Raw genomic sequence first — 113216 nt, 5'->3', positions numbered from 1 at the left:
GAATGCTTGCCTAGCACTCACAAGGAGGCCCTGGGTTCTGTTCCCAGCACTGGGCAAAAAAACACTGAAGATGTTCAACATCACTAGCCATGTGAAATAAAAATTAAACACACAATGAGATTCTACTACATGTCTACTAAAATGACTATGGACAAAAGACTGACAGTAACAAGTGTTGGTAAGGACATGGGTAAGTTAGTGTACTCATACATTGTTGGTGAGAATGTAAAATGGTGCAACCACATTGGCAAACAACTTGACAATTCCTTAAAATGTTAAACATAGACTTATGACCCAGCTATTGGGCTCATTGTATCTACTCAAGAGAAGTGATCATATATGTCTACACAAACACTCCTTTGTTAATGTCTATGTGAATGTTCATAACAGTGTTTATCATAATAACCAAAAAGTGGAAATACTAAATGTCCATCAACTAATGACAAAAATGCAGTGTTACCACTACAGTGCAATATTATTCAACAATAAAAGAGGAATGAAATACTGATATATTCTGTAACACATGTATGCCAGATACAAAAACCCATATATTGTAATTCCATTTAAATGAAATGTCCAGAAAGGGCAAATCTATAAGGGTTTGGAGTAGAGAGACCCTGGGTCTAATCCCCAGTACCACACACAAAAAAAGTGGGCAAATCTGTAGAGACAGACAATAGGTTAGTAGTTCCTTGGGACTTGGAGTGAAAATGGGACGTGACTTCATTAGGTTTCTTGGGATGATGAAAATGTGCTAAAGTGAGATTCTGATGATGCTTCACTATACATTTACTAAGCATTAGTTAATACACTTAAAATGGGTGAATTTTACAGAATTTAAATTATGCCTATCCAGGTTAGGATCCTGACTCTGCCACTTACTTATAGCTCTGCTGTCATACCAAACAGCCCCCAAATCCCAGTAGCTTTAGCAACAAACATTTTTCACTCACGTGTCAGGGTCTTTTGCTACCGAGCTGTTCTACATGGCTTCTCATCCTAGAACCCAGGCTAGGGGAAAGACCAAGAGACTCATTCACACAAGCAATGGGTCTTAAAGCTTCTGCCAGGCCTAGTGTAGGTTATTCTCATTTACACTTTATTGGCCAAGGCTGACAGTGGAGAAGGAATGTGCCCTCACCTGGGATGCACTGCACCAGTCACAAACTAGCTGGCTGGTGTCCTGCTCTACCCAGACAGAAATTGTGGATAGGTGAGGAGCAGCTCCTTGCAGTTACACTGGGCCTTTGGCAAGTGTTTGCAAGTGGAGCCAGTGGATGATAGCCGTTGGGGCAGTTGGCCCAAAGCACTTGACAGGAGGGGGGGTTAGCACAAAGTTCTGGGCTGCAGGGGTGGGCCTGAGGCCTCAAGGGTTACAGCTCTTTTTGCAGGAGGGATCTCTCCACAACCAGTTGGGATCAGCCCATATCAATCAGCAGATGTCACTTTCACTTTGTGAGCTGGGAGGCTGTTGTTGCTGCTGCGTCCTGCCTCTGGTGCCTCAGGCCTGATCTGCCTTCATCAGCCAAGGCTGGCTGCCCTAAAGCCATATGCTTGCCTTCTGCTCATGCCGCCCCCACCACTGCCTTGCTGTTCTTTGTGTTAGGAGCTCAGCTCCTCTACTAATGACAGAGAAGGAGAATCAAAGGTAATCAAGGAAAGCTCTTATTGTACCTGATACTCCAACACCAGAGGGGCAGGAAGCAAAGGAGGTTGTCTCCTGGCTGCTTAAGAGGTGAGAAGTAAGTAGCCAGAAGGGGTTATGACAAGGGTGCTAGAACCAATCACAGCAGTCTCCTCATGCAAATGAAGGATTATATTTGCACCTATCATGGCACAGGCCCTGTCACCCTTGTGCAAGTGAAGGACTGTGTGTGTACCAGTCACAGCTCTTCTGCTGGGCCACCAGGAAGTGCTCCTCCTGTTGCCTGGTGGAAATAGCTACAGAGACATCTAGAGTTCCTCTTGGCTTGTAGTGGTAAAAACAAACACAAAAGAACCTGGTGCAAGAGATTTGCTGAGGCAGTGCCTTCTGGAGCCAGGGTCCTGTTTTGGGTAGGTGCTGGTATGAAGCTGGTCTTGCTGCCTGGCTGGCAAAGGGTCTTAACATCTGTCATTTAGGGAGTTATATTTCCTCAGCTCCCAACATCTCAGCACATTCCAAAAGAGTGCTTACAAGGAAGGCTTATCAGTAAGTGCTTTAGCAGTATTTTAACAGTGGTCTAACCTCTTAATTCCTGTCCCCAAGCTCGAGGGAGAGGTGGGTCCCTACCTTCGTTCCACAGCCAGCTAACAGTGGGCCAGGGGTGTGTCTATGATCCACTTATGGGAAAGGGAGTCTTGAAGTAACTTGACTATAATGACATCATTTGAGTTATTTAACCTCTATAGGCCTCTATTCCCTCATCTACAAGAGGGGAGAGGGCTGGAGGAGTGACTCAGGGGTAGAGTGCCTGCCTAACAAGAGTGAGGCCCTGAGTTCAAACTCAGTACTGCCAAAAAAAAATAAAGCAGGGGCCCGGGGGCGGGGTTGGGGGTGGGAATAGTGTCTATTTGATGGATTGTTGGAATCATTCAGTGGTTTAAGCATTAGTGATACTGTTGTTATGTGGCACACTTGAACTCTGTAAGGCCTTCCTCAAATAGCATCTTCTTGGATATCTACTTTGGTTTCCTGCCAATCAATTACCTTCCCCTCATTGAACTTGGAACCTTGGTGGTAGAAGTTTGGGGGTTTAGGGTTGGGTGGGTCAGCATTTAATACCTTCCCTGCCACTAACCAAGTGTGTGTTTTCAGGTAGGTTGTTAAAGTGCTGGATGCTACAGCTTTTACATCCTTAAAATGGGGTCTACTTTACATGCCTCTAAAGGACAATGAACTAATATATTATAAAGCCTGCCTATGGCAAGCACTGAAGAACTCATAATTGGTTGTTAAACCAGATGTGGTATTGCACACCTGTAATCCTGCTATTCAGGAGGCTGAGACAGAAGTGCTTGGGCTCAGGAATTCAGGGGAATATAGCAAGACTCCTGTCTTTAAAAGAAGAAAAAAGGTGGGCTGCTGGTGGCTCTTGCCTTTAATCCTAGCTACTTGGGAGAGACTCTTGGACTGAGATCAGGAGGATCTTGGTTGGAGGCCAGCCTGGGCAAGTAGTTCTTGAGAACCCATCTTCAAAATAATAGAGTGAAATGGACTGGAGGTGTTGCTAAAGCAGTAGAGCACCTGCTTTGTAGTACTCCAGTTTGAACTCAGGGCCTACCTTGAGCCACTCCACCAACCTCCCCCTGTTTTTTTTTTTTTTTTCTGGTGAAAGATTGGCTGGCTTTGAACCTCGATCCTCCTGATCACTGCCTTTTGATTAGCTAGGATTACAGGTGTGTCATCCGGCACCTGCAAGCACCTGATTTGCAAGTGTGAACTTCTGAGTTCAAATTCCAGTACTGACAAAATGATAATAATAGTAATAATAATAAGTGTTGAGTTTGACTTGACAGTTTGAAATGTTTAATATGTATTTGTACTAATCTTGCTAGTTTTTATCTGTTAAATAAATTTGGTGATATTTTAGCTTAAAAAAAAATAAGTGTTGATAGACGGTTAAAGAAATAGAATTTAGACAAACATGAGATACATTAACAGTTGTAGAATCTAGGGTATATTCATTGTCACTGGCCTTTTGAACTTCTCTGTATGTTTTCATGGTACAATGTTGAGGAAGAAGCCCTAAAATCATGGCCTTTTATTTACTCCACAGAATGGGGTGGGGGGAGGATTCTATAGCAGATTTACCAGAACTCTATAAGCCTCAGTTCCCACAGAGACTTTCAGTGGGAGAACAATCCCTTATGGAGGGATTGTTCACTGTCAAGGCATTGAGGTATTTAGCTAAGTGCTTGTCAGTTTTGGAGAGGGATTGTTCAGATCTCACTGAGCGTGAGTCTCCTTGCAGACATAGGAGTTTGGTGTAGTGGTTGGATGGGGAGTAAGGGGGCAGGGCAGCAATTCCCAAACAGTGTGGCTAAGTCCCTGCTTTGGAGATTTTTAACAGGCTCCTGATCCTTCCTAGAGAGAAGACTGTAGTCCAGTGGGCCTAGGGCTCAGGAAGCCTGATTTAAATTTAAATATTCCCTGGGTTTATGCTGTGACATGAGTTAGGAACACGTTATTTTTAGGATTTTGGTAGAAGAAGAAAGGGATCATAATAGTTTTCAATCAGAAACTTAAAAGACTTCGTAGAGCTCAGTGGTACAGCATTTATTTGCCTAGCATGCTGAAGGCTTTTGTTTTTTTTAAGCTTATAAATTTATTTTATTTTTTTGGCACTGGGGTTAGAACTCAGGTCCTCATACTTGCTAGGCAGGCACTGTACCACTTGAAACACTTTGCCAGCAAGGCTTTGTATTCAATTCCCAGCACTACAAAACAAACAAAAACAACTGGATAGATTTTCTGTTTGCCTAGAGGAAAGAGGCAATGGAGAGAGAGGGAGAATCTGTCACACCCAAGGTTTCTGAGGGGACAGATAATGGTATTTTAAGGGATCAGACTTGGAGAGAGTGATGTAAGGATAGGGAAGGGCAAAGGCAATGCTCTCTACACTGCTCTCTAGTGTTGCTTCCAATTTAAAAATATCAAACAAAAAGATTTCTCTTCCTCCTCCTCTTTCTTCAGTCTCATTATGTAGCCCAGGCTGTTCTTGAACTCATGATCCTCCTGCTTCAGCCTCCTGAGTGAGGGGATTACAGGCACCACACCTGGCTAGGAATTCTTTCTTTATAGAATAAAAATTACCATCTTAATCCAAAGCCCAACCCTGAACACAGGCGTAATCCCAAGGGTCACTTTGAACGGAGGACCATGTCCTTGGTATTGTTTAATTTCACTACCCGACATGTGGGGGTGGGAAGGGAGGCCAGACTGACAACCTTGCAGAGGCACTCCAAGGACTGATGGGAACCCAGCTGAGGGACCTGTCTGACTTTTCCAAAGAAGGCATAGAAAGGTCATAGTGGCTAGAGTGGCCAAAAGGGCCACCTCCCAATTCTGCCTTGCATTGTGACTGTATCTGCACTGTCCGTTGCCCCTGCACTGGTGCCTTTGAGAGCAGAAACAGGGTGTTTTATCCAGGTAGTGCTAGGGGTGAGCCACGGCGAGGTGCGTGGCAGGAGCATTTTTAGAGCAGTAGGGTGGGGGTGAAGCTGGCCCTGATACTCCAAGAGCCAACAACTAGGGCAGCACGGGTGTCGGGAGGTGTGATCAAGGTCTCCTAGCGGGTGGGCCCAAGGACAAGAGCAAAGAACAGGGTTCCGGGTTCAGTCAGTGCTGGGTGGCGGGGACCACCTGTGCTCCTTAGCGTGGACCAGCCTTGCCTTCCCCTTCTGTGAGATCCGCCTCCGTTTTCAGGAAGGACGTGTGCAAACTTCTTAGCTCAAACACTCAACCTAGCTATTGGAATTATATTAACTGTTCCATGCACAAAATGATTGGGGGCCGATCAGCAAACGGAGAATCTCGAACGCCTATAACCCTCCCAACCCGGAGATAACCAGGGACCACATACCACTATCCCTAGACACTTCTTCTTGCATCGTGTTTCTAACAAAAATGGGATCATTCGCGACAGCTCGTTTGGAACCTTCTTTCAAGAATACCTTTCAAAGTCAGGCAGTAGTCACAAGACATCCTTGAAATGGCTGCAGAGAAATTTTAGGCACACAATTCATTCAACCATTTGCTTCTAATTCTTTTTTTCTTTTTTTGCGATGCTGAGGATCAAACCCAGAGTCTCGAGAGAGCCACATCCCCAACCTCGCTTATAATTATTTGCTGTTATAAGACGGGGAACAAGAGAATCTTGTGCTTGTTCTTGGTGACTCTTGGGAACGTGCTGTCCAAAACGGTGGTGCTCTTTCTAGTGCCATCACCACATTCCCTCCGGGTTGGGCGGAAGGCGGCCGCCAGGGGGCAGGCGAGAGCCGCACGTCAGACTGAACTGCGCATGCGCACGCCTTTGGGAGCACGTGTGGAGAGCGGCGGGGCGGGAGGGGAAAGGTAGGAGGTGAGAGGTGAAGGGGCGGGGAGCTGCGCCGGCGCCCTGCAGCCGGGAGGCACAGGGAGGGCACCCAGCCCCGGACCGCGGCCCGAGAGCGCGCACGCTGCTCTCCGCCGTCACTGCCACCGCTCGGGAACTGCCTCCGCCACAGGTACCGTCGCGCGCGTCCCCACCGCGCCTGCCCGCGGGCCCTGGCTTGGGCCTCCCGCCGTGCGTGCCGGGGAGTTCCGGGGTAGGGGGCCGCCGGGGACAGGGGCGCGCGGGCGTGGGCGCTGTCCAGCAGCCTGGGTAGGGGCTAGGCGTGGCGTTTCCACCCTCACCCGGCCGCGCCTCCCGGCCAGGCCAAGCTGAACGTCCCCCGCCGCCGCCCCCCTGCCACCACCGGGGACGGGGTCGCGCCGTTGTGTCTGTGGCGTCTCCGGCTCTGACGCCCCGGGCAGCTTCGCTTCTAGAACCTGCTTTGAGACTGTCTGGGGTTTCCACAGTGCGGGGGACACCATGCTGTCCACTCCAGCCTCTTTCGGTAGATCTGATTTGGAGGCAACACGTAGCTTCTTTGCTGAGTTTGCTTGTCTTCTAGTTTTCTGTATTGCTTAAATGTAAACTTTGCTCACTAATGTTGCTTCTGTTTATTTCTGGGTGATTACTTCAGGTATTTATAGGATTATATTGACGCGAAAGCGCTACACGCAGGGATCAGAGTTGCTTGCATCCCAGAAAGTTGTGCAGATGGAAATGATGAAGGGGGCAGTGAGTCCGGGTGGGGGTGGGGCGGGGCTTACACGACCCTCCTCTAGTCTGGTCACTTACTGCACGACCTTCTAAGGCGGCATTTCCAGCTTGGCGATTAAACTCTGGCAATTTTGTAATAATAATTCTTGACAAGTGAACACAGAAGTTTTCTTTAATGATGGGTGTCTTTGCTTATGCATTGTTTTTGGTTATGCAGTGTCCTTATTGGTGTGCTTGGTGTGCTGTTCAGCGTGCTGTGCTAAAGAGTGAAGCTTTTAATAAAGAGTCAGACTCAGGTATCTGACTCAGGTATGCATTTTAGTGCTCAATGCATGTTAGGTGTTTCTGAGTGATGCCTAACTGAAGACCATGTTTTTAAATGTGTGCTAATATACTTTAAGTTTTAAGTGTTTCATACTTTTGTAGCATTCCCACTGCTCAGATGATGTAAAAAACACAGTATATACAAATATAAGTATCTCCATATTTGTTTATTTATTTATTAGGGATTGAACCCAGGGCGCTTAGACAAGTGCTCTGCCGCTGAACTATATGCTCAGCCCCTTTATTTTATTTTGAGACAGGGTCAAATTGATTGCCCAGTTTGGCCTTGAATTTTCATCTTGCTTTAGCTTTCCCTAATGCCGGGATTACAGGTATGAGGACTGCATCCAGCTTCATATTCATTCTTTTAGTTATAAATTTAAATTGAAAGAATCAGTTTTAATTTATTATGAAGTAGTTTAGTATTCAAATGTGCTCTCTCTTGTTATTGTGGCTAAAAAGAGCACCTCTCTAGAGCCTTTGTAATTGGTTTAAGATACACACTCCGCAATTTAGATTACTGTCCTGAGGTGGTAGAAAGCTTATCCCTAGTTTATAACTAGAAAACAGAGGCATAAAAATTGTCATTTGCCTGAGGTCATATATGAGTAAGTTAACTGCCCAGTTGGGAAAGGAACCATGCCTGCTAGGCTTCAGGACACACGTGTTTATTAACATTTGGTGGTAGACTTTAGGGATGGCGATATCTTGGTATCTAGCAAGACACAGAAATGTGTCTCAGGAACCCCAGAATGACCTAGCTTGATGTGCTGTTTGCTTACTTTCACATGGGTGGCCATTTGCTGATTTCCAGTCTTGGTTTTACTGGCTCTGACAGGTACTGCACATATTGTTTGTGTTACCACTTCCACTGAATGGACGAGAGGATTCCTCATAGAGAAACGGTTCCCAAGGTCACCCAGCTTGTGAATGGCGGATCTGGCCTTCAACCAGGTCTGCCTGACTGCAGCACTGAGCTACTGTCCTTGTAACTTACTACCTTCCTGAGAAAAAACAAGCTTCAGGTGACTTCTGCCACCTAAAGTAATACTTCTGGATAATATTCACTGAGTTTTGTTCTCCAGCACCACAAAAAGTATATTTATTGAGTGCTTATGTTGTCTGGACACTGTGCTAGGTGCTCCAGTATTAGTAACCTAATACTCAGTGAGTCCTTATAATAAGCAGATGAGATGATACTGTTATGGTCTCTTATGAGTGAATTTTGATGAGTTTTTTTCTGTATGTTTGTGTTTGTGTGTGTGTGTCTGTCTGTCTGGTGCTAGGGATCAAACTCAAGGCCTTATACATGCTAGGCAGGTACTCTACAACTGAGTCACATTGCCTGCTTATGAGTGAATTTTAAAGAAGTTACCTGAGCTTGTGTGCACACCTAGGTCTGACAACAGAGTCCACTTGTCTATGCAGCAGGTTGCACCTGCTGCTTCATCATCTTTTCTGTTGCTCCATTGGCAAATTAGAGGTAGTGGAAGGTGGTGTTAGTGGAGGGAGGAAGCCTATTTCACAGACTTGAGTCAGAGATGGTGGAATTGAATGAGATAGGGTCCTTTTGTTTTATCTACATCCTCCACTCTACAGCATATTTTCAGGGTTCATCCATGATGTAGTATTTATTAGAATTTAATTCCTTTCTCAAGCTGAATAATCTGTTGTATATATATCCACATTTTGTTTATCTGTCAGTGGATATTTGGACTGTTTCTGCCTTTTGACCATTGGGAGTAATGCTGTTAGGAACATGAGTGTACAGATATCTGATTCAATTATTTTATTACATTTTCTTCTTTCTTTCTTTTTTTTTTTTTTTGGCAGTACTAGGATTTGAACCCAGACCCTCTCACTTGCTAGTCAGGTGCTCTACCACTTGAGCCACTCCACTAGCCTGAGTGAATTCTTGCTTTCAGTTCTTTGCATTTTTTTTTTTTAATGTCCATTTGGATGTGAGTTGTCCCTCAGTGTTCATGGGGGACTGGTTCCAAGACCTCCTAGGGATACTAAAACTTATGGGTACTCAAGTCTCTTGTTATAAACTGTGATCTAGTCACATCCTTTTTTGTACTTTAAGCCATCTCTAGATTATGTCTAATACCTAATGCAATATAAATGCTATCCAAGCCCTTTGTTTACTTTTGAATTGTGCTTTTGTGTGGGGGGGCATGGTTACGGGAATTGAACCCAGAATTTCCTACTTGCTAGACAAGCACTGTATCACTAGAGCTGTACTCTCAACTCTTTGTTGTTTATTTATTTGTTACGATAGTACTGGGGTTTGAACCAAGGGCCTTATGGAAGCTAGGCAAATACTCTGTTGCTTGAGCCATGCCTCCAGCCCTGTTTATTTTTAAGATAGGACCTTGTTAACTTTTACCTGGGCTGGCCTTGAATTCATGATCTTCCTGTCTCAGTTCCTGAATAGCTGGAATTACAGGCACGCACCATTATGTCTGGCTAAACTGTGTTATTTTTCTGTTGTTTGGTTATAGGAATTCTTTATATATTGTGGACATTAATTCCTTATTAGATAAATAATTTGCAGATATTTTCTCCTATTCTACTGGTTGTCTTTGCACTCTTTGGTGTCCTTTTGATGCACAGGTTTTTAATTTTTATGAAGTTCAGTTTATTTTTCTTTTGTTACCTACTTCTTGTGTCATATCCAAGAAGTCTTTGCCAAATCCAACATTACAAGATTATTCTTTTTTTTTTTTTTTGTGGTACTGGGGTCTGAACTCAGGGCTTACACCTGAGGCACTCCACCAGCCCTTTTTTTGTGATGAGTGTTTTCGAGATAGGGTCTTGCAAACTGTTTGCCCATGCTGGCTTTGAACCATTATCCTCCTGATCTCTGCCTCTGGAGTAGCTAGGATTACAGACATGATCCTCCGGTACCTGGCTCCTTTATTCTTAAAAAAATTTTTTTTTCCAGTTCAATAAATGTTTATTAAGTACTTCTCATGTACACTAGAATTAATAGAATGTATAGTCAGTGTTAAATTAATGCAAGTTATTAATTTAAAAATTGCTGTGTATGATCCATTAGCGGTTGTGTTAAATCTCCAGTAGTTTCAGAATATCTGTTACAGATATCATATCTATTAGTTTTGACAAGAAAAGTAACAATCCTGTACAGCCTGTAATCCCAGCACTGGGGATTAATCCCTGCACTCCTGCTGTGACAGGAGGATCACGAGTTTCAGGCTAGCCTCGATTAAATGGCAAGAGCCTATATCAAAAACAAACTAAAAAGAAAAGAAAATCACGTTGCCTTCAATGTATTATTATAAATAACCATGTTAGAACATGCAATATGATATGTAATAGTAAAGAAGTTATGAGACTAAGACTATCACCTATGATCACATTTAAATCAAAAGCTACTTTGCGTACTTAAGACTTAAAAATTTTTTTTGTGGTACTAGGGCCTCATGGATGCTAGGCACATGCTCTACTGCTGTGTTTTCTTCTAAGGGCTTTATAATTTTTGCTCTTTTTAATTTCTTTGATCCATTTCCAGTTAATTTTTATATATGATGTTACATTAAGAGTCCATCATCACTGTTTGGCATGTTATTGTCAGTTTTCCCATTACCATTTGTTGAAGAGACTGTCCTTTCCCTGTTGAATGGTGTTTGTCAATAATCAGTCATACTTATGAGGATTTATTTCTTGTTTCTAGTTCTCTTTTATTCATTAATTTATATGTCTGTTCTTATACCAACCCAGAAATGCACTGGGTTTTTTTGGTGGTACTGGGGCTTGAACTTAGGGCCTTACTTTGTAGGCAGGTGCTCTACCAATTGAACCACTCCACACCATTTTAGTTACTGTAGCTTGGTATTAAGTTTGGCAAAAGTGTAAGTCCTTCAACGTAGTTCCAAGATTGCTTTTGGTATTTATGGATCTTTGAGATTTCATGTGATTTTTAGGATGGGCTTTTCTATTTCTGCAAAAAAAAATATAGTTGGGATGTTAACAGATGTTGTATCAAATCTGTACATTGCTTTGTGGTGTTGTCATCTTAAGTATATTAAGTCTTCTAATCCATGAACACAGACTTTGTTTCCACTTATACCTTTAATTTCTTTCAGTAATATTTGTAGTTTCACTCTGTTTCTTCTGTCTCCCTTTAAAGACTTCCTAAGTATTTTATTATTTTTGATGTTACTGTAAATGTAAATGGCATTCATTCTTAACTCAGATACTCTTTTTTTTTTGTAGAAGTACTGGAGTTTGAACTCAGGATTTTGTACTTGCTAGACAGGTACTCTACTGCTTGAGCTAAAGCTCCAGCCTTTTTTTCTCTGGTTATTTTTGAGCTAGGATCTCACTTTTTGTCTGGGCCAGTCTAGACTATGATCTTCCTAGTTATGCTTTCTGCAGTAGCTGGGATGACAGGTGTGTGCCAGCACACCCAGCTTTTTCTTTTGTGATGGGATCTCCTGAACTTTTTGCCTGGACTGGCCTTGAACTATAGTCCTCCCAATCTCAGCCTCCTGCATATGGGATGACAGGTATTAGTTATTAAAATGGGAGTCTCAAACTCTTTGCTTGGTTTGGCCTGAAACTGTGATCCTTTGATCTTTGCCTCCCAAGTAGCTAGGATTATAGGCCACCATGCTCAGCTAATATCTACTTAAGAAAAAAAAAAAAAAAGACAGGCGCAGTGGTTCACACCTGTAATTCTAGCTATTTGGGAGACTGAGATTGGGAGAATTGAGATTCCAGGCCAACCTGGCAAATAATTTGTGAGACTCCCATCTACAAATATAACCAGAGCAAAATGGACTGGAGATGTGGCTCAAGTGGTAGAGCGCCTGCCTAGCAAACTCCAGGCCCTGAGTTCAAACCCCAGTCCCACCAAAAAACAACAACAAAAACGCCTCACAGTAATTTAATACATGTTCATTGAGTTCCTCCTATGTGCTAAGTACTAGTCAAAGTGCTGAGAATTGAGCATGATCAAGACTGTGCTCTTGCTTCCAACAAGCTTGTGTCCTGGGGGAATGGGTGACACACAGAATGAGTAAAGAAAATTTCAGTGAAAAGTGATGTGGAAAACATAAAGATGGTTAAAGAACTTAGATCAGGGATCGGCACACCATAGCCCTATGTAAGCATTTGCTATTCCTTTTTCTTTTTTTGAGACACGGTCTTGCAATATAGCCCAGGCTAGCCATGAACTCCCAGTTTTCCTGCCTAAGCCTTATTCTTGTTAATAGTGTAGAAATGAACTGGTAGTGATAGAAGAAGGGTTCTCACTATCACTGGATACTTTGTGACGGGAGAGGTGAGATAGTGCTGTCACGTAAAGACCTGGGAGAGAGCTTTCCCCATAGAGTAGGTGGTGCAGAAACCCAGAGGTGGAATTGAGGCTTGACTTGTTCAAGGGATGGAGTCTGGAGGAGGGTACAAGGGGGAAGGTAGTGGGCCAGATTTTTTAGGGATTGTAGTCTGATGGAAAGTTTGTTTTTTAAGCTGTAATCCTAGCAACTCAGGAGGCAGAGATCAGGAGACTCTTGGTTCAAAGCCAACCCAGGCAAATAGTTTGGGAGACCCCATATCAAAAATATCCAATACAAAAAAGGGCTGGTGGAGTGGCTCAAATAGTAGAGTGCCTGCCTAGTAAGCAAGAGACCCTGAGTTCAAACCCCAGTACCACAAAATAAAAATAAGAAAAGAAAGTAAGTGAGTTTGACTTTTACTTCCAGGATAATGGGGAACCAGTGGAGCGTTTTAAGCAGTGATTTGTGTAGGAAGATGTAGGGATGATGGTGTGAGGCAGGTGAGTAGAGGTCATTACTACTGTTCATCTGACCTGTGATGGGAGAAGCCAGGGAGAAGATGATGGATGGTTAGTTGGGGATCTGACTTAGAGGTGTACCTGTTATAAGCAGCAAATTCAGATGTGGGCTGGTTTCTAGGTTGTCTCCTAAACTTTTGACTTGAGCAGTAAACAGGGTGGCCAGCAGTGTAAGTTCACTGAGATGACTGAGGGAAGAACAGATTTTCTGCAGCAGGGGGGAGGGGGGAAGAAATCAAGAGATTTGGGCTTGGCCAGGCACTGGTGGCTTACACCTGTAATCCTAACTACTGAGGAGGCAGAGATCAGGAGGAGTGTGATTTGAAGCCAATCCAGTCCAGTTCGAGAGATCCTATCTCAAAAAAAAAAAAAAAAAAAAAAATCACAAAAAAGGGTTGGTGAAGTGGCTCAAAGTGTAGGCCCTGAGTTCAAACCCCAGTACCACAAAAAAAAAAAAAAAAGAGTTTTGGTCTTGTTGGTTTTGAGATACTTATTAGACATCTGAGTGGACATGCCAAGTGAATCTGTGAGTATGAATAAGGAGCTTGGGGGAGAGACTAGGGGAGCATCATCAGCAAATAGATGAGACTTGAGCCAGGAGGTTTGATAAGAAGCCCTGGGGAGGAAGGGCAAATAGAGGAAGATGGCTGCCAGGAATAAAGCCTCCAAGGGAAAGAAACAAGGGAGGCTGGGTTGTAGCCTCTAGGAGGTTGGACATCAGGGGTGATGTGATGTCACTGGAGACTAGGAAATAGCATATTATAGATGTTTTCCATTTTGGAGTAGTATCTTCATTGGTTAGCTCTTTCAATGGTTGCCTCAATGGTGTTTGATCTTAAGAGTTGTGACTTGGTCCATAAGGAGTTTTGCAGTCCTTCCTTAAGCAGGCACTTCTTGGATTGAAAAAATGGAGAACTCACTGGGTCCTTAGCTACACAGGTAGGTAGGAGGCAGATGTTGCCAGATGACTTATAGGAAAAACTTGGGTAAGTTATATAGTAAACTTCTTGTTAAAACAAAAAATTAAGACAAAGGTACAGTTTGGGAAGATGAAAAAGATTCATGGTGGTAATGGTTGCACAATGGTGTGAATATATTTAATGATACTGAACTGTACATAAAAAATGGCTAAAATGAGCCAGCCTATGCAGGAGAATTGTGGTTTGAAACCAGCCTGGGCAAATAGTTTTCAAGACCCTATCTTGAAAAGAACCCATCACACACACAAAAAAGGGCTGGTGGAGTGGCTCAAGGTATAGGCCCTGTGTTCAAACCACAGTACTGCAAAAAAAAAAAAAAAAAAAAAAAAAGGCTAACACGGTAGCCATACGTAATTACCACAAAACCAAGATGTATTTTTCACATAGGGTCTCATGTGAACTCAAGGCTTCATACTTGAAAAGTAGGCACTCTACGGCTTGAGCCACACCTCCAGTCCTAAGAGCTCGTGTTTCTTCCTGGAACTGGCCTCAGACCATGATCCTCCTACTTGAGTCTTTGTTTATGGAATTACAGATATGTATCACCATGCCTAGCTTGTTTTTTGAGATGGGGTTTTGCTAATTTTTTTGCCTAGGCTGGCATCAAACTGCAGTCCTCCCAATCTGTCTTCTCAGTATATGGGATTAAAGACATGCATCATCATGCCTTGTTTTGTTTCTTGCTTTAGAATGGATTTTTTCTTTTTTTTTTTTAAACCTAAGAGTATCCTTTATCCCTGTTTCCTTTTACATTTACCCTGCTTCTGCATCTTATCTGCTTTTCACACACTGCCAATATAAAATATATTAGAATTCAAAATCTAAAAATTGAAACTTAAACATAATGTTTAAAACAATGATTCTCTCAGAACATAACTTTTAAGTCCCTTGTAGCTACAGCTTTTTGCTCATGAAGTCCACTTAATTTCCATGTTAGAACGTTAGTACTAATTTAACATTACTGTCTGCAGGACCTGCATTAGTTAAATGACTCCAGGCTTTGTAAAAGAGCCTAAGACACAAGCAGGTAATTCACACCACGGCTAAACAAGCAAACAAAAATATTCACCCTCCTTCATAATCACAGAGTACAAATTATTGTGATTCCATAAAATGTGCTCTTTGGCGGGCACTGGTGGCTCACACCTGTAATCCTAGCTACTCAGGAGGCAGAGATCTGGAGGATCATGGTTCAAAGCCAGCCCAGGCAAATAGTTTGTGACACCCTATCTCGAAAACACCCATCACAAAAAAAATGGGGCTGGTAGAGTGGCTCAAGGTATAGGCCATGAGTTCAAACCCCAGTACTGCCAAAAAAAAAAAAAAAATATGAGCAAAGAATACATTTTTTTTTTCCAGTACTGGGGCTTGAACTCAGGGCCTACACCTTGAGCCACTCTACCAGCCCTTTTTTTGGGTTGAGTGTTTTCGAGATAGGGTGTCTTGAACTATTTGCCCAGGTTGACTTCAAACTGCAATCCTCTCTGCCTCCTGAGTAGCTAGGATTACCAGCACCCAGTTTTGCTCACATTCTTTATTACTGTTGTTATTGTACTGGGGGTACATTGTTACATTTACTAAAGTTGTTACAATATATCATAGTTGAATTCACCCTCTTTGTTCACATTCTTAACAGTGGTCAGTGCAGTCACTTTGTTAGTCCTTTCTGACTAGGTCAGGTAGGAGTAAAAATGGAGGTAGCCTGCACTGTGAAAGAAAATCTTTAATCTATTTGTTGGTGTTTGATTGTGAAGAAGGTTGGCATTGTGTACATGTTTATTTGTGACACCTATCACAATCAATAAATATAATTAGGTCTTCCTCCGATCTAGGTGTTGCCATGCCATCCCATCACTTCTTCCAAAATGTGACAATAATCATTCTCTTGCATTGTTTGTGCTTGAGATTCTTTGAAATCAGCTTTCATTCATTAACTGAAATTCCTTTCTTTTCTCAGTACTGTTGGCCTGATTAAAATTCTTCCTTTTTTTTTAAGAGAAGCAAAGTTTCCTGACCTGAGTATTGGTCCACTTTGCAAAACAATTTTCAAAAAGAACCAAAGAAACACCCCCCAGTCCCCACCTTGAAGTTTCCCCTGAAGAGGTGCATTGTTTGTATCAGTGGTCTAGTTCAGCACCATGAACAGACCTCAGTGACTTTCTGCTCTGGTCCAAATAAGGTGCTGACTACTCTAAGGAACACAAGGTGTTGAGCTATGACCTTTTTTCCTTAAGGGGATTGCAGTCCAAATGAACACAAAGCCGAATGGAAATACAGCTGCAGAAACTCTGAGAAGCTCTGAGAAGAGGGCTGCTGCAATTACAAGAAAGCTGTGTTCATTATTTTTGGATTTTAATTTTTCAGTGTAAGAACTCATTCACATGACACAAAATTCAAAAGCTGTGAGAATACAAGGTAAAGTTTCCCTTCCATCCTGCCCCTGGCTGCAGATTCTCTCCCCAGAGGCAGCGGTGTTACTAGTTCACCAGTTCTCACATGTCCACTCAGGTGTTTTGTGCATAGACAATCAGATACACAGAGAGTTCTTTTTCTTTTTTTAACTTGAAAGTAGCACACTATATTCCCTTCTTTTTTCTGTAAGTGTTTCTTTGTGATTTTTCTTTTTCTTTATTTGTTTTTGTAGTACTGGGGTTTGAACTCGGGGCCTACACCTTAAGCTGCTCCTCCAGCCCTTTTTTTGTGATGGGTTTTTTTGAGATAGGATCTCAAGAACTATTTGCCTGGTCTGGCTTCAAACCACAATCCTCCTGATCTCTGCCTCCTGAGTAGCTAGGATTATAGGTGTGAGCCACTGGTACCCAGCAATTTTTCATTATTAATACAGGAGTGCTGGTCTGGGGATATAGCTCAATGATAGAATGCTTGTGCTAGGCCCTGAGTTCATGATCCCAGCACCAAAAAAAACCAAAAACAAAAATGCACAAAAATTTCCTCATTCATTCATTCATATTCTCCCTCTCTCTCTGGTAGAACTGGGTTTTGAACTCAGGGCTTTGCTCTTGCAAAGCAGGTGCCCTACTACTTGAACCACATCCCCAGTCAATTTTGCTCTGGTTATTTTGGAGATGGGGTCTTTCAAAGTATTTGCCCCACTGACCTTAAACAAAGATCCTCTACATCTCAGCCTCCCAAGTAGCTAGGATTACAGACCTGAGCCGCCAGTGCCCAGCCTCATTCTCTTTTGCATCAGTTCCATTGCTATTCCAGGATGCACCTTGATTTATTTAGTCAAAGCTCTATTGATGGAGTTGTGAGGAGTTTTGAATTGCACTCGTGCATGAGTAACTTGTGGGCATCAAGCCACTCGTGACAAGGGCAGTCGCCAACGGGCGGGAGAGCTGGGTTAGTGAGCATGTGCTTTTGTAATGTGGACAGTTCCTCCCAGACACACTTCCACAGTGATTCTATCCACATAGAATCACTATGTGGATAGTGCTCCAAGCAGCGCATTAGCCCCTCCTTACCAACACTGTGGTGAATGTGGCTTGACAGGTGAAAAATAGTTTCTTTGCGCAGATTTCTCTGTCACTCACACACACGTCCCTTTATACTTCTTAGTTCAACCTATGGAAAGGTTGAAAGAGTAATAAAGTGAACACTCATATTTCTCTGGGTAGGTTTTTTTTTTTTTTCCTATGCTGGGGGTTGAACCTAGAGCCCCATGCATAGTAGGCAAGTTATCTATCACTGAGCCACATCCCCAGCTCTCAGGGGTACTTTTAGTTTGCATCTCTGTGGTTGTGATAAAGTTGGAGGGCCATTAGCATCCATTTATATTTTCTTTTTTGTGAATAAGTGTTCCTATCCTTCACCCATTTTTCTATCTTTGCTGCTCTGGGTTTTTATTTTAATTTTTTTGGTGGCACTGGGGTTTGAACTCGGCCTCATGCTTCCTAGGAAGGCACTCTGTACTACTTGAGCCACTCCACCAGCTCTGTTTTTTTGTGTTATGTATTTTCAAGATAGGTTCTCGTGAACTATTTGCCCAGGCTGGCTTGGAACCAAGATCCTCCTGAGTAGCTGGGATTACAGGCATTACTACCATCGCCTGGCTGCTTTGGTATTTTTTAAAATTCATTTTTATACTCAGTGCTTTTTTATAAGGAAATTTAGCACCTTGTCAGTGATACGAATTTTTTTTTTTTTTTTTTTTGGCAGTATTGGGGCTTGAACCTTAGGGCCTTGTGCTTGAGCCAAACCCTCAAGTCCTTTTTTGCTTTAATTATTTTTCAGGTAGGGTCTGGAGCTTTTTGCCCTGTCCCTTTTTTTTTTTTTTTTTTTTTGTGGTACTGAGGCTTGAACTCAGGGCCTTCACACCCAGCCCAGTTTTCTGATGGGGTTTTCAAGATAGGGTCTTGCAAACTGTTTTCTTGGTGTAGCTTTGAATCATGATCCTCCCGATTGATCTCTGCCTCCTGGGTAGTTAGGATTATAAGCATGAGCCACTGGTGCCCAATTCAAAGCCAGCCCCAGGCAAATAGTTCGAGAGACCCTATCTCAGGAAAAAACCTATCACACACACACAAAAAGGCCTGGTGGAGTGGTGGAGTGGCTCAATGGTAAGAGCACCTGCCTTAGCAAGCCTGAGGCCCCAAGTTCAAACACCAATGCTGCCAAACAAACCAAAACAAAACAAAAACTGCTTTAATATTGCTATGAAAGTCCTTTAGTAGTGAGCAATAGAAGTGTTTATCCTATGACTAGCTATAACTTCCCAAGAAACTGGATCTGGGATGTTTTGTCATGAAAGAAAGGTGTCACTGTGTATTCCAGACTGGCTTGAAGTCCTGGATATGCAGTTCTCCTGCTTCTGCTTCCCATGTGCTATGATTATAGGCATGTGCTATAATCATATATATATTATATGTGCAAAGTTTTGTTCTTAGTTGGTTATTGGCCTTTACTTTTAAGACTTCTGGATTGTGTGTCATAGCTAAAAAGATCTTTAATCAGATTTTGAAAAATGATCCTATAACTTTATCCTTAAAGTTATCTTTAAATACTTTTCATATTTTATTTCTTTTTTTCCATTTTTGTTATGTTATATTGTTGTGGGATATTCAAGCATGGGGAAACGGGACACCAAGGCTTTTCAGGATGTAGTATTTATTAGCATGCCAGCAGCGGCTCAGTGGATTCACATCCAAAGGCCAAGAATCCCCCCAAGAGCAAAGGGGTCTCACTTTATATGCCCTTGCAAACAGGTTACAGAAGCAAAAAGCAAGGTTTAACCCATATATGGTTGCATGCAACTCTGCTGGCTACTTTACCCCCAGTGCTATGTGACCTTCTTCAAGTTTAGATTCTTTAAGTTTTATCTCATTGCTAAGCCGTCCCCTCCCCACTGCTACATTATCAGAACATAGACTTTCTTGCTTCTTTTCTGGCCCTCCTCCTTGCTACAGTATTCCCCCCTTTGATGTTTGGACCCACCGAGGGTCAAAGAGCATTATCTTGATTTAGGGGTTTGTATTTTTATAGCAGCATTACATGGGCGGCTGTTTTTCTCTCTATAGTGGCCTCTATACTGGTCCTCATGGACCACAATACCAAGGGAACCAGGCAAGGTAACATCAAACATGCTCCCAAAACAAGACACATTGCCTGCTTTTCATTACAGATGTGGCCTGCATTGTTTCCCTTATTCTGGCACTTGCAGTATCACTTACTGGCAACCTCACAAACCTGGGGAGTATATGAGTCAATGTAACATCCGACCTGTTGGTGGGTGTATGATATAAAGTATGGCTGTGTGGAGGTCCCAACAATGGCCCTCTTATAGCATTCAGTACATGGGAGAAACCTTGCAAGGGCCAATCCAAAAGGTAAGAGTCCAAGTGGGTAGAGGAGAGCAGGGGTGTGTCCCACATTTGAGCTTCTGTGCATAAACTAGTCAGCTTCTGGAGTGACTAGAGCAGGGCTGTTGTCCCATTGTTTGTGGTCCCCTGTTGTTTCCCGGGAAGCAGGGTCCTGCCGAAGAAGGGTGCAGGCATTCCAAAAGGTGATCTTGCACAGTGAGGCTGGGTCAGGGATACACTCTGCTGTGGTGGACCCAGGAAGCAATTTCTGCTACTTGAACTGTAGTGGGGGGAAGACAAAATAACAACAAAAGGGCCCCTACAATGGGGTTTTAATGGTTAGACATTTCATTCTTTTACCCAAACCATATCTCCTGGGTTTTTTTTTTTTTTTCACTGAGTAGAATTACCATGGCAACAATATATTATCAATATGTATGTCCAGGAAAACACATTGCTTAAAAAAAGTTAAAAACACTATCTTTAAGTATCAAAGGATGTGTCTAGAGCCAGTAAAAATAGTTATTTTGTCTCTATTTAAGTAGAAGACCCTGTCTAAAAAAAAATACCAGTTTGTTCCTGGAGAGGCTTTAATGCCATATAGCCATACATGCATAAGGACCATTTCCTCAATCCTCTCAGTTTTGGTTATTTTTGAGAGGTCTGGCATGAGTGACTCCATTTGAACTTTGATGGCCAGGCCCAACCTTGCTTAGCTTCCAAGACTAGATGAGATTGGGCGTGTTCAGGGTGGTATGAAGATCTTTCTCAGTTGGTTGTTTTTTTTATCATGAGGATTTGTTTTTTTCCTGGATTTTTGTTTGTTTGGGTTTGGTCCCATGTGGTGGGAGGAAAGGGAGAAGTAATGAGTAGATCAGGTGGGGGGCAGTCCCAACTAGACTGTGTTGGTCAAATTTAAGCAACAAAAAGGTTGAGAAGGAGTGGCTCTTAGGCAGTGAACTGCTAGACAAGGACAAAACATAACAAAATCCAACCAAAGTAGACATCCAAAAAGCTAACCTGGTTGACATATAGAGTCATTTTCCATTGACTTGATTGTAAATGCCCCAGAATGATCAGAACTGTAATGACAAAAACTTAAAAGAGCCATGGTTAAAGTTTTGATGGACAATTTAAGTATATTAGTACCATTAACTTTTTGTTATTGTGTTTATCTAAATTTTGTATTTTAGAAGCCTTGATATACTTGAAAAACATAAATATATTTACTATACAAGAACCAGCAACAGCATCACAGCTCTGTAGAGGTTTTAGATGCATATTAGTTTAGTTGTTTCTCTTAAAGTAAAACCTTAGATTTTCTCATAAGTTGGGGGCAGGGAGAACAGTGTCAGTGACCCCAAATAGCTCAGTCACAGACACATACAGGGTACTAACTGTATTAGAGTCACCCAAGACAATAGTTGTTTAACCATAATTATGAGGTCATCAAGAAAATTTTACAAAAATCAACTTTTAAATGAACTTTTATTTAGTTGTAACTCAGTAGTCAAAACCCTGACAAGAATCACTAGAGAACACAGGTAAATATTTATGAGGACTAAGTGTAGATTTAGGAAACCTAATGGCCAAAAATTATGGCTCAGATATTGATAAGGTATCACATCCCAGACTGTTGACATTAACAGATGGCTCTTGACATACAGCAGAATCCCATCAACCTGTAGTCAGTGGAGCCCCCCCTAAAACAACAGGCCCACTCAGGCCATCCCAGGCCAAAAATTCCCTCTGCCCGACATGTGGATGGAGTAGTACTAACATCTCCACTCTGTTGACTCCAATAAAAACTGGAAGCCCTCCAGTGTAGTGTTTCTTTTTGGGTTTTTTGTTTTGTTTTGTTTTTAACTTTGCTTTATATCAGCAAATCTGTCTGAACCTTCATATCAGTGCAGCAGCACTCCTGGTGCTCAGCTGCCTATTGCCTCTCTGTGTTTTAATGAACTCTTCTTGTCTTGATAAATTTTTGGTTTAACCTGTAGCACCAAAAATTCCTGACAGCTATCTTGATGAAACAAAAACCTTTTTTAAGACTTTTTTTTGTAAATGTTATCAAGATTAATACAGTATTTTAAAGAGCCTTGTTGTTATGAGCTTAGAGAATTAAGTTTTAGTTTAACATCAGTACATTAAATTTCGACCTTACAAAACCTTTAATGTAATTTTTAGTTTTAGTCAACTTAATCACTTACATGAGCATTTATAAGCTCCATCTTTTTATGACAACTTTCTTTGTACCTTTATGACAGCTTATTTTGTATCCCCTGGGAGAGTTTATCTTTATTCTTTTTTTTATTTAAAAGTATTTTTTTAACCTTTTATTTTTAAAGGTATTTAAAAATACCTTTTATGTATTTTTTGTTACTTGTTGAAAATAACTCATGAAACCTTTTAACTTAGAGCCTTATATTTGCATGAAAAAAAACCAGAAAGAAAGCAACCTTAAAATTATTTTTGTATAAAAACAATTTATAGAAAGCTCATTTGTTAATAGACCCATGTGTTACAAGAGAGAATTAAGTCCCAGATTTTGTTTATGACAGAATGAAATAGGCTGTGGTCATTTTTTTAACTACCCAAATTTCAAGATTCCTGCTGCAGGTTGTGCCCCCTCCCCCTTTTCTTTTTTTCTTTTTTTCTCTGGGCTGAGCCGGAGTGTTAACCCCTGAATGCCTTTTTCCTAGTGAGACTTGATTAAAATAAGTTTGAAAACTGGTTTTCTTTTTTTTTATTGTTTTATTATTCATATGTGCATACAAGGCTTGGGTCATTTCTCCCCCCTGCCCCCACCCCCTCCCTTACCACCCACTCCGCCCCCTTCTTCTCCTCCCAACCCCCTCAATACCCAGCAGAAACTATTTTGCCCTTATTTCTAACTTTGTTGTAGAGAGAGTATAAGCAATAATAGGAAGGAACAAGGGTTTTTGCTGGTTGAGATAAGGATAGATATACAGGGCATTGACTCACATTGATTTCCTGTGCGTGGGTGTTACCTTCTAGGTTAATTCTTTTTGATTTAACCTTTTCTCTAGTTCCTGGTCCCCTTTTCCTATTGGCCTCAGTTGCTTTTAAGGTATCTGCTTTAGTTTCTCTGCGTTAAGGACAACAAATGCTAGCTAATTTTTTAGGTGTCTTACCTATCCTCACCTCTCCCTTGTGTGCTCTCGCTTTTATCATGTGCTCAAAGTCCAATCCCATTGTTGTGTTTGCCCTTGATCTAATGTCCACATATGAGGGAGAACATAAGATTTTTGGTCTTTTGGGCCAGGCTAACCTCACTCAGAATGATGTTCTCCAATTCCATCCATTTACCAGAGAATGATAACATTTCGTTCTTCTTCATGGCTGTATAAAATTCCATTGTGTATAGATACCACATTTTCTTAATCCATTCTTCAGTGGTGGGGCATCTTGGCTGTTTCCATAACTTGGCTATTGTGAATAGTGCCGCAATAAACATGGGTGTGCAGGTGCCTCTGGAGTAACCTGTGTCACAGTCTTTTGGGTATATCCCCTAGAGTGGTATTGCTGGATCAAATGGAAGATCAATGTTTAGCTTTTTAAGTAGCCTCCAAATTTTTTTCCAGAGTGGTTGTACTAGTCTACATTCCCACCAACAGTGTAAGAGGGTTCCTTTTTCCCCGCATCCTCGCCAACACCTGTTGTTGGTGGTGTTGCTGATGATGGCTATTCTAACAGGGGTGAGGTGGAATCTTAGCGTGGTTTTAATTTGCATTTCCTTTATTGCTAGAGATGGTGAGCATTTTTTCATGTGTTTTCTGGCCATTTGAATTTCTTCTTTTGAGAAAGTTCTGTTTAGTTCACTTGCCCATTTCTTTATTGGCTCATTAGTTTTGGGAGAGTTTAGTTTTTTAAGTTCCCTATATATTCTGGTTATCAATCCTTTGTCTGATGTATAATTGGCAAATATTTTCTCCCACTCTGTGGGTGTTCTCTTCAGTTTAGAGACCATTTCTTTTGATGAACAGAAGCTTTGTAGTTTTATGATGTCCCATTTATCTATGCTATCTCTTAGTTGCTGTGCTGCTGGGGTTTCGTTGAGAAAGTTCTTACCTATACCTACTAACTCCAGAGTATTTCCTACTCTTTCCTGTATCAACTTTAGAGTTAAGTGGTCTGATATTAAGATTCTTGATCCATTTTGAGTTAATATTGGTATACGGTAATATACATGGATCTAGTTTCAGTTTTTTGCAGACTGCTAACCAGTTTTCCCAGCAGTTTTTGTTGAAGAGGCTGCTATTTCTCCATCGTGTATTTTTAGCTCCTTTGTCAAAGACAAGTTGGTTATAGTTGTGTGGCTTCATATCTGGGTCCTCTATTCTGTTCCACTGGTCTTCATGTCTGTTTTTGTGCCAGTACCATGCTGGAAAAGTGGTTTTCTTAAAAGTAGCAGTAGACCAGAGTAAAGGTAACAATTTTTACGTTGACTATAAGAACTATTCTTGAGATGTTTACATATTCATATGTAAAATGCTTAAGCAGTTTACAATAGAGATCTTTAACACAAACACCCTGCTTTTTTTTGTTACCTTGAATATCACATTAACCTTCTAACAGCAGTTTAAGAACCATTTTGAAGATGCTTACACACACACAAGTTTTATAAATTAAGCATGCCAGAAAAAAATGTCAACTTAAGCATGCATAAGATGAGCTGGAATTCCAGAAGCAAATTAAATTTTGCCCAGTGCTTTAAACAAATTGACACATGCACGCACAAAATTAGAGTGCACTCTCAAAAAAAGTCTTTTTAAACCATACCCAGAGGGCTATCTGGTGGAATGGTGGGTGATGCATCTGTTCTTTTTTGAGTCTCTCTCTTTGGAACTGAATTTTTGTTACCCATCCCTTAACCTTGGTTGTGGGTATTTCCTGGGAAAAGCTCAACAACCCCCTCCCCCCCAAGTATTGAAGGTTTCTTGCATTTTACCCAAAGTGCTTTCTTTTTACTTGTGTTGTTACCCATCCTGGTCTACCTTGCTGGTGAGAAAACGCAGTAGGTGTTCAACCTCCCTAATTCCTGGAGGTGTCTCACACACTTTCACCCTACTCCCTAAACCTGAGAGACCCGGTTTCACCCCAGACAGGATTAGTTGGGGTTCTCTGGGAGGTGATCAAGCTCCCCTTCTGCCTCCTAAAGGCAGGCCTGTTATTTGAACCCTGGTTCTTACCAGTCTGACAGGCAGGCAGGGCTCCCAATTGTTTCCCTAGCCTTCTCCAAGTTCCTTTGTACCAAGACTTGCTTTGTGGTGCTCCGGGAAAGGCAGTCCCTTCGTGGGATCAACAGGTCCACTGGTGCCTGGTGGGACACTCTCCTTATGAGCTTGTCGCTGAGTCCTAGCGACAAGGAGGTGAAAACACCAACTCCGAATCCTGGACGTGAGCCACCAGAAATGTTGGGGGACATTCAAATGCAGGGAAATGGGGCACCAAGGCTTTTCAGGAAGTAATATTTACTAACGTGCTGGCAACAGCTCAGCAGATTCACATCCAAAGAGCCCCAAGAACAAAGGGGTCTCACCTTATACACCCTTGCAAGCAGGTTACAGAAGCAAAAGCAAGGTTTAGCCCATATATGGTTGCATGCAACTCTGTTGGCTACTTGACCCCCAGTGCTATGTGACCTTCATGTTTAGATTTTTTAAGTTTTATATCCCTGCTAAGCCATCCCCTCCCCCTTGCTACATTATCAAAACACAGACTTGCTTGCTTCTTTTCTGGCCTTCCTCCCTGCTACAATATTTGTTGTACGGGGGGGATTCATTGTGACAATTCTGAATAGCCTTACATTGTACCCCCACCATCTTCTGCCCAATTAAAGCAATTGCAAGAGTTTCCATTGCTCTGTTTCATATAAGTATATGAAATTTACCAACCATACGTCCTCACCTTCATCTCTTCCATTCACCCTCCCCCCTCCCATAAGTAATCCCCTACACCTAGCCTATTTTACAGTCCTGTCTTTCATTATTAATTCCAAAGTCAATGTTCAAAGGGTTTTCTCAATGTATCTATGCTGCAAATATACTTTACTTTGGTCAGTTCAACCCCTTGTGTTATTCTCCCTTATCTCTTCTCTCCCACCCACCCCATTATTCAGTAGATTTCAGTGTTTATCATTGTATCCTCTACCTGCACAGATGTAATATATTTTGGTATCGTTGATCTATCATTCTCTTTTCCTTTCCCTTCTCCTCTGAGTTCAGTAATTCCACTATTACAACATGTACATATATGTTTGTATATGATCATGTTTTTTTTATGATGAAAAATGTAAATTTAGTAGCCAGCAAAACTCAGTTTAGATGATTCTAATTCTGTTAACAACATCAGAGCTTCATAATCAGGAGCCAGTTAACATACGCCTTTTTGTCTCCATCAGGTCTCATCAGAGTATTGACCTTAGCCACATCAACGTCATAGAGCTTCTTCCCAGCTTATTTGATCTGGTGCTTGTTGGTCTTAACATTCACAATGAATGCAAGTGTGTTATTGTCTTCTGTCTTCTTCATGGCTGTCTCAGTGGTGAGACTATGATGATGGCATAGTGATCAAGCTTGTTTCTCTTGGGGGCACTCTTCCTAGGGTATTTGGGCTGCCTCTGGAGCTGCAGTGTCTTGGCACTGCATTGTGGCTGCAGACACCTTTCAGCACTGCCTTCTTGGCCTTCAAAGCCTTTGCTTTGGCTTTGGCCTTGGGAGGGGCAAGAGCTTCCTTCTGTGTTTTCAGCTCCATCTTGGTGAAAAGGATGGGGTATACGTTTATCTTTTGGATCTGTCTTCCACATATGAGAGAAAATATGCAGCCTTTGTCTTCCTGAACCTGGCTTACTTCACTTAACATGATGTCCTTTAATTGTAACCATTTACCTTCAAACCATGTAGTATCATTCTTCCTTATGGCTGAATAAAACTCCATTGTAAATATATACCACATTTTCTTAATCCATTCATGAGTTGTATGGTATCTGGGTTGGTCCCATAGCTTGGCAATTTTGAATAGTGCTGTGATAAATACTGGTGTGCAAGTGTCTCTAATGTGTCTTGACTTATACTCCTTGGATCTATGCCCAGGAATGGTATCACTGGATCATATGGCAGTTCTGTTTTTTAGCTTTTTAAGGAATGTCCACACTGCTTTCCATAATGGTTGTACTAATTTTCATTCCTGCCAACAGTGTATAAGGGTTCTTGTTTCATCGAATCCCTGCCAGCATTTGTTGTTTTTGCTCTTGAAGATGGCCATTCTAACTGGGGTGAGATGAAATCTTAGTGTAGTTTTGTTTTTAGTTCATTCATATGTGCATACAATGTTTGGGTCATTTCTCCCCCCTTCCTGCCCCCCCTTCCTTTCCCCCTCCCCTTAGTGTAGTTTCGATTTGCATTTCTTTTACGCCCAGGGAAGTTGAACACTTTTTTTTTTTTTTGGTGGCATTGGTGTTTGAACTCAGGGCTTCAAACTTGCTAGGCAGGCACTCTACCACTTGAGCCACACTGCCAGCCCTTTTTTTGTGATGGCTTTTTTTTCTTTTTGCAGTACTGGGGATAGAACCCAGAGTCTTGTGGATGCTAGACAAACACTAAACCACTGAAGTACATCCCCTAGCTTGTGATGGGTTTTTTTGAGATAGGGTCTCCTGAACTATTTGCCCAGGGCTGGCTTTGAACTGAGATCTTTCTGGTTTCTGCCTCCTGAGTAGACTGGCAGTTGAAAACTTCTTCATGTAGTTATTGTCCATTTGTATCTCTTCCTTTGAAAATTCCCTATTCAGTTCATGCGCTCATTTCTTCATTGGGATGTTGATTCTTTGGGGGTTGAGTTTTTGAGCTCTTTGTAGATTTTCCTATTTTATTTCTTACCTTTAAATCTTTTATACATTTGGAATTTATTTTGTATGAACTGTGGCTCTGACTTAATTTTTTTCCAGATAGCTACCCATTTTATATTTTTTCTCACTTATTTGACTACTCCCCTTATCATTTATTATATGTGATATTCTTTGCCACATGTGGCAAAGAATTTGGATCTATTTCTGGACTTTCTGTTCTGTTACATTAATTTGTGTATTTATGTGTTAGTATCTACTTTTAATTTGTCTAGCTTTATAACATGTTTTGATAGTTCATCACCTTTATTTTTAGTATTTTCCTGGCTATTTTTGTTCTTCTGTAAGAACCATAAAATAGGCTTGTTTAATTAAAAAAAAAATGAAGTCCTTTGTGTTTTTGTTGGGACTTGTTACATTTTTAGGTTAATATAGGAAAAGTGACATTTTGGTTATCCTGAGACTGCCTTACTAAGAACATGGCATGACTTTCTCTTTGTTTAATCTTCTGTATTCCTCAGACTTTGAGGGATTTCTTACCTTTTTTTTTTCCCCTTTGGTGGTACTGGAGTTTGAACTCAGGGCCTTACACTTACTAGGTAGGTGCTCTACCACTTGAGCCATGCCCACAGTCCTTTATTTTGTTTTTGAGACAAGTTCTTACTTCTGCCTTTGCCCAGGCTGGCCTCGAATTCAAGATCCTGGGAACTCTACGGCCCATGTAGCTGGGATTACAGGTATGAGCCACTATGCCCAACTTGCATTTCTTGTTAAATTCTCAGAATCTTTTTTGTTTTGCTTTTTTTTTTTTTTTTAGTGTCATTGAATCATTATATCTTCTACCTGCTTATAGATGTGAAGACATTTAATTTTTTACTGCTAGTTTTCAATAACTTCTGTGATTCTTTTATCAATTGTAGATAGAAGATTTTCATTTGATTCTCCTGGGTTTTCTAGACATATAATAATATCATCTGCAAATAATAATAATTTTACCTTTCCTTTCCAATTCTATCCCTGTGTGTGGTAGTTAGTCTTGGTTTTTTGACCTGATTGAATTGAATGGCATGTAGGAGAGTAGTGAAGCCCACACCTGAGTGAGTCTGTAAGGATATTTCCAGAAAGTATTAACTAAGGGGGGAAGACCCACTCTGCATGTGGTCAGCACCACCCTATAGACTAAGGCCCCAGACAGAATCAAAGGGGAGAAAGGAAAAAGCTCCCTAGTATAGGCATTCTTTTCTCTCTCTCTGCTTCCTGGCCACCATGATGTGAGTTGCTTTGCTCCATTGCTCCTTCCCTGCCATGGTGGACTGAAACCTCTAAATACATGAGCCAACATATATAAGTACTCACTTTAAATTGTTTGTGTCATATATTTTGTCACAGTGGCAAAAGTCTAACAGAAAATTGGCACTAGAGAAGTGGGGTTGTTGCTGTGACTACTTGTCCATGTCATTCAGAAGCCTTTGGAATTGGTTTGTAGGAGGAGTTTTGAAAAATTTGGAGATGTGGACTAGAGAGGCCCTCAAATGCTATAAGCAGAGCTTCGTGGTGCTTGTTATGGGAGCTCAGAAGACCAGGATGCCAGTAGAAACGTGGTCAGTAAGGATCACACTCATGAAGTTTCAGATGGAAACATGGACTCTTTGGAAACCGGACTAAAGCCATTAGTGTTACATTCTGTCAAAGAACTTGTCAATATTTTGTGTCCTGAGACTTTTTGGGAGTTTGAGTTTAAGTTGAACTTAAGTTGTTTCTCTCAGGTATATGACACGGCTATGGAAACTGGTACCTCTACAATAGTAATAAATAATGGTGGTTAAGTAAAGAGCCTTGTTTGCCTCTTACTGGAAATTCTTCTAGTATTTTTCCAATGGGTGGGCTGATGTTTAGAGAAGGCTTATAGAGGAAGTGGCACTATGTAGTGCCTGGAAGCTAGATGAATAAACTAGAAGCAGGAGGTCTAGGGGTGTAGTTCAGTGGTAGAGCACTTCTAGTATGCTCAAGGCCCTAAGTTTGATCTCTAGCACTGAAAAAAACAGCCGTTCTGCACCAGAAACATGTACTTCAACACTACTGTTGCATAATGTTCACTGTATTGCTAGAGACAATCTGTGCCAGTGCTTTAGACATCTGGTAAAATTCTGCCTTTTAAATTAAAATAGTAGATGCTTAGAAAGTATTGTATGTTAACTTACATACATACAGACATTATATATACGTTATGTAATATACATAATATAATATACATTATAGGAAGGTACAGATTTTTCTGCATACTTACATCCTTCTCAGTTTCAAAGCTGCAGGCGGTTTGTTGTTTTTCCAGTCTTAGTTTTGGTTTCACCTTGGTTGTGATGATGGAATGAAAAAGATAATGTGAAAAGTGCTTCAATCTGATGCAGGGTCTGTTTTGATAGAGTTTTGTGGGGTAGGGGTCATGCTCATTTAGTTATCTATTGTCCGGTTGCTTTCCTGGTTCAGTGTCAGGCAAGTAGGTGTGATGGAGGTTGTATGGCTCAGAAAGTCTAAATTTTTTTCTTTTTTTTTGGGTGCTGGAGATTGAGCCCAGGGCCTTGTGCATGCTAAGCAGGCACTCTGCCATTTAGCTTGTACCTCAAGGCCACAAAGTCAAAAATATTTACTAACTGGCCCTTTACAGACGTGTGGTAAGCCTTCATCTAGATTCAGTAATATAAATATTTTGTTAAGCTGGCTCCATCTTTCTTCTGAACTGTTTTAAAACCAAGTCTGAGACTTCAAACAGCCTTATTTTGTAATGGCTAAACAATATATGCCATTTCTACATTGCAGTGGACATCCTTGTAACTAAATCTGTGCATATCCATATTTATTTCTTAGACTAAAGGATTAGCAGTAGAATTGCTAGTTGAAACTTTTTTTTTGGCAGTGCTGGGGTTCGAACTCAGGGCCTACACCTTGAATCACTCCATCATTTTTTTGTGTGATGGATTTTTTGATATAGGATCTCCCGAACTATGTGCCTTGGGCTGGCTTTGAATTGTAATCCTTCTGATCTCTGTCTCCTGAGTAGGTATGATAACAGGTGTGAGCCACCAGCCCCTGGTGCTAGTTCAAACTTTTAAGACTAGAGTGGCCACATTATACATTTTGACATATTTTTTACTTTTTTTTTTTTTTTTTTTTTTCAGTATTGGGGTTTGAAGTCAGGGCCTTATGCTCTGTCTCTTGAGACACGCCCCGTAGCCCTTTTGCTTTAGTTATTTTTTTTAGATAGGGTTTCACATTTTTGCCTAGGCCATCCTGGACCTTGACCTTCCTATCTGTGCCTCCTGAGTAGATGGGATTACAGCTGTATGCCTCTATACTTGGCTTATTTGTTGAGATGGGGCCTCACTGGTTTTATTTTGTTTTGCCCTGGAATCTCAGTCCTCCCTATCTCTGCTTCCTGAGTAGGTGGGTTTACAGGTGTGAGTCTCCTCACCCAACAGAAGCACTTTTTTTTTTTCTGTGGTATTGGGGCTTGAACTCAGGGCCTTCACCTTGAGCCACTCTGCCAGTCCTATTTTTTGTGAAGGTTTTTTTTCTGAGATAGTGTCTTGCAAAGTGTTTGCCTGGGCTGGCTTCAAACAATAATCCTCCTGATCTCTGCCTTCTGGGTTGCTAGGATTATAGGTGTGAGCCACCAGAGCCAGCTTGATTTTTGATATGTGTAAGTTGGCAAAAAAGAATTGTAAATGCTCAGAGTTTGATAACTGTAGGTATAAAATAAATAAACCATTATCTTTTTTATTTCTTTTGTGTCTCATGTTAACGTATTGTCCGTATGAGTTGTTCCCAAACTTCTACATTTACAGTTTCATTTGGGATGAGTTCAGAAACATGGGCACCTTAAGCAAACTTACTGTAAGGTGGAATGAGTCTTTCCCACTTGACTCACATGCTTGTTCCCTTCCTTTGTGCCCTTGACCTGTGAGCCTGGAAGTGTGGCTTGTCCTCCCCTAGGCTTCTTCAGGGCTGTGCTATTCCTGTTCTAGCAGTGTTTTTCCTTACTGTGCAACTCTTTGGATTTCTAATAACAAACAGGTACCTTTACTTTTGCTTATAGTGGAGTCTTCCACAAAGACAGGGTAGGGTTGCTTATGTTTTTATGTAATGCCATCCACTCTGGCCTCCAGGGCAATCCTGTGTCTCTTTAAATTCGGGAAGCAGAACTGTAGATTTTGATCTGAAGCAACCTTTAAGTGTAAAGCAATGTAAGAAAAACAGGTTTTTGGTTCAGGTTCAATAAATTTTGCTTTGGAGTAGCTTTGTATTAAAATTAATACTGTGGAGCAGAGATGAATAGTGTCTCTGAACCTCTTGCTAGGTTCAGGTAGGTATGCTGTGTAATGAACTAGAATTTGGAGGTACTTGTTTTTTAAGTGCTATAAAGTTAACCATTAGTGTAACTAGTAAAGATCAATGGAAATCAGAAAGATTTGTATTGACTACAGAAACGAATTACATAGCATTTGGTTCGTATAAATAGTGCTGAGTTTAAGAGCTGGACTACTAAAGTGATGGGGGGCTTCCAATCTTGTGTTGCCAATGTGTTTTTAGGATCAGAATTTCCTGGAGGGCCTGGACTTGGGAAACATTTAAGAGGAGAGGTGTGAGACAATTGTTTTGTATTGGTCTGTCTTCAGCAATCCTCTTGATAGTATCTCTCTGCAGGTATACATCTCTTTTGTGTTGGCATTCTTCTTGGAGCAGGAGGGAGAATAAGGGAGTACAGGAGCAGGAAATTGCTTCCTTAGAGTCTGTATGTCTATGTTTGAGGTGTATGTGGTTCAAGGTGAACCATCTGAATGGTGGAGCTTTTGTGATCACAATTGCTGGGACCATCAGCCATCACCTGCTGCCTCATCCGTGCTACCTGTTGAGTGGACCGAGAGTGCTCCTTGGATCTCCTTAGGAGGTTTCTGTACTGGGAAACTCCACATGTACTTAAGGCTGGTACTTCCAGAAAAGTGGAGAGAGTGACAGCTACTTTTTTTGGCTTGTGAATTAGTCAGGGGTATGACTCCTTTTGCTTCTCATTTCTGGTCTTGACACTTGAGGAGTCATCTTATTGGCCTGGGTTGTCTTCAGTGAGCCTAATCAAGTCAAGACATGTGTCTGGGTAGACTCACTATAGCACAGACCAAAGAAAGAGCAATAAGAAATCAGAGAACAAGTGTATTTAAACTTGAATTCCATTGGAGAGCTCAATCAGAAAGAGAATTCACGATCCCTGGGTCTGCTACTAGAGTTTTCTACTTGATTTGACTGGTTTAAGATTCTTTGTAAGCAGAAGTTAACTTTGGCTACATTAAGACAATTAAAAAAAATTTATTGGAAGGATATGGGATGGCTTTCAGACTGGAAAGAAAAGTTGATGAGCCAGTTTTCATAAATGACCGGAGGCAGAACAGCCCAAGGATCTTGGGAATCTCTGGGGGTGAATAAGCACCACCAGCATCCAGTTCCTTCTCCTTTCTGCTCGGAAATCAAAGTCCAGGGACTGAGGCCCAGCTGGTATGGCTTAGGTCAGGTTAGGGATCTGACCTTGACTGATGGCCAGATCCTGTGGAGGGAATGGGTTCACCTAAGCCACAGTGGCTTATTGTTACTTAAAAAAGGGGACAGCTGCTGGGTAGGCAAAAACAGGAGGGGCCCTGTTGCCCTCATGCTTTCAGGAACAACTGTAGGACCAGGAGCAGAGACTGTAACCTAATACTGCTGCCACAGCGAATTTAGTTGGTGACTCTTATTTGAGGGACCTAAGTTTTTTGGTGTTTTTTATGTTGAGGGCTGACCCCACAAACATTCTTTATCACTGTTTGTGTAAGAATCTGTGAAAACCTTTGCAAAGGTTTTTCAAAGGATCTTTCCCAGTCTGGCTTGTGCACAGAGGAGAATCGGGAGTATGTTTCTAAGCCTCATGTATAGAATGTTTAGAGCACCTGTTTGACAGAGAGAAGCTTTCCTGCCCCTGGGCAGTGACTTTTTAGAAATGCCTAATATGGGTTGGCTTGGTAGCTTGTGTCTACAACCCCAGTTACTTGGGAGCTGGAGATCATGACAATCATTAGTTTGAGGCCAGCCCGGGCAGAAAAAAAAAGTTTAAGAGAGACCCCACCCCCTCAGCAAATAAGGGGGATGATGGTTCATGTCTGTAATCCAAGCTACATGAGAGGCTATAGGTAGGAGGATTGTAGTCTACAGCCAAACCAGGGCAAAAATACAAGACCCTACCTGAAAAATAACTTTAAAAAGGGCTGGGGCAAGGCTCAAATATGGTAGAGTATAGCAAGTGCAAGGCCCCAGTACCATCAAAAATCAAAACAAAAGAAAAGCCTATGTGACTAGAGATGCTCAGTGATAGAGCATTTGTGAGACTCTGGTTCTGATCACCCCCTTTTTTTAAAAGCCTAATATGGAAAAAGGTTGAGAGTTTATGACCAGCCCTGGATAGGAAGTTCTGGAAGTTCATTGGCTTCTTTGGTTAGACAGAGTGGCCTGTAGTCTAGTCACCTGCAAGGTTACCAAGGTTGTGCATGTCTCCAGATTTCATGTGAAGGCATCCTGAAACCATTCTCCAACCACATGGCTGCTACCTTCCCCTGGCAGTCCTAGTGTGCAAAGCCAAGTATCTTTGTTAACTGGCTTTTTTCCCTTCTGGGCAGGTACCTGCAAATGATGTGCATTGTCAGTGGTGTCCAACATCTGCCAGGCTGATCCATGGTCACTTTCCGGGATGGCAGCAAGGTGACTTCAGCTGAGGATGACCCTGACTGAAAGGCTGCGTGAGAAAATATCTCAGGCCTTCTACAACCATGGACTGTTCTGTGCATCCTACCCCATCCCCATCATCCTCTTCACGGGACTCTGCATCTTAGCCTGCTGGTATGTGCCCGGGTTGCCCTCCATATGGTGGACCAGTGTCTTGGGACAGTAGTTTTCCTGAGTCTAACTACTAACCCTTGGACACTGTGTGCTTTTAGACAATGGTGACTTTGGCTCATTTTTGCTGCAGAGGGGAGAGCTCTAGTTTCAGGGTGTTTAGCAATAAAATAAAATAGTTCTGGCTGGCCCTGACTTGGTGATTCACCAAATATGTTCACATCACTGGTAGTAATGTTTATCCACTTCTAAGGAACTGTGAGATAATTGAAAGGCATGATCTTTTAATTTTCCTTCTTAACAGTGGCAGTTTCCTTTTACTACTTGCTTAAGAGTAGGAGCTTTCAAACATTGAGAGGCAAAGTTCATTTGAACACCACAGTTCCTTGGATATCCTTTTTCAGACTAACCCCCCCAAACTGTCTTCTCTGTTCTCATTTTGTTAATGTTCATACAAAGCTTCCTTCCGACCTCTCATTGATTGTTGGGACCTGTCAAGGACTCTAGTGAGAACTGTAGATGGCATTGATTCTTGTCTTTTGTTCACAGGGCCTCATTGGAAGCCTGAAGCCTCGCTGGTAGTGACATTGTAAAAGGAAGGGCTTGATATAAGATAGTATTTGATAAGAGCCATTTCCCCAAAGATGATTTGCAAATGTGCAGTAAGCACACAGAATTAGGCTCAACATCATGACTTGTTGGGAAAAGGTAAATAAAAAAAAATGAAATACCACATCTGAGTTGCTTAATTTTTTTTTAACTGCTATGAATAGAGCTGCTATGAACACTCAAATACAGGCTTCTGCCTATATATAAGATACCTAGAATGAAATACCTGGATTATGTGGTATGTGTTTATTTTACTTTTAAAGAAAACTGTCAAACTATTTTTGCAAAGTGTCTTAAAATTTTACATTCACACCTGTAATATCTGGCAGTCTCTGTTCTTCCACATATTCATTAGCACATAGTATTAGTGGGTCATTTTTTATGTTGTTCTTTGGGGTGTTTAGTGGTGTCTTTAACTTACTTTTGACCAGTTGCTAATTATTATGGTTTGGATATGAATTCTCCCCAAGAAGGCTCATGTGTTGAATGTTTGGTCTCCAGCTGATGGATTCAGTCATTGAGAAGTGATTAGATCATTAGGACTCTAAACTTCATTAATGGTTCAATCTACTTACAGATTCATAGTAAATGGGCTATTAGGAAGTAGGATCTGGCTGATGGAAGTAGGTCACTAAGGGTGCCTTTGAAAGATGCACCTTGCCCTGGGCCTCTTCGTGTCTTTCTCTGTGAAGAGAACTGCTGCACTCTTCTGTACCGTCTGCACCGTGGTGCTCTGCCTCATCACAGGCCCACAGTAATGGGGCCAACTGTCCATGAACTCAAACTTGAGAAGTTTTGGACACAGACCTTTGTCAGAAATATGATCTGCAAATATTTTCTCTTGTCCCTTTCTTTTTAACAGTTTTTTTCACAGACAAAAGTTTATAATATTCTTATAATCTAGTTTTTTTTTTCTTTATGGTCTGTGCTTTTAACATAATATCTAAAAACTGTTTTTAAACTCTAGTTGCAAAAAATAACTCATTTTATTCTAGAATCTTTATGCTTTTGTATATATCATTCTTCTGTGAGAGGTTTGCCATCATTGTAAATAATACTCACCTAATTCATGTTTTGTATTCACTGTACAGTTGTGTGTCACTCAATGATTGGAATTCCTTCTGAAAAATGCATTGTTAGGCGAGTACATCATTGTGTGACCATTTTAGAGTATAATTACACAAACTGAAATGTTATAGCATACTACATTACTATATACCTAGACTACATTGGTGTACATCTGTATTGATCGTTTCTACAATCATGATGAATGAAGCAACATAATAAATCAAGCATAAGAGAAAATGATGCAATCAAGACTGTTTTATCTCACATATAAATGGAATCATACAGTTAAAAAAAAGATAGCATTTGATGACCCTTTTGGCTCTAAAACACTGACAGATGTGTAAAGATGTATAAAGAACACATCCTTTTGTTGTGGGCCGGGGTCGAGAGTTCTTGCCTTCATGGGTCAAAGAATTGGCTCATGAGGCAGCAGATTGACTTGTGAGACAACAAGGTCAGCTCACAAAGTAGGATTTATTAGAGAGAAAGAAAAAGCTGCCCTAGAGACGACAGGGAGCCCAGAAAATCGGTAGCTCCCTGTTGTTTACATAGAGGGGTTTTTTATTTGGTCCTTTTTGTTGGGGAGAGTCAGGAGTCAGGGATGGAGTTGTCTTTTAACACATCTCTATAGGAACATATGCACAGTCCTGAGAAAGTCTCCTGTTTATCAGCCTTGTGCCATTTTTGAGGCATACCCGGGGGCCATGACTTGTGAAACCACATGTCCCTTTACAGGACATAAGGCTCACAGTGCTCTCATGGGGGATGAGGGCACTGGCTCACTTTGTCTTCTGATCCCCCAGACCCAACACTTTTCTCTGGAAAGAATTCTGGGTTCCAGATTTATTGTATTTCTGATGTGTGTAGACCTTTCCAGTGCTGTGCTGGGAGGGTGGCTCAGGGCTGAGCCTCCTGTTCAGTTCTGTTGTAAATGACCCCCCACATTGTCCCCTAATTAGCAGTAGGAAACATGAATACCATTTATTGAGAGCTTCCTCCTGGGTGCTATGAAGGTATTTTAGGCATATAATCATATATGTTTTAGGCATATAATCTTCATTGATCTTCATGATTGACTGGACCATCCTAGGAATAGTCTAGTTACAGTCCATTTAACAAAAGAGCCTGGGAGCTGGTCCACACAACTACTAAGGAATGAAACTGGCATTCAGATCCAATCCTTAGGGACTCTGTAGCCTGCATTAGTGGCATTTGTCATCCTCTCACTCTGGCACAGCGTTTGTATTGGTATTTGAGCTTTGCTAACTGTGCCGTACAAGGTAAAATACTTGGGGTGACATACAGTAAGTGATGAATTAGGAGTGCTCTGAAAACATAGCTTTTGTTTTCTACTAACCTTTTCCTCTCTCTTTCCATGTCGTATTTTTCTAGACCTAACACATAGTCTAAGGCAAAGGTTCTCAAACCTGAGTTAGCATCAGAACCTCTTGGAGGGCATGTTGAATACAGATTGCTGGACCTTACTCCAGAGGCCCAAGAATTTGCTCTGTGACAAGGTTCAGACCTTGGGACCACACACTGGGAAGCACTAAAACCAGAGTTTTGGACCCAAGGCCCAAACTCCTGAGATTATATGCCAGGTCTGGCTACCTGCCCCTAAACACTAAATAAAGAGGCATGGTGAAGGCAGAGAAAGGAAATGTATTACATGGCTCGGGCATGGTGAAGGCAGAGAAAGGAAATGTATTACACAGCTCGGGCATGCTGTGGGAAGAGGTAGCGTAAGCACTCAGCTCATCCTCAACCATCTTCAGGGTACAGACACAAGCTATAGCTTTAAGTAGACAAAAGAACTGGAGGCAGGGGACAAAGGTATGCATAGTTAAACAGTTCCAGTCACAGGTGTGTTCTGGTTGACCATTATCTCAGTCCAAGGGTTCCCAGAGGGGTTCCGGAGAAGTTACCACTTGAGGGAGTGATCTGGTTTCCATGAGTTGATTGCTCTAATTGTCCTCATTTGGAGGGGTGGTCTGTCTTGCAAGTCTCCACCTTTCCTTCATAGGAAGTTTCAGCCCCTTGTCATAAAGATGTTATCAGCTCTATCCTTTCTGGAATCCAAGGTGATTGCAAAGTGACTGCAAAGAGAATGGCTTAGACAGATACAAAATGGAGGCAGGGATGCCAAGCTTCTGTTTTTAGTTAATTCATGGGCCTAAGTAAGGAGTCAGTGCTTTTCTGCAAAAGCAATTTGAATGCCTCTTACAGCACTGAACTATGTCTTTCTTGAAAATTTCTTTGAAGTTCTGCTACCATTGCTCAGCTAAAAAAGTGTATCCTCTTTCATTTTTTTCAGCCTGGAACTTGAGATCGTCCTGCCTAAGTGCTATGGTTATAGGCATGTGCCACTATACTGGCTTTTTCTCGTTTCTATAGCAGCAGTTTTTGGTGCATTGTCACATACTGCCTTCTGTTGAAGGGGTAAAATTGAAGAGGTAGTTGTTAAAATTTTCACAAAGATAGCACTAGCTACAGGAGAAGAGCAGGATGCCCTTTCAGATCTGAAGATAGACTGTAGCTGGCTAGGACCAGGCAGCTTCCTGGGCAGGGATGTAGGATCTGTGTAGCAGCTGCTTGGGTGTATTTGAGTCTTACCTTTGAATGAGTAATTTATTATCATACAAGTATTTCAGAAATTTCCTTGAATGTGTGATGTGATTGTCTCTGCTATGAAAACTGAGATGACCAGTCTCAGGAATAGAGGACACTTCTTTGACTTGGGGTGAATTAGAATGGGATGAGGGATTGGGGACTAAGGCAGATTTGATGATAATGACAATATTTAAATTTCAGTACAGCCCAGATGCACCTGGGCTAAACCTCAGTCCTGACAGGGAGGTGGGTAAAGCTCAGGCCTGAACTTGTGGGAAAGAAGATGAATCTTGATGCCCAGATATGTGGGTCCTCAGGCCCTGTCACTCATGATAGGTAGGATGGTTGTTTTTCCCTAGTTCTTTGTTGTTGTTTTTGAGTTTGTTTTTTTTTTTTGCAGTCCTGGGGTTTGAACTCAGGGCCTTGCTCTCAGGCAGGCACTCTTCCGATTAAACCACACCCTCATCCCCTTTCCCTAGTTCTTTGAAAGATGCTGAGCCTTGTCTCCCAGGGGTAGTAAGTGGTCTGTGTGGTCACTTCAAATCTATCCTTTCTCCACTCCATCATGGTGATAGAAGCTTCTTTAAGGAACACTGATGTTGATATCTTTCATTACAAGGACTTTGCTCCTTGAACAAGAGGCCTGAGAATGAGGGTCCCCACTGGGGTGGCAGGCCCAGGACTAGGCAGGTTCTGCCTAGGCAGAGAACAGAGGCTCTTTGAGGCAAGTGGCAATACACAACAGTGGCAGAGGAGAGAGTGCAAAGGTGGCTATAATAATCCCAAGCACTGTTCCAGACTGACACAGAGACATTCCTTCCCTTCAAAACCCATGGTCTCAGCCCAGTGTCACTGGTTAACAAGCATAGCAGGTGTGACCTGGCCTTGGTGCAAAGGGAGAAGATGGAACACCTGAGCCACACCTGCAGGAAGAATAAGTGGCGTCCTTTTGCCTTTTTTATTCATGATAAAGGATGGTATCAGAGAATCCACAGATTATGGAACTTTCTGGCCAGGAGACCAGAGATCCAAGACCCAGGGACACAAGCCGCATTGTCATCTACTGTCCTGGGAAGCTTTCTGTCTAGAGCAGTTCCCCCTTCTGTCAGAGCCTCAAGGTTGCCTAGAGGAAACAAAACATGAATAATAGACCGCTTTTAGTCATTTTGTTAGATAGTCAGGTTTCATTGAGTTGCTTACCTTATATTCCTGGGATGAGAGATTTGTTCAGCTTCAACCCAGAGGACCTCTGCACTTAATATTCTTACTCCTATCCAGCAGCCACCTGAGCTGTAGCAGTACTTTTTGCTCACCCTATTCACATCACTGTGTCACCCCCAGAAACAGGGCTAGAGGGAACAGTAACTAAGGCAGCTTAGGAATGTGCCTGTGTCCTTCAGGTGGGAGAATCTGGGGAGTGAGAGGGGTGTGTATATTTGGAAGCCAGACTCCCCTTGAATGGCACCAAGGATATGTGACCTCTGAGCTGTGTGGTTGAGGCTGTAGTTTCAGTGACTGAACACTAAGTACACTTCTGCAAATGATCTCAGTGCTGAACCTTGCAAGTGAGCTCTAGTTAGCTTCCTGATCTTCCTGCCTGGCCCATGGGTGCAGTGACTGCTCTTTCCTCTGGGAAAATCTGATGAAACTTGTGACAAATAGGCACCATGGCAAGAGGTACTATTTACATTTCCTAGAGGTTAGGCCACTGGGACCCAAGCTGTGTCCGAGCAGCAGCCCTAGTAAGTCCTAGTAAGCCCTAGTAAGCCCTCTGCCATTGCTGCAGAGCTGCTGTAGTAAGTAGGGGTTGACCACAGGGTAAGGAGAGAGAATATGGGCTGCTGGCCTAGCTGGAACCCCTTGTGCAGGTCAGAGAGTAATTTGAGAGTCATTTGTGAGTCCATGAGCTGCTGCTCAGGGTGAGAGAATGTAGATTGTAGCTGGGAGAGGTAGAATTATGAGGCCATGCTAAACTTCCTGAAAGATGATAATCCCGCAGGTATGGGGGAACAGATTGGGCTCTTTTCCACTCCTTTTCTTTGCAGGGAAGCAATGGCTCCAGGGTCCATTTCTGGTCATAAAGTTCCAGAATCTGTGGATTCTTTAATGCAATTTTATCATCCTTCAGGCTGAGGCTGGACATATCAGTTGTGTGGTTTCCCCTTCTCAACCTCTTTCCCCAAGTCTGCCCACATCTCAGATTGCTCATTGATCACCACAGCCCCTTCGGGGTCACACACCAGGGGACTGTCTAACAGTTTCCCTCTTTGCGCATGTGGCAACTCTCTAGACACATTTATTTGTTCTTTTCACAAACAAGAGAAACCCGAGTAACCAAAGCCCTGACTGTGCTTATGCTGTGGAGAGCTGAGAATGAAGTTCCAAAGCACCTTTGACCTCTGTCCTAAATCCAAGTCGCCAGCTCCTTGCAACCGCTGCATGACACTGACCTGTTCATCATTTCAAAGCCAGAGTCTCTTCACAAGCAGAGGTTACCTCTGTCCTCACATGCAAGCCCTGTAAAAGCTCTCAAAAGCCTTCAGGAAAACAAAGACTCCTTTATTACCCACAGTTTCCTCAAACAGAAGGGTTAATCAGATTGGAAGGAATACTCCTCAGACTTTCACTGCTCTGCCCCTAACCCCTTAGGAAGTGAAGAGAGAAAAAACATTTCCCATCTCTGATCATTTCTGTGGTTGCTTTCTGTGTCTCCAGTGACTCCTAAGTTTCCCATTAGAAATGACTGGGGTGAGAATGGAAGGAATGAAGAGCTGAGATGTCTGCATAATTTTCAGGAGCCAGTGCAATAGGAGATGCAGGTCTGCTTATTTAAAAAAACAGGAGGAGACTGGTGGAGTGGCTCAAGCAGTAAGAGCACATGCCTAACAAGCGTGAGACCCTGAGTTCAAACCCCAGTGCCGTCACAAATTAAATAAAATAGCAGAAGGAACTGGGAGCTGTGGTACATTACTGTAATTCCAGCTACTTGGGAGGTGGGTTTAAGAGGATGGTGGTTTGAGACCAGCTTGGCCAAAAGTTACTGAGACCCTATCTCAAAAACAAGCCAGGCATTGTGGTGTGTATCTGTAATCCCAACTTCTTGGGAGGTGTAGGTAGGAGGTCTGAGGCTGGCCCCCGGGCAAAAAGTGTGAGCTGCTATCTGAAAAATAACTAAAGCAAAAGGTGCTAGAGCACCTTGAGTGTGGCTCAAGTGGTAGAGTGCCTGCCTGGCAGATGCAAGGCCCTGAGTTCAAACTCCATTACCATCAAGAAAACAAAACAACAACAGCAAGAAAAGCACCAACCAACAAGCAAAAACAACATAGAAGATATTCCATTAAAGGTACTGAAATATACTTGGTTGGAAGCAGGTGAGAGGCCATAATTTCCACCAGATGTGCTGTGGTGCTGCCATTCTAGGATAGGGATGGCTGCCTGGAGACACTGTGAGGTGTACACATGTGACACCACCCTACCTTGCTTTTTACATTCAGGCCCCTGGGGGACAAAGAGGAGCGGCAGATGTGGCAGGGAGAGGAAGACCAGGTCCTGGACACAAGGGGATAGAGGAGCCAGTGGCCAAGAACCTGACCCTGGGAGGATGGATGAGGGATGAACTTGTACCCCAGGCCTAGAGTGCTTGTTTTTCCACTGGACTTCTCTTATAAACATGGATTTGAGACAAGGATTTGAGTTGAGGTAGCTCATGTGTAAGATGAAATGTGACCCTGGCAGGGCATGGGGAAAGGAGGTGGTAGGGAAGTGCGTTATCCAGCAGGTTTGCACCCTGAGCAGCTGAGAGTGATTTGGGAGCATGAGACACTGCAAGACACCCTCACCCACCATGTTCCCACCTGACTGGGGGAGCTGGACTGTGTAGGCATGTGTTCTGCAAACTCCATGAAGGGCTAGACAATAAATACCTTAGGCCTTGCAGGCCACATGTAGCCTGCCACTTTTTTTTTTTTTGTGTGTGGAACTGGGGTTTGACCTCAGGGCTTTGTGCTTGCAAAGCAGGCACTCTACTGCTTGAGCCATACCTCCAGTCCATTTTTGCTCTGGCTGTTTTGGAGATGGGGGTCAAGTGAACTGTTTGCTGGGACTGGTCTGGAACTGTGATCCTCCTGATCTCAGCCTCCCAAGTAGCTAGGATTATAGGGGTGAACCACTGGTGCCAAGCCTGCACATACTCTTATTTTGTTTTATATAATACTTTAAAAATGTGAGAAATGGCCTGAGTTCAAATCCTCCTGCCACCAAAGAAAAAAAATGAGAAATGTTCTTAGCGAACAGACTGCACAAAAACAGGCTGTGGCTGGAGGTGTAGCTCAGTGACAGAGTACATACTTAGTGTGCTCAGGACCCTACGTTCACTCCCCAGCACCAGCCAACCAACAAAAACAGACCATGGCTGGGCTTGGCCTGTGAGTTGTAGTTTGTGGACTCCTAATCTGTGTAACAGCAGCAGCCACTGGTTGAGGCTGTTTACCTGCGGCCTGTTTCACTGAGACCATGGTCTCTAGCTGCAAAGAGGGCCAAGAACTGGTAGGTGGAGCCTGCCCAGAAATAAGTTCAAAGGGGATGAGGGTGGAGTACTAGCAGCCTTTGGGGATGTCTCGGCCAGATGTGGCAAGTAGGCTTTACAACCATGGCAGCAGAAATGTGTGCAGTCAGTGCAGGATGAAGGTTGTCAGTCAGGACTGAGGAAGAGAGGAGGCCCTGACTAGTGTACCCTGTGAAGCCACACAGAGGAGTTTGGACTTTAGTCCAAACCTGGTTAAGAGACAAGGAAGTGATTTTAGGGGTGGAATCAGGGAGTCTAGCTGATACCCTAAGCTAGGGATGGTAGCTTAGTCTACATGGAAGCCATGGTTGTGGTAAGCCATGGTTGATTGTGTATCCCTCTTGAAGATGGAGTCCTCAGGATTTCTGAGGACCTGATGTTGGGTGTGAGAGAAAGAGGAGCCATGATCAAAGTGCTGGACAGGTGGAACTGAGGCAGGAAAGGCAGGGAAGGTTTTAGACACCTGATTCATTTTCTGTGCCTCTAAGGTCAGGGTTTGCTGACATATAACCTGGTTCTAGAAACAAGTTTTGCAGAAGCAACACTGGAGTTAATGGCAGAAATTCCTGGGCAGCTTCTCCCTTAAAATGGCTTTGATCTTTTTTCTGACCTTGGAAGAATGAGAGTTTTTAAAAACTTCTGGAAACAGCTTGACACTTCCCATCCAAGCTTTCTTCTTGGTTTGGAATTTGGTATCCCTGGATAATGAAATACTCCCTTGCTTTTTACAAGATGTTTGTAAAATCTTTTTCTAGATGTTTTTCTTTTGGCTATACTGAAAGGAATGTGTGGTTCTTAAATTTTTCAAATAAATCAGAAATATAATGGGAGGCAGTATAGTGTGACATTAGGACAGACTCTGGGGTTGCCTGTGTTCACATATTTGGTCTTATGACTTTCTAGTGACATTGTATCTTCTGCATACATCATCGGCTTATGGTGTGGCTTAAATGAGTAAACAGGTGAAGAGCATGTGGATCAGTAGCTGGCATACTGCAGGTGCTCAGTAGGAGCAGTAGTCATAACTGGTACAGAGACAGAAGCAGGCAGGTTCACTGTGTGTGGAAGCACCACACTGGGTTGGTTATAGATACTTTGGCAGCTCATGGGAGGAGGGAACCCAGCCCAGACTTTGGGGGCAGGGAAAAGTCTTCCTGGGGAAAATGATACCGCAGCTGAAGCCTTGAAATTATCCTCAAACAGAAGACTGGGCAGGGGTGTTTCCTGAGGCTCACAGCTCAGAAGCAAGGGAGGACGGGGCAGTCATTCCCAAGGAGTTTTGTGTGGCTCCAGGGCAAGGTCGGAGCAGCCATTTTAAGGCCTGTGGACTTTTCCTTCAGGGACTTTATTCTAGAAAGTGACACTGAGTTGTCTGCCTTTCATTTTTTTCCTGCTGGATTGTTCACACTCCTGGGATTCATAGATGATTTTAATATTACAAATCTGAAGAAACCTGTATGTTTAGTGTAGTTTGTACTTTTAAGCAGCTTCTGTGTAGAAGGTGAGTGTACTGCCTGCATTTATCCTGTAATGGAGCTGAGGCTCTAGCCATTTGTCTCTAGGCCCCGTGCCTCCTTTCTGTACTGAGAGGTGGAGGGGTCGGCCCAGGTATTTGTAGAGCTTTCTGGAACAGAACTTCTGATATGTCCAGAAACAGCCTTTTCACCGACCTCCAAGCAGCTGAACCTTGGCTTTTGAAATAGCAAAAGAGAAACAACTCACGTATGGAGAGATCTCAATAAGATTAATAGCTGTTCTCTCCTCAGAAACCACGAGTGCCAGAAAACAATGGAATAATGTATTTCAAGTACTGGAAGAAAAAACTGTCAAGCAAAAATTCTGTACTTGACAAAAGTACTCTTTAATAATGAAAAAGAAATTAAACAAAAGCTGAGAGTTCCTTACCGGTGAACCTGCCCTTTAAGAAATGCCAGATATTGTGGCTCATACTTGTACTCCCAGCTATTCAGGAGGTGAAAATCATGAGGATCATGGTCCCAGGCTGACTCAGGGAAAAAAGTGAGACCCTATCTGAAAAATAACCTAAAGCAAAAAAGGCTGGAGTGTGGCTCAAGTGGTAGAGTACTTGCAAGGCCCTGAGTTCAAATCCTAGTACCAGCCAAAAAAAAGCTAAAGGAAATCTTGGACTGAAGTGAAAGGATACTAGACAGTATCTGGAAACCATGAAAGAAAACACTGACAGGTAAAGGTAAGCAGTGTTACGGTGCTTTTGGTTTGGTTTGTAGCTTCTTTTTCCTTCATGATTGAAAAAGCACATGCATTTAAACAATAACTCTGAGTGGGTGCTGATGGTCACTTAATGTGTAAGGAGAAGGATAAGTATGTATAGGAATGGAGTGTTTGTGTTGGAGCTGAGTTCTTAAGGTGTTGATGATTTCAGTTGGTTTATCCTCTTTCAACAAAGCTTTCTTCTGCCCCCACCTCTGCTGTTGAGCCCCCCTGTAACAACATTTCTTACATGAAGTCATTATAAACTTAACATGTTAACTGTAATCCCCGAGGTAACCACCAAGAAAATAACTTTTAAACATTCACAGAAAAGGAAAGAAGGAAATCAAGAAAATCAACCAAATACCCAAAAAGAAAAAGGTAGGTGTGGAGGAATTGAATAGGAAGAACGCCATATGAGATATGTTGAAAATAAATAACTAACTGGCATAAATATATCCTTCATTAGTAATCACATTAATGAAAGATTAAATTTTCCTATTAAAGGAAGAGGTTGCTATCTATAAGACACTTTAGATATACACTATAATTTCCTTTTTTTTTTTTGGTGTGTGTGTGGTACTGGGGCTTAAACTCAGGGCCTCATGCTTGCTAGGCAGGCAGTCTACCTCTTGAGCCACTTCTTCAGCCCACACTACAATTTAAATGTAAGAACACAAAGAGGTGGAAAGAGATATGATGGAAAGAGATATTCTATGCAAATAGTAACCAAAAGACTACAGATTTAAGTCAAAAAAGTTACGAGACAAAAAAACACGTTAAATGTTGATAAATGGTTCACTACAAGAAGATATCACAGTTTTAAACATATGTACCTAACAACAGAAACCCCAAACAGACAGTTCTATAGTAAGAGTTGGGGCCCTCAATCCTCCACTTTCAATAAGGGATATATCAACCAGACAAAATCAGAAAGGAAGTAGAGAATTTGAACAACACTGTAAACCAGCTGGACCCAGCAACGTAGACTACGCCTTCTTCGAAGTATACATGGAACGTTTCCCAGAACAGACCGTGTTCTGGGAAAGGCCACAAACACTTCTTTTTTTTTTTTTTCATTTTTCTTTTATTATTCATATGTGCATACAAGGCTTGGTTCATTTCTCCCCCCTGCCCCCACCCCCTCCCTTACCACCCACTCCACCCCCTCCCGCTCCCCCCCTCAATATCCAGCAGAAACTATTTTGCCCTTATCTCTAATTTTGTTGTAGAGAGAGTATAAGCAATAATAGGAAGGAACAAGGGGTTTTGCTGGTTGAGATAAGGATAGCTATACAGGGCATTGACTCACATTGATTTCCTGTGAGTGTGTGTTACCTTCTAGGTTAATTCTTTTTGATCTAACCTTTTCTCTAGTACCTGGTCCCCTTTTCCTATTGGCCTCAGTTGCTTTTAAGGTATCTGCTTTAGTTTCTCTGCGTTAAGGGCAACAAATGCTAGCTAGTTTTTTAGGTGTCTTACCTATCCTCACCCCTCCCTTGTGTGCTCTCACTTTTATCATGTGCTCATAGTCCAATCCCCTTGTTGTTTTTGCCCTTGATCTAATGTCCACATATGAGGGAGAACATACGATTTTTGGTCTTTTGGGCCAGGCTAACCTCACTCAGAATGATGTTCTCCAATTCCATCCATTTACCAGCGAATGATAACATTTCGTTCTTCTTCATGGCTGCATAAAATTCCATTGTGTATAGATACCACATTTTCTTAATCCATTCATCAGTGCTGGGGCATCTTGGCTGTTTCCATAACTTGGCTATTGTGAATAGTGCCGCAATAAACATGGATGTGCAGGTGCCTCTGGAGTAACAGTCTTTTGGGTATATCCCCAAGAGTGGTATTGCTGGATCAAATGGTAGATCGATGTTTAGCTTTTTAAGTAGCCTCCAAATTTTTTTCCAGAGTGGTTGTACTAGTCTACATTCCCACCAACAGTGTAAGAGGGTTCCTTTTTCCCCCGCATCCTCGCCAACACCTGTTGTTGGTGGTGTTGCTGATGATGGCTATTCTAACAGGGGTGAGGTGGAATCTTAGCCTGGTTTTAATTTGCATTTCCTTTATTGCTAGAGATGGTGAGCATTTTTTCATGTGTTTTCTGACCATTTGAATTTCTTCTTTTGAGAAAGTTCTGTTTAGTTCACATGCCCATTTCTTTATTGGTTCATTAGTTTTGGGAGAATTTAGTTTTTTAAGTTCCCTGTATATTCTGGTTATCAGTCCTTTGTCTGATGTATAATTGGCAAATATTTTCTCCCACTCTGTGGGTGTTCTCTTCAGTTTAGAGACCATTTCTTTTGATGAACAGAAGCTTTTTAGTTTTATGAGGTCCCATTTATCTATGCTATCTCTTAGTTGCTGTGCTGCTGGGCAAACACTTCTTAATAAACTTATGTATTTATTTTTTGGTGGACTGAAGTTTGAACTAAGGGCTTTATGCTTGCAAAGTAGGCTCTCTTACCACTTGAGCCACACCGCCAGTCCATTTTGCTGTGGTTATTTTGGAGATGGGAATCTCATGAACTGTTTGCCTAGGCTGCCCTCCAACTGAGATCCTCCCAATTCCAGCCTCCCAAGTAGCTAGGATTACAGGTGTGAACTAGTGGTGCTCAGCCCTTAATAAACTTTTAATGAAGTTTGAAATCATACAAAATATTCTGATCACAATAAAATGAAACAAAAAAACTCAGAAAACTCACAAATGAGTGGAAATTAAAAGCACACTCAGAAATAATCAACGGGTCAAAGGAATCAGAAGGAGTTGGTGGAGTGGCTCAAGTGGTTGAGTGCCTGATTAGCAAGCATGAGGCCCTGAGTTCAAACCCCAGTACCACCCAAAAACAAAAACAAAAACAAAACACACAAAGGAATCAGAAGGAAATCAGAAAATACCTTGAAGTGATGAAAACAAAAATATAGTACAGTGAAACACAGTACACCAGTGTGAACAGTGCTAAGGGAACTTGATAGCTGTGAATGGATGCACATTCACATGGAAAAAGACTGTGGCTTCATATGTAGAATACACAAAGAGTGAGAACTCATCAGGAGGAACAGATGGGGCGGTACTACTACAGATCCTCAGTTCTTCCCCGAGGGTACTGCTGGCTCCATTCTCCTCACACTGGCAGGAAAACACCTGGAGCTGACAGCAGTGTTTTGAAAACCTGTTTTTGGGGGTTGGGGGTGTAGCTCAGTGGTAGAGCATGTGCTTAGCATATATGAGCCCTGAATTTTATCCTAAGCACCCAAGTGGGGCGTGGGGGGAGGGTGAGGAAAAAAATAAAACGGCTCTGGAACAAAGCATAACATTCAGGCTGAATCTCAGGCCAAGGAGGCATGTCACTGAGGTAACCTGGCTGACCAAGACACCAAAGGTCCCTGAACTGAGAACCACAGGTGGACAGGCCCTGATGAGTGGAGGTGGCTCAGGAAGGAGATGAGCCCTAGGGCTAAGGTGACCACTACATTGGTGGCTGATGACCTAGGCTGATGGGCTGAGGGACTCAGGTGGCTAGGTGACCAGACAGTCACAAATTAAGAGAGGATTGGATTAGCAGGAAGTGGTGTGGCCCTAATTCACAGGTTTTGGATTGTTGCAGTTAAACCCTTGGGTATGGCTTGAAGTCTTCCCTGCTTAGGACTCTTCTGTTTGTTCTGGAATCAGTTCTTTCTCATTCCCACTTGCTTACCCTGGTCTAGTGTTGCCTCCTAGTCTCTCTTGCCTCCACTAGATTGTAAATTTTAAGAGAACAGAGATCTTGTCTGTCGTGTTCACCTCTGGGCCTTGCACAACGTTTGGCCCTGAGTTGACACTCAAATATTTGTTGAAAGAATGACTATTGAAAAAACCACCAGGCTCCTGGTGCCCAACCCAGAACTGGACAGACAGGAAGCCAAAAAAGGGAGAGGCAGGCAGAAGAAACAAGGCATTCTCAGATCCTTTTGCCAAGGGAATTTCATTTTGTCCATTTGAATACCCTTAGGTTGGACTATCCTAGACTGTAGGGTGATAGCTAAAGGGGAAAGGTCAAGGTCTGGTGCCATTTGTCACCCAGCATAAGCAGGTTTTTGTTTTTTTTCTGTATATGCTTTCATGTTGAGTAGTACAGAATTTGAAGCTTGCTGCTTGGATTAAAAACTTGGCTCAATTGGTTTAGCTGGGTGACCATCAGCCAGTACATAATCATACTGTGCCTCAGCTATAGCGTGGAGATTATGACAACACAGCCTCCTAGGGAGGAGTATTTACATAACTAATGTATGTAAAGTGCTTAGAGTAGTTCTCACATATGAATTTTCCATTATTACTATTACTTACCCCCTCCATGGCTTCTGCCTCAATAGCCTAAAATCATCAACAGATTAAAAAACACTGGGGTTTAGACTCAAGGCCTTTTTGCTTTAGGTTGTTTTTCAGATAGAGTCTCTCGCTTCTTTTTTTGCCCAGGGCTGGCCTTGGACTGAGATCTTCCCAATCTCTACCTCCTGAGTATCTGGGATTACAGGCATGAGCCACCATACCTGGCAACACATACACATTCTAAAAGTAGAACAAAAAACTGACCACATCTTAGGGTTACTGTGCAAAAGCTGCAGTCCTAGCCAGGTGCCAGTGGCTTACACCTGTAATCCTAGTTACTCAGGAGGCAGAGATCAGGAGGATTGTGGTTTGAAGCCAGCCTAGAAACCCTAGCTTGAAAAAACCCATCATGAAAAAGGACTGGTGGCGTAGACCCAGAGTTCAAACCTCAGTACCACAAAAAAACCAAAAAACTACAGTCATAGCGTAAGTTAATTCTTACCACATTGTAATAGTTTGATGCTAGTTAGAGCATCTTGGAGACAGACAATAGTAGTATTTTTTGTATTCTCAATGCCCAGCACATAATACCTAGTCAATAAATGGTTTGGAAAGCTGACAGAGTGGCTCAAGTGGTAGAGCACCTGCCTAAGTATGAGGCCCTGAGTTCAAACCCCTGTACTGCACAGACACACCCCAAAAAGTAGTTTTGAAATGTATGTAGATAAAGATGGGAAGAAACCAGAGAAAAGTAGAAATTTATTTTATTGAGGGTAAGGAGATGGTGTAATTGTTTCCTATTATTAATGTAGTAAATGTATTTAAAGTAAAAACATTTGTCAAAAACTTGAAGATATGTTTCACAGAAGAGGCTATGTTCAAGTGGCAAATAACCATATGAAAGAATTTTCATTGTTTCTTATCAGGAAAATATGTGTTAAAACCACAATAAAGCTAGAAATATAGCTCAGTAGTAGAGTACTTGCATAGCATACACAAGGCCCAGGATTCAATCTCTAGCACTGAGGGAAGACACACACACACACACACACACACACACACACACACACATATGAGATACCACTACCTCCTCTGTATGGTTAGAGTTAATTGGACTGATAATATTAAGAGGTGGCAATGAGCCAGAGGTGGTAGTGTCAGCCTGTAGTCCTAGCTACTCAGGAGGCTGAAACAGGAGGATCACTTGAGTCCAGGAGTTGTGGGCTGTAATGTGCTATACTGATGGAGTGTTCTCACTAAGTTCAGTATCAATATGGTGACCTCCTGGAAGTGGGGAACCACTAGGTCACCAAATGGATGGGTGAACCAGCCTAAGTCAGAACTCCCATGCTGATCAGTAGTGGGATCATGCCTGTGAATAGCCACTGCACTCGAGCATGGGCAACACAGTGAGACCTTCTCTCTTAAAATAAATAAATAAATAAAAAGAGGTGGCAATAACTTGGATCAGCTGGTGATAGTCGGAACATAAATTTGTACAACTGCTTTGGAAGACTTTGGTAGTATCTGTTAAGCTAAACATGTATACCACATAATTCAGAAACCATCTTAAGAATATACCCAACAGAAATCAGTGCTCATGACCACCAGAAGCCACATTAAAAATGATCAGCTGGGTGTGATGGGGCATGCCTATAATCCCAGGCCTCAGGAGGCTGAGGCAGGAGGATAATGAGTTTGAGGTCCACCTGGAGTACACATTGAGAACATATCTCAAAAAACAAAACAAAACACAAACAGGGCTGGCGGAGTGGCTCAGGTGACAGAGCGCCTGCCTAGCAAGTGTGGGCCCCTGAGTTCAAACCCCAGTACTGCCAAAAACAAGACAAAATGATTGTAATAGCTTTATTCTAAATAGGTCAAACTGGAAACGGTCTAATGTTCCTTGATAGTGGAGTAGACAAATATATTGTAATATATTTATCCAGTGGAGTAGTACATATCTATGAAAATTAATGATCTGCTACATGCACCTATGTGGGGGAGTCTAGCAGGTATGATTTATGTGAAAGCAGCCAATCACAAAAGAGTACATTAATAGAATAGATGATTTCATTTTATATGACATTCAAAAATAGGCAAAATTAGGGCTGGGGATGTAGCTCAGTGGCTGAGCACATCTTAACATGCATGAAACCCTGGGTTGAGTCCCACCACCTTTGGAGGTGATGGGTATGTGTATTGACTGGTATTGGGCACAGGGCTGCCTTCGGGTTCTGGGACTGCTCTGCAACTTGATCTAGGCAGTAGATTACACAGGGATACATATGTGAAAACTCATTGCTCTGAGTGCTTAAGATTTATGCATTGTAGCCAGGTGATGGTGTTTCACACCTGTAATCCTAGCTACTCAGAGGCAGAGATCAGGAGGATCTCCGTTCAAAGCCAACCTGGACAAATAGTTCCATAAGACCCTATCTTGAAAATACCCATCACCAAAAGGACTGGCAGAGTCGCTCAAGGTGAAGGGCCTGAATTCAAGCACCAGTACTGCAAAAAAAAAAAATAAAATAAAAGATTTATGCATTGTTTGCTTGTGTTTGAATATATAGTCCAGGCTGTCCTTGAACTTGCCATCGTTCTGCACAAATTATTTCTGAAGGGAGATCTGAAACAAATGCACATCTGTTTGCCTAATGTTGATGTGAGGCCAAAGCCATGGTGGGTCCGTTAACTTCTGTTCAACATAGTTTAGTGTAACTCTACCCTCAGTGTATTATACACAGTCTTCATTGTCTGCCCCTTTAAATGGAGCAGTTGCTCTGCCATCCAGCTGGATTTTTATAGTTTTCCTCCCAGGTTTGTTTTTTTTTTAATCATTATCCTGTGTTTTAATTTGTTTTTAGCATCATGTCTTTATTAACTCTCTGAAAACATTTAGTCAATCTGCTTTATTGGACTTCCTTGTAAGTTTTGTGTGACTCGGTTTATAAAATTTTGATCTGGATGACTTCTGAATTTCAGCTTTGCAAATTTGTGATTCTAAACATTTGATATGTACATAGAGTCCTCCTAGCAAAGAAAATTCATTTGCTCTTGCAGTGGCTCCTGTGTTAACCACTCTCGCAGCAGACCCTGTCTCTCAGATATCCTCACTCTTCTCTCCTTTTCCTTCACTCCAGCTACCCGCTGCTGAAGCTCCCCTTGCCAGGAACGGGACCTGTGGAATTCTCCACTCCTGTGAAGGATTACTCGCCCCCACCTGCGGACTCTGACCGAAAACAAGGAGAGCCCAGCGAGCAGCCTGAGTGGGTAGGTGCTCAGCACGCTGCTGAGGAGCCCAGGTGGAGAGCTGACTGGCTGAGGCAGGTTCTGCAGGTGCCTGGGAGTTGTGAATTCACGCACTTGAACAGCTGTACAAAGGCACCGCAGTTACTTAGTGACGCGCTTCATGAATAGCCTTTATTGAAAGAAAACCCCCAGATGATGCAGAAGTGCGACTGTCCTAGAAAAACTGGGGTCTGTCATTGTCCCAGTGGGATCCAGCTGGATCTGGGCTCATACCTGGGCTGCTCACACACCATGTGCAGGTGCCATGCAACAGGCCTCTACCCCTTGCCCTGCCCCAGCAGTCATGAGAGCAGCCCAGCGTCACTAGAGTGTTCTCTCGTCACACTCCAAAACTGCCTCATTTATAGAGTGCATCTATTTTTTTTTTCACATTTGTTAGGTCTAGTTTTATCCTCATAATCCAGTCAAGTAAAAAGTGCAGGTTTTTAATCTTTAAACTCTGGGTAATTAAGAACCTGTTATTTAGTTACATAGGTCAATGTTGGACTAGAACTCTTAGGTCTCGACCCTAGGCTCTTGCTTTTTCTGGACTGTACTGTTCGAACCAACTGTCTCTGATGAGATAGTTTCTATCACTGCTAGAAATGAGAAAACCCATCTCTCTGGTGAGGTCTCAGACTCTGGACCAAACTCACTGTAACACTGCACTTCTGTTTGGAATTCATGCAAGCTTGATTAGCTCATCTCTAGTCATCTTAGCTGCCACAGTGTGCTGCCCATGAGTTGTCCTTTGGACCCATATGTTGGTGCTATGCTTGAGTCTTAAGGAGGAAAAGCAAAGCTCAGTGAACAGCTTCTCCCACCTTCTCTCTGATAATGATAGCACCTTCCATTTCCTTTCTGGTTAAGGTAGCAGCCAGGTAACTTGCTATGAACTTGAATCTCTTGTTGCTGAAATAGACATGTACTGGTAAGATAAGTGTGTGTTACAACTGTAATTGCAGTCAATGGGAACTTTAGAACCATGGCTTAATGGGGCTCTGCCTATAAGGTCAGAGGGAACATGGTCTGCTACTAGCAGAAAGCACTTCTGTGGCAGAAACCAATTTGTGGCTTCACATCCCAGTTCAACCATTGGTTCACAGTAGGACCTTCTTTTTAAAAAAATTTTTTTGGTGGGACTGGGATCGGAACTCAGAGCTTCATGCTTGCAAAGCAGGTGCTCTCCTGCTTGAGCCACACCTCCAGTCCATTTTGCTCTGGTTATTTTGGAAGTGGGGTCTCACGGACTAGTTGCCTGGGCTGGCCTCCAGTTGCTATCCTCCAGATCTCAGCCTCCCAAGGAGCTAGGATTACAGTCATGAGCCACTGCCACCCAGCTAGTGGGACCCTCTTGGTTCAGACCGTTTACCATCATCTATCTTTTACTGTAGTTTTACCATGTAATGGAACTGATGATTCGTAGGTCCCAACAAGGTAGTCTTCTGCTTGTAGATGTTTCTTGACTAGTGGAGTTCAGTGGGCCTGATGGTACAGAATAGATTTCCCATGATAAGCCTAAAAGGGGGTTTATTTGAACTCTTTCCTTAGTGCTTTTCATTGACCTGAGATGATGACAGTAAATAGGTGTGCAGAGAAACTTGAGGGTGCAGGAATGGGATTGTCTTATTTTCTCTTTCTCTTTGGAGCCTCATTCTCTGTAGGATGGAGGAGACTCAGGCCTAGAGTCATGCACCTCAGTCCTCAGTTACCTTACCTCCATTAACTGTGTGATAAAAATACAGGCCCACAATACTGGGAGTGTTTTGTTATGAGGAACAGAAAACTCAGTCCAAACCAGAATAAGTGAAAGGGAATGTCTTGGCTCATAGCTAGGGGTAGGGCTGCCTTAAGCACTTTATGGCGTGGGTCTTTCTCAGCTTTGTTCTCCACTCTTGATCTTCCCAACAGTGACTCTAAGAACTTCAGCCCCATGTTCTTGCGGCTGAAGCCCAGTGGAGGACAGGAAGGAGTTTGGTTGGCTCTGAGTGGGGTTACCTCCCTGTCTACATCCCAAACCCTGTTGTTAAGGGTGGTGCTTCATGGTTGGCTTCCTCACCTGCTGAGCATGAGAGGATGAGAGAGGATTACTTCCAAAGGGAAAGCAGGAGGCCCAGGCACTTGGCACACTCTGCAGGCACCTACTGCCCACACCAAAGAACCAAGACTGAATTCCTCCCCCCACCCCCCGCCCGTGCCTTTGTGCAGCACTGCTTTTCTTATCTGTGGTGTGCCCCAAAGAATGGCGTGGGGAACAGCTAGAGGCTTCTCGTCCTTAAGGAAATATCACTGTGGTTGGGAAGAGGTGACAAAGATTTTTAAAGTTTGAAATATTTTTCATGTTTCATTTCCAATATAGATTTTGATAGTTCTAGGGGGTTGAACTCAGGGTCTTCCACTTGCTAGATAGGAGCTGTACCACTTGAGCTATACACTCAGCCCTGAAAGACATAGGGACCTAAGGCTGGAGGCATAGTGTGAAGTCCTGAGTTCAAATCCCAGTACCACACACAAAAAAAGGGACCAATTGGAAGAGCTCTCAATGGCCAATGCTATAACAATTTTTTCAACAAAATATAATAGTATTGAATAATATATGTGTGTGTGTGTTCATATACTCAAAGTATAAAGTAAATATAAGTCCATCCTGAATCCATTCGATTAAGTTTGTTTAAATAAATAGGGGACAACAGATAAATCTTCTGAGCTTAAAAAAACAAAAAACCTAAATAATTATATAGCTACTTGTCCTTTAAGGAGGTAACACATAGCTTCCTGTTCCATAAGTGTGGGTTATGCATAGGGACTTCCTTCCAAAGAGCACAGTACAGAGAAGAGGAGTAACTCTACAGTGGAGAATCCTGACAGACACTCTTTAGTAAGGTGATGGAGGTTAATGACCTTCATCAAATCATGTTGATAATATGTGCTCTTGATATGTGAAGATGAGGGCACTTTACCTTTGGGGTCTTCCTCTTCAAAACTCATAGTCCTAGTGTACTGAGTAAAACATCAGACAAATTCCAAATGAGGAGTACTCTACAAACTACCTGGCCAGCACTCAAAACCAACAAAGGTCATCAAAGACAAGAAAAGTCTGGAAAACTGTCACAAACTAAGAGAACTCAGTTGGCACAACTATGACAAATACCTGAGAGCAATAGTTTAAAAGAGAAAAAGATTTATTCTAGCTTATGGTTTCAGAGGTTTCAGTCCAAAGTCAGCTGGTTCCATTGCTTTAGGCCTGAGGTGGGGCAGAAATCATGGTGGTGGGAGTTTGTTGGGGTGAGGAGAGGGAGAGCCTGTACTAGCAGGCTTTGGTTATTTTTCATTCCATTGTGATTGCTCTGTGTGCTGCAGGTGGCTTTCTGTGTCATCTTCCTTTCTCTCTTGCTGAGGTGCTCCCCTGCCATGGGAGATGGCTATACCCTGTGGCTGCACTGTTGCGTATCCTCCAGAGAACTCTAATTAATCCTGCCAGGTCCTGGACTAAGTTTGGAGTCACTCTGTTGGAGTCACTGTGATCTGTGGCCTTGTGGGCTTAACATAGGGCAGTTTCCTTGGGTAGATGGCTGATTTTTCTAGAGGAAGAGCTGAGCAAAGTAGGAACAGTGAAGACTTTCCATTTCCCAGCTTCAGCTCTTGGGCATATTATTTCACATTTTGTGCCTTTTTTTCCCACATTCATAAAATGGGGACATTAATTATACCTGTATCATACATCATCACAAGGATTAACTGAAAGGATGCAGAGGCTTAGCACAGTGCCTGGCCCGTCATCTGCATTCAACAAATGTTTGTGGCTATCATCATTGTGATTGCCGGGCTGAAGGAGTGGCTCAATGGTAGAGTGCCTGCCTAGCAAGAGTTCAAACCCCAGTACTGCCAAAAAAAAAAAAAAAAAAAAAAGTAATAATAATACCATTGTGGTTGCCATTGATGATGATGATGTCATCGTTGATGATGGCCTGGCTGGCCTGAGCGGAGCTGAGAGAAGGAAGGTTTGAATGCTTGGACTCCCTGCAGTGTCTCTAGGCACGTATGCCTTAGTATGACCCTCACACAGTGGTGCTTTCTCCAGAAAGCCAGCCCCAGCTCTCTGATACATACAGGTCCTAATTTTCCTCTGTGCTCTGTACTACCCCCTGTTGGAGTTGTGTTCCATTCTCATTTATAGATGATAATATTTTATACATCATAGATGCTCAAGAAAGGTCTTGTTGAATGAAAAAACAGCAGGCTTATTTAAGAGACAGCATGTCTGCAGTTTTCTTGTAGCATGGTAGATGAGAGGATAGGTGACGCCAGTATGAATCTGGGCTCTGGAGTTTATAAACTTTAAATCTTAGGCAGAGAAAGCCCTTCCCTTAGAGCCAGTGACACAGTGGAAGTGAGGGTAAGATGAGTCTTATTGAACTTGGAGAAACTTGGAGACTGGGGTAACTGTGCCTGGGTTGCCAACTTCATTTTTCATAGTTTTAAGTGATGATTTCAGTCAGCACTTGGCTAGATGGTTTAGATATGTAATTTTGATCAGTCCTCACAGTGATCTGATGAGGCCAAGATTTTATTCTCATTTTCCTAAGCAGTAAGGAGGGTACTGAGCCTTGGAGGACCCAGAGACCCTGTCCATAGCACACAGCCAGGTAGAATTTGAACTCAGGTGAGCCTGAGCCTGATCTTTCCTCTACCCCTCGGACACCCACCTAGTCTGGAGGATGGGGATCAGTGCTCTCTTCTCCAGAACAGCTGAGTGAGAGTCTTCTATATCATGCTCTGGAGAGAGCCCTTGGATGTGTCAGTGTGAAGGTTAAATAGCTGGTATGCTAGGTAGCTCCATCTACATGTGAAGGAACAACTATCTTTAAACTAGAAAATAAATTTTAAGGCCATCTGAGGCCTCCAGCACTGGCCTGGCTCCCCTAGAACAGCATTTTTTTTTTTTTTTTAAATCATGGAAGGCTAAAGCTCATACCAAGCCCCATTCAGCACTTGAGATGACTGCACTTGTTGCATGCTGGGTGTCCTCAACCAGCATTGCAGGGCCTGTTATGGCTGTCTGAGCCTGTGCGTAGGGTTTCTGAGAAGTCCAGGGCAGGGGTCTCATGTTCTAAATGGCGGCTAGAGAGCCCATTGTTCCTTCGGACCTCTGCTACTCTCCCACACTGCTCATGCGGGGCCCGTGCTTCCATGTCTATCTGTGGGACTCACATTGTTCAGAACTACCCAGGCAGGTTGGCTAGTAGGAAAAACAGGCTTGGGAGTCAGGCAGCCTTGAGTTTAACCCTGCCCCTTGCTCCCTGCCTATCAGCTGTATGACCTTGGATAAATCTCTTGTCCCTTTGGGCCTTGGTTTTCTTATCTGGGTCCTTTTTTAGGGTCTTTCATACCACTGCCATTCAGCTACAGTCCAGCTGTCAGCCAAGGCTGCAGTCATCTCAGAGCTCAGCCAGGGGATCTGCCTCCACTCTCACTCATATGGCTGGCTGGCAGCAGACTCCTTGAAGGCTATTGAACTGAGGGCCTCAGTTCCTTTCTGGGTGCTGGCTAAAGAAAGTCCCCCTCAATTCCTTGCTGTGTGGCAGAATAGCTCATAGTGTGGTATCTGGTTTTATCAGATGGTGGTGCCAAAAGAGGGAAAGTAGTCAGTGTTTGGTAGCCTAATGCAAATGTGGCATCACTTTGGCTATATTATGTTTGTCAGAAATAAATCAGTAGATCTAGCCTGCATTTAAGGGAATGGGATTACACAAGGGCATGGGCCCCAGGAGGTGTGGCTTAGTGGGGGTCATGTTAAAAAGCTGCCTACCAGTGACTCCATTTAGTTAGGGGTATCTGGGCTCCCTGGCCCTTGCCTTTTCCATTACTCATTTAGGATATCACATTTCATCAGTTTACATGTGTTTCTCACTTGAGCATCAATAGGGATTATGAGAGAGCCCACCCACGACTGAGCAGGCTCACCATGTGAGTGCTGGGCCTGGCCATATCTTTACTACTGCTTTAGTGCTTGCCTTCCACCCACCAGCCTCTGCACCTCCCTGGTCACAGGATCTCTGCTACAGAGGTCTATGGTACTAGAGAATTTCTGCCATCTGGGAGCAGCCTTAAACCAGTAACTACAGGAGCTGGTATAGAATCTCTTAGCTCTAGTCCCTCAGGCTTCCCAGAGGTCCCTTGTTCAGTACATTCTTTGTTGGTTGCCTCCCCTTCCTGGTTCTTGAACCTCCCAGGATAGCCAGTTGTCTTAAGAGTCTGCTTCTATGGGCACCCAAACAGAGATAGTGAATGTCAAGGGCTAGGCCAGTGCCTGCTGAAAATAAACCAGAAGAGGGAGTGTGAGAGCGCATGTGTTGTATAAATTCAGGCTTCATTATATTCAGTGACTGGGCCAGGATCTTGAAAGAGTTGGAAAGATGTGTACCTGGCTTGGAAGGTTCAGTTGGAAATCAGTACAGGTAAGTAAAGAGCTGACCAGCAGAAGGAGGCCCAGCCAAGCTGGAGCATGTACCTGTGCAGAAGGCCCATTTCTACATGGTTTTGTCTGGGAAGGCTTGCCACAGAGGAGCGAAAGCATAGGAGCTGGGGGCTTACCTAGGAATGGTGGAAAGTTAAAAGAGAAAGCACTATCTAGGGCAACATACTCTTTAAAAAATTTGATAAAAGACCCAATGTGGTGATGCACACCTATAATCCTAGTACTTGGGAAGCTGAGAAAGGAGGATCCCAAGTCTGAGGCCAGCCTAAGCTATACAAAGAGACCCTGTCTCCAAAAAAAAAAAAAAAAATCTAGCCAGGTGCTGGTACATCATGCCATACTGGGAGGCTGAGATCCAAAGGATCATTGTTCAAGGCCAACCTGGGTAAATAGTTTTTGAGACCCCCATCTCAAAAAAAAAAAAAAAAAAAGCCATGGCTCTCCCTGCCCTACAAAGAATGATGGTGGTAGTACAGTCTACATGTCCAAAGAGAATCTGAATAAACTTGGGGAGTGGGGTGCTCGTAGAACTTAAGGGGCCTGTCCTAAGACCCCATATTAAAAACTCTGATTCTGAAACATATTCATTGTGCTTTGTTGAAATACCAGCCCATGCAAAATAGTTTCTGCTGGGTATTGGGTGGGGGGAGAGGGAGGGGGCGGAGTGGGTGGTAAGGGAGGGGGTGGGGGCAGTGGGGAGAAATGAACCAATCCTTGTATGCACATATGAATAATAAAAGAAAAATGAAAAAAAAAAAGAAAAAAAGAAATACCAGCCCATGGTAGGAAGAAAGCTGGAGTAGACTGAGGGGTCAGTTGCACAGAATCAGTAGGACTGAGGGTAGAGTGGCAGGGGCTGAGAAGAGCAGTGGGCAGAGGAGCCTGTATGTGCAGTCACGGCCTGGCACCAGTGGGAACGAGCCTGGGGCTGGAGGCTACAGGGGTGTGAGGATGCTGTGGGTGTCACAAGTTTAAGGATGATCCCTGGGATGGCTCTTTTTCAAAAGATTTTGGTCTCAGGCCTTTGGTTTATTGAGTCAGTGAGATGTTGTTCAGGTCACAGCCGATGGCAGCCAGCTCCACCCAGGTGCCTCAGTACTTGCTGGCAGCTTCTAGTGGGCTGGGTGTGCTATACCTAGTTACCAAAGTGGCTGAGGTCTCTGTCCTCAGATCCCTCACTAAGACACAGCATCATAAACCAAAATTCACAAAAGCTCAGATGGTTGTTTCAGGTTGTTCCAGAAGTATTATGTTGGTCAGCAATAACCTGTGGTATGGTATCGTAAGTGGCCTTCCCTTTGTCTATCCCATGCTCTGTGGATCCCTGACTACATCTCACGCATGGAGACAGTGCCCTTGTCCCTCAGCTGGGCCCAACTCCCTCTGGCCTACCTGCCTCTCTATGCCTCTAGTTAACACTCTCCCTCAATGGCAGTCTCCAGAGCACTGCTTTCATCAGGTTGCCCTTCCACCTCAGGGACAGTTGGGCTTTTCCTTGTCACCTTGTTAAAGTTCAGACAGCTGAGCCAGGCTTCACCCTAGCCTGTCTTTCATTTCCCTGCAATTTCCATTACCTGCCAGCGCTCTTTTGTGCCATTCAGGCCTTCTTGCTCTGTGTGCCTTGCTCCTCAGGCACCCTCCTTGCCCTTCTTTGCCCACCTTTCTCCATCCTTGTGGCCACCTGGCCACGACTGACCCAGCACGCATTTTAGGATGCTCCATGATGTTTCTGTCCCTGAGAGTTGTATGTGCGAACGCTCTTGTCTGCAGTTTTCTGCTCTTGATGGTGAATGACTCCAGTGATTTTGGGTCAGCATGGAAGTGTTCCCTGGGGGCTAGTGGCAAACAGCCCTGCTTGTGGGGAGTAAGCTGTATTGTAAGCTCTGTAAGGGTAGATGGTAAGTTCTAGTGAGAAAAATGTGAGTCATTTTGCCACCCTGTTCATTCATGAAACCCTAGGCAGGCACCACACCTTCATGAACTTAGAATGATGTGTCCCACTGTTCAGTGCTGGTGTTTCTGTTAGAACTTCATCTCTCTGTGTGTATACCTGTGTGAGTGAATTGTGGGCAGACATCTTGATGCTGCAGTGAGAAGGTTGCTACCCTCTTTCACACAAGGCAGTTGAAACCCAGAAGTGAAAAGTGCTTCCAAAGTCATACAGTTGGAGAGCTGCAGCTGAAACTAGGTTTCTCAGTCTTCAAGACTCATTACCCCACTGCATATGACAAAACCTTCATCACTGAGATAGCTCCATGCCTCTGGGTCCTTGGAGTCTGTTGCGCAGTCAGCAGCTGTGTTATGTAAAGGGCCAGATAGTAAGTGGTTCTGGCCTGACAGACCAGATGTCTATGTTACAGACACTTAGCTCTGAGGTAGTTGGATACGTGCAGCCAGAGAAGACAGAAATGTAATAGGTGACTTTACTCCAAGAAACTTGATTTAGAAAAATAAGCCATATGGCCTGTGGGGGCCATAGTTTGCTGATAGCCTGATTCCATAGTGCTTTTCCCATAGCAGGTACTCAGTGAGCCATTTCCAAGTATGAACCCATGTTTATCCCTCCTGCACTTAGCTGACCTTTCTGCTATGCCCAATTTCTTCTGCAGTATGTGGGTGCCCCGGTGGCTTACATCCAGCAGATATTTGTGAAGTCCTCAGTGTCTCCCTGGCATAAGAACCTCCTGGCCGTAGATGTGTTCCGCTCGCCTCTGTCCCGGGCATTCCAGCTGGTGGAGGAGATCCGGAACCATGTGCTGAGAGACAGGTACCCTCTTGGGAGCCCTGACGTCCCCTGAACCTCGTTCTGTGCTGCAGGGAGCTTTATCCCTGATGTAACTATGGTGAGCTACCCATCTCCGGAGAAATAGACAAGCAAGAAGGATGGAGGAGGACCCAGCTTTGAATGTCTCAGTATCATTTGGGTCCATTGTGGCTGCATTCCACCTGGACCTATGCACATAGCACAGGTAGAGGACTGAGCCTTGTCTTTACATCTCAGAGTGAATGTCCCTGGGCCTGACTCTGAGACAAGCTGGCTGAGAACAGGCTGACACATGACTCATGTAGCTTCCTGCTTCTGGGTTATGAGGTGTGGCTATGCTGAGAAGCCAGCTCTACCTGGAGCCCCGGCCCAGGTCTCCCCAGCCATCAGTGGTTCTCTGCAGCATGCTGGCTTGGCAGGCTGCATCACCACAAGGTTTTAGTCAGCTAATGACTTGGACAAAGATTTTGGTGAACTAAATGAAGCCCTGAATTTTCCCCGTCTTGCCATGTCCACTAAGTTGGCTAAGGTGTTCCAGTGGGAGAGCTTTGTGTGCTCTCCCACACTTCCCTTTCCTAGGAGGTAACCAGCTTTGAGGGTCCAGGTATACTTTGAAGGCTGCACAGCCACATGTTTTAGTTTTTGAGTAATCAAAAACTGATGTTGCCCTAAGCATCAGACTCTTGGAGATACCCGGGAGCAATCGTGGATCATTTAGGAGCTTGCTGGCAGTGGGCCCATCCTGTGCTGGCAGACAAAATAGAGGCCTCCTCCTGTCTCTTGCATAGCTCTGGGACCAGGAGCCTGGAGGAGGTATGCCTGCAGGTGACCGACCTGCTACCAGGCCTCAAGAAACTCCGGAACCTACTCCCCGAGCATGGCTGCCTGCTGCTGTCCCCTGGAAACTTCTGGCAAAATGACCGGGAACGCTTCCATGCAGACCCTGACATCATTGGGACCATCCACCAGCATGAGCCCAAAACTCTGCAGACTTCAGCCACACTCAAAGGTACCCCCAGCACAAGCTCCGTGGGGACCTGAGAGGGGTCCTGTCATTTCCCATCTCTCCTTTGGTGAGTGCTGTGGCAGGCCAAGGATTACCCGTTTCCATGGGGATGGTGGGGAAGGGATCCCACATGGCCTGTAGTGGCTGTCCTTCCTCTGTCAGTACCTCCTTGTCTCTGCCTACAGACTTGCTGTTTGGTGTTCCTGGGAAGTACAGTGGGGTGAGCCTCTACACGAGGAAGAGGATGGTCTCATACACCATCACCCTGGTCTTCCAGCGCTACCATGCCAAGTAAGGCAACTGGGCTTGGGGCTCTCTGCTGGTCTGTGAGTGACATGAGACTTCAGTGGTTCCTTCTCTGGTTACAGTGTACCCTGAGGACTGTTTCTAGGCCTCCTGTTGAAATGTTTAAAGGATGCTGTTACATTTGAATAGGGATGGCCTGACAGTTGGCTAAGAACAAAGGACTGAGGTGGGGCTGACAATTTCAGTGTTCTGGTGTCTCCTCTGGTTTCTCAGATGATTATGAGCCCCTGGGACAACTCTGCCAGCTTTGTTATCCTTCCAGTGGAGACTATAGAGAAGCTGAAGTTCCTTCTAGAAGTTTCCTCTCAGCATGAAGGAGGAATGGGCCCTGATGGACCCTTTCAGCGATTTTCTTTGCCCCTAGGTTCCTGGGCAGCCTTCGTGCCCGCCTCATGCTCCTGCATCCCAGCCCCAACTGCAGCATTCGGGCAGAGAACCTGGTCCATGTACACTTCAAGGAAGAAATTGGTGTTGCGGAGCTCATCCCCTTGGTGACCACCTACATCATCCTGTTTGCCTACATCTACTTCTCCACACGTAGGTCCTGGCAGGGAGGTCACAGGTGTTCTCTAGGACAAACAGGCATTTCCACATTGTCCAAGTCTGAATGTCCTCCCCTAGTTACAGTCTTAGGGGCTTGGGTGGGCCTGGGGCTCCTCTTCTTAAAGAAAGACCCTTCCTAAGAGTAGGGTACCCAAAGGTGCCATGTCTATGAGATTGGGAAGTTTCTGTGGTTGTCCCTTTCCTTGTTAAACCAAGGAGCTTTTTCTTCATTGATTGTCAGGATACACTTTATTCCCCAGAGCTCAGTTAAGGGCCCGTGACACGGGTCAGAGGTTGTGGGAGGTGCTGCCCTGATGTTCCTTCTCTGCCTTCCAGGCAAGATCGACATGGTCAAGTCCAAGTGGGGACTGGCCCTGGCTGCTGTGGTCACAGTGCTCAGCTCACTACTCATGTCTGTGGGACTCTGTACTCTCTTTGGCCTTACACCTACACTCAATGGCGGGTAGGTTTCCAGCAGGCTCCACTGGACCACAGGGTGGGCCCTCAGGCCAGAGAATCTTGCCCATCTGGTTATTTGCTCTTCCCCGGACTGGATGCTTATTATCCATATCTCCACCTTGTTAGTTTTGACATTTAAGAGTTACACTTTCTTCTTCTGTATCTGGTTTGTATTCATGTGTGTGTATAGCATATCTGTATATACAAGTTAAATATATAATATATATAGGTATGCATATAAGTATATACTTGTATATTTGTGTGCAAATGTGCTTGTGTGTATATGTTTTTATATTTTATAACCACATGTGCACTGCTTCTTAAAGGCTTATGCTACAGGTGTGATACAGAGACGGGAACATTTCTTAGCGCCTATGTTGGCTCATCAGGCTGTTCGTAGGAAAAGCCACTCCCTTCCTGGGAGTGGAGAGGGCCTTGCACATGTTAGGCAAGCACTCTATAGAAAAGTGACTTTGTTCTTTCTGTTTCTTTGTGGTGAAGCACCTGCTACCTTTCCTGGGCGCACCCCTGCCCCCATGTGTGCATGCCAGCTCCTCCTCAGAGCCCTCACTTCCATGGGCTTAGTAGCGTTCCTGAGTCTGTCTGGAGTAGCCCGAGATAGGTTTATCTGGCTGGCAGAGTACGCTTCAGGAGCAGTTGCTCTTCTTAGGCACAGCTTCTCAGCAAAGGTTTAGTGCTTTCGGTTGGTTCACCCCTCCCATTTAGTTCTGATGGCTTGGGTTGGAGTCACCTGGATAGGGTCTTGGCAGTGGTCATTCCATCAGCCAGTGGAGTCTGATGTGGTCTGGGGGTGGGGCAGCACAGCTCTCCCAAGGACCTCTTCTGGGCCTGTCCTGTGCTGGATGGGGGAGATGGGAATGGTTGCTGGCCCCTTGGAAGACTTTGGAGCCTGCTTAAAAGCTGACAACTGTGCAGACAGAGATCCCTGTTGTGTGAAGGTAGGACAGGGAGTGTTTCTGCCCAGTGTGAGAGCCACTTGGTAGCTTCCCCCATGGCCCAAGCCCAGTGAGAACCAGCCCTGTAATGGAATCTTGCCACAACATTGTCCCTTACTATCTCCTCCTTTGTCCCCAGCGAAATTTTCCCATACCTGGTGGTGGTTATTGGGTTAGAGAATGTGCTGGTGCTCACCAAGTCAGTGGTCTCAACCCCAGTGGACCTTGAGGTGAAGCTGCGAATTGCCCAAGGTAACATGGGGTGGGGTGGCTGTTCCATGTGCTTTTGTGCCCGAGGATGCAGGGAGCCCTCAAAAATGTGCCTCACAGCTCGCTGCCTGTGGCTCACACCTGTAATACTAGCTACTTTGAGAGGCTGAGGTGGGGAGGATCAAAGTTTGAGGCCATTCCAGGTAGGGATTTTGTGAGACTCCATCTCAACCAGTTAACTGGGCACACTGGTATGTCTGTTATCCTAAGCTGTGCCAGAGGCTGAGATTGGGACGTATTCCAGTCCAGCCCAGTCTAAAACAGTTTGCGAAACCTCATCTCAATGGAAAAAAGCTGGGTATGGTGGCACATACCTGTCCTCCCAGTGACAATGGGAAGCTTAAAATAGGATCCTAGTCCAGGCTGGCCTAGGCAAAAAGTGAATCCTTATCTCCAAAATAACCAGACCAAAAGAGCTAGAGGCTCAAGAAGTAGAGCATCTGCCTGGCAAGTACAAAGCCCTGAGTTCAAGCCCCAGTACTGCCAAAAAAAACCCCACTTGCCTCACTCCAGCCTCCAGTGTAATATGCTTGTAGGAATGTGTCCTGAAGAACCATGGGGTGGCTAGACTATACTTTATTTTGGTTTACATGACAGTAAAAAAGCAAACCAACTGCAATCTGACTCATGTTTGGTATTGGCATTCTGTCTGGGCCAGGCCTAGTGTTTTCTCTTCCTGCCTCGCTCCACCATGCTTAGACTCAGGTGCCTGTGTTGTCTCTTCAGAGGTGCTGCCTCTGCCAGAAAACCCCACCAGTGGGAGTTGGGGCTCTGAGGAAAAAGAAAGATTAAGAGGCTCTCCCTAGAGTTTGAGGTTTTCCTCTTGAGCCCATGTCTGAGGACTGGCTGGAGGCAGACTGTTCATTCATTCTACCAACCTCTGTGAGCTTCTGTAATAGGGGGTTATGAAGAGATAAGGTGAAATAGTCCCTACACACTGGGAGCACAGAGCCTTATCCATATGGCAGTGTGATAGCATAGGGCCCAGGGGCTTGCCATGCGGACAGCTGGAGGAAGATCCAACTAGTTCCTTCATTCTTCCAGCCATGCTGCCGCTTGGCTAGTGGGTAGTCTCAGGCTGGACTGTGCAGCCCAGACAGGAATAGCAGGTGGTTTGGATGTGGTTAGAGTGGGTGGCACTGGGCTGTCTTCTCGGCGTTTCTCATCTCAGCATCCTGCTTTTTCTCTTCTTTTGATGACTATAGCTCTCTCCTGTTCCAAGAGTGCCCCCATTCTCTGTAGCAACTGTGTGTTGCTGGTGACCCCTTAGAGTCTGAGCAGTCAGAGTCCCGAGGACTGGGGCGTTGTGTGCAATGGCTGTCTCAGAGGGCTAGGCCCCTCCTTATGCCTTTACTCTTCTGAGGATTATGAGGTTGAGTATACACATGTGGCATAGGGGAGGGGCCCTCGCTGCCCCTGTGCTCTGCTGTTGCCCCCTGCAGGCCTAAGCAGTGAGAGCTGGTCCATCATGAAGAACATGGCGACTGAGCTGGGCATCATACTTATTGGCTACTTCACCCTTGTGCCTGCCATCCAGGTAAAGCCCCAAGGCCTCTTGCCTATTTGAACAGGGAACCAATTACTGGGCTCCCTAGCTATGCAACCACAAGCAAGATACACCCCTCTTTTAGGGTAGGTACCCTGGACTATGAGACGGAACCTCTGCCTGGCAAGTAGGTCACTACAGTATACAGAGTGCTCCTGGCTGGGTTACAGGATTGAGTGCATCACTAGGCAGGCCCTGCCCTTGACCCTCTCCTCTCTGCCTGTATGCCTTCCCATTCAGCCTAGTGGGAGGAGGAGGCTCTGTGGGCACAGTGGAGGCTGGGGGCTGGCTTCCAGTTTCTCAGGCAGAAATACTGCAGGGCCCTTGAATTGTCCCTGCCTATGTGAGGACCACCATTCATAGCAGCCTTGCTTAGCCATGGGGCTGGAGTAGAAGTGGAGGTGACAGGCCTGCTGAGTTGTTGTCTGAGACTATTGTTGACCATCCAAGGAGGAGCTGCAGGAAGGGATGATACTTTCATCTCCCTCTCCCGGGGATGGCAGGCCTTCTGAGGAGTGGGATGAACAGAGAGCGAAAGGGCTCCAGGTTTTTCCTCCTCAGGAAAAAAAAATGTTGTCTGCAGGACACTGTACAGTCTTGGGATTTTAGAGCTGGGTGACTACTGTGCCACTGAATGCCACTTCCTATTGTCTTAACCGATATGAATAGAATCCACGCTGCTGTGCAAGAGGTCTAAAAGAAGGGCAGGGGAAGAAAGCTGAAATCTTAGAAAGTTCAATCTCTTGATAGGTCTAGGGATGAGAGAGCATTGTTGTTTAAGTCTTAGGGCAGAATGCATCCTCTCTGCATTCGCTCTCTCCTTTCCATTGGTTCAGTATGGTAGCAGGGCTCAGGGGTGAGGCTCTTTAGGGAGCAATCTGGTGGGGCTTAGAGGTTTCCAAGTTGGATCAGGGCTCACACCTCTCTAGAGGAACCAGAAATTCAGTGAGGGCACCTGCCTTAGTCCTCTCTGGAGGGGGGATGGTCATGGTGGTAGTGGTGTGTCCATCCTGTGCTGCCCCCTGGTGGGGACAAAGCAAGGTGCTAGCCTGACCCTCCTAGGCTGCTCCCAGGTTAGGAGGCTCAGTACCAGCATCTTTTTTTTTGTCCCTGCTGCGTCTTACCTGCACTTGCCCTTGCTCTCAGATTCGGGGGTGCTCGCAGCCATGTGCTCATAGTGCCCCTCATGTGCACTCATTCCAGGAGTTCTGTCTCTTTGCCGTTGTGGGCCTGGTGTCTGACTTCTTCCTCCAGATGCTGTTTTTCACCACTGTCCTGTCTATTGACATCCGCCGTATGGAGGTAGGAGTGGCTGAGCCTCTGGGCGATGGACAGGTGCAACCTGGGCATGGGTAGCGCTCCTTCGCAGGTATTCTCTTGATGGCAGACATGGGGCTTGACCACTGTGTCCCAACAGCTAGCAGACTTGAACAAGCGGCTGCCCCCTGAGGCCTGCCTGCCCCCAGCCAAGCCTGTGGGGCGGTCAGTGCGCTATGAGAGGCAGCTGGCTGTACGACCATCCACACCCCATACCATCACGCTGCAACCATCTTCTTTCCGAAACCTGCGGCTCCCCAAGAGGCTGCGTGTCATCTACTTCCTGGCCCGCACCCGCCTGGCACAGCGCCTCATCATGGTACTTGCCACCCCTGCTCCACCCTGCTCTCTAGAGGGTCAGGACTCACATTCCCTCGGGGTCCCCCTGTGCCTTTGGAATGGGGGATGCTCCTCAGGGGGTACCCATCGTGCCCTCCCTGCCCAGACCTGGGTGGTTTCTGAGGAGATAAGTCTGTCTGTGGGTCATCAGGTAGAAGATTCATCTCTGCTGAGTGACAGGGGCCTACTAGACTTGGTGCTCTGGGATACAGCCACTTGTGTGGCCACCATATTTTCCTGGGTTTGGTTCAGTGGCTGCTGTATAGCATGCAAGCAGCAGAAAATGGTGGCCAAAATAAATCGCCAGCAGCAGCACCTCTCCCAGGGAGCTGAAGGGAGAGGGGAGTGAGTCTGAGGGCCTCTGGGGGTAGGAGGGTATCTCTGGAGTAGGTCAGGCAGCTGATCCCTCTGGCTGTACTGATCTGGGAATGATAAAGTTTTCTAGTGTCAGCTGAGGGGGAGGTGAGGGGTAGGAAGCTCTGTTAAACTGACAGTTGCTCCAGTGATTTTCCAGCCCCTGATCAAGGATAGGAAACCAGGCTCCTCCTGTTGTGACAAGTCTGAGAAGGGGAAGAGAGGACAAGTTGGGGCTGCCCACTGCTCCTAGAGGGCCCCACTAAGCATCTGATACCCACTGCAGGCTGGCACAGTTGTCTGGATTGGCATCCTGGTGTACACAGACCCAGCAGGACTGCGCACCTACCTTGCTGCCCAGGTGACGGAACAGAGCCCACTGGGTGAGGGCGCCCTGGCTCCTATGCCTGTGCCTAGTGGTGTGCTGCCCGCCAGCCACCCGGACCCTGCCTTCTCCATCTTCCCACCTGATGCCCCTAAGCTACCTGAGAACCAGACATTGCCAGGCGAGCTCCCTGAGCATGCAGGTCCAGCAGAGGGTGTCCATGACAGCCCAGTCCCAGAGGTAACCTGGGGGCCTGAGGATGAGGAACTTTGGAGGAAACTGTCCTTCCGCCACTGGCCCACACTCTTCAGCTACTATAACATCACACTGGCCAAGAGGTGAGTTAGGCTGTCCCAATCGCCACTCCCACTTGGTGGTGCCAGCTCACTTTCCCAAAGCACCCCCTTCCCGGACAGGTGAGAGAAGCACTGAATTCTGTACTGAATTTGAAATAATTAAAATAATTCATTAAGGTGATGAGATAGGGACTGGCTTACTTTGAGAACCTCAGGTTGCTTTCCCCTTCTTTCCCAGTGGCAGAGTTGAGTGCCACTGATGATTACCTGGGCGCTGGTGGGGGAAGTGTGAGTCTGGCAGGTAGAGGGAGCTGAGTCCTGCATGGGAAGAGAACAAGGGCAGGCAGGGCAATGGCAGGAGGACCCTGGGGGGCACCTTCCGCTGAGGCTGCTGCCCCATGTTATCTCCCAGGTATATCAGCCTGCTACCGGTCATTCCCGTCACGCTGCGCCTGAACCCCCGGGAGGCCCTGGAGGGACGGCATCCTCAGGATGGCCGCAGTGCCTGGGCCCCGCCTGGACCTGTGTCGGCTGGGCTCTGGGAGGCCGGGCCTAAGGGACCAGGCGGGGCCCAGGCCCACGGAGATGTAACACTGTACAAGTAAGGCCAGAGATGGGGCGAGAAGTGGGTCGGGTGGGGCCCACATTGGGGCACAGCCCGCTCATGCTCTGGTCCGCACAGGGTTGCAGCGCTCGGCCTGGCAGCGGGCATCATCCTTGTGCTGCTGTTGCTCTGCCTCTACCGCGTGCTCTGCCCACGCAACTATGGGCAGCTAGGTGGCGGGCCCGGCCGGCGAAGGCGTGGGGAGTTGCCTTGCGATGACTATGGCTACGCGCCGCCAGAGACGGAGATCGTACCGCTGGTGCTGCGCGGGCACCTCATGGTGAGCTGGCCGGGCGGGCGGGCAGCGTGTATGTGGCCTCGCTCTTGCCAGTACCCAATACCGCGCTTTCCCGCAGGACATCGAGTGTCTAGCCAGTGACGGCATGCTCTTGGTGAGCTGCTGCCTGGCTGGCCACATCTGCGTGTGGGATGCACAGACCGGGGACTGCCTCACGCGCATCCCGCGCCCAGGGTAGGTGCCACCCCCACACTACCCTGCTCTGTCACCCTCCTGCTGCGCCCTGCCCTCCTGAGCCCACCCTCCCGCCCCTCACCCCCAACAGGCAGCGCCGCGACAGCGCAGGCAGCGCTTTGGAGGCCCAGGAGAACTGGGAAAGATTGTCGGACGGCGGAAAGGCTAGCCAAGAGGAGCCTGGGGACAGCCCTCCGTTGCGACACCGGCCTCGGGGCCCTCCGCCGTCTTCCCTTTTCGGGGACCAGCCAGACCTCACCTGCTTAATCAACACCAACTTCTCAGCGCAGCCAAGGCCCCCAGAGCCTGCTCAGCCTGAGCCCCGGCACCGAGTGGGCTGCGGCCGTGCTCGGGACCCCCCAGGCTATGACTTTAGCCGGCTGGTGCAGCGTGTGTACCAGGAGGAGGGGCTGGCGGCCGTGCGCATGCCCGCCCTACGCCCGCCCTCCCCTGGGCCTGTGCTGCCCCAGGCCACCGAGGATGAGGGGTCTTCTCCAGAGAAGGGCTTCCTTCCCCTTTCCTGGGCCCCCAGCGCCTATGGCTCCATCTGGAGCTTGGAGCTGCAGGGCAGCCTCATTGTCGTCGGTCGGAGCAGCGGCCGGTTGGAGGTGGGCCAGGGGGCTGCCTGAGGGTGGGGCAGGTTCTCACAGCCCTTTCCCTTGGGGTGCTTACAGCCTCTGGCCTAGCAGGTGTGGGACGCCATCGAGGGTGTGCTCTGCTGCAGCAGCGAGGAGGTCTCCTCCGGCATCACAGCCCTCATCTTTCTGGACAAGAGGTGAGTGCGCCAGCCTCCCAGGGCCCATCCATGCTCTGGGGCTTAGGCCTGGCTCCCCTCCACTGGTGTGTGTATGGATTTTCTCCATCCCAGCCCCCACACCATCTGGGGAGGGAATGGCACCTAAATGAGTTTTGGGGTATGAAGGACTTACTGAGCCAAGTTAAATGCTAAAGCCCCAAGACCCTTCCACACTGTAACATGGAATTGAGTGCCTGGTGTTCCTTTCTACCCTCCTGAAGTCAATTTCTCTTATTAGCTTGTCATTACCGACCCTGCAGGGGTCAGCTGCATTTTCAGAACTTTGTTAAAAGTCCTTTCTCTGGCTGCCTTCTCATCTCCTGCCCGCTGTGCTGCCTGCCCTTTAACCCCCTTGGCTGCCAGTGTTCCTAGGCCTCCTATCTGATTTGCACCCAAGTCTCCACCTGTGGCCAGGGGCCTCCTGCTGTCACATGCTGGTTCCCTCCTTCAAGGGTTCCCAACTGCTGGTGGCATCACCATCAAGCTAGAGCTGGAGCCTTTTTTTCTTGGGGTGGGGGGAACCCTTGCCCTTTGCTTTCTCCATTTGTCAGTTGCTTTCTTTTCCACCACCACTGGACTCCCAAACAGGCCTTTCTCCATCCCACCTTCCAGCCTGGACAACTTCATCAGGTCCCAAGATTGTTAGAAATCCTCCTTGTAGCTTATTTTCCTTAGCTTTAGGGAAAGGCCAGATGTCTCAGTTCTGACCCTCAAAGTACCAGGGGACTGTGATCTCCCCTTCTCGACCTTCCCCTTCCTATGTACCATGGTTTCCCCACGTCTGCTGTGGGCTCTTCAAATTCATGTGCAGAGGTCGTAGACATGCATTGCCTTTTGTTGGTTTTTTTGTGTGTGTGTGGCACTGAGGGCTGAACTCAGGCTCTCACAAAGCAGAGCCACTCTGTTGCCTGGAGTAAGATTACTGACCTTTTACACACTTTGTAGTTTCAGTTTGGGGGCCCAGTGGGCAAATGTACATATCCTTGCCTGTCAGCCTGTGCCTAGTTCAAAGCCGCTTATGTGACGGAGATGGTAGTTCCCTGCAGCTCTGCACCACAGCCCACCTAGAAGTGAACCAGTCTCCCCCACACCCCCTTTCCCTTAAGCTCCGGGCTGTTGGGGGAGATCCTCCACTTGTTTTTGCTTTTACAGCTGTGCCCGACATTCACCAGATACCACCTTACATGTATTAGCTCATTTAATTCTCACAACCACTGAGGTAGGCACCTTTACTTCCACCTTGCATGGTTTCTTCTTTTTGCAGTACTGAGGTTTGAACTCAGGGTCTCATGCTTGCTAGGAAGGTGCTCTACCACTTGAGCTACAACCCCAGCCCCACCTCGCTTCCCCCGAGCCTCATTTGGCTCTAGTCCTTTCATGTCACTTTCTGAACTGGTCCTATCTTGCTGTGGGAGAACCACTCTGCTCTTTTCTTCCAGGATTGTGGCAGCTCGGCTCAATGGTTCCCTTGATTTCTTCTCCTTAGAGACCCACACTGCCCTCAGCCCTCTGCAGTTCCGAGGTCAGAGAGCCAGGGGCAGACATATCTGCACATGGTGGGGAGGTAGGGGGTGAGGGGGATGCCTGCCAGATGCCTTCCAATAGGCCTCTCACTGAGCCCATTGTCCTTAGGGACCTCAGGGCGGGGCGGTTCTCCCTCATCTCCTGTGTACAGCAGCAGCGATGCAGTGGTCTGTCACCTGACCCACACAGTGCCCTGTGCACACCAGAAACCCATCACAGCCCTAAGAGCTGCTGCTGGGCGCCTGGTGACTGGTAGCCAAGACCATACCTTGAGAGTGAGTAGTTTTCTGTCTGGGCTGGGGAACTGCATGGACCAGAGTGGGGCTACAGGAAACCTGGAGGAATGATAGACAGCAGTTCCTGGGCCAACGTCTAGCTTGGAAAGTCCCAGAGCCTGCTCTTCCCTATCTTATCTCAGGTGTTCCGTCTGGAGGATTCGTGCTGCCTCTTCACCCTGCAGGGCCACTCAGGGGCCATCACGACTGTGTACATAGACCAGGTGAGGTGGAGGGACCCCAAGCCAGCTAGTGGCCCTTGTGTTGTTTCCCGAGGACTAGCCTCCAGGGCCTTCGATGAAGCACAGGACCCCGTCCCTTGGGATATGGGAGACACTGTTGATAAAGGCACTCTGTCACAGTGACCCCAATCCTCTGGTCCTTTTCTCCCAGACCATGGTGCTGGCCAGTGGAGGACAAGATGGGGCCATCTGCTTGTGGGATGTGCTGACTGGCAGCCGGGTGAGCCACGTGTTCGCTCACCGTGGGGATGTCACCTCCCTTACCTGTACCACCTCCTGTGTCATCAGCAGTGGCCTGGATGACCTCATCAGCATCTGGGACCGCAGCACGGGCATCAAGCTCTACTCCATTCAGCAGGTCAGCAGGTGGGGGGTGGGGCACAGTGTTCTTGGTGCTTTGGGGAAGGACTTGAGACACTGAAAGGTCTCTTCTGGCCCTACCCCCAGGACCTGGGCTGTGGTGCAAGCTTGGGAGTCATCTCAGACAACCTGCTGGTGACTGGTGGCCAGGGCTGCGTCTCCTTTTGGGACCTAAACTACGGGGACCTGTTACAGACAGTGTACCTGGGGAAGAACAGTGAGGCCCAGCCTGCCCGCCAGATCCTGGTGCTGGACAATGCTGCCATTGTGTGCAACTTCGGCAGTGAGCTCAGTCTGGTGTATGTGCCCTCTGTGTTGGAGAAGTTGGACTGAGGGTGGGTAGTAGCTGAGACCTCTGGGCTGGCTGCATGGGGGCCTCCCTGTAAGTCTGGACTGCTGTTGGGGCCAACACACTGGACCTAGACTGGGGGTACTGCTTCTTGACTGTAATATTAAACTTTTTAAAAAATTACATTTGCTAGAGGCTTGAGCTACTTGTGTCTGCCCTGAAGGAGCTGCCCAAGAAATGTATTGTGATGTGGATGGCACATGGTGGAGGACCAGTGAGCCAGAATGTGGGAGCCTCCCTAACTTAAATACTCATTTCAGAGGCTGGCCTACTATCTCCCAATGTGATACTAAGCTTTCAATCGTGGTGTTCCTGAGGCAGTACTGGGTGGTCTCAGACATTGGCCACAGAACAGGTTTATTATTTGATTAGCAAAGAGCTGGGGAAAAAAAAAAAAAAACCATCAGGTCCCACAAAGGAGCAGAACCTGGCTCAAGGCGCATCTCCATCCCACAGAGGTGCACACTGGGCCAGGTGGGGCAAAAGGCAGCAGGAATAGAAATAAGAGGCTGTGCCCACCCAGAGAGGCTGGTGGGGCATGAGAGACAACGTAGTGTAAGGACCAGGCAGGCAGGGCCTGTTCAGGTTTTGTTGAGTGTCCAAAGTGGATCCAGAAGGCTGAGGGGGTCATCAGTAGGCTGGGCAGCCCTCAGACCTTGCCCGTTGTGGGCCTGCAGAAAGTTCTGCTTGCTCATTCGCTGCTTTCCCCGCAAGGAGCTGTCCAGGGAAAAGGCTTCTGGGGTCAAGGAAGCCAGCAGCTCCAGGGATGAGGAGGGGGGCCCAGGCCCCAAGCTGGGCGCTTCAGGCACGGGCTGCTCCTCCTCAGACTGGGGGGCCTCAGGCTGAGGTGAAGAGAGGGGGGGTGGGGAGGAGGCTGGGACTGGGGGGGGCTCTGGAAGATTGGCTGGTGGGAGACCTGGGGGTGACTCTGTAGGGCCTGGTAGGTTGACAGCTGGAGAATCCAAGCCCCCAGGAGACCGGATGCTGAGCTTGGCAATAGTAGCCTGGATGGAACTGATGGGTACATCCCCGCCGAGGACCAGGTCCTGGGAATCCTGAGGAAGGGGATTCTGAGAAGGGAGGGTCAGTGAGGAGATTCAGTAGGATGTCCCAGCACTCCCCAAGAAACCTTCCTCACCTTCTGGCTGCTGTTCACGCCAGCCAAGGGTTTGCATGGAGGGGGCACACCATGGCGCTGCAGGACCTGTTCCACATGCCTCACCAGGGCCTCATGGCAGAACCTGAGATGCAGCTGGAGAGGTGCGTGTGGCCTGTCAGCTGGGCAGGGGCCGTGACCACAGGGCAGAGGCCCATCCCTCACCAACCTCACCTTCTCCTGTAACATGTGCTTCCTCTGTTGTCGCATGCGCCGCACCAGCTGAGGCAGCTCAGGAATCCCATTCCCGGCCTCCACCTCCTGCACAGCTGCGTAAAGCAGTGCAAAGGCTCCCGTGCGCCCAACACCGGAGCTGTGGTAAGAAGGGGTCTGAGAGCAGGCATGGAGCCCACAGGGGAGGATCCTTCAAGTAGCTGCCTGTCCCTACCTGCAGTGCACAACAACTGGCGTGTGCAGGGGCCGCTGGTGCAGGTAATGCGCGTGCACCTCCTGGATAAAGCGCAGCAGGTTCCCAGGGCTGTCGGGCAGGCCTCTGCGGGGATGGGTCACGCATGAGCCAGGCCTGATTGGAGGCCTTCACCCCTCACAGCACCAAGCGTACACCCCCACTATCCCCATCCAGGGCACTGGACGCACAACTCAGGCCACGTGGGGAAGTGGAGGTGCACGAGGGAGCGCTTAAGGCTCTGGTCACGGAACTGCAGGCTTAGCACACGTTCCACGTGGGTTTCTGTGGTGCGGACGCTGCTCAACGCCAGGCTCAGGACCCCATGCACCATGGGCTGGCCCCTCTCTGTGGGGAAGTAGCGTGCCACCTTTTGCTGAGGGGAAGACAGGACAGTTGGGGCTAGTTTTCCAGGATTCCCTGCCCCAAAATTCCCTGAAGAGCACCCACCTAACCGCTCCCTCTCACCTTCTCCATCTCAGCTTCAGACACCAGCATGACAATAACTGACACTTTCTGCTCATGCACCATGAGCCAGAAGTCAGCAGCTGTGCCAGGAAGTGGGGCCTGGGTGGCCACTAAGGGCGGGCAGTATGGCGAGAGCCCCTCCACACAGCTAGCATTGATGTAGTCATCCTTGCCCGAGCGAAGCACCACACGATTACTGTCATAGGGCATGACATCCTGGTGTCGATTCTTCAGCGAGTAGCAGCGGGCAATGGCAATGGAACGGCCTCGGGCGTCGTGTTCCTGAGCCTCTTGCAGCTCCCGCCAGACAGTGTCCAGTGCCCCCATGTCACCCAGTTGGCCTCGAAAGGTCTCCAGCTCCTGCTGCAACTGCCGCAACCTCTCAGGACACTCATAGGGGTCCCGCTCAATCAGCCGTAGGGCCTGAGGCCGCCGGCCCTCAGCTGCATCCACCTTGGTAGGCTGCAGCAGGGGCTGCCCACCTCCAGGAGGCTGAGCACCACCATGCTGGCTCTCGGGACTAGAAGATAGCAGATCTGCAGCCGAAGTGCCTCGGCGCAAGCATGGTGGTGGCTCGGCTGCTGGGGGCCGAGAGGGCACTGGGCCAGGCCCTGGTGAGGGAGCAGGCGAAGGCACCAAGTGGGGACTAGGGGTGGGTGGGCCAGCAGGTGGGGGCCCACGAATAGAAAGAGAGGCTGCCTGGGAGCCCAACGGCCTGGGAGAAGGGGCAGGGGCATATGCTAGGGTGGGATGTGGAGGCTGAGGGGGTCCAGGGCTGGGGAAAGGCAGAGCCCCTGAGTGGGAGGGCAGAGGGTCTTGAGAAGGGCCAGGGTAGAGTTGGGTGTGCAGGGGCGGTGGCGGCTGCCCTAGGACACCAGCCTGAGGGGGAAAAGAATAAGGGGGCTGTGGTGGTAGGATTCCTGGGGCCTGGGGTGAAAACAGATGTGGATGCTGGAATGTCAGAGGCTGCTGGGGGGGATGAGGCCCAAATGCCACCCGTGAAGGATGAGGCTGGGGTTGGGGGCCAATCCGGGGGGCTGGAAAGCCTGTGGGGATCCCAGGAGAAAAGTGGTGCTGTGCTGAGGGAGCTGTGAGGGGCTGCTTGGTTCCTAAAGAGTATGTATAGGGTGTGCGCAGGGGCTGTGGCTGGGGCATGGGAAAGCAGGGCTGAGGCGGCACAGGGGTGGGGTTTGGCAGAGGTGCTGTGTGGCTGGAGATGGGGGCCTGGACACTGTCTACCGTGGTGGTTGCTGGCCGAATTGCCATGGCCAACTCAGGGCCTGAGAACTGGGGAGGTGGGGCTGAGGGCAAACCTGCAACTGGTGGAGGTGGCCCTACCCCTCCATAAGGACTGCTCACCACCCCATGCTGGGGGGAAGATCGGGGCACGAGGCCCAGCTCTGGTGTGTAGGTAGGTGCTGGATACAGGGCAGGCCCAGGTGCCATGGGCACTGCAGGGGGGCCTGAAGCCCTGGACTGCATCAGCTGGGTGGGGCCTGAGTAGGTGCCGGGGGGTACTGGTCCTGAGAGGTAGTGGGGTGCTGGGCCTGTGGAGCTGAGGAAAGGGCCAGGAGGAAAGTGCAGTGGGGTAGCAGTTCCCAAGAAAGGGTCAGGCAGCCGTGGGCCAGCCACCATGTCAGGAGGCAGGCTGCGCAGCTCCTCGGGTGGGTCTACTGTCTCCACAGTCTCACCCTCCTCCCTACGGGGCAGCAGTGGTTTGGGGGCCGTGGGCCGTGGTGGGGGCTTCTTCTTCAGCTCCCTGTGGAATAGGCAGAGAAGGCCAGCCACCATAAACCCAGCTGCCTGGGGTTGAAGCCACACACACAAGCCCAGGGCAACACCCACCTGTCCAGGAGCTGCTGGCGGGTTGCCTCTCGGGCCCGGCAGGTGGACTGTGCTCGTTCTAGCAGGGCAGCCACCTTGCTCTCCAGGTCTGCATAGAAGTCCTTGCCCTCCTGGGACTTCTTCATCAGATCCTCATAGGCTTCATATGAGGCCACCAGGGTCTGTAGTGTGGAGTTCCACCTGATGGGCAGAAGGGCCGGGGTGAGGCAAGCTGCCAGGGTGGGGCTTGGGGCAAGAACGCAGCCAGGTACTTACTTTTGGTCCAGTTCACTGAGCACCCTTCGGACAGCTGCATACTGCACATTGGCCTCTGTCAGCGCACGGAGGACGTTGTCCTGGGCAGCCAAGTTCTGTTCCAGATATACCTTCAGCTGGCCATACTTCTTCAGCTGCTCCTCAAACAGCTTCTGAGGGAGGGTGGGGGCAACACTCAGGGTTTTACTACCTGAGGATGAAGCCCAGAAGCACAGCCCCTCCACCATGCTTGCTTAGCCCACCTTCATCTCCGAGTGGTCAGTGGTAACCAGGGAGGCAGTGATGTCATCCTTCTGGATCAGCTCTCGCAGCTGCTGCTCAAGGGACACACGCTGGTCTCGCATCTCCTGCACCTTGGCCAGGATGCGCTTCAGGTTCTGTAGCACAGCCTTATCCTCTGGAGGCAGTAGCAGTCGGTGAGGCCAAAGAAACCCCCAGTTCCCAGCCTTTCCCCACAGCAATGGGCAGGGCTCACCTGGGGTAAGGGTGGGTGTGGGCAGGGCAGCCCGCACTTGGTCCAGTGGCCCACTGAGCAGGCGCAGGTTGCCGACATGCACATTCATGGCACGATGCAGCTCACTGTTGGTGAAGGAGGCCTTTTCATGCACTTCCATATACTTGGCCCACTCTCGCCTCACCTCTGCCAGTTCAGCCTTGGCCACAGCTGGGCCAGCCCCAGCCTGGCCTAATGCCTCCTGCAACTTCTGCTCTTGCAGCTCATCTTCTTCTAGCAGGTCCCGGATGTCCTTCAGAGAGGCTTCCACATCCGTGAACACACCCGACAGCACTGGGAGGCATTGAGGGGCAACCACTGAGGCAGGCAGACCATCCCCCACAGGACAAAACTGCCTGCTTGGGTCACAGCTTGTGATAGCCCAGTGCTTGCCAAATTCCACAGAACAGGGTGCACATGGTTCAGTGGTCCATGTACCCCCCAGGCATGCAGGGTACATGCCTCAGCCAGGGCTTAGAGAGCACGGCCTATATCCTCAGTGAACAGGGGACACGGGAGGAGGTCGTGGCAGATGACATACGTGTTACCCACCCACCTGCATGCTCTGTGCCTCACTCACTCACCTTGCATGGACTGGACGAGGTTCCTGACAGTATCGGGCCGGACACTGAGCGCTGCACACTTCTCCATGAGCTGGGGCGGGATGTGGCTGTATGCATCCAGGTTGTCCACTGTCTCAGGATCCAGCTGCATTGAATCCATGAACTGGCTGTGAGGGGCAACAGGATCAGATGGGCGCTGCCCACATTCCTTCCACGTGAATGGAGCCTGCTGGTACATGCCCCTCCACTGGAACTAGGTCTGAGGTCTAGCAGAGAAAAAATCACCACTCCAACCTCTACCGCTACCACACAGACCCAGCATGCCCAGCACTGCCGGAAACGGCAGAAGGACATCTTCCCTCCAAGACACAAGACCTTATAAATGTAGCCTATGAGACACTGGGTGGGCGGGGGAGGGCGGGAACAGTTAGGAAATCTGCTGTAAACAGAACAGACACATCACTCTCCTCACCCTCACAGCAGCACAATGTGTACCCCACATCCCATCCCCAGTCCCATACTTACTCCAGGACCTCATTCTTGTCCTCAATCTTGGCCATCATTTCCCGAAGCAGCTTGGCCTTCTCCTCGCTGAAGAAGCAACAGAGCAATTGCTAGAGCCCAGTACTTCAAGACACCAGAAGGCCCTCTGTGCCAAGGTCAAGGCCAGCCACTCCCACCTACCTATATAGTGATGAGGCTTCATGGGCAGCCATGGGTACCAATTTGGCAAAGATATCAGGACCCGTAACGGCTGGGTCTGTGGGGTTCACTGGCAAGGGCTTCACCAAGGGGGCTCCTGGTGGAAGGTAGGGGGTGGAGAGTGGGGTTAAATCACAGGGATTAGACCCCAAGCAGCCTCCTATCCCTCCATTTCCCCCACAATCCAGTCCTCTGCCTCCCTCAGCTCCCAGACCTTTTACAGGCTGAAGAGTGTCCAGGGCTGGGACAGCCTCATGGTAGATGAAGTCATTGTCCTTCTTGGCAGAATTGTACCTGGGGGTCAGGAGCAGGGGTAGTGAGGAACTGGGGGTGTCAGCAGGGATCCACAACCTAGATTCCCATGTAGGCTACTGCCACTGCTCTCTTGCACTGGTGGCTCCCTCCCAGGAAGGCAAAAGAACAAGACCCTTCACAGTAAGAGGAAACCCAATCCTGCACTCACTTTCCCCCAATAACGTCCATAGCGAAGCGAAGTGCATCTTGCACAGTGTCAGGCTGGCCCTGTGGGACAGAGACAGGAATAGGGCCCCAGCCCCAACCAAGGATAGCGCCCGCAGGGGTCTGAGGAGCAGCCAGGCCTCCCCAGCTTTACCTTGGCCAACTTGATGGCTTCATTAAGCTTGTCCAGGGCACTCTGCAAATAGGCCACCTACAGAGGGAAAAGCCTGGTTTGTACTTTTCCCCGTGGACTCCATCTCCTCCTGCCTCCCCACTTCACCATGCCTGGCCATGAGGTGACCCATGAGACAACAAGAAGCCTGGTCAACAGCACAAAGGTAGCATCCTCCAAAAGCCTCCCTCTCTATGGGGAGTCTACCCTGCCAATTCTCCTCAGACCTCTAGGGACAAGGGCTGTATGGGGGAAGAGGGATGCCAGGCCTAAAGCAGAATGATAGGCAGGGACGTGGGGATGAGACCTAGAGGACAACTCTTCACCCCATTCTGTGAAGGACAGGACAGAGCCAGGATCTCACAAGGCTGGAACCCATCCTAAGTGCCCCTCGCCACAGTCAACTCACCTGCTCCCCGAATTTCTGCTGCTCCTCAGCCTGCTTCCCCATGTGCAGCTGGGAAAGAAGAAGAGGCATTACGACCTGTCTCCTAAGCTGCAGCCTCTTGGCTCAGCCCAGACCCAGTGACCCTGTGCCCTCACATGAGCCACAGCTGCGAAGTAGTGGATCTTCATCTGCACCAGCTTCTTCCAGTCTTTCTGGATCCGGCCCAGCAGTGAGGCAGTGTCAGGATTTTCCAAGGCCCGGCAGGCCTCCTTATAGTAATCTACCACCTGCACGTGGGGACAGGGCCAGTTGGTGGGAATCAAGCAAAGCAAAGGCTTGCCCCTCATCCCTGTCCCTACCTGTGCACTGATGCGGGCCACTAGAAAGCTCTTCCTGTTGTCCAACATCGACTTCTCCAGCAGGCATTCCTGGGCCTGGCCCTGGGGCAACATATGCAGGTCACTCCCTTGCTCACCTGGAGGCCTTTCCCTTCCTGGGGGATAGGGAGGGATGGACCAAGGGACCCCCTCTTTTTTGACCTCTCCTTCAGCACAGCTTCCCCTACCCCAAGAAGCACCACTCTGCACCTAATCTGCCTGGAGGTTGGGAGCAAGGACTCCTGCTTGTCCCTCACTGCCACCTGCTCGTCCCTCACTGCCACCTGCTCATGGCTGGTTGAGGATCCAGACCTAACTGTATCCTCCCTCAGCCATCTCAGCCCCTGGATTCAGCTCCAACCAGGGCACCTCCTCACCAGCATGAGGTTGACGTTGAGAGTGAGAATCTGGCGGCTCATGTCGACACTGTAGGCCTGTGGGAAGTGCTCCCGCAGGTAGGCAAAGGCGCCTGCTGCGCACTGGAAGTGGGTGCAGGAAACCTTCATGCCCTGGGAAGAGGAGGGTGGCCTGTATCCACTCTATGAGGCCAGGTATTTCAAACTCTGGTGGCCAAGGATACTCAGCACCCTCTCTGGCACATCTGTATGTCTCACTACTGCCCTTTTCCTTACCTCCTCGGACACCCGCTTGTCCATAGCCCCCAGCATGGAGTGCAGAGCACCTGGGAAGGCAGAGGATAACGGTGTTAGGGAAGCCTGGGGATACTCCCAGTGTTGCCTATGCCTGTCTCAAGGTTGAAACATAGGACGCACAGCTATCATTCAGTCAGGAAAACAGACTGAGAACTGGGGCAGTCAGCCCAAGGATGCCCAAGCTGGAGTAAAAACAGAAGTGCAGCCAAGCCCTTCAGTCTCCTGCTCTGCATTTGGCAAGGGTAGGGGTAGAGGAAGTTAAGACCCCCATGCTCTTCCACAGCCAGGCTGAGGCTGACTTTCTGGGCAAGCTGGAGCCAGTCTTCTCCTCTTGCCTGAAGCAGCCCAAAGCTATAAGGGGAGAAGGGAGCACTGTCCAGTCAAAGAAGAAAGGCTCTCTCCCAGTCAGAGCACACAGTGACAACTGTATGTGGCTCAGCCAAACCAGCACAGGGGCTCCCCAGGGGCCCAGAAAACAGAGGAGCCAGCAGAGCTGTGGTGGAAGCAGTGGAGAGATCAGAACCCAGGTGTTTGCCCATCATTGGCCCATGGCCTTCGTGGCCATCTGAGATCCTGGGCTGGCAGGGCTGGGATTAGGAGCACTAGATCAGGCAACTCACCAAGATTGTAGAGAATACAGGCCTGCTCGTACTTGATGTCCTCATGGGCCACAGACTTGCCTGAGAAGATCTCGGTCCTGCAGACATGCCAAACCAGTCATCTAGAGGGTAGGAGCTGACTGGGGCCTCCCAGCCACCCCAGCATGGGGCTGGTGGGAGGCCTGGGGAGACTGCACTAGTCCATTTCCCATCCTGTGCAGCAAGGGGAGAGGAGGGAGAAAGGCACATGCCCACTACCCAGACACCCCCACTATTCCAGGCTCCCTCCAGGCTCCCCACTCTCCAGCCCTGATTTCCAGCTCTCACCAGGTGACAGGGACAGCAGCCTCCTGGCCAGAGCCCATGGGCACCCGACTCTGCAGGTAGTGGAGCTGGCCAAGGTACTTGCGCAGGACACTGCAGCCCTCAAAGTCCCTTGGGACACGAACAGCATTCTGGGGGGCAGGATGAGAGAAATAGTTCTGCCATCATTTGGATCCCACAAGGATCCAAAACCCATCGTTACAAGTATAGTCACTGGACAAACCATCCCACCAGCCAGGGCTTGTGGACTACGAGTTAGTCTCACGTTTCTAGAAGGCTGATTCCAACATGTTTTAAAATTTTTACTATACCTAACTTGACCAAAGTTCTGTATCTAAAAATACAGTAAGAGACATCCAGGGAAAAAAAATACTTGGATGTGCGTATCACAGCATTATTATATTATTATTACAGTACTGGGGTTTGAACCCAAAACCTCATACTTAACTAGGCAGATGCTCTACCACTTGAGCCACTCTGCCAGCCCATATCATAGCACTATTACCAGAGTCAAAAACTGGATGCCACCAAACTTTCCCTTAAAGAGAATTGTTTAACTTTTATCAAGGCTAGCCACACAAGGGAACATTCTGCAGCCGTGAAAAATAAAGACAAGGGTCTCTGCTGATTAATACACCAAGATGTCCATGGTGTAATACTAGGCAAAAAAGCAAGTAACAGGTGAATGGTATGATCTCACTTCTGTGACGCCACACACAATAACATGCAAGTAGAAATGTAGAACAAAAAGAAAAAAAAAAAATCCAGAAAACTTTGTGCCCCAAAATGTTGACAGTGACTACCTGTGTGTAATAAGATGAAAGTGATTTATCTTTTCTATACATGTATGCAGACATATATTATGCATTTGACAGAAATACGAATTTAATTCCTTATGTTGTTTATATATTTATATGGAACATTTTCAATTTTTATAACAAAGCTATTCCTATTTTGGGAAAAAACAGAACAAAGCAAGTGAACCTGGGTTCAAACAAACAAAAAAGCAGACAACATGCTCTGAAAAGCAGGTGCCCTGAGAGAGCTAGGCCAGAAGTGCTACAACCCTCACCTCCCCACCCTGTGTAGAAGATGAGGCCAGCAGCCTCCCGATTTCCACCTGAGTAGTTAGGATTATAGGTGTGCGCTGCTGCGCCCAGCATCAATCTCCTCTCATACAGGAGGATAATCTCCCCTTGGAGTAAGGCCTCTAGAATGCCCAGTGCAAGGATGAGCTGTGTCACAGTCACCTACTGAAAAGTTATGTCAGGTGTCTGTCCCACGGGGCACAGCTTCTCAAATCTAATCATTCTTATCACGTCCCTTCTCATGACCTCTGCTATATTCAAGTCCCACTTGGACTTGACACTTTCCTTTAAACCAACACACTGAAGAAAATTAGAGCCATAGCTGAAGCAGAAAAAGCCCTGAAATAACAGATTTGATGTGCTAGCCACACATTTTTTATACTCACTAAAGCACACACAAAAACATTAAAGTAAAACGAAATGATTTTGTACTTCTCAAAACCACCTTTGGGAAACAATGGAAGCAATTCTCCCTCCAGGTCAGACAGATCCACCTGCACCTGTCACCCTGCAAGCAATCAGCACCCTCATGTCTTAGTCTGGTCTGTCACTCTCATGAGCTGCAGAGGAGTCTGAAAGCAAGCTTATGTGTGCCACCTCGCACCTGTCAATTTTATTCCCTGCAATCACAGAGCCAAGACTAGTCCAGCCCCAGTTTTACAGATGAAACTGAGCCCCAGGACACTGAAGAGAATGGCCTAAAGCTTCCCAAATTGCATCCACCTTCCTTGTTCTTCTACATGTTGTTAAGATAAAAGGATAACTTGAATTTTACTCTCTGCTTTGGATGGCTGCTGTTAACATATTTTCTCTTATTCATTAAAAACTAGACTCAAGCTGGGCGGTAGTGGCTCCTATCTGTAATCCTAGCTATGTGGGAGGCTGAAATCAGGAGGATTGTGGTTTGAGGCCATCCCAGGCACATAGTTCATGAGACCCCATCTCAAAAGCCACTAGTGCAAAATGGACAGTACAGTGCTTTCTTTACAAGTGTGAAGCCCTGAATTCAAACCCTAGATCCACCAAAACAACAAAAAAAAGTCCTAGACTTAACATTTGTTCAGGGTGAGACCCAGTACTGCCAAAAAAAAAAGAAAACAATTTCGAGTGTTCTAAGTGGAAAATGCTCTATGGTTTCACGGGTTTAAGAAGCACAGATCTAGTCTAACTTCCCCATGAAGAAGCCAAGGCCCAGGAAGGGAAGCAGCTATCTGGGGCAATACATGCTGGGTTCCTGCTCCAAGGACTTTCCAGCCCACTGCTCTGCATGGGCTGCCACCCTACACTGCAGAGGATCTGCATCGGAAGAGGCTTTGGCAAAGCGTCAAAACTCCTCCTAAGTATTGTGAACATGTGCAATGTGTGCCTGTGTGTGCACAATGGTGGTAGTCCTGGGGATTAAGATCATCTCACTAGTTTTCAAACTTTGTTCAAATAAAATTCTTACTGAAAATTCAATTCCTGAGGAGGATTCTGGGAAGGTGACAGTTCAACTAAGAAGCACCAGAACTGTGTCTCTCCACAAAGACAACAACTCCACTGGTAGGCCATGCCTGAAGTCACTATTTCAGAACTCAGGAGTCTACTAAATAGTAAAGGCTTCCAGGGGAAGGCTTGACAGTAAATTATGGTTAATTTCAGTCCATTTCAGCTCCTGGTACAGCAGCAGTCACCTGCCCCATCCTCAGCACCTGGCAGGCAGCCACACACAGCTCAAGGAACAGCTTGTGAGAGTGATCCAAAAGGACTCTGTCCTCCCAATACAGGCCATGTGTACTCTAACTGCTGGTTGATGCTTCTGATCTCAGAGATGCAAAAACTCAAGACACCAAGCTAACTGTACCTCTCTCCATTGTGGCAAGAGCCTCCTCCATCTCTAGCTGAAGACACTCCCATGGGATTTAAAGACAAAGCACCATCCCACCCTTACCCTCCTTTCATGTTTCTCTTTTTCCTCCTTCAGGAGCATCTGAAAGATACACAGGGAGAATTAGAGAGCCATCCCACATGCCCAGGGAAAAGAGCAGGCTCAGAAGAGCCCTCAGAAGACCTTAATGTTTACACTTGAAATTAATCCTTAACACAGAGCCAGCCTACAACAATCAGAAAAACAAAACCAAAAGTCAGCAAGCCTTTGGTCTGGAGGTTTGGCTCAAGTAGTAGGTGCTTCCCTACCAAGCGAAAAGCCCTGAGTTCAAACCCTAGTACCTGCTAAAAGAAAACAACAACAATAAAAAGGTAGCAAACCCCAGGGAAGCAGGAAAACCTGATTTCCAGAAACACTACATCATTAGATTCAAATGCCTAGTTTTCAAGAACAAAAAAATTACACAGTGTACAAAGAAACAGGAAAGTAAGGACCATTCAAAATTAAAAAATAAACTGACAAAAACTGTCCCTGAAGCTGGATGTTGGTTGCTCATGCCTATAATCCTAGCTACTTGGGAGGCTGAGGTCAGGATTGTGATTTGAGGCCAGCCCAGGGAACTAGTTCATGAGACCCTATCTCCAAAATAACCAGAGCAAAATGGACTGGAGGCATGGCTCAAGCAGTAGAGTACCTGCTTTGCAAGTACAAAGCTCTGAGTTCAAATCTCAGTCCCACCAAAAAAAAAAAAAAAAAAAAAACCTATCCCTGAGAAAGACCAGCTAGACCCAAAAAAAAGTAGATACACTAGACAAAGACTTTAAAACAATCATCACGGCTGGGGATGTACCTCAGTGGTACAGCACTTGTCTAGCATGCATGAAGCCCTGGGTTTAATCCCAACCACCACAAAAACAAAAAAGCCTTGAAGGTCTTCAAAGAATTAAAATATATGCCAAAAAAAAAAATCAAGAAAATAACATATGAACAAAATGGAAATACAAGAGACACAGAAAACCCTCAAGAAACCAAAAGGAAATTCATTGAGATGAAAAATTCACTAGAGGGGTTCAAAGGCAGATTTGAGCAGGAAGGAAAAAAGAAGCAAACTTGAAGATAGGACAATTGGAATTACTGAGTCTGAGGAACAAAAAGGAAAAAGATTGAAGAAAAATGAACAGAACCTCCATATACAGTGTGGAAGGTCCTGAAGAGAAAATGGGCCAGAGACAATGGGAAGAAATAATGGTGAGAAATTCCAAATATGATTTGAAAAACATGAACACAAACATCCAAGCAGCTCAACAAATTCCAAGTAGGAATGATTCAAAGAGACCCACACTGAGATGTGATGATCAAACTCTGAAAGACCAAGACAAAACCTGAAAAGAAGCAAAGAGAAGCAATTCACCACACAAGGGATTGTCAAGAAGATCCTTAGCGGACATCTCTCAGAAACTTTGGTGACCAAAAGTCTGATATATTCAAAGCACTAAAAGAAGGAAGAACTGTCAACCAAGGATCCTATTGCTGGCAAAACTGTCCTTCAGAAGCAAGGAAGAATTCAAGGCAGTCCCAGATAAGCAAAAACTGATGGAATCTGTTAGACCTGCATTGTTAGAAATTCCTAAGGGAGGGCACATACGAGGCCCCGAGTTCAAACACCAGTACCGCAAAAAAAAAAAAAAGAAAGAAAAATTGAATTCATACACAGTATATATAAACATACCAATCAATTACACTCCTTCTTTTGGTGCCAAAAGACATATTCTTCTACACTTTCAAATCATAAATAAAAAAAATTTAAACCTTTTGTTATTCAAGTAGAAAAAGGTTTTTAATTACTCTAAAACAAAAGGGCAAGTAAAGTGACTGACTTTTAACAATTTTTTCGTTTTAAGAACTGCGTCACTGGGCACCAGTGGCTCACACCTGTAATCCTAGCTACTCAGGAGGCAGAGACCTGGTGGATCGCGGTTCGAAGCCAACCTGGGCAAACAGTTTGAGAGACCCTATCTCGGAAAAAACCCTTCACAACAAAAAGGGCTGGTGGAGTGGCTCAAGGTGTAGACCCTGAGTTCAAGCCCCAGTATGGGGGAAGAAGAAAAAAAAAAAAAGAACTGTGTTGCCTTCCTTAGAAATGAGGTTAAGTTGCTCCACTTAAACGTAATAAAAGCCACATGTAAAAAGCCCCCAGCTAACCTCACATTCAATATTGAAAACCTGGAAGTTCACTAATACCAGGAACAAGTCAAGGATGCCTGCTTTTGCCAACTCTATTAACATACAGGTTCCAGACAGAGCAATTAGGCAAGAAAAACAAATCAAAGGCATCCAAACTGGAAAGGAAGAAGTCAAATTATCTCAATTTGCAGAAAACATGATCTTTCAATCAAAAACTCCCAGATTTCCCCCAAAACTTTAAAAATAATTCTACAAAGTTGCATGATAACAAAATTAACACACAACAATCACTGTGTTTCTATACCTAACAATGAACATGTAAAGGAAATTAGGAAAACAATTGTTAATGATAGCATCAAAAAGAATAAATTAGGGCCCAGCACTGTGGCTTACACCTATAATTCGAGCTACTCAGGAAGGAGACAGATCAGAAGGATTATGGTCGATCATGATCTGTTGTCAGCCCCAGACAAAAATGTAAGACCTTCCCTGAGAAATAACTAAAGCAAAAAAAGGGCTGCAGGCATCGCTCAAGTGATGAAGTGCCTGCCTAGCAAGCTTGAAACCCTGAGTTCAAACTCCTCCAGTATTGCCCCCACCAAAAACTACTTGGAAATAAACTTAACCAAGAAGACAAAATTTTTAATGCTAAAAACTACAAAATGTTGCTGAAAGAAATTAATGGAGATACAAGTAAATGGAAGGATCGTGTATACATGTACTGGAAGCCTTTATTATTTTTTTTTTGTTTTTACTTTTTTGCAGTGACAGGCATAAAACCCAGGGCCTGTGCACGTTACTGAAGACTTAATATTCTTAACAAGGCAGTACTATCCAAACCAATCTACAGGTTTAAATGCAATCCCTATTGAAATCTCAACAGCACCCAGGGTTCAATCCCCAGCAGCCCCCAACCAAAAAAAATCAAGAATCTCAACAACGTTCTTTGCAGAAACACAAAAAACAATCCCAAAATTCATAGAAAATGTCCAGGCACCCAGGGCTGGAGGTAACTCAAGCGGTAGAATACCTGCCTGGTAAGCTCAAGGCTCTGAGTTCAACTCCCCATTCCACCACAACAACAACAAGATCCCAGCACTTGGGAGACTGAGGCAAGAGGATGGAGAGTTCCAGGCCAGCCTGAGCTACATAGTGAGGCCCTGTAGTAGAGCATTTGTACAAGCAAGTCCCTGGGTTTGATCTGGAGCACTGAAAAAGAAACCCCAAATCTCAAGGGATCCTAAATAGCTAAAACAATTTTGAAAAAGATTTCAGTTGAACTTACATTTCTTAATTTTGAAACTTACACAATCAAAACTGCGTGCTACTGGCATAAAGATAGTCATACAGATGAATGGAATAGAAAAGAGAGCCCCAGACACAAGCCCTTACATACACGGTGTTAAGGAACTGAATTGTGTCCCCTTCTCAAATTCATAGGCTGAAGTCCTAACCCCCAATACCTCAGAATTTGACAACTGGAAACAGGACCATTAAAGAGATGATTAAAACACACTGACAGTATAATTTCTGTTCTTATTAAAGGAGTTTAAGACACTGGCATACACAGAGAGGGAAGAGCTACTCACAAACCAAGCAGAGGCTGGTTGTGTGACTCAAGTGGTAGAATGCCTGCCTAATAAGCATGAAGTCCTGAGTTCAAACCCAGTACCACCAAAAAAAAAAAACAAGCAAAGAAGCCTCAGCAGAAACCAACCCTGTTGACACCGTGATCTTGGGTTTCTAGCCTTCAGTACTGTGAAAAAATTAATTTCTATTTTTGTTTGGCATTTCTACTAAATTAATACATATGGTCAAGTTGTTTTAACAAGGGTGCCAAGACCATTCAATGGGAGAAGGACAGTTTTTTCAACAAACAGTGCTAGGAAAACTGGGTATCCTCATACCAAAGAATAAAGGTAGACCCTTATCTTATACCACACAGAAAAATAAACTAAATATAGATTTAAAAAAAAAACCCTAAATGTGGGCTAGGGATGTAGCTCAATGATATAGTACTTGCTTAGCATGAGTAAGACCCTGGCTTCAATCCCTAGCACAGCAAAAGGGAAAAATTTAAAAAGTCTAAATGTAAGCGCTAAAACTATAAAACTCTTAGAAGAAGAGTGTTAACAAAGCACCAGTGGTTCACATCTGTAATCTTAGCTACTTTGGAGGCAGAGATCACGAGAATCAAGGTTCAAAGCCAGCCAGGGCAAATGGTTCAACAAGCGATCCTAGCTTGAAAATGCCCAACGCAAAAAAGGGCTGGTGGAGTGGCTCAAGTGGTAGAGTGCCTGTGTAGCAAGCATGAGGCTCTGAGTTCATACCCTAGTGCCACCACAAAAAAAAAAAAGAAACAAACAAAACAACAACTTCCTCCTACCTGTCTGAGCAATTCCAGCTTCTTCAGTTCCTCATTGTAGGCTTCTGGATTCTCTCCATAATTCTTCAGGACAAACTAGAGAAAGAACATAAACCAGTGAAAGATCAGACAGACAGACAGACACACACACCCTTTCCCCTGCTCTGCACAGGCTTTAGAGTCCAGACCCACAGCCTCAAGCCTATCTCCTGTACCACCAGAACTCTTCCTCAATGATGGGTAGCTCCAAGATGCTGAGTGTGGGAGCCTTCTCCTCCTTTGAGCACAAAGGAAAATAAGACTGGACATCCTGTGAGAACATCCTGCCAGGTCCTCTTCATACTATACCCCTCTCCACAAAGCCCAGAATTCTTCAGGCTCAGGAAACCAGGCTGAATTAGATGGCTAAGTGGGACCCTATAAGAATCCTAAAAAGGATCATGAGCTCAAGTCTCTCTTAAGGATTACATCCTGCTGTGTTCTGTGGTCCCACTCATAACCCTTAGCTGGTAACACATGCAGGCAAGAGGCACTAAACAAAAGTACAAGATCTTCTTCACCAACTTATCTTTTAAGCTGGGAAAGAACACCCTTGAAACAGGTGATCTGAGCTGAGTCAGACCCACTCACTCCACAAAGGACATTGACGACTAACAAGACTCCTGGGGGCCCTGGCCAAGGTCTGTTAGGTGGAGAGGGAAGGAAGGTAGGAATACTATCCAGTTGCGTACTCTCTCACACCTTGTCTGTAACCCATCCTTTTTTCCTGGAATCCCTTCCTAGGACCCAGAATCCAACGCTAAGGAATCAGCCACCTGGGAATCAGGGAGGCTGGTGACAGTTTCTGTCTGCTCTAGTAGACAGACAGAAAGGGAGAGGAAGGACAGACAGAAGGGAGGGTACTACTGAGTTAGTTACAGCACCATCCAGCTGCTTTTCCAATCTTTGGACCTTAATTCCCTCTTCTGTTGGTTTTACCCCCTGAAAGTTCCTGTGTCAGTGAGCTCTCTTCTACATCCTCCTGCCACCTCTGGCCTGGACAATCCACTCGTTCAAATCCATCCCTACCCAGTGGGTGGACTGTTTTTCTTAGCTAGGTGTGGTGGCTCAAGCCTATAATCCTAGCTACTCAGGAGGATCTTGGTCTGAGGCTAACCTTAGGCAAACAGTGAGACCCTATCTCAAAAATAACCAATGAAAAAAGGGCTGTGGAATGGCTCAAGTGATACAGCACCTGCATAGCAAGCATGAAACCCTGAGTTCAACTCCCAGTACTGCCAAAAAAAGAAAAAAAAATTGTCTAACACCACTCTGATATCAGTCCTAACTTTCAATTCTTTAGGGAAACACATACCTTTATGGGAAAAAAATAAACCAAACCATGCTTCTCTCAGGATAGTAAAATTATAAGAAGTGAGGTGTAATCTAAAGAGAAAAAGTATAATCTAAAACGACTGTGCTATAGGAACCTCCCAAAGCCTCTAAGCTCAAATCTAATCTTGGCAGAGTTCATTCATGACCCTTTACAACCTGATCCCAACAGCCTTCAAGGATTGTCCTTTAGCATCTCCCAGGGACATTCACCCTACTTTATGTTGGAATTACTGTCCTCAGCAAGGCCTCATTTACAATGTTGTCCCCACCTCTGTCAGATTATGTGTCCACAACAGGATCAAGCCAGTGAGCCCCTTACACCAAACAATAAGCAGCAAGGTAGGAGCCTTTTTAAATGGTGTATACTCAGCATAATGGTTGCCTTCCAGGAAATACAGAGGATAGATGAACAAATTACACTACAAAGAGACACTCGGGCCAGGCACCAGTGGCTCATACCTGTAATCCTAGCTACTCAGGAGGCAGAGATCAAGAGGATGGAGGTTTGAAGCCAGCCTGAGCAAATAGTTGTGAGAACCAATCCCACCCCCCAAAAAAAAAGGGCTGGTTGAGTGGCTCAAGGCTCTGAGTTCAAGCCCCAGTACCACAAAAAAAAAAAAGAGAAAGATAACTGAAAAAATTGAGAAGATGGGGCCTTTTAACAACCAGTCTTTTCAAAAAGTTAATGTATTTTAAAAGGTGGAGATGGGCTGAGGATGCGGCTCAGTGACACAGTGCTTGTCCAGCATGTGCAAGGCACTGGGTTCAGTCTACAGCACCCCAAAAACTTTAAAATAAAAAGGGGGAAGAGGCAGGAGACTATTGTAAAAGTGATTAAAGAGATGGGATAACTAAGTGCAGTATGAGAACTGTGACTGGATCTGAGTTTGAAAAAATAAGGCATAAAAGATATTTTGGGGTAACAGGTGAAATTTGAATATAAATGGCAGTAGATAATTATTACAGATTTTCTTAGGTGTGATAATAACACTGTAGATATGCAGGAGAATGTGCTTATACTCTTAGGAAATACATGTGTCCAGAAGTGCAAGGATGTCTAAAACTTATTTTCAAAGGCTCGTGATGGGTTGAGGGTATGACTCATTGGATCAATCTATGGAGTGGGGGAAGGGAGGGAAAGGGAGGGGAAGAGAGAGAGAGATGCTGAAGTGCTATAGTACCTGAAAAATACTTTCTCTTGAGTCAGTGTTAGTCTCTGAGAACATAAACGCCATGAAACAATCCCCTCCCCCTAGAAATATTCAATTTGCACAAACTGTAAACATAAAAACTTACTGATAGTTTTAGGGGGCTCATAGACACTCTGAAGCCCATTTATTGGCTCCTGGTTAATGAGCCTCACGCTGATTTATCTAACTACTTCTCCCTGCCTTCCCCCAACAAAACAAAAACAAAACCCACAAACATAAAATGTGGTCTATGCTATAAGGTGAACTTGACTATCTAAGCGGGAGTGCATTCTTTGAGCAATTCCATTTTAGTAGGAGGTTTTTAATTTGCCCACCCTCAGGTTAGAGAAAATAAGTAAATGTGCAGCCTGGAGGCCTTGGGGGATACAGACCAGAGGAAATCAGTGAGACCTGAGAGAGTCCTGGAAACAGGGCTTCACGTGGCACTACTAAGAACATCTGTCCCTACTATTCACACAATAGTGAAGGGGAGAGATACTGTCTTCACTCCCAGCAAGTTGTCCCTGTAGGTTCACCTGTGACCTATGTCCCAATGCTCCTGCAAGATGAGCAGCAAGACACTCACTGAGCTCATAGTCACTCAGTCTTTACCACACCCCAAAGAGGCGGATATGGTTATCAGACAAGGAGATGAGGAAACTGAGGCAAAAAGGTTAGGGCACTTGCCAAGGTCACAGGAATAATAAGTGATGGGGCAATGACCGAAACCAAGGCATTTGGGCTCCAGAGGCCATGTTCCTAACCACATGTTACACCAATCTGCTTCTTTTTTTAAAAAATAAGGTTCTCATAAACAGTTCTGAAAAATGTGCAGTGAAAATTAATACCTTGCCACACATGGAGGATTTTTTTTTTTCTGGTGCTGGTGATCAAACCCAGAATATTTTTTTAAACCCTAACAAAACCCTACAACTGCTGATCCTCTCTCACTAAAAGGAGAGGAAAGAGGCTGGTTGAAGGTCTCTGTGGCCTGGAATTCTACAGAACTCAGAACAGTTTGGCCAGGAAATTGAGGCTCCCAATGGAGAAGGCAGGCCTGTCAACAGACCAAGAGTAAGAATGCAGAGACACCGACAAGACCCCAGCACACCTATACAACTAACACACAGGAAACCCCAAGCCAGCCAAGCTTTGGAGCGCTTGAAGATCCTTTCCCAAGAGAATAAGTAACAAGTCTATTTAAGTGAGAACATGTTGAAGAATTCAGCATCCACTGGGAGTGGAGTGGGGAGAGGAAGGTAGTATAGGTAAAAAAACCTCCTGTAGTAAGAGACTATTTCCATTTCCAGAGAACTACCAAGAGAAAGGCCTTTTCCAGAAAGCAATGCCAAGATAGTGTTATAAGTCCTAACTGTGCCCCTGAGTTGCTCTAAGATCTGGGGTTGGTTTTTTTGAGTATTAAATGAAGTTAATATCGCTTGCCGTGTCTAACTCATAGAGCTGGCATAAAGACTTGTGCTATTTCCTAATCAGGGAAAGAGGATGGTCAGGTGCAAAGATTGCTTACAGTATGTTAAGACCTGTACTAAAGACTCACAAGCATCAACTCTTGATTCTCACAAGCTTAGAAGGTTCCACATTACAGATGAGAAAATCGAGGCTCAGATTAGGGATGTGATCATTTGTAACAGATGAAGGTCATCCAGCTCTAAGGGACGAAGAGAAGGTCTGGTTCCAGTGGCTATGCATTTTCCATGCTGTACTCTCCTATGAGGAGCACTGCATGGGCCCAGGCATAAAAACAGCACAGAACTGGGTAGCTAATGATCACTGGAAACACATCCTGCCATTACTTTGCAGATTAGCAAAATGGGGATCAAGAGATGAAGAAGGGTAGTGCTGGGATCCCAAGACTCCTGACCTTGAGGTAGTCCCTCTGCTTCCTTCTCTTCTACTAGCATGTTCTCATTCTTATATTACACTTTGTTCTTCATTAGACATAAATCTTCCAACTTCATCATGCTAATTAAACAGGCCATGTATCTATATTTTTTTCTTTTTGAGACAGAGTCTCACTGTTGCCCAGGCTGGCCATGAACTCCTGGACACAAATGATCCCCCCAGCTCAGCCTTTCATGTAGCTGGGACTAAAGGCAGGTACCACTGAACAGCATCATACCCATGTATTACATTGGCCACCACATACATGAGGTTTCTTTTTTCTCCACTTTCAGAGTTGACTCAAATGTAGGGCATTCTTTGAACTGTGCTACAGAAATACACATAAAATTGAGTTGCACATATAATAGTCACTTAATATAATACATGCTCAGCTGCTGAATTTCAAGTAAGAGAAAAAAATGCTGCCAAGGGAAATCTTCAGACCCTTGTCCATGTCAGCAAGCCTGACAGGCCAAAAAGCACTGGCCTGAAAACAGACTTTCAATCTTCCCCTAGTCTAACCGCACATAATATTCTAGGCCTCATTTCCACCTCTATTCTGAATGGCGCCTTGGCCTGTCTGAACAGTACAGTGAGAAGACTCAAGTTACATGTCCCAGAGGGTGCTAGAACTAGATTAGATCATTCAGCCAACACTCTAAGGCACTCCCCACACATAAGAATTTATTACTTCCTGAAAGGCAAGAATCTGGTCTAAACCCTTAGTGAAATGGTAATAGGCCTTTGGAATATGAGATTAAAGTCAGAGAATAATCACATGGACAATCCAGGTTACCTGTGCCTAGATTCGCTCTACTAGAAAACCAAAGAGGGAAGGCAGGCTCAGTCAGACCAGCTAAGTGACTCTAAGTCTGTGATAAGGCAGGTCACCACCACAGGTAACTGACCATGTTCCTCATTGCTGAGCAGCCAGGGGCATATTAGTCCTCTGGTCTGTGTGCACCTACATACATAAGCTAATTTTTCAATCATCATCTGGAAGAGAAAATAAAAATTCCACAAACCTGAAAAAACAGGCTCTACCTAGATGTGAATAAGATGAATAAGAAGAGGCAACAAACATGTGTGTTCTGTGGTGCATGTCAACTGAGTATGGGACAAAAGACTTGTCTGAATTTAGGAGGGTGTTACAACTGTCAGGCAGCTGAAGGGACTCTGCTGAGGAACAGTTCATCTTGGGTGATAAGCAGGAGGAAAGGAATGCCAGTAAGGACCTGAGCCAGGGCAATGATTCTGGAGGAAGGCTGAAAGTTCCGATAGAGAGGACTGGGAAGTGGAGTTTCAGAGGCAGGGCAGTGAGCTGGTGACAGGACTGAACAGCAGGCAGTTTCTCTAGAGGACCTTGATAGAAAAGTGGAGATTCAGAGATCAGTTCAGCCACAGTGAGAGAAGGCAACAGATGGTACCCCTGCCGTTAATGGGTTACTATGTGCATCACCAGAAAGTAAGCTCTATGAAGGCAGGTATTTTTATCACCATATTCCCAGGGCTTGCACATAATAGGCACTCAATAACTATTAGTTCAATGAATGAATCAGGGCTGGATGCATCATCTCAGCCTAAGTGAGCTTGACTTGAGCTCAAGTGCAGTTGGTTAAAGGCAGGTGTTGAGGATGGAAAAAACTTCAAACACTAACACATGTGCCCAAATCATTTACTGATAAATTTCCTAAGAGTCATCCTTCATCTGTTTCCAGTGAGTTAGCACTGTGGCCCCCAAAGCACAGGTAAGTGGGTGTAGGTGGGTTGAGAGTATAGCTCAGCGGTAAATCACTTGCTTGCTAGCATGTGTGAGCCCACAAACATGGGTTCAATTCCCACAAGGCCAGTAGCACTTGTCCAGTAAAAAATTACATGGGCCCAGTGTGTCAACCTAAAACTTAGCACTGCAGTTCAAGACCAACTTGCTCTTCTCCTAGCTCCTATTTCACATCATCCCATAATGACATGGAAGGAATGTCATTGAGGATGAAAAATCAATACTGTTAAAAGAAAAACCCTTGACAAGTTTAAATTTAATGGGTTTATCTGAGCAAAAGCAAAAAACACAAAGATGCATAAATAGAGCAGTCTTCCAACCAGAGCAGCTTCAGAGAACTCTAATCAACAGGATCTGACATTTAGAGAAAAACAGGCACAGAAAACTTAATTGACTCCAGTTTAATGAATTAGTTACACCTTAACTAGTTGAGCATTTATAGTTTAATTAGTTACTTGGCTATAAGGCCTCCTACAACCAATCAAACCTCAATTACTATGATTGAACTCTGTATTGGTTTCGTGTCTTGGGCCTAGTGCCAAGTGCCCAATCCAAATCTATAGCCTCCCCAAAATTTTATTTAACAATACTAAGTACCATGAAAGGCTTTGTCAAAAGCCTAGCCCTCATAAAGAAACATCTGTCTAGAAAACTTCTATTCATCCTTTAAAACCCACCTCTAGCAAGCCTTCCCTGATGGCCCCTCCTTAGGATGGTACCTCTGTACACTGCAATTATTTCTTAGACTAATATTGTCATTCTTTTAAATTTCCTCTACTATGATATGAACTCCTTGGGGGTGGGGGCCTGTCTCTTTATTTATCTGATTACCAGGCTCAGCATACTGCTTGACAGGCTGACATAAATAGAATCATTTTTTATACTACCTTCCTAAGTTAAATTCTACCCCTTAGCTCTAGCACTGGAACAGTTCCCACAGTTTAGACCAAGGTTAAAGAACAAGGGGCCCAGAGGCAAAAGGCAAAGCAGTCTCTAGTAAGGGAAGTTAAGAGTGCCTATGGTTCTTGAACACCACCTCTCACAGAAGCCCAGGTGCTTTCAAGGAAGTCCTTGCTCATACAATCCTTGCTGGCTACAGGAGAGTGGCCAGATCAACAAAGGCTAAATTCAGGCAAAAATATCTTTTAGGAGTTTCTGTGCTGAAGTTTTGTTTGATTTTTGAGACTGGCCTCGAACTCATAATCCTCCTTCCTCAGGCTCCCGAGTGCTGGGATCAAAGGTATTCAACACCACACCTAGCTGGACTGAGATTTTATCCACTGGATTTCCATATATCTAGGGTCACCATCCAACTAAATCCCCTCTCAACTGTCTTTCAATCACTTGAGAAACATTTTCCTGACATCCAATTATGTAGTGGGTACAGGCCCAGGCTTAAAGGAACATGGAGATGCCTCTCATGTATTCCAATAGAATGGGGGAGAGGGGACTTAAAACCTAACACATATAACTGTCATCAAGGAAAAGATGGAAAAAGTTAGGGGAACCCAAAAGGTAAAGATTAATCGAGATAAAAGGATTAAGGAAGGTTTTGTGGGAGAGCTTCAACTGGACCTTGAAAGATGGAGAGAGGCTGGTGGAATGGCTCAAGTAGCTGAGTGTCTGCCTAGCAAGTGTAAGGCCCTGAGTTCAAGCCCCAGTACCACAAAAAAACAAAAAAAAACCCCAAACATATAGTGGGACCTTAATAAATGCTGAAAGAACTGGGCTTAGTAAGGAAGAACTCTAAATGGGAAACTAAAGATCTAGGCTTTACTCTGTAAAACTAGAAAACAAGAGTTTTGCTGTGCTTTAGGAAAATTCATCTAGTTGTATTTGTATGAAATAGCAGATGTGGAAGAGTAAACAAAACTTTAGATCAGTTAGCAATTTCCTGGTTTTACAGATAAGGAAAATAAGCGTAGGCTGGGGGTGTGCCTCTTGAGGCAGCCCTGGGTTTGATTCCTAACACCATCAATACATAAATGAAACAGTGCCTGAATGGAGGTAGTGGTGGTGGGAAGAGGTGGAAGACAGCTTCGTGGGAAACTACTTCCAAACTCATTTTTTATTCTTGTTTCTTTTCCCAAGCACCCCCAGTGAGTGGTGTGCCATCTACATCACATCACAGCTGCTGCTTTACTGTGGCAGCCGCTGTGCTAAAACCCTAAGATCTCCCACCTGCAACAGCCTCCTGGTTGGTCTTTTTCACTGCTGCTCTGGCCCTCAGTGCTACTTGGTAGCCCTTCCGAAAGCAGCAGCTGTCTCACAGAGGACCTGGTGCTCAATCACCACACCTGATGTCACCACAGAAGCCCCCTGCCTTGGTAAACACCAAATTTGCCTGTCTGCTCTACCCAACACAATGACTGGCAAAGTACCCCCGCTTCCAAGAACTACAGCTCTGCTTATGTCGTCCAGGCAGTTATAAAAAGCAGAAGCCCTCCTAAAAACAAGAAATTGTGTCTTTTAATCCAAAAGGCCTTCCGAATAGGCTTCTTCTTGTGAGGAGACCTTACAGAATTGCAGTCTCAGTGCCAAAGACCCCCCACCAGCTAGGGTCGGGCATTCCTCTGGGCCACCAGAGATAGCGTCTTCAACCCACATTCTGAGCCAGCCTCTGTCCCAGTCGGGACCGTGGGCTGACAGCCCACCAAGGGCCTGGGTCTGAGCCCGCTCCGGTGGGGCAGTCCTGCCATAGAGAAGGGGCGGGGCAGAACTGGGTCCAGAGCGTCACACCGAGGAAGTGGGGCGCCTCGATGGAAACTCCTGATGGTTCAGGGCAGAAGTCGTGAAGCGGGTTCCGACAAGGATGCGGGTGCTAGCCGGAGGAGAGCAGGGAAGGAAAAGATGGTCTGCGGAGAACCGGCCTCACCCGACCGTGCGATGGGGCCTGTGCTGGGATGAGAAGGCAGGGGGCGTCACGCGCCGGCAGGGATGGGGGGAGGCGCGCTCACCTTCTTCACGGCTGGTTGGAAGTGGAAGTCACCGGCCTCCTTCAGGTCTAGCCAGATCATGGGCATACGAGGAACGGCCTCCATGGCGGCTAGCGCCTAGCGGCCAATCGGCCGCTCCTCTCCCTGTTTCAGCTGCTGGCTCAGCCGCGCGCACAAGCCCGCCCCTCCACGCCGGAAGTCACTCATCACGAGGTGGATGAAGAATGTCCCACGGACTGCTGGGAGGTGCAGTCCGCGCCCGCCTACTATTTCGCACGGTCTTGGTCTCCGTTGCGCATGCTCAGTCTTCGCGCGGAGGGAGTTGGGAGAAGAAACCTCCACCCCAAAAGAAAGGGCTTCTGGGAATAGTGGTCTTCCTTCACTAAGCTGTGCGCTACAGCGCAAAGCAGGCTGCCCACGCTCCTCCCTCTGGGAGGGGCATTAGAAAACTCGACTGCGGGCTGAGGGCGCGGCTCAAGCGATAGAGCGCCTGCATAGCAAGCCTGAGTCTCTGAGTTCGAGCCCCAGTACCACCAAGAGAAATGTAAAGACTACTCACCTGTGCACTTGTAGTCCAAAGTATTGTCGAGGGCCATGAAAGACTGCGGCAGGGGCTATGATAGAGATAAGGTGGTGGCAGGTGGGTAGATGGGGTGGGTGCATGTGAGCACCTACTGACGCTCAAGACGAAGGGAGGGACACGGACGCCCAGACTATCGAAGGAACCATTGAATGAGAAACAGTTGTCTCTCAGAGGGGACTTGTAGTCCCTCTATCTAGTTTTAGGAATGAATAATGAATAGTGCAAAAGTGGAGGCAGAGAGACTAGTGAGGAGTCAGAAGACAGGTGATTATGGCTTTCGGTGGAGGGTGGTTTAACAAAAAAGTAGCTGGATGCTGGTGGCTCATGCCTGTAATCCTAGCTACTCAAGAGGCAGAGATCAGAAAGATCACAATTCCAAGCCAGCTGGGGCAAACAGTTAATGAGACCCTACCTCAAAAAAAAAAAAAAAAAAAAAAAGCCCTTCATAAAAAAGGGCTGGTGGAGTGGCTTAAGTAGTAGACTGCCTACCTAGCAAGTGTAAGGACAGACTATTTCTTTGTTCACTTGAAGCAAGAGCTAAGCAGTATGTTGGAGACAAAAGTATCAGAACTTGGGGTGAATGGATGTAAGGGGATGAGGATATCTAAGATGACTTCCAAATTTCTGGCTGGTATAGCTGAGTGACCATGCTGTTACTGATATGGGAATACAGGGAGGAACAGGTTTAGAGGTAAGAGCAATGGTTCAGGAATGTCTGGGTGAAGCTGGACATAGATACATTTAGAGGAAATGTGGAGGCTATGGATGTGTGGCCTGAACTGCTAAGACAGGCCTCACCCCCAAAACAGAGCAGGTCCTCTTTGCAGTGAGACCCCAAAACTTCTCAATATTTAGTCAAGAGTCTATCTTCATGCCAGCTGCAGTTGGGGGGAGAAAGGGAGATTTATAGCAACATTCTGCTTATATGAGACCTGGAATGCTGCAGGTCGAACACATATACAAGGCATGCACTCTGCTACTGCCCTACATCCCCGGCCTAACCGAAGTTTTTTAAGGGTTATACTGATTGTTGTGGTGATAGACTGAGAAGGGGACTAGTATGGTAGATTCCTAAGACAATGTTGTGGGCTCTGTGGAAGAGAAGGTGGAGGGTACAGAACTGCACCATTTAGGTCCAGTCATCAGAGTCTTCATGGGTCTGGAATAGGGACACACACAGGAAACATGAAGGAACTTTAGAAAGGAATGTGTCACAGGGGATGAGTTTGGTGTGTTCAAGCCAGCCAGGGAAGCCAAATCACCTCCACAAAAAAGGGTGGGGATAGTGTAAATCCAGAGGGGTTAAAGAACCTAATGGTGTTAGTGAGGAAAGAAGGCTTCCTGGAAGAGATAACCCATAGATTCAATGCAAATCCTACAATGAACTGTGTGTGTGTGTTAAGTTGGTATGTTATTCTTCAAATTTATATGGAAAAGCAAAGGCCTTAGAAGAGTCTAGAGAGTCTTGAAGAAGAGAAATAAAATAAGAAGACCTATCCCACCTGATATCCAGACTTGTTAGAAAGCTGAGTAACGGAACACTGTATTTGCGTGAGAATGCAACATTACACCATCATAACTGAACAGAGAACCCAGAAACAGACCTGAGGCATCCACATGCACTTAATAGACTCCAGAGATGGTACTGGAGGCCAGTGAAGAAAGGAGGACTACAGAATAAATGATGCAAGCCAACAAGTCATTGATATGAAAAAAATAAATCAATTCAGTATGTTTTGGGTTGAGTTGTTTTCCTCCAAAAGATATATTAAAGCCCTTCCTACCCCCAAGTGTCTGTGAATATATCCTTATTTGGAAATAGGGTTTTGCAGAGATGATCAAATGAAGATATTCTGAATTGAGATACCAGTCACTAATCCAGTGACAGGTATCCTGATTAAAACAAAAAAATTCTGCCTTGAGACTGTGACAATTCACACCTGAGTCTCCAGGTTGTTGGTTGGCCTGCACTGTATACTTTGGAGTTAGAAGTGATCAATCCCCAGCACTGCAAGGAAAAAAATTTTAAAAACTTAAGTCAGATCATATCCTGGGCTTGTTTCAAACCTTCTTGAGGTTCCCCAGCTGGCCCAAAGAAAAACTCAATCCCTGGGCTGGGGGCATGGCTCAAAGTGGTAGAGTGCCTGCCTATCAAGCATGAGGTCCTGAGGTCAAACTCCAGTACCAACCAAAAGAAGAAGGAGGAGGAGGAGGAGGAGGAGGAGGAAGAGGAGGAGGAAGAGGAAGAAGAAGAAGAAGAAATAATAATAAAGGCCCAAGTTCTCCCTCTTGTCATGGCCTTTGAGACCCTACTCAATCTGCAACCCTCCACCCCCTCTCATTGGTCCACAATTATGTTAGCAAATGCCTTAAAATTATCTATCTATCATCTCCTATTGGTTTGTTTCTCTGGAAAACCCTGATTGCTATAGAGTCCTACCTCGTACCATGTTTGAAGTCAAGAGAGTAGTCATCATTGGGGGTGATGGCAGAGTAGTGATCAGACATAGGGGTCACAAGAGGAGCTTTTGGGATTCTGTGAATGTTCTGTTTCTTGATCAGTGTACAGGTTACAGAAGTTTGCTTACTTTGGGAAAAGAAACCAAGCTGTACACTTATTTTGAGTATTTTTTGTATATATGTTGTATACAATAAAAAAAAGTTAGCTTAAGAAGATCAGGGGCCAAAATGAGAAAGGCATATATTTCTAACTTCTAAGTTATAGAAGGATATGTTTATCAACTGAAATAAGGAGAGATTGCTTAAACAGTATATAAAAAGCACCAGTAGTTTGGGGTGTGATGACAGTGGTTGCAATCCCAGCACTTGGGGGATAGGAAGTATGGGGTGGAGACAGGAGGACTGAGAATTTGAGGCCAGCCTGGGCTACATAGTGAGACTCTGTCTCAAAAAAATAAAATACCAGTAGTGAAGGAAAATAAACTTTGAGTTAAGAAATTCTGTTTAGCAAAAGACATCATAAAACACAGGTGTGGGCCTGGGAACGTGGCTCAGTAGTAGAGCACTTGCCAAGCATGTGTAAGTCCCTAGGTACCAGCTTAAAGAGGCTCCATCTGCCAACCCTGGGATAATTTGAGCATGAAGATAAAACATAGGGAATAAGGGATTGTAACACATTGAATAAAAGAATACATAAGCTAGGTGCCAGTGGCTCAGGCCTGTAATCCTAGCTACTCAGGAGGCAGAGATCAGGAGGATCATGGTTCAAAGCCAGCCTGAGAAAATAGTTCTCGAGACCCTATCTTGAAAGTACCTAACACAAAAAGCAGTGGCTCAAGATGTAGGCCCTGAGTTCAAGTCCCAGTACTGAAAAAAAACCCATAAATTTATATAGGTATTACTAAATAATGAAAGAAGAGAAAGGAAAAAACTCTTCTCTATAAGAAGCACGAAATTAAGGGCTGGTAGAGTAGCCAAGTGGTAGAACACCTGCCTAGCAAGTGTGAGGCCCTGAGTTCAAACTCCAGTACCACTGAAAAAAAAATGAAATCAGAAAGTCCCTAGTTGGCAATTATATTAATCACTCAGGCAGAGAGTTATGAATGGACATAAAAACCAATGCACTACTGGGCACAGTGACTCACGCCTGTAATCTTAGCTACTCAGGAGGTGGAAATTAGAAGGCTTGAGGTTCAAAGCCAGCCAGGGCAAAAAAAACTTCAAGAGACCCCATCTCAATCAATAAAGGTTGGGTGTGGTATCATCCCAGCTATGCAGGAGGTATGAATAGAAGGATCATGGTCCAGGTCAGCCCAGGCATTACAGGAGAGACCTTATTCCAAAAAAACTAAAGCAAAAAAAGCTGGGAGTGTGGCTCAAGAGGTAGAGCGCCTGCCTAGCAAGCATGAAGCTCTGAGTTCAAACCCCAGTACTGCCAAAATATAATAATAATAATATTATTATTGAGAACTTGAGCAGTGAAGTTCAGGGTAATTACTGTCTCACGTTATTTCCCTCAGGAGATACTGACTAGTTACAAAGTGAAAAATAGTAACTATATGGAGAAATGTGGCAGACACTGTCTTATCAAGGGATAAAACTTAGTATCTTCAGCAGTGGGAAAAATCTACATCATGTGCCTTTTGATAAGATGCTTTGAAGACGCAGCATTAAACAGCATAATCAGGAAGCAACACTAGACAAGCCAAACTGAAAGACGTTCTATGATATAAGTGGTCTCTTCCCTCCCCAAATGGCAGTGCCATGAAACGCAAAGAAGCACTGTTCCAGATGAAAAGACAGGAAAGTGGCATAAGAATGGACTATAACACACAATGTGGGATGTTCTTTTTCTCCAGAGGACATTATGCGGACACTTGGTGAAATCCAAATAAGGCTGGCTGATTAGGAAATGGAGTGTATCACTGTTAATTTCCTGATTTTGATCACTGTTTAGAGGCAATGTCTCTAGGTAGGGAATGTTCTTGTTTTTAGGAAATATACACTGAAGTATTTAGAAGTAAAAATGGCTTCATTGCACTCCTAATTTCCAAGTGATTTGGGACCCTGGGAGGGTGTGTGTGTGTGTGTAGATTGCAAGAGAGAGGGATAACTGTAAAATGTTACCATTTGGGGAATTTGGCTGAAGGAAATGAAGGATTTTTCTGTACTACTCATGCAACTTTCCAAGTAAATCTAGAAATAATATCAAAATAAAATGTCAAAAGTAAACCAGAGTTTCTGCACATGGTGGTGCAATCATGATCCTCCCAACTTGGGAGATTGTGGCAGGAGGACTATGAGTCCCTAGAAAGTCTGGGTACATAATGCAACAGTCTCAAAAAGCAAAAGAAAAGACAAATTGGATCTATCCAAAACTTCAATAGAAACTTAGAGAAACACCCAAAACCACACGGAAAGATGTCCAACCACATCAGTAACCAAGAAAATGCAAACCACACTGCACTAAAATGCCATCCTCAGTTTAGTGAGTATACACATTTCAATAATAAGTATTGAAAATGGTCCATGATGGATGTGAATTACTTCCATGGTACAAATAAAGAAAAATGTTAAAAGTTTTCACACCAGGCACTGATGGCTCAAATTTGTAATCCTAGCTACTCAAGAGGCAGAGATGAGCAGGATTGCAGTTCGAAGTCAGCCCAGGAAAATAGTTCAAGAGATCCTATATCAAAAATACCCTACACACAAAAAAAAGGGGCGGTGGAGTGGCTCAAGTGGTAGAGCGCCTACCTAGCAAGCATGAGACCCTGAGTTCAAACCCCAGTATCATCAAAAAAAAAAAAAATCAAATTATCATACAAAATAGGGACTCTTGTCTGCTGAAGATGGGATGGTAAGTAGGTGTTACCACTCCGGAAACTGAAATTATCTAGTCAGATTGACACTGCTGACCACCATGATCCAGTAGTTTCCCTACTGGCTGTTACATTCCCTGAAAAGAATCCTGTTCACCAGTCATAAGAAGAAAGGCCAGAGCCATCCCAGACAGGAAACATTGAGTTCTCCCTGTCACTACCCTTGCTGAGAGTCCTGACTCACTGATTTACAGGTGAGAAAAGTGAGGCAGTGGAAAGGAAAGGAGCTGCCCAAAATACTCTGAGGTATGGCCAGCAGAGAGGTTTGATTTGACAGGAGAAGGGAGAAAGGAAAAGGGAGTGGAAGGGCTTCCCTGATCTCAAGCCTGGCAAATAGGAGGCCATCATCCAAGTTCTTGGAGCTTGGGAGGCAGCCCTTTCCCCCCTGTCAGGAAAGAGGTGGGACCTACCCACCAGGGCAGCAATGTAGAGCTCCTCCTCCTTCCAGAGAGTCCTGGGCCTTCCAGGAACCCCAGAGAGTTGGACACTTCTCCCTCAGAAAGGCTCCAACACACAGAGTTTGCAAATAAGCAGAGCTTTAAGGTCCATATATGGAACCAGGACCCTTCCCTGGCTCCTTGGGTCACTCAGCCAGGAGATGGCGCTAAGGTCACAGTATTGCCACACACAGCCACAATCCTGAGGGCCTTGGCTAGGCAAAAGTCCAGCAGATTTGAAACTATGGGGTTTTAGGCTGGGGGTGTGATTTAAGTGATAGAGTGCCTACGGAGGAAGCATAAGGCCCTGAGTTCAAACCCCAGTACCACAAAATAAAGAAAGGAAAAAGAAATTGTGTTTTTAAAAAAAATAATGTGAGGGGTGGAAGAGTGGAATAGACATCTCCCTTCCATGTGCAGCAGCAGGAAATCAGTGTGAAGTGGTGGATGGGCAAAGAGATTACTGTCTCCCAGATCTTCAAACACACACATGTGTATGTATATATGCATATGTATAATGTATAACTGTATATACCTATGTATAATTGTGTGTATATGTACATATATAAATGTTACAGTCCTGCTCCGGTCAGTAAAGGATCCTTTGGAGGGGAAGGAGAGTGATGTAGGTTGGGTTTTTGTTTTTCCTCAGGACCAGGTTTAATTTCTGGACAAGGAACCCTAAATGCATGGAAAAGGAACAATGAAGAATTTACTCCTCTCCTGGCCAGCACCAAGTTTAGACTGTTGACAGGGGGGGCCTCCAGGTTTCAGGGATTTTAGGACTGCCCCACACAACCTCTGGTGTTGTTTGGTGTCAGTCAAGGAGCAGTAGCATAGTCTGGATTCAGTGGCTCAAGCCTGTAATCCTAGCTACTCAGGAAGCAGAAATCAGGAGGATCAAAGTTCCAAGCCAGTCCAGGCAAATAGTTCTCCAGACCCTATCTCAAAAAAAAAAATCACAAAAATAGGACTGGCAGAGTGGCTCAAGCAGTAAGAGTACCTGCCTAGAAAGTATTAGGCCCTGAGTTCAAATCTTAGTACTACCAAAAAAAAGGAGCAGTGGTCACAGCCAAATGTGGCAAGATTTGAGACACCTGGACTTTGGAGGGTGACCCTGAAAGCCAGGAAGTACCCCACAGGGGTGCCAAACCCATGGGGTCATGGCTGGGGTCAGTCTGGGGACTCTTAAATGCAACCAAATCGCTATGCCTGTGAGTGGTGGAGCAACTTGTGTCCACAGTGCTAGTTTAGAACATCAGGTGTGTGTCCCCATGAAACCAATGTGGCCATAGCCACTTTCTCCACCGCACTCAACTTACACAGGCCACTTAGGCAATGGTTCTGAAATCTGTGCCCACCTCCTGACCACCCATTACAGCAAGGGGAAGCTGAGGCCTGGGCTGAGGCTTCTTCACAATCCTCCAGTCTTTGTGAAATCTTTTGGCTCTAGCCATCTTCTCAAGAGAAGTGTAGACCTCGGGTTTGCTCAGGAAGAGATACAGGTGGAGCTTGTTGAGTTCACTGCGTGCAGTACTCTGGCATACATAACAGGGGTGAGACTGTTCACCTGAATATGAGGACTTTTCCCTGGGGGTAGGGGGATCCTTCCTGCGCCCTCTGGCTACTGTCCTAACCCCAGACCCCAGGATCCACTCCCATGCTGGGTGGGCCTTAGAGAAACCTCTTGCCGGTCACCTGGGAGCTGCTCAGCTCCCAGCAGCCAGGCCAGGACCAGTCCCACTGCCTTGATCTAGGCTGGAAAGGGCACCTCTATTTACCAGCTCTGGGTCTGGGTCCAGTGCTTCAGTTTTCTCATCTGCAAAGTCAGATTAATGGTGGTCCTTTGTCTGTGCCTGGCAGAGGTATGTCATGTTTAAACAGGATTGTGGCTGGAGCTGCACTCAAAAACACCTGAAGTGTCTGTTGCCTCATATGCCTCCACTCACACTAGCTTTCTCTTTACAGGTGAGAAAATTGATCCCAGAGAGATTGACTAAGAGGTGTGGGGAAGTGGCAGAAGCAGGATTTGAACCTGGGTTTATGAGACCCTGAACTGAGATGGGGCTCACCCAGGTGAACTCTGAACCTACTCCAGGTCAATTATAAAGCATAAGTTATTAAAAGACTTTTAGGTAGCTATCAGATGTACATAGTGACCAGAGGTTGATGATCAGAGTTTGAACATCAGAAGTCATACTCTGTAAAGTCTACCTGACAAAAAACTATATATATACAAAACAAAAAATTTCCACTCAAGAGCCTCCCACCAGAGCTCCCAGGACGAACTCTGCCACCTTCCAACCTCCCAACATGAGACATGTTATAGAGTCTTAGATTTGGCACAGTTATAAAGTTTCAGGGTCTAATTCCTGCTCCTCTTCACTGGATGCCTGAATTCTATAATCCTACATTTATTGCAACTTCATGTTTTTGTTTTTGGCAGTACTGGGGTTTGAACTTAGAAATTTATGTTCACACCCCAGCAGCACAGCAACTAAGAGATAGCATAGATAAATGGGACCTCATAAAACTAAAAAGCTTCTGTTCATCAAAAGAAATGGTCTCTAAACTGAAGAGAACACCCACAGAGTGGGAGAAAATATTTGCCAATTATACATCAGACAAAGGACTGATAACCAGAATATACAGGGAACTTAAAAAACTAAATTCTCCCAAAACTAATGAACCAATAAAGAAATGGGCATGTGAACTAAACAGAACTTTCTCAAAAGAAGAAATTCAAATGGCCAGAAAACACATGAAAAAATGCTCACCATCTCTAGCAATAAAGGAAATGCAAATTAAAACCACACTAAGATTCCACCTCACCCCTGTTAGAATAGCCATCATCAGCAACACCACCACCAACAGGTGTTGGCGAGGATGCGGGGAAAAAGGAACCCTCTTACACTGTTGGTGGGAATGTAGACTAGTACAACCACTCTGGAAAAAAATTTGGAGGCTACTTAAAAAGCTGGACATCGATCTACCATTTGATCCAGCAATACCACTCTTGGGGATATACCCAAAAGACTGTTACTCCAGAGGCACCTGCACATCCATGTTTATTGCGGCACTATTCACAATAGCCAAGTTATGGAAACAGCCAAGATGCCCCAGCACTGACGAATGGATTAAGAAAATGTGGTATCTATACACAATGGAATTTTATGCAGCCATGAAGAAGAACGAAATGTTATCATTCGCTGGTAAATGGATGGAATTGGAGAACATCATTCTGAGTGAGGTTAGCCTGGCTCAAAAGACCAAAAATCGTATGTTCTCCCTCATATGTGGACATTAGATCAAGGGCAAACACAACAAGGGGATTGGACTATGAGCACATGATAAAAGCGAGAGCACACAAGGGAGGGGTGAGGATAGGTAAGACACCTAAAAAACTAGCTAGCATTTGTTGCCCTTAATGCAGAGAAACTAAAGCAGATACCTTAAAGCAACTGAGGCCAATAGGAAAAGGGGACCAGGAACTAGAGAAAAGGTTAGATTAAAAAGAATTAACCTAGAAGGTAACACCCACGCACAGGAAATCAATGTGAGTCAATGCCCTGTATAGCTATCCTTATCTCAACCAGCAAAACCCCTTGTTCCTTCCTATTATTGCTTATACTCTCTCTACAACAAAATTAGAGATAAGGGCAAAATAGTTTCTGCTGGGTATTGAGGGGGGGAGCGGGAGGGGGTGGAGTGGGTGGTAAGGGAGGGGGTGGGGGCAGGGGGGGAGAAATAAACCAAGCCTTGTATGCACATATGAATAATAAAAGAAAAATGAAAAAAAAAAAAAACTAGGAGAGGGAGACCCAAGTTTTGTGAAATTTACAACAAATTTATTTTTATTTAACAATAAAACCCTTAGAAACAAAAAAAAAAAAAAAAAAAGAATTAACCTAGAAGGTAACACATATGCACAGGAAATTAATGTGAGTCAACTCCCTGTATAGCTGTCCTTATCTCAACCAGCAAAAATCCTTGTTCCTTCCTATTATTGTTTATACTCTCTCTTCAGCAAAATTAGAGATAAGGGCAAAATAGTTTCTGCCTGGTAGTGAGGGAGTGGGGAAGGAGAGGGAAGGGGTGGGGGGTAAGGGAGGGCATGGGTGGCAGGGGGGAGAAATGACCCAAGCATTGTATGCACATATGAATAAAATAAAAATTAAAAAAAAAAAAAAAAGAAATTTATGTTCACTTGTGAGGCAGGCACTCAAGCCATGCTACCATCCTGCAACTTCATTTTTTAAGAAACAAAAAAGCCCACATAAACTATCCTATTCAGTAAATGCTGAGGTCTCTCTACCTTCAGGCAAGGTGTGATCCAGCAGTTCAGTGACAACAGTAAGGATCTGTTTCTTTCTTTCTCTCTCCTAAGGGTGGCCTACTTCACATTCCAGGATGTCTTCCTTGTCGTATCCTGTCATGTTTCCTTTTACTTACTTGTACTCTCACCAGAAGTTCTGAGATATATTCTAATTGGACCAGCTTAATCACATGCACACTGGACCGATCACCAATGATGTGGTAGAGAGGTGGCAGACACTGCTTAACTTCACCTAAGTCCAGTGTTCCATTCCCAGAGCCACACAAATCCTCAAAAAGAAATTTTGAAACAGGCTGTGGGGCACAGGACAGTAATTCCAGCACTCAGGAGGCAGAGGGAGAAAATACTGTCAATTTGAGGCCAGCCTGGGCTACATGGTGAGACCCTGGCTCAAAAACAACAAAACAAAATAGAAATTGGGGTCTGACTGGAAGGGAAAAGAAGTAGGGGAATTAGGTGTCCCTCGTGTGCCTCCAGTGCCCTACAACTTTTCTGCCAATTGATTGTCCACACATGGTTCAAAGTCTCCCAGCTGCCCCCACCATGTGGGACTCCAGCTGTTGCAGAAGGCCTTTCTTGCTGACATAGCTCCCCCGACAGTCGAATCTGGTTGTCTTGTTTACAGCAGCCTTTCAGAACCGAGGCCCTCACACTTACTTGCTTACGAAGTAGGTGCTCCATCACTGGAGCCACTCTGCCAGCCCCGTTGGATAGTTTCAAGATAGGGTCTCTCAGACTATTTACTTGGGGCTGGCTTCAAACTGCCATCCTCCCGATCTCTGCCTCCTGAGTAGCCAGGGTTATAGGTGTGAGCCACAGGCTCCTGGCTTCAACAACTTTTTTAAATTACTATTTGAATTTTTTGTTTTTTTACAAATAACTTTCAGTTTTACAAAAGCAAAATTATTCTGAAAATGCCCATATGGAGCCTCCATTTTATTCCATAATAAATCTCCAGCCGGTTTTTTTTTTTTAAGTTCATTCAAACTCTTTTTATTGAGATAAATTTCATTTAGCATAAAATTCACCTTTTTGGGGTTGGGGAGAGGCTAGGCATGGATGCATGGCACTCTACCCATGATCTATGACACCAGCCCCAAATTTATCCTCTTAAAGTATACAATTCAGGTCTGGGGGTATGGCTCAAGTGGTAGAGTGCCTGCCTAGCAAGTGTGAGGCTGTGAGTTCAAATCCCAGTACTACCAAAAAAATTAAAGTGTATAACTCAGAGCATTTTCATTAACCTAACGAGAAACCTTGTACCATTTGCAGTCATTCTTCACTTTTTCTTTCCCTCAGTCCCTGGCATCCACTAATCTACCTCTGTCTTTATGGATTTGTCCTATGTAGGGCATTTCATAGAAATTGAATCCTGGATTGGAGCATGGCTCAAGTGGTAGAGTGCCTGCCTAACAAGGTCAAAGCCTTGAGTTGAAACCCAATATTGTCCCCCCCCGACCCAGAAAAAGAAAGGAATCATAAAATACATGGCATTTTGTGTCTGGCTTCTTTTGCTTAATATAATGTTTTCAAGGCCTATACATGTTGTAGCATGAATTGATATCTCATTCCTTTTTATGGCTGAACGGTGTTCCATTGTATAGATACTACATTTTACTTATCCGCCCATCAGCTGATAATCATCTGTGTTGTTTCTTTGTTTTGGTTATTATGAATAATGCTGCTATGGCTGAGGCCATGGCTCAAGTGGTAGAGCCCCTGTCTAGCAAGCTTGAAGCCCTGAGTTCAAATCTCAGTACTGCCAAAAAAATAGCCAGGCACTGGTGGCTCATGCCTGTAATCCTAGCTACTCAGGAGGCAGAGATCAGGAGGATCATGGTTCAAAGCCAGGCTGGGAAAATAGTTTTAGGGACCCTATCTTGAAAATACCCAACACAGAAAAGGGCTGATGGAATGGCTCAAGTGGTAAAGCACCTGCATGAGGCCCTGAGTTCAACCCTAGTACTGCAAAAAAAAAAAAAAAAAAAAAGGCAATAAATAATGTTGTTATGAATACTCATATACAACTTTTTATGTGGATGTATTTTCAATTATCTTGTATCTATAGCTAGGAGTAGAATTTCTGGATCATATACAGAAACTATGTCTATGTTTAAATTTTGAGGAACTACCAAACTGTTTTTGAAAGAGGTTGTATTATATTACATTCCCACCAGCAATCTGTGAA

The 113216-nt window shown here is 45.5% G+C and overlaps 2 protein-coding genes and 1 pseudogene across 9 annotated transcripts; 1 reads left to right on the top strand and 2 right to left on the bottom strand.

Moving 5' to 3' along the window:
* The first annotated feature begins 6050 nt into the window (after positions 1 to 6050).
* Scap (SREBF chaperone) lies at positions 6051 to 74907 on the top strand. 3 transcript variants are annotated; one of them, XM_074059598.1, is made up of 24 exons: positions 6051 to 6207; positions 34295 to 34514; positions 53056 to 53185; positions 62291 to 62448; positions 63234 to 63454; positions 63637 to 63742; positions 64122 to 64294; positions 64637 to 64763; positions 65855 to 65967; positions 67428 to 67522; positions 68735 to 68833; positions 68949 to 69167; positions 69828 to 70204; positions 70575 to 70633; positions 70736 to 70763; positions 70845 to 71046; positions 71123 to 71238; positions 71330 to 71846; positions 71928 to 72013; positions 73474 to 73556; positions 73667 to 73833; positions 73977 to 74057; positions 74227 to 74433; positions 74523 to 74907. In XM_074059598.1, the coding sequence occupies exons 2-24, from the start codon at positions 34393 to 34395 to the stop codon at positions 74766 to 74768; spliced, it is 3732 nt and encodes a 1243-aa protein (XP_073915699.1). In that variant the 5' UTR covers positions 6051 to 6207; positions 34295 to 34392; the 3' UTR covers positions 74769 to 74907. The 3 variants fall into 3 exon arrangements, with proteins under 3 accessions (XP_073915699.1, XP_020018977.1, XP_073915698.1); XM_020163388.2 differs by having other exon boundaries at positions 70575 to 70763; XM_074059597.1 differs by having other exon boundaries at positions 6057 to 6288; positions 70575 to 70763.
* Positions 26054 to 35744, bottom strand: LOC141418507 (large ribosomal subunit protein uL23 pseudogene; annotated as a pseudogene).
* On the bottom strand, positions 74901 to 100546 carry Ptpn23 (protein tyrosine phosphatase non-receptor type 23). 6 transcript variants are annotated; one of them, XM_074059594.1, is made up of 25 exons: positions 100352 to 100545; positions 91170 to 91244; positions 83648 to 83775; positions 83342 to 83418; positions 82701 to 82750; positions 82446 to 82577; positions 82051 to 82131; positions 81847 to 81978; positions 81713 to 81760; positions 81286 to 81342; positions 81136 to 81194; positions 80887 to 80966; positions 80655 to 80769; positions 80496 to 80561; positions 79992 to 80137; positions 79390 to 79701; positions 79157 to 79311; positions 78915 to 79066; positions 78660 to 78839; positions 76815 to 78573; positions 76538 to 76722; positions 76329 to 76433; positions 76115 to 76253; positions 75923 to 76036; positions 74901 to 75854 (listed from the first exon to the last, which is right to left on the bottom strand). In XM_074059594.1, the coding sequence occupies exons 1-25, from the start codon at positions 100433 to 100435 to the stop codon at positions 75366 to 75368; spliced, it is 4920 nt and encodes a 1639-aa protein (XP_073915695.1). In that variant the 5' UTR covers positions 100436 to 100545; the 3' UTR covers positions 74901 to 75365. The 6 variants fall into 6 exon arrangements, with proteins under 6 accessions (XP_073915695.1, XP_073915696.1, XP_073915691.1 ...); XM_074059595.1 differs by having other exon boundaries at positions 74901 to 75839; XM_074059590.1 differs by having other exon boundaries at positions 75923 to 76253; positions 100352 to 100546.
* Between the last annotated feature and the right edge of the window lie 12670 nt (positions 100547 to 113216).

Source organism: Castor canadensis, chromosome 17 (assembly GCF_047511655.1).
Source record: "Castor canadensis chromosome 17, mCasCan1.hap1v2, whole genome shotgun sequence".
Lineage (NCBI taxonomy): Eukaryota > Metazoa > Chordata > Mammalia > Rodentia > Castoridae > Castor > Castor canadensis.
This window is presented reverse-complemented; position numbering and strand designations above follow the sequence as displayed.

Coding starts and splice junctions, on each gene's coding strand:
- Scap (XM_020163388.2), top strand. CDS start 34,393: ATGACCCTGACTGAAAGGCTGCGTGAGAAAATATCTCAGGCCTTCTAC. Junction 64,295..64,636: donor CTACATCTACTTCTCCACAC/GTAGGTCCTGGC, acceptor TCTGCCTTCCAG/GCAAGATCGACATGGTCAAG. Junction 72,014..73,473: donor CTCATCTTTCTGGACAAGAG/GTGAGTGCGCCA, acceptor CTTTTCTTCCAG/GATTGTGGCAGCTCGGCTCA.
- Ptpn23 (XM_074059590.1), bottom strand. CDS start 100,435: ATGGAGGCCGTTCCTCGTATGCCCATGATCTGGCTAGACCTGAAGGAG. Junction 78,840..78,914: donor CTCAGTGAACTGGACCAAAA/GTAAGTACCTGG, acceptor TCTGCCCATCAG/GTGGAACTCCACACTACAGA. Junction 78,574..78,659: donor CGCCAGCAGCTCCTGGACAG/GTGGGTGTTGCC, acceptor CCTATTCCACAG/GGAGCTGAAGAAGAAGCCCC.